Raw genomic sequence first — 144,179 nt, forward strand, 5'->3', positions numbered from 1 at the left:
GGACTCGTGTGCGCCACCTCAAAAGAGTTACTTGCAGTCGTAGTTTAGGATAGCCACCGAGTCAAAGCTAGCTTGCTGCAGTTAAACCCCACCATCCCCTTTGTTGATAATGATGCATATGTAGTTAGTTCTGATGTAAGTCTTGCTGGGTACATTTGTACTCACGTTTGCCTATTTTATGTTTTTGCAGAGAGACTTCGGTCTCGCTAGTAGTTCCGCGTGGACTTCGACATTTAGCTTGTTACCTCAGCTACGATCTTGTGCCCTCGGCAGGATCTGATAGATAGTCAGGCTTCTCAGCCTTTTTCATTTATAGATGTCTGTACTCAGACATGATAGCTTCCGCTTGTGCTTTGACTTGTATGCTCTGATTGTTGGGTCATGAGACCCATGTTTGTAATATCTCGCTCCTCGGAGCCTATTGGATAAATACTTGAGTTGTAGAGTCATGTTGTGATGCCATGTTGTATTTGCACATATCGAGCATATTGTGTGTATGTTATTGAAATGCTTGGTATGTGTGGGATCTGACCATCTAGTTGTTTATCCTTAGTAGCCTCTCTTACCGGGAAATGTCTCCTAGTGTTTCCACTGAGCCAGTGTAGCTTGCTACTGCTCCGGAACACTTAGGCTGGCCGGCATGTGTCCTTCTTCGTTCCTGTGTCTGTCCCTTCGGGGAAATGTCACACGATGAATACCGGAGTCCTGTTAGCCCGCTACAGCCCGGTTCACCGGAGTCCTGCTAGCCCAGTGCTACAGCCTGGATTCACTCGCTGATGACCGACACGTTCGTTGCTGGGTCATGTATGCCTGTCCCTGTAAGTTAGTGCCACTTTGGGTCTACGACTAGCCATGTCAGCCCGGGCTCCTTATCATATGGATGCTAGCGACACTATCATATACGTGTGCCAAAAGACGCAAACGGTCCCGGGCAAAGGTAAGGCGACACCCGTGGAAATACCGTGCGTGAGGCCGCAAAGTGATATGAGGTGTTACATGCTAGATCGATGTGGCATTGAGTCGGGGTCCTGACACCTAGCCCCGCGCCCGCCGCCGCCGCCACCCGTTGCTGCCGCCGCCGCAGCCGAACCCCGCTGCCGCCGCCGCCGACCACCACCGCCACCCCACTCGACCCACCGCCGCCCTCGCCGGACCCACAGGAGGTAGCCGCCTGCCGCCGCGGTTTTCGTTAAGAAAACCGTCGGTTTTCTTTTAAGAACCCTCGGTTTATTTATTTTAATAGATCGGTTTTATTTATTTTCCGGTTTAGTTATTTAGTGAACGCCCTCTTGTTCATTCATTTTAACGAACGGTTTTCACCGTTTAGCCACAGACAGCGAACGTTCGTTCGTTAGCCTGTTCATCAGTTTTTCTTTTTCCAGGGTTTTTCCGCGATTATTTTCAATCGTGATTTCAGCTCGAATCTTAGTTTTAGTTTATCTTTTCGCTCGTTTATCGGAATCAGGCGATTCAAGCGCCTAGATCTTTGTCTCGAAGCCCTCTTTCTGTTTAGCCAACTTGAATAGGATTTTGGTACTGTAAAATTTGACTTAAGTCTAGATTAGTAATCAGATCTTGTTTCTTTCGCAGTTTGAGTTTCGTTGCTTCGTTTGATTTGATTCTTTTTGCAAACCGGAGTTCTTAAGTTGAACTTTCTGGTTAGATCTCTTATTTGAGTCTTATCCTTGCTTTCGGTTGATGGCTTATTGCATACTTTTTTGTTTGCGATAGAGTACCCGGAGTGCAAAGCGTGCTACTACGAGTCTCTAGGTTTCACGGATCATCAGCAAGGCAAGTAACACTTTGATCATACCTCTTTACTAACCAGTTTTAATGCATTAGATCAATCCTCACACATTTCATGATTAGGATCTGATTAATATGTGGGTTTTGGGAAGTAGATGAGGTAGTACCTATTCACCTGTTTATTATCAAACCTTTGGGAGTTACTTCTACATACTGCTTATATTGCTATGATATGCTAGTAGACGTGGATTGGGTGAGTGTATCCATGACAGATGTGAGTTTTGTTAATTAATGGTTAACTTAAGGTGGCAACTTTAATACACATCTGGGTGGATTGAGGCACCTGGAGAACCCAGTGTTGTTCTGTTTTTCTGGAAATCCCGGGGTACCACGTGATTCTCCTATGGACCGCCATCTAGGCTCAATGGGATCATAAGATTATCCATGCTAGAAACTTCTGTGTGCAGCCACAATCTATTATGGGCTCTAGCATAGTTGATTAAGTTGCAAGACCTCTTTCAGTGATGGGCTAACAGATGTAGGGGAAAGTAGGTGTAACTGTCCATCCAGAGTAAAGAGTTATTGTTTCTGAAAGACTGTGTCTCGGTCATCCGTTTCTCAAACAGAATGTCGTGCGAGAAATCCAATGCAGGCGATCGAGTCTTGTGGGGAAAAGTGCGCAAACCTCTGCAGAGTGTACAAACTAATCATGGTTAGCCGTGTCCGCAATTATGGACATCTTGAGTATCTGGTTCTTGGATTATCATGTTGATCTCATCACGTTACTTAAATAATATTGATTGGGTTTAGTGATGATGCTTAATTGGGATTGAGTTGGAGGAACCTTCTCAATGTTTAACAACCACCATGATAGTTAAATAAATTTATTCCTTTGTTGTAGGGAAAAAATGGCTTTATGCAAAACTATAACCATAGAGCTTTACACCAGCCATATTGCATGTAGTGATAGCAATTATCTGTTCATTACTCTATGTGTTACATTGCTAGCATATTCCATGTGCTGACCCGTTTTCGGGCTGCAACGTTCATGTTGAAGACTTTTCAGACAACGAGTAAGGTGCCTTAGATCGTGATCATTCACTGAGCTATGCTGTTGGAGTTGATGGACTCGCTTTATCTTCCAAGCCTTCCGCTGTTACTATTTTTAGATGGCCTTAAGCCATATTATTGTATTAAGTTCTCTTTTGAGAACATCGATGTAATAAGTGTGTGATTGCTAATCTGTTATAAATCCTTCAAGTATTGTGCATGTCAGCATTACCGATCCAGGGATGACACTGATGCACAGAGATCAGACTGTTTGAGGTCTGGTCGCTACATGCTTGCTGGCTACTTGTTGTGCGTGCGCGTTTGTGTGCTGTTGCTATTTGTTGTGCAGCAGGGTGATGTGTGTGTGTGAGAGAGAGAGATAGAGAGATAGAGAGAGAGAAATATATATATATATATATATATATATAGAGAGAGAGAGAGAGAGAGATAGCAAATGGAATGATCTTCCACATTGACTAACTCGTGACACACTTGGTTCAGTTTCTAAATTTAATCTAGTTCAATTAGAATTTTAATTCAGTTCAAAGATTGTTGCTATTTATCTCCTTTATGTTCAGTTTTGTGTTCTGTTGTTTGTACCAATTGATCCTTGTGTTAATGTTTGTATATATTGTTCACTTCTGATCCCATAGTGAGGTGAAAAATGACAAGCGAGCTAAGTACTAGTTCGGAGAGTTTGCAAGTTTCAACACATAAACCTAAAAAAGTTCATTGAAAACGTTTGGTTTGCCTGTTCCGTGAAAATGTCTTGCTAAAGAAATATCTCGTGTGCACTTATTTATTCACCTGAATATTTGGTTTGATTCTCAGGTGCGAGATGGCTCCCGCCGACGTTGCTAAATCCCTCTACAAACTGGTGGTTGGCTGCTCCAAGCTGTAAATGTGGTCAGATTCAGCAGCTAGCTCTTCCTCGAGCAACCATTTGGAGAACTTTATTGTGTTCTTGTGGTGGTGATTGATTTTAGGATCAGTAAAGTTGATGTTCGTAGCTAGCTTGCGTATGGAACCTGCAAATTCAATATTGGCATTAGATTCAATTATTGTACAAATGTCCTAGTGTTCACATTTATTTGGGTAAAAGTTTATTTTGGTTCAGCTACATAAACCATGTAGGTTCAGTGATGATGATACCATAAGTTCGGACAAGAAAATAAAATAAGAATTAAAAACAAAAAACTTTAAATTCTATAAGTTCAAGTGCTCATCCACACAAGGTAATTCAAGATGGTAAAAGTTCAAGTTGCAAAACAAGAGAAGTATAGAACATCGTTGCAAAAGAAATTTGACTTCCAAAAAAATAAGAAACACATAAAAACATTTTTTTGGAAAAAATAGCATTCAGTTCAATGATATAAACCATGCAAGTTCGGGGACTACAATATAGTAAACCGTTGAAAACTTACGAGGAAAATATTACCCAAAAAATAGAGCAAAGTCTAGTTAGTGAAAACACGCTTAGTACAAACCCATGTAAACATCAGTACAAGTACTCATTTTTCAGAACCATTCAAAATTAATCTACAAAAAGTAGCTCAGTACAAAAACGCACATATATCAGTACGAGTACTCTGTTTTTCAGACGGGAAAGCAACAGAGTCCGCCTTGCCGTATTCAAAATTAGTCTTAAACGGTTGCGAATTTGACAAATTTTTCAAGATGACTAAGTTTCACATTTTCGATAGCTTTCCAATGTTATATTATTTGCCCCATTTCGATAAACTTTTTAACAAAATCGCGTTCGAAATTAACTTTCACTGTATTTGAATTTGTATTTAAACCATAAGAAATTATAAAAACATTTCAATACGAAAAAGTTGCGCAATTTCCATTGGTTTCCAACGCTATATCATTTGCGTCAATCCGACAAACCGTTTGCGATAAAACACGAAAATATGTTTCGCCAAGTATTTCACCATTTTCAAATTACTTTTAAATTGTATAGAATTTGAAAAAGTAATAGATATATGGAAGACGCGGATGTTTACCAGCTTTCCAATGCCATCTTATTTGCTCAATTCCTACAAACCGTTTGAAAATTGAGTCCAAAATACGATTCGCTTTTTCGGTTTTGAAAAAATGGTTTTTTTCAAAACTACTCTTAAATCATTACTTTTTTTGCAAAAACAAATTATATGTTTGTAAAGTAGATTTCAAGAGCTTTCCAACTATATATTACACGCCTCGTTTTGACAAAAAAATCAAGAAATTTTGAACTAAAGAACAAGATTTTCAAGGGGAAAATGAAAGCATCAGTTCAACCGCTCGAACTCATCAGTACAACCAACTGAAACTGTCAGTTCAAGTAGGGAAATAGAATAATATTCTGTTACGCGAAACAGAATAGCACATATGTATAAGTAGGGTCTCCTCCTGTGCATTCCCAGTTCTAGTTATTATTGCTTCGTGGCTTGGCACATGTTGGCCTCCTTTTCCTTTTTTTCTATTTTTTTGGCACCCCTAAGGAATTACCACTGAAGCCATCGAAGAGTGTCGCTCCTTTGTTGTTCTTCCTAGAAAGAAAGAGGGGTGATGGAAAAAAGACAGAGGGAAATGGGAGAAGGCTGCTTCCATCTCCCACAGGTCCATCCTCCGCCGTCGTTTCACTCTATTCATTGCCTCCATCCGTTACCGATGTCCGAGAGAAAGGGCATTCGCCATGACCATCGGTCTATCCCTAGCCACCCTAAATCCACCATTTACACTACAAAAAAATACACTTCCGTGATGATATGCGTTTGTCACAATAGGTCACGTTTTCTGTCATGCATGTACATTCATGATGATTTTATGACAGAATCAAGATAGTCATACCCGTGCTATCGTAGAAGTGTTCCATAACATTACCAAAATTATCATCACGGAAGTGTCCACTTCCATGACGATAAATCATGCGTCACAGAAGTGCTTTCATCAAGGGTGACCGATACGTGGCATCCACCGTAACGGAACGTCGTTAAGCTACCGGGTCCGGTTTTGGATCCGATAACCCATTAACAGCCCAGACCAATGGGGATTTTCCACATGTAAAATCATCATTGGCTGGAGGAAACATATGTCAGCTTCGTGTTGGCACATGTGTCACTCATCCAATGGGCGAGATGAGCCTATGATATGTTGACATGTGGACATGCCCAAAAGTGGCCCATAAAGTTTAAATGGGCCGGCCCAACTAAAGGCCCACAAGATTTTGCAGACCATAATGTGCCGGCTCAGCTAAAGGCCCACGAGATTTTGCGGACCATAGTGGGCCGGCCCAGCTAAAGGCCCACATGAGTTTGCGGGCCATAATGGTCCGGCCCATCTAAAGGCCCATGAGATTTTGTGGACCATAATGGGTCGGCCCAGCTAAAGGCCAACAAGATTTTGCGGATCATAATGGGCCGGCCCAGCTAAAGGCCCACGAGATTTCGTCGACCATAATGGGCTGGCCCAGCTGAAGGCCCACAAGATTTTGTGGACACTAGTAGACCGGCCCATTAACAGGCTGCCATGTTTTGGGCCAAATGCCGACGCATATTTGATCCGGTCCATTAACAGCCTGCCATGTTCTGGGCCTAATAAAGGCCCATATGGGATCCGGCCCGTTAAAAGCCTACCACGTTCTAGGCCAAATTACAGCCCAGATCAGGTCCAGCCCCTTAAGAGGCTTTGGGCTAAATTATGGCCCATACCAGATTCAGCCCATCAACTGGACGCTATGCTTTTGGGCCCACTTGCTAAAGGCCCATTTAGTAATTCGACCTGATATTACTTTTTGTCTGTTAAAGGCCCGTTTAACATTTCGGACCTATATTTATTTCGGCCTGTTAAAAGCCCGTCATATAGTTGGGCCTAACTACGGCCCGGTTTGCATCCGGCCTGCTCACAACCAATAATCTAATTGGGCTAAACAAGGACCGAGACAATTTTGGCATGTTAAAAGCCCGTGACTTGATTGCCACAATCATGGGCCGGGGTCTATTTCGGCCTGCTGTCGGCCCGTGAGCTGTTCGCCATGTTTCAGGACCAACCTACTTTTCAGCATCCTAAAAGCCCATCGAGTTTTCTTGCGAAAATAGGGTCGACGGTTTACTAGGCCTATTAAAGGCCCAAATCTACTAGTGGGCCAGTTTACATTTAGGCCTGTTAACGAACCAAGATGACGGGGCCCATGATGCGGATCATACATAGTGATTTGCATGATGGCCCGATTATGTACCGTAATTTTACGGTTTGGTCGGTTAACTGCGAAGACATGATATATATACAGTAAAATAACTGCAGCATCGTGAATAAGAAAAAAACTAGACTATACAATAAACAAATAATGGTGTATTACATCCACTGGGCATCAAAGTTCGCCACTATGATAACAAAGCACAAGCAGATAGCAGATTACATACACTGGGCATCAAAGATCGCCACCAGTGCAAATAAACACGCCGACAAAATAATATACAAAACCAACAACACTTCAATAGAGTTCAAGAAAGGTTAGCCCTGCTCGGGAGCTGCAACGCAAGCAGCTGAGTAAGCTGATGAGACTACGCTTGTTTGACACTTATATCCTCCTCACTCTGAAAGATAAACAACCAGACAGATGACAAGTTTTGCACATATAAGTATCAGTTCTGACAATTCATCACATTTCTTACTGATGAATAAAGTGACACAGTTTAAAATAGCATTAACACAATATGGTATTGCTCAGGTCAAGACATGGCAGGAAATGATATTGTGAAGGAGTTGGCAGCTTCACGACACCACTTGATTACAGATCAAGAACTCATAAGTATCAATGGTTAGTGTGCTGTCAATTTATCCCATTTCAGATTGGCAAGTAAAGAGACAATTTAAATAATAGTAGAACGATATGACATTGTTCATAGTTAAGACATTGCAGAATATGACATTGTGCTGTAGTGGGTAGGTTCACGACACCACTGGATTACATATCAAGAACAGAAGCATACATGCAGTGCAAAAGAAGATCACTTGCTCTGTATAGTTTAATTTACATGGTATGAAGAAGGAACTTGGTTGTACAACTGAAAACTTAAATTGAGAAGGACAAACTTTTGTATATGAACTACATAATAAACTATAAACATGCAATTTGATGCAAACACCAAATATATACATCTGTTGTAGTCATGCCTAACCAAATATACACAACAAAGTTTGAAGGCTTGAGAAGGACAAGCTTACATTATTGGTGAAGACCATCTCTATAAAGCCCTTGTCCATGCTGATGGAGGGGCAATTCAAGAAGTTTATCACATAATCTTCTCCATAAGGATTTGACTTTATTCTACATTTTGTCAAGAGTAAATATATATGTGATAATATAAGAAAAAAATGGAGAATATTTAAGATAAGATGAAGAGTGATGCTACATAACCAAGTAGCTATAAATGTAAGTACAGCGATACATGCAAAAGGCACAACCAAGAGCAATGCAGAGCTAAACTTCTTCAGCACCACCGGTGTTACCCAACCTTATGGTAAGAGTAAATATAGATCTGATGTGTAGAAAATGGAGGACAAAGGAAAATAAGCTGTAGAGTGATGGTACATGAACAACTACCTGTCAATATAAGTACACTAATAAAGGGCAGCAGGTACTTACAAGAACAATGCAGAGCTAAAAAATTTCATTGGCAATGGATAACTCTACACTAATGTAACCATTCATACAGATCAGATAATTTGGAGCGAACAATTGATAAGCAAGCTATCATGCATACTTCTGTCACATAATGAACCAGGTATGTATGCAAGTACAGTGATACAGGACAATAGGTACTAACAAGAGCAAAGCAGCGGGCATCATATTTGCGATATCATGTCGTTCTTTTCAAACCGGAATTCTTCTTCGAGTAGATTAGTTGCAAAAAAGATCCGCAAGGCACATGCAGAAAAGTAGAAGTTCAAATTGTCATGTGATTTCATAGACAGTACCTCATCTTGGGAACGAGACCAGTGCATAACAAGGTTTTTCCATTCAATGTCTTCTAAATTTCATAGGAGACTTCATTGGAAATTCATTTATAGACTTGCCATCAAAGCGTGACAGAATCAAGATAGTCATATCTGTGTTGTCCTAAAAGTGTTCCATGACATTACCAAATTTATCATCATGGCAGTGTCCACTTCCATGACGATAAATCGTGCGTCATAGAAGTGCTTTCATCAAGGGTGACCGACACGTGGCATCCACCGTAATGGGGCGCGGTTAAGCTATCGGGTCTGGTTTTGGATCTGATAACCCGCTAACAGCCATGACCAATGCCGATTTTCCACGTGTAAAATTCTCATTGGCCGACGAAACCACGTGTCAGCTCCCCGTTGGCACAGGTGTCACTCATCCAATGGTCGAGATGCACCTATGATATGTTGACATGGGGACGGGCCCAAAAGTGGCCCATAAAGATTAAATGGGCCAGCCCAACTAAGGGCCCACAAGATTTAGCGGACCATAATGGGCAGGCCCAGCTAAAGGCCCATAAGATTTTGCAGACCATAATGGGCCGACCTAGCTAAAGGCCCAACATTCCCAGTTAAGGCCCGTACAACTAGTGTCAAATCACCCGTCAACGGCCCATCCTAAACTTGTCATCATCGCGGCCCATGGTCACTTCTGGCCTATTAACAGTCCGCTAAGTATTTGGCCGAATTACGGCCCAGTGTATTTTCGGCCTGTTAAAGGTCCTGCTTCAGTTGGGCCCATTTAGAGGCCATTGAAACTTTCGGCCCATAAACGACCGTGAAGGATTTGGGTCATATTCGGCCATGTCTGACATTTGTCCTATTAGAGGCCCACTATAGATTTGGGCCACTTTCAGCCTGTTGTGATTTTCGGCCTGTTAACGTCGGACGAAATCCATGGGCCATATGTGGCCCAACGTCACATCGGGCCCATTAACAACCCATATAAAAATGACATTAATCAAGCTCGACCGAACTTTCGGCCTGTTAAAGGCCCGTGTAGTAGGTCGGCACATTTACGACCCGTCTGAATTTCGGCCTGTGAACGATCCACATTGTAAATGGGCCACCATTTCGGCATGCTAAGACTAGTGAGTTATTTGGCAATCTCACTTTTGGCCTATTAAAGGCCCATGTTTTTTATGGGCTCGAGATATTTATACATGTAAATGACCTATTGTTACCGAGGGCCCAAATTTTGTTTAGGCCTGTTAAAGGCCCACTATGGGCACAAGCCTACCAGAAAAATATGAAAGCTTATGCTGATTTAGGCCCAGATATTTTTAGTGGGCTACATGTAAATTTCGGCCCATAATCAGTTTTGCCCAATTGGAATGGGCCCGACGAATGTTGTCATGTTGGGCTCCTACAAAGCTTTCGGCCGAATACATTACTAAGATAAACCTACACTATACAAAAATAGCATCGTAATTACTGCAGCCTTTGGCAGCATCATAAATGATGTATCACAACAAAATAAATTCCAACCATACAACAAAAGGCATGTTGGCATAAAGTTTATAGTCCTTGCAGATAAAAGCACCATCAGATGTATAGAAGCACAAATCATTTGACATGAGTGCTAATGTTTCAGGCTGTAGAATCTGGTGGAGCAGCACGTTCTTCACCTTTTTCCTCTATTGCTCTTGAACAATGAAGCGAATGTCTGATAGTCTGGTTTCAAAACCATTCATATCTTGATGACATATGTCAACCACTATTCTTGTTTCCGAAGTGACGTCCATTAGGGATTGGACTTGTGTCTGGAGAACAGATATATCACTCTGTCTACCCTGAAGATTTTGTTCAGTAGGCGATTTGGACAAGGTTACCTTGACAACGAACCCAGAATTGCATAGGAAGGTGCTTTTTGCACTGTTAGTGGAGAGATACTGACGCACTGCAGCAAGAGGTGACATTGTGCATGTGGTAGCCTCGTCACCTTCACGTGGTTGTTGCTGTTCAATCATTTGTTCCATAGCTTGCCAAAAGTTTGAACTTGTAGATTAGTGTACCAGATAAGTTACTAATGAGACAAAAACAAACAAAGTAGGTTACACGTTTATACATAACTTATTTTGGTGAACTACTATAATATATTAGCATAAAATCAGTTTCGGAACATATGTCCATGTAGCATGCCTACTGTATTGTCTATTTCCTCACATTTGTTGGCATCTAAGGATAAAGAGACATGGTTTAAAGTAGGATGAACATAGTATGACATCATTCATATCATGGGCAAACAGATATAAAACAAACATGCTATTTTATCATTGTGTGCGCACATGAACATCACAACTAGATTACAGATCAAGACCAAAAAAATATCCTTCATCACTTTTAAACCATGTAAGGTGAAATGATACGTTAATACAACTGTGTATAAAACTGAACAGAGTAACTGACATTGGATACAAACCAAGAAGTTAAATGAACACATCATAGTACCAGTCAGTTCAAAGGCAGGAGGAGTAAGGACTTACAACAGCGTCTTGAACTGGTGTGCTCATGCCCTTCATCTTGCTGGTGTGGCAATCATTGAAGATTTGCACTACATTCGGTTCAGGTTCTTTTTGGACGCATGGGCTTTCCTCTGTATTTGGAACAAGTCAATATATATACGATAATATGGCACAGAAAAAAGGAGGAAGTAGCAGCTATTTACAAGAGCCTCACAGTGTGCAATATAGCTAAGAGATCATGTTGTCTGTTGGAATTTCACTTTAGAACGGTTGGTCTTGTTCTTCAAACAGTTAGCCTAGACGAAGATACACTTGTAAGGCACATACATAAATACAAGTTCAATATGTGGTCTGATCAAATACATATAGCATACCTGATACTTTGGATCAGACCAGTGTTTAACAAGGGTTGTCTAGTCTTCATCTGTAATATATTCCACTGGAGATGTTTGAGCGATTTCATTGTTAGCCTTGCGTTCAAAGTGAGATTTTCTAAGGTGGCATCGATACTGTCGCAGAGCAGACAGAAAAACATGAGTGCATGCTTGTTTAGTTGCATCATCTTTCGGATCCAACTTGAACCTCATCTGTTGAAAAAAGAATGTGAGTCTTATTTGGAGGAAGCTAGAAAGTATGGGACAGAGCAAGACAATATAACTAATTGTGATGAATAACATTACTTATGGATAAATGATAAGGTGTTAAACTGGGTATTGTCTTTCTCATTCCTGTACTGGATCCATGTTGGGCGGATATGTGCATGACACCTAACAGCAACGGCTTCCTCTGATACTAAGTTGGCTGACTCTATAGTATCATGTGGCCTTTTTAAACCTGCCTGAAAATGGATCTCCATTCTTCCTGCTTTAGATTTTGTTAATCTGTCAAGCATTATCCTTGATGTCTGTTTCCGCTTGCGCTGTGGTGCTAGTTCAACAACTCATATGGAAAGTGTTAGTGTACATCAAACTGTGAGAGTACATATAAAGGAGCATGCAACTACAACTTGCCAAGTCCTGTTGTGTCAGCAGTGCTTCAGAAGTAGTGTTAGGTGTGTAGGTAGCTTGGGAACTGGCCAGTTCTGGAGCAAACGAATGAGTAACTCGTTGAGATGCTGGTACAGTTGAAGCGGATGCAACAGCTGGTGGAGCAGGTGATACTGTGTTTGTAGATTTAGACGGTGGACTTGGACCTCCTACTGCACTATAAGTACTAGCAGAATCTCGAGGGCAGATCCTTTTCCGTTTCACCCGACGAGTAACACCATTCCCTACTATATTCTTTTCCTTGCTCTTTTTTGACTTTGCCATGTCAAGCCGTACCCACAACACAAAAGAATAAAATCGCTCTTCAGAACTCATTGATGCACGATATAGACAAGCAATACTTTGATGTAATACAACCGTATGAGGACGGAATATGTAAGAAAAACAGGACAGTGTGACATATTCACAGCTACGATGTGTAAACTAAGCAGAAGGATTTTCAAGAAAATAGAAGTAATGCAAGCTAGAAATCATATGAAAGATGCAACCAATATTACTCTTCCAAGTTAAAAGTGTCTTGTCATAAGTGGCAATTCAAAAAATTATTAGTAGTACAACATAGAAATCAATGTAAGATGCAACCACTATCAAACTGCCATGTTAAAAGCGTCCAATCATGAGTGACTGATGCGGGATACACAAAAACAATACTTTGATGTAAGAACATGGTATGATAGATAGATGTAGTGTATTCTACACTCAGAAAGCCATGTCATATGCACATGTATAACGTATAAACTCAGCAGGTGCAATTTAATCAAAATAGAAGAAATATAGGCTAGACAACATATTCAACATGAAACCAATTATCACACTGTCAACTTAGAGCAAGCACCTGCGATGGTGGAGTACGAGAGATGAACTCACCATGTACACTTGGGACTTCAACTTCATTAGCAGTAGCAGTGGCAAATCTAGAGAGTCTCTGTTTGCGTCGGTGTGGAGGACCACCAACATCCCCTAACTTACTCTTTTCCTTAGTATTTTCTGATATTGCCTTATGAAGTCAAAACCACAAGAATATGAATAAAATTAGCTCCACATAACTAGTTGATGCATGATACAGACGAACACTACTTTGAAGTAAGGCAAGCGCAAGATGGGAGGATGGAACATATACAAAAAATATAGTGTTTCATATTCACACGTACGATAGGAGGATGGAATATGTATGTAAAAATAGTAAGCAGAAGGCATTTCAACAAAATTAGAAGAAATGAAAGCTAGGCACCATATGAACATGCAACCAATATCACTCTATCAGGTAAAAAGTGTCTCGTTGTAAGTGCCATTTCAAGAAATTAGAAGCAGTACAAGCTAGAAGACAATGCAAGATCCAACCTACATCATAGTCCCAAGTTAAATGTGTCTTATGGGTAAGTGATCGTTCCAGGTATAAGTTGTAAGCTACACAGATGTAATTCAACATAATCAGAAGCAATAAAAATTAGACACCATACGGAACATGCAACCACATATAACAGTTCCAAGTTAGAGCAAGCACCTGTGATGGTGGAGTAGTGGAGATGTGCTCATGATGTACACGTATGTTCTAGAAAAAGGAAGACGTGTCATATTCACATGCATTATGTGAAAAGTAAGCAGATGCAATTCAACAAAGTTAGAAGCAATACAAGGTAGACATCATACGCAACATGCAACCACATATAATAGTGCCAAGTTAGAGCAAGCACCTGTGATGGTGGAGTAGGGGAGATGTGCTCATCATCTACATAGCTATGTTGACTGTCCAGCCTTGTGTTGTCTTGCAAATCTTGTTGGGAGGATGGCGGAGTAGAATCTGTAGAGACCCCCTGGTTGAGTTGCTTTGTAGGACCACCATCATCCACTGCCGGACTAATTTCCTTCAGCTGTAATGATTTTGCATTGTGAAGTCAAAACGATAAGAGAAAGGAATAAAATTCGCTCTTCAGAACTCATTCATGCATGATACTGACGAACACTACTCGGATGGAAGGCAAACACATGATGCAAGGATGGAATATGTACGAAAAACAGGATGGCATGACATATTCACACCTATGATGTGGTAACTAAGCAGAATGCATTTCAACAAATTAGAAGCACTGCAAGCTAGACACCATATGAAAGATGCAACCAATATCACTCTGCCAAGTTCAAACTGTATGGCGTTTCAACAAATTAGAAGTACTACATAATAGAAATCATATGCAAGACACAACCAGTATCACAGTGGCGACTTAAAGGTGCCTTATCATAAGTGACTGATGCGAGATTTGCAAGAACAGTAGTCTGATGTAAGAACATGGTGTGAGCAGATATAGTATGTTCTAGAAACAGGAACACGTGTCATATTCACAGGCATTATGTGTAAAGTAAGCAGATGCAATTCAACAAAGTTAGAAGCAATACAAGCTAGACATCATACGCAACATGCAACCACATATAATAGTGCCAAGTTAGAGCAAGCACCTGTGATGGTGGAGTAGGGGAGATGTGCTCATCATGTACACAACTACATTGACTACCTACCCTTACGTTGTCTTGCGAATCTTGTTGGGAGGATGCCGGAGTAGAATCTATGGAGAACCTCCATTTCAGTTGCTCGAAAGGACCACCATCATCCAATGCCTTACCAATTTCCTTCTGCTTTATTGATTTTGCATTGTGAGGTCAAACCGACAAGAAAAGGGAATATAATTCGCTCTTCAGAACTCATTCATGCATGATATTGACGAGCACTATTATGATGAAAGGCAATGTCATGATACAAGGATGGAATATGTACAAAAAAGTGGACGGCTTGACATATTCACACATATGATGTGGTAACTAAGCAGACGGCACTTCAACAAATTAGAAGCACTGCAAGCTAGACACCATATGGAAGGTGCAATCAATATCACTCTGCCAAGTTAAAATTGTCTCGTCATAGGTGGCGTTCATCGAACTAGAAGCACTACATGCTAGAAATCATATTCAAGATGCAAACAAATATCACACTGCCAACTTAAAGGTGTCCCATCATAAGTGACTGATATAGGATACACAAGAAGAGTAGTTTCATGTTAGAACATGGTGTGATAGACAGATATAGTATGTACCAAAAATAGGAAAGCATGTCATATTCACACGCATCATGTGTAAGCTAAGCAGATGCAATTTACACTAATTAGGAGCAATACAAGCTAGACACCATATGCAACATGCAACAAGATATCACACTGCCAAGTTAGAAAGCACCTTGGATGGTGGAGTAGGGGAGCGGAGACTAGGACCTTGTAATGCACTAGCAGTACAAGGAGAATCCATACAGATGCTCCGTTTACATTGCTGCAGAGGACCGCCCTCATCGCCTTCCTTACTCTTTTCCTTCCTATTTCTTGATTTTTCCTTGTCAAGTCAAACCCACAAGAAAAAGGAATAAAATTATCTCTTTAGAACTCATTGATTCATGATACTGACAAACACTACTTTCATGTAAGGCAGCCACATGATAAGAGGATGGAATATGTATGAAAAATACGATGGCGTAACATATTGACATGTATGATGTATAAAGTGTAAACTAAGCACAAGGTGTTTGAACTTGTTAGAAGCAATGCAAGCTAGAAACCATATGAAAGATGAAACCAATAACACTCGGCCAAATTAAAAGGGTGGCCTAAAAAATTTATTTGACCAAATTAAAAGCAATACATGGCAACAAGCTAGAAATAGTATGCCATATGCAATGAATAAAGGTGTCTCATTGTAAGTGATTGATGCAGGATACAGAAGAGAGGTAGTTTCATGTAAGAACATGGTTAACACATAGATGTAGTGTGTACCAAAAATAGGAAGGCATGTCATATTCACAGCTATAATGTGTAAACTAAGAAGATGCAATTTACCCTAATTAGAAGTATTACAAGCTAGACACTGTATGCAACACCCAACCGCATATCACACTGCAAAGTTAGAGCAAGCACCTGGGGAAGTGCGATCTTCAAGTACAGAGCTACGTTCAATGTCTTCATTTAGGCTTGCTGTTTCTTGAGAATCATGTGGAGAGGATGATACTGCACTATTTATAAGAGTACCGCATCTCATACTAACCCACGGGCGTGACTGTCTCATCATAAGCGATAGATGGAGGATACACATGAACTGTACTTTGATGTAGGAACATGGTGTGATAGGCAGATGTAGTATGTACCAAAAATAGAAGGCATGTCATATTCAAATGTATAATGTGTAAGCTAAGGAGATGCAATTTAACAAATTAGGAGCAATACAAGATAGGCACCATATGCAACATGCAACCATATATCACACTATCATGTTAGAGCAAGCACCTGGGGTTGTGGAGTAGGGGAGATGAGATTTGGAACTTGCACTGCAGTAGGAGTAGCAGGAGAATTTACAGAGATCATATGTTTCGGTTGCTCCAGAGGAACACCATCATTCTGTTCCTCTGTCCTTTTAGATTTTGCCTCGTCAAGTAAACAAACAAGAAAAAGGAATGAAATTCACACTTCCAAATTCGTTGATGTATGGCAACCACGTTGTAGGAGGATGGAATATGTATGAAAAACTCTAAGCAGAAGGCATTTCAACAAATTAGAGGAAATGCATGTTTGAAATGTTATGCAAGATGCAACCAATATTACACTGTCAGCTTGAAGGTGTATCATCAGAAGTGATTGATGAGGGATACACAAGAAAATTAGTTTGATGTAAGAACATGGTTAATAGGAAGACGTAGTATGTACCAAAAATAGGAAGGCATGTCATATTCACAGGTATAATGTGTTAACTAAGAAGATGCAATTTACCCTAATTAGAATCATTACAAGGTTGACACCATATGCAACATGCAACCACATATCACACTGCCAAGTAAGAGCAAGCACCTGCGATGGTGGTGTGGGGGAATTGCGGTCATCAACTAGAGAACTACGTTGACTATCTTCATTTAGCCTTGCTGTTTCTTGAGAATCATGTGGGGAGGATGACACTTCACTCTTTAAGCGAGTAACGCGTCTCCCAGTAACCCACTGGGGTGACTGTCTCATCATAAGTGATTGATGAGGGATACAAAAGAGCATTAGTTTGATGTACGAACATGTTTAATAGACATATGTAGTATGTATCAAAAATAGGAAGGCATGTCATTATCAAAGGTATAATGTGTAAAGTAAGCAGATGCAGTTTAACCAAATTGGAAGCAATACAAGCTAGACACCATATGCAACATGCAACCACATTTGACAGCGCGAAGTTAAAGGAAGCACCTAGGATGGTTGTGTGTGGCAATTGAGATCATCAACTGCAGAGTTACGTTTATTGTATCCATCTGCTGACACTGCACTCTTTAGAGCGCTGAAACGCTTAGTGCTTATCTTCGAATTACAATGGAGCGACTTTTGTATTTTATTTTTTGTATTCATCAACACCGCGCCAGAGTCTGAAATACCCATTCATAAAAAAACAATAGTGAGAGTATGGGTGAAGTGTGTGCACAAGTAGTACAGTGTAAAGGTAGCAGATAGCAGGTCAGTGAGAAATAAATGACGGGAGACATATGATAGCTCTACAACGGGCATGGCAGACGAAATTACTACTGGATTCTATGAAAATAATACTCGACTGAAAACAAATAGGTCAGTCCATTTTTTCTGCACCGTCTGATGTACAAAGAACGGGAAGATCACCTTCGTCTACCTCCACCCAGTCAGTGTTACGATCTTCCTCGAAACACCAGCGACCACTGGCCTAGTTCCATGCCTCCGCCCTCCCTCAACCTCACCGCACCATCGTTCTTGGCACCTCCCCCGGCCATTCCTTCAAGCCTTGCCGACCTCCAGATCGGGCGTAAGCAACTCCTTCTCCCCACACCCCTATGATAGACACCAATGTGCCACTTCCCCGGTGAATAGGTGGACTAGGTGCTCCGCGTGCCTAAGTGGGTGATGCTTCTTTTAATTGTGGTTTGACTGACCCTGAATTGAAATCCAGGCGGGCTACTGAACTCTAGCAAAGGTGAAATAGTAAATGGGAGGAAACCTTCTGCATTTAGTATCATGAAGAAGATGCGGTAAGAAGCGCTCAACTAGTTTCTTTCGTGGGATGAACACGGTGTGAGGAGAGACGTAATATTTGCATGAACAAGGGAAGAGGAGTACCTCTTTCTGCTAGCAGTGTTGTGTCCTCCTTCTATTTTTCCAACGATTTTCTTGTGGTTCGCGGGAAACGAGAAGTTGTGGAGGACAGTGGAGCCTTGGAAGAACCCATGGTCAAGTTGTTGAGTTTGGTGCAGTGCCTGTCTGTCGGCGGCGGGGAACCAGTTCCGAGGCGGTGAACGATGGTGCAGCGGGAACAGCTCCGGTGCGGTGGACTGTTGCGATAGTGGAGCGACAGGGGTGAGGCATAGGACGGCGTGGTCAAAGTGGTTCTAGTACGACGCACATCGGCGTCAGCGTCATGGAGGCAGGTCTGCCTCGGCTTCAGCTACTAATTCCTTAAGGGTGTTGCGGTTGCGGTTGCGTTGGACGAAGACGTTGGGGTACCGACTCCGGCGTGATGGAGGAGGGTGGCGGTGGATTGGGCGCTATGGGGTGGAGGACGGAGGAGGCTGGGGTTTCGCGGCTGGTGGAGAGGGCATTTTGGTGCCCATGGAGTATGAATGGGGAAATGGAGGGAGGGGGAACTAAGGGGGAACAATGTTTCAGTTTGGGACACGCTTGTTTGAAATTTGGGGAAAGTTACAAACTTTGCCCCCATCTAAAATTTGGGACATATTGCGGGTTGGGGGTAGGACCGTAATCTTAGGTGTCCCAAATGGTGGGCAGGCTAGATTTCGGTCGAGCGCATGTGTGTTTAGGCGCCCACGGCGTATGAATGCTTCTCGGAGGCGGTTGAGACTGGTGTCTTGGTCAAGCTACAAACCTACCCCGGTTTAGACCTTTGGACATCGGGCCAATAGGTTACACGGGCCAGAGTCAGGACAGTAATTTCCTACCACCAAACATTAGTCTCGCGCGGTTTCGGGTGACCAGAGGCTTATTTGGCGCTTCGTTCAATATTTGGGAGCAGAAGCATTAACATTTTCGGTTCTCTTGAATTGAACTTTCAGGATTTGTCAAACTTCACAAATCATTACTCTTGAAAATCCTAAAGCTATGATTATTTTGGAATGGAGGGGGTACATTTGGATATACATTGTACCCGAGTATATATTAAAAAAATATGAAACTTACTTCAGTTCAAGCATGGTTCCAGATATAATCTCCTTGGTTGCAAAAAAATTTAGTTAGGCATGCGTATGAATATATACCATGTTCAAACGCACAACAAAGATTGGCGCCCCCTCTTAGATCTGATTTAAAAATGCAATTATCTCGGGTTCAAATAGATGAATGCACTTCCTGTGAATTTGAATCTTCGAAACCCCCTTTATGTTGAATTCAAGATGTATTCTATTTCATAGCTAGCAATTTAGAATGTATCCATGTAAGTGACAAATGTATAAAGTGCTTCACACTAAAAACATGGAGTGCACTAATTAATGTTTATATACGAATTGCAAAAGCAATGCATTGCCTGTATTTCGAACTGCTCTCACTCTATATCGATAATACAAAATAAACACATGCACATGCTAGACTTCAATAGAGTATGGGTGTCTGATATACCGATTTTCGTTCATACATAAATTGCAAAATTCATGATCTCATCCAAAAATAATAATGCAATTTATATTTTAATTTAATGCGTAGAACCGCCTTTTACACGTAGATGCACTATGCATCGGCCCATTCTCACACACGCGCTATATATCTCTCTATCTAACGCATAAGTGCACACACTTTATATGCATCGGCATTTCTCTTTCACACATGCTCACAATCTCTCCCGGGGTGTCGGGGTGTCTCACGCACATGCTCTCTCTCTCTCTCTCTCTCTCTCTCTCTCTCTCTTTCTGACTACTATGTACCACTCTTTTCACTAATCTCAGTTGCAAAACACTATTCCTCTCACATGCATATATACACATGCACGGTCTCTACTAGCCCTCTATATGCACATATATGTGCCTACGTGTCTCATGCACGCACATTATCTTTAGGCCTCTCTCGCACACATTGCCCCCGACCCCCCTCCCCAGACACACCCCTCTCTCAGTAGTTGGCAGATATGATTCCATCAGATCATTCAGAAGGATATCCCTGACTGTTAGGCTAGATGGTAATACGAGGAAAAGTTTTACCCTAGTTTGGACCCTTGCAGTTGAGGAAAAAGCCTAGTTTGGACTCTTGGTACTATATATTAGTGATAGGGGTGTGTACAAAGTACACGTGAATACCCGGCATTGTACGTGTGTGTATACTATCGACAAACTAGCCCCCAAGATTCTATAACATACTCGGGGCCTAGGGTTACAAATCATATATAGTCGGCATATCACTGGTGGGGATAGAGTCCTCCACGACTCTCGTAACTTCGTGTTGTATGTCGAGTCCTCCACATGGGTCTTCGTATAATGCGTCTCGGTCCAACCTATGTGGCGCAGGATGGAACCGACCCATGAGTCCTCATGTTGACCCACCACAACTAGAAATGATGTGCCCACCCCAACTAGAAATGATGTGCCCAGCGCACCACACACGCAGTCGGCCACTAAGAAAATAAGAATATACAATAGCACAATGTTATACATGAAAGTTAATTGCATGGTGCATCCAAAAATATTTGTTCTGCATTGTGAATGCTTATATTTTTCTCCTAAAATATTAGTCATGGGAAAGACAAATGAAGGGCATATCTCTCCTTATCTCCACCGGACACCCCCTATTTCTACACCACTTTCACGTACGCACACAAACTATCTCTCGGCCCTCTAAAGTATGCATGTCCATGACACATTCATGCATGACGGTCACTGTATTTCAAGCGAAAGCACTATACGGTCACTAGACTTCAGAATATGCTCATTACAGTCACCGTATACGCTCTCGTCGTGACCATACGGTATCTAGCTCATGATACATCTTTGTATTTTGTTGATGACACTGACGGACTTTGCATCTAATGTGTGCTCTGTATTTTTTTGACGACACTAACTGTCATTGTATTTGAAGCGAAAGCACGATACGGTCACTGGACTTAAGAATAAGCTCATCATGGTCACCACATACATTTTGTGGTGCTAACCAACTTGTGGTTGGATGGTTAGGAGGACAGTGGTTTCTCGAGCCCACCAGGGTTAATGTCCCGGTGCTTGCATTATCTTGGGTTAATTTCAGTATTTTCCAGTGATGTGCATTCAGTGGGAGGAGACGTTGCACTCGACTACGAGGCACCTATGGTGACTTCGTAAAATCTCAAGATCATATGCTGGCTCACTCTCTCGAAGGTGCTCATAGCGGTAGGGTCTGCGTGTGTGCGCATATAGCGGCGAGTGCTTGCACGTATATATGAGCCCTTGCATCTGTACCGTGTTAAAAAATTACATGTCGTGATTATACGGTCACTGGCTCACCCGTACAACTCCATATTTTGTTGATGACACAGTCAATTGACTAGTCAAACATTCCACGTGTGCAACTAGTGTTGCACCATCGGGGCGCGTAACCATGGGGCCAACCTGTCAGCGCGTATATGAAAGAAAGAAATGGTAGTTTGAGTCTGTAATGTGTTAATAAAATACATTTTAGGGTGACCATATGGTCACTGGCTCATCGTACAGCTCCATAATTTGTTGATGACACGATCAATTGACCAATCAAACAGTCCATATTCAGCATCACACATTACCATAGGACCCACCCGTCAGCGCGTATATGAAGGACAGAAATGGTAATAAATTAGTGGTCGGTGGGGATTCGAAGTCGTGAGATCTCTGGTTGGCAGTCGCCGGCAGTGGGGGCACGGTGATTTGGCGGTGGCGTGGGGATCGTCGGAGAAAAATCTCGGTGCGGGGGGGGGGGGCTAGAGGAATGGCCGGGGAGGCGGCGGACCGGCGGTGGGGAGTGGGTTTGGGGCGGGCACGGCAGCGTGGCGGCGCGGGCCAACCACGAGTGGCGCAGGCCGGCGGTTCGGTCGGTGGTGGATGGCTGCTTAGGGGGGTGGAGGTTGAAGATAAACTGCATGCCCTTGATTTCGTATCCAACGGCTGGAAAATCTACTGACTAGAGATAAAAAGTCAGTCGACTGACGTGTAGCCTCACCCCGCACGTACACATGCACACATGCAACACACGCAGGAACACACGCCGCATGCAGGCGTGCAACACTGACACGTACACATAACGAACACATGCACGCGTGCAGGCGTGCAACACTGACACGTACACATGCACTCATGAACACACGCACGTACGCACACATGCATGCAATACTGAAATGTACACATGCACACACGCAACACTCGCACGCCTGTATGCACACAACACACGACGCAAGACACACGCTCAACCTATACGTGCATGCACCCTTTGTTAAGGACATGGATTGTTATGGGTATTAATCAATCTTATCTATGATAAACAGAACATTGATGTTTGCAACGGTCTTCATGAATCACAACGTATCGAACGGGCTATCAACGTATATATGAAAATTTTAAAATTCTCTTACATTATATAGTAGGCTTATCTACATGAAATAGATGACGTCACACTCAATGAACAATCATCGGTTTATGAAATGCCCGCTTATGACCGCCCTGGCCCACCAAAAGTTCCTCAGCCGTGTGTTGCCTGTGTTGGGTCACCGACATGCAGGCCATGTGCCCAAAGAGCCCACATGTCAGTGGAAGAATGACGCGGTGTCGTACGTCAGAGTCGAGGGCGCCACTCGCTGCACGCCCGGCTAAACACGCCTCCTTGCCGCATTCAAACGCCTCCATGAAACCCGTCCGTGTGGAAGCCTAGAAACCAACTCTAGACACACATACGTTCATGACCGGGCCGACATTAAATGCAACGCTGGACGAGCTCCTCCCGTCCGCCATCTATTTAATATCCTGTTTAAACAAGGCCAAACGCCGGCCAAGAATCGCACACCTCCACCGCTCCCCTATCTCCTGCTTCACCATTTTGTCCACTCTTACAATGGCTTACGAAGAGTAGTTATCCCGCATCCAAGCCGGCTGGATGGCCTGCCGAGCCCGCCGGATACGAGCTATGCAGCTCGCTGATCCACCTCTCTCCCCTTGCCCTACGAATCTAGTTGCTACCCCAAGCTGGCGTGCGGTTCAACAACTTGCCGCTCCATGCCAGCTCGACGAGGAGTAGCACACGGGCGTAATCACTGCCGTCCATGCCGTCACCTCGTACCGCGCTTCCCGTGTCTGCGACTGTGTCTCCCATTTTTGTGGCCGAGACTACCATGCTGGCGGCCGCGCCATGCAAGCAGCGATAGAAGTTGGGTGCGCAGAGTGCAACGAGTCGGTGGCCAGCGCCTCCGCGTCCGCCGCCATCATCAAGGAGAAGTAGAACACGTGAGGCCGCCGCCGCTTGGGTCCCATGAATACCACCATGGAGGTGACGCTGGCGTACACAACAGGTGTCTTGCCGGATCCTTTTGTTGCGAGGACATTCGTTGACCTCGCATGGCCTCCACAGAAGCAGAGAAGCCCCCTTCCACCATCATCTTGGGCATCAGCCAACGATATCAGTTGGGCAGTGGGGAAGCGAGCCGTCCTTTGCGCTGAATCATATACCTCCGAGGCCGAGGCTCCCGGCAGTCCGATGATCGTGCTGCCGGACATGAGGAACACAAATGGATAAGCGGGCGACCATTTAGGCCAGGTATTATATACATGTGTTGTCCAGAACTAGCACCACGTAGTTCATTTCAATGAATGAAATCCGTCATGTTTGTATGAAAATCTGGTATTTCATATGATTTCCGTCATTGTTGATATGGAATATCGCCGTGTTTGCATGAATTTCGTCCACTTGGTTGATTTGCTGTCATAATGTGTGCGGCTATGGTTGGATGGTGTAATTTGCGGGTCGCCGGTCAGTCTGCAGCCGGCTCGGGTGGCGTGGTGGGACAAAAAAAGCACAGCTCATGCGAGCTCATCTCCAACATGCGTGCTGGAGGATGCATGAGCACCCGAGCCATTCCTCGTTCATCAGTGGCAAAGGCACGGTGGACAAAAGGGTCGCCAGTATTTTGGCTACCCCGGGCAAGATCCAAACTACCCCTCCCAGCAGATTCAAATCCCTCGTTCGCCGTGAAATTTTGCCATGTGTTGTTTTCATGGACTAGCAAGATGCCCCTACATTGAACTGAACATCAAGATGCATTTTTTTTACAAAACACCCGTTTTGATTGACCCATGCAAGAGTAATCCCATGTGTAAAAACTAATGATATCTCGAGAATATTTTTGGAAAATGGTATCTTGAGAATTTTATCGGAAAAATGGTACTCCCTCCATTTTTGTATACAAGGCCCGTGCATTGTAATTTTGATAGTGGCCTTGTACATAAAAATGGAGGGAGAAAGATGAGAGATAAGGTGAGGAAGAGTGGGGTGTGGTGGTGACTGGTGGTCGGACTGGGCGGAGGCATGGGGATGGACGACGCATTATGTCTAGGTTTGTATCTCTGTCACACACACCCACGTAGGTGTGGGACGTGCATGAAGAGAAGAGGTGCACGCATGGCGCACGTACTCCCGTCTCTTTCCCAACCACACCCACGCGGGTACACAGTGGAGCTCATTTCTGTATGAAAAGGCAGCCCACGTGGTAATTTGACACGTGTACTGGTTGTCACTTGATGGAGGGAGGATCGTCTACCACGGATGAACAAACAAATTGCGACTTGACGCGTTATGTGAAAAAAGAGGCAAACCATGTGGGGCCTACCTTAGAGTCAAGGCTCTATACACTGGAGTACTTTTGATGTGTCCCATCAACTCGAAGAGCGAGGAGAAGCTTTCTTAGTATGTTGTCTCCCCCACCCACGGGCGCGGTGGCTCGCAGGATGAGGTGAAGCTTTCTTACTAGTATGCCTTACGCCCGCTCCCTCGCCCACGCGCACAGTGGCTTGCAGGAGGAATTTTTTACTACTCCCTCCATTTACTCCTCGTCCCTACCTTGGTTAGAGAGATTATCATATTGTTTGGAGTATATGTCCTTTAGTACTCCCTCCATTTACTTATACAAGGCCACTATAAAAGAAGACATTTTGCATCTATACAAGGCCACAAACAGTAATCGAGACAAAAGTTACTACTCCCTCCTTTCCAGTTTATGGCTCAATTTCAAAATATCTCCAACCAAGGTAGACGATGAGTGGTGGAATTAATTTTGTAGTTTGCACAAGTAATTAGTACACTCATTTTTATCAATAAGTTATGTTTATCGAGGCATTAATTAGAACAAATGCATGCATTACCACTAAATTTCCATGAACTTCTACATGCATTTTTTAGATGAGCCCTATAAACCGAACGAAAGTGCTACGTAGATGATGGATGTGTGCACGACTCTAGGACGATGGGCAGTCCACCCGCTGATATGTGCTGGATAGTATGCATGAACGGCTTGATATGTGTTGTCGTGCACAAGTCGTCCACATGGCATCGTGTGTATAGCAGCGCTGAAACCGGAAAGGAGGGAGTGGTAAGTAGTACTACCTCCATAGTGGGTACATACTCCATAAAATCAGTTTTTCCCAAAACTAAGTCGCTCAACCTTTATTTGCTTGTTTCCCTTCCCCTTCCTGCCTCCTTTCCTCGAGCGGACTATGCCAAAGTCCCCTACCTGCCGCACGGGAAAAGACCCGCCCTCGCCTTTTTTTTAGTCTAGGTTTGTATCAATGGATCGGGTGAAGCAGCAAAAACTAAGTCGTGTCTTGTACTCCTCCGTCGACGCTCACTTTCATGAATTCGGTACTTCCTCTCACCGACATGTGGGACATATAGCCACCGGGTCGACGTGTCATGCACCAAATAACAGTGCAGAACAGCAGGGGGACGCACCCTAGTCGTACCGCGCCAGTAGTAGTAATGAGCAATGAGACGTCAAATCACAATGCCACACCTTCCTAGATGGACGAAGCAACCATTATTTCAAACTTCGGTTCGCCATCTAATCCTTCAAGAAAACCACGTAGTATTGCTTCTGCCATTGTTCTACCTCAAGAGGGACACGCGCATCACCTTGGTACATCATGACACGTGGGACCGCATGACAGGCCATGCCCCCCCGCCCATCGCTCGGTAAAATCACCTCATTTTTACTACTTCCTCCGTATCGGTTTACATGGCATGCACATCGTTCTAGGTTGCGAATTTAACTAACTATATATGTGATGAATAGTATATGTTTAGAAACTACATCCGCTTAAGAATCCAATGCTATAATATGTGTGACATAGTAACTCATATTTAGTTAGTCAAATGGATGACCTAGGACTACATGCACACCCTAGAACCGAGACAGGGAGGGTAGTACAGTACGTATCTTTTTAGATCAATATAGTCGGGATTCACCAAGGAGCAAAACCAAGTGGTAGGCTGCTCCTGTCGTGTTAGCGTAGCAACTCAAGCAGGGCCAATCCGCACACGAAATGGCGACACACTTAACAGGACCGCTTTGGCTGACATGTGGCTCATCCACCGTCTTGTTCCACATGCGATGCACCAAATTACAGTTCAGAGCAGCGGTCGGAATTGGATAGAGCCGCAGTAGTAGTAAATGAGCAATGAGGGGTCAAATCACAAAGCCCTACCTTTCCTTCATTAAGATGGACAGACGAAGCAACCATCATTTCACTCTAGGGCGCAAGAGCATAAAGAAAAGACAAAACCAATGATGCGTGCGGCAGCTCCCTAGGGCACCCTAGGGTAGGGGCCTCCACTACAAATCCTTTTTTTAAAGTGCCTCCACTACAAATCTGCTTCTCCCTCGTCCACTTGAAGAAAACCGATGATGCATGCGGCGGTAGGGTTTGTGGGAGTACTACGGCGTGCAGGGCCATGTCATAGTAAATGGGAGAGGGATTGAGTTTGAGTCGACGCCTTAATGTGTGTGGGCCGCTTGGTTTTACGGGAACGAGGCAGCATTTTGGGTTCGGGGGCCAGTGGAGATATACGTACAAAAAATTGTTGACGTAGGTTCGACCGAAAGGCAATGATGCATGGGCCCTGCATTTTGATATACCCACGGCCGCGTGAAATTTGCTATTCTACTCAAAACTAGTGAGGTACACATGCATTGAACGCATGAGATTTGGAAACCAAATTATTAATAAATACACACTATAGCATGTAATGCTTTGAGTCATATATGCGTGATGTAGATGTTCGTTTAGTTCTTATAGTACATCTCATTCAAAATCAATTAGTTTTATAAAAATATTAAGATTCATGGGGTTGTGCATTGTAAAGCATAAAGTAAAAAACAAATAATGGCAATTCATTTAGAAAAAAAAAGTTTGGGCAATTATGATACGGAAGATTCTAGAACAAATGATAAGTGCTTGTGTTTTGAGGTTTGTGCATTATGCTTAAGTTCAACCATGGAGTCTTCTAAATTGTACATGTGGCAGAATCTGGTAGAATGTTGATGATATCCAGTGGCCAGTAGTGCTCGGATTTGCCATCTTTGCACTGTCGGATTAGCTTCATCCAGCGACCATCTTTCAAAGTTATTCACACACTATATAGTTCTTGTGCCATAGTTGCATGTCTTGGAAAGAAGCTACTAGTGGGTTGTACTAGCTATTTAGGAATAGAAGATGTATACATGGAAGTTGTAGGGAAAGAGATGACATGGAGTATCTCAATTCATATGAGTAGGGATTGGAAAAGAGATGTAATTTGGTTCACATCATAGGAACTTTTCTATTGAATCTAGAGATGACATGTATCTCAATTCCTATGAGGAGGGATTAGAAAAGAGATGTCATTTGGTTCACATCATAGGAACTTTTCTATTGAATATATGCTAATGTTTATTTTCCTTTGAAATTATGGGAGTATAGGAATCCTTTCATATGACCCAAGTGGCTCTAAATCTATAAAAATGATATCATGTTTATTTCCTTTGAAATGTGGAGTATATGAATCTATTCCTATGAACCAATTGGCTCTAAAGGAAAAAATCCTATAAAAATCATATCTTATAGAGTTCCTATGATATTCCTCCACACCAAAGGATGGTTGAAATTGTTGCAGGTGATACGATGGTCTTTCTTTGTAGACTCCTCCCCCATATTTATAGTTACCTCTCGAAGATGAATGAAATTATATATACTAGGTATTCTATATGTGCATTTTGGTACACGAAAACTTGGTAAAAGTTTGCGAGGTTCGAATTTTCAATAAAGCTATATGCACCGCATTTTGGAACTGAGGGAGCATACGACAGTTGCTAACACTCATGTGGAAGATTTGCGTGTAGGAGGAATGGCTATTCTATTAAATGACATGGCAAAACTGACACTGTCAGATGCCGATCTAAGGGTTCTTACGACATTCGTCAATAAAAGGCTTGTGGCGAACGTTTGTCGGATAATGATTTACGAACACATGCATTGAATTGATGTGTGCCCCCTCTCTCTCACGCACACACGCACCCTCACGAGTCACGACTCTTCCGAGTCCTCTCGCACCCACTGTCTATCTGCAGGTAGACATCACACACATATCTTCTCTTCACACCCTACCCTCAGAACTTCTAAAAAACAAAAGACGTCGCGCACATTTTATTTTAGCTCACATGTCACACACTTATACTATTACTCTTGTGGCGAACGTTCTTTGGGCATAGTATATTGTACTCTCACAAAGAGAAGCAGTGCATGCACGCACTAGTTCTCTCACACCCACTCGCGGGTACACGTCGGAGTGCATTTTTTGAAGCTGGTACAACAAAATCACTCCACTATATATATAATCAGGAGCCTTAGCGCTTGCTTTACTAGGGTTCCTCTCTTTCACTCTGTCATGCTCTCCAGATCTAAGCAAAACATAGGTGGCCACACTCTCTCTACTCACGGCTGGTCACAAATCCGGCCGGACCACCTCGACCGGGGTAGAGGTGTAGGTGCATCGTTCACGCTGTCATCGGTGGCGAGGGAGGAGACCAACGGCTGCCTACGCGTCCCAATTGGCGGCCGCGCCATTCTCTCCGAGAGAGCGCCGGCTCGGGAGGGCCTCCGACCCCTTCTTCCTCCCTGTGGTATTGTGGCCAAGAGGCGGCCTCTTGATGCCGTCTTTGCCACATGTCGATGACCCACAGATATATATTCCTTCTAAACCTGCCTTGCTCTACTACCCCAGCTCCCCACTTGGCTGCGTGTGGATCTTTTTCTACTTCTGTCCGCAGTTCCAAAGCCACCTAGAATTTTACTATTATTAGAGGTAAAGCTAGTTCATACAGTCGACTCTAAGAGTTGGTTCAAACAGGGAAGAAAGTGGGAAAGCTGTAGCATGAATCTAGGACTTGGTTCTAAGAGGAAATGGGTTAAAGTAGTAGGTACTGGCTACCCAACCGGTCTCTTGGTTGAAAATGCGAAGAAAGCATGGTGGATGGCGAAGGGTGGGGGGAAGTGGACCTGTCCCTTGGTTGAAAAAGGAAATAAAGTGAGGGGTGTTGGGGGACAATGCAAATGAGAATGAGCACGTCTAGATTTCCTGTGTTCACATAGGAAAATGTCATCGAGGAGACAAAAAATGGGACAAATGTAGACATGCTGCCTGAGTGTTTGCCACTCTCGGCAACCACATCTGCCTCACCACTTTATGCCCCTGCTGTCCCTACGCCCATATTGCTACCGTTAATGTAAAATCACATGAAGCATTAAGTAATGCCATCTAATGTCACTATAAGTAATGGTCTAGTGTCGTCAATAAATTGAAGCAATGCCACTACCATTTTATGAAGTGCTTGCATCTTGCTTTATTTCCCATGAATTGTGTTTTTGCAATTACACTTAAATCTCACACCGCTAATGTTGCTTCATCCCAGAGGAACTGCACAAATTTGAGTGCACATTTACTGACCATGTGCTACTCTCATGACAGTAATACTAATGCTATTGTTCTGCATGTTAATCTAGTGGTAGTGTTGATGTGATGTGATGCTACTTACTTAAGGGAAGTTTGATATTGTCAATCCAGTGCAATTATAACACAATAGATGCTGCTGTTAATCATACGCCAGTACAAATATCTGTCACTGTTTAAATAACCGTATTTCATATTTGCACAAACAGGGATGCCTGTCTCCATATCGTTTCTATCTGTGCAATCAAAAGTACACACCTTAGTTTTAGTACAACTGCACAAAATGAGATGGCTATTCCTAGCTGACGTCCTCTAACCACTAGTGTTCCAGGTATTCCTACATTGGTAGTAACTAGGTAGAATGACCAATGCAATCTAAAAGAAGCTGTTTCGTACGTTTTACTTCCTGATTGCAGTGCAGGGATGAGCGAAAACAACTTCAGCCTAGTCTGGAATGCACTTTCTACCAGTTCATCTATGGACCAAGGACTAGTTGGCACGGCTGCACGGCGGTTTTTTGGACAGGTGCACGGATAAGAGGCATTCTTGTCTGCTTATTTTTGCAAATAGCGGTGCTTAAATTTAGTGGAATGCACAAGAATTTTAGCTGGTTAGTACACTACATGGTTCAGTTCAGCATTCCAGCTGAGAACAAAATTATAATTGGTTATTTTGGAATGAGAGAACCTAACCCTGGATGGTGGCAACAAGAAAAAACCAGAGTGAACTCCAGGAAATTTAAGCCTGCCGTGAGGCCCTTTGCTCATAGAAGCCTTGCTTGTTTTTTTTTCTGATTTGCAAACCTTCTCACAACTTTGTCTTCTGTTGTGAACTAGCATATGTTTGTTATGTTCTATGAATCATTGAGATGTATAAAATTTCTTAACTCATGCTTTTCAAGTTTTTTATGAAGCCTAGTTTAATGTGAGTGTTCCACATGAACGCTGGACTAGCGTGTGAATGTTTGGAATTTACATTTCGGCCTCAGCTAACTGCATGAACCACTGTAACAAGATACATAGTTGCTTATATGTCAGATAGAAGATTGTTGATTGTTAGCTGGTCGATAGCCAAGTGTTGAAGCGAGCGGAGCCAACGTGTCGTGTTCTGCACAACTGCTTACAAGTGGGGTAGCACCAACAGTGTTTACAAGTACGTATGTAAGTCCAAATTTCGCAAGATCTTGACAAGCAATCCTTCCTACACAACTCATTGGTGGTGTGACCTGCTTGACTTTTATCTTCGATTCAACCTTGGTATTCTTCTTTCTGAATTACTAAGACTATTGAAAGCTTTTTCAATGATTCAAAAAAGCATCCCTCGTATAAGAAGCTGTACCTGACCTACTCCTACTATAGTATTGCGTGCTGCCACTATCAACCAAGGCAATCACTGGCACTCTGTTTACCTGGTATATTTGTCCATAGTCGTCTCCTATTTTGGAAGACTGAGACTTGCGACACAACAGCAATATTATTCAAATAACATGTCATTCAAACAAAGCGTGCCTTGTTAATTGCTCGTCACGTAAGTGAATTTACGAATAGGGAGCCCAGTTGCCACATCGGCGCACAGTTCTCGAACGAGTACTCTATTTCATCAAATACACACTGCTCGCATGATAAACCGTGACAACTTATGCCTTACTATTCCATATTCATGAAAAACTAAGTGAGGACGCATCTATTTCGGCAACAATTACGATGGTTCTCACGTGATTCACGGGCACACAAAAGTAGCAGCAGCTCCCATAGACGGATTCAAACAGAGTAGTAACCCTTGAGGGCTTGATAACAGGCAAGGTTCAAATAATTAGACACAATCCAAACTACTATTAAACACTATATGGGGCAACTATTGCATGTCTCGATCTAATTTGGGCTAGACACAAGATGAAACGTGCCATGAACATCATCAAGGACGTCCGACAGCAGCTCAATCATGTGAACCTTCATGAAGATAACCTTGTGGCCTTGCCACTCATAAACTTGTTGGTGGAGGCATGCCACATCATCTTCCTGCGTAAGTTTGACAAGAACAATATACCTCACAAACGAAGGAGTAGCTTTGAAATTCTTGTGCTTCAGTACACCCTGGACAACAAGCCTGACAATAGTGAGGCTGGAATACAACTCGACATTGGTATAAGCGCAAATGGCTTCTAGGATCCAACAGCCAAAGAACTCTGTTTTCCCAGTGCGTATATTCAGGTCATCCGCCTCATAGCGAGTGACATGTACAAACACAGAATCCATGTCTGCATCAGGGCTCTAACTGAATTAGAAACAAATTCTGAATTACCTTCCAATATAAGAAACACAAGTTATTTAAACCACTATGTATAGCATGGCATCGAAGCTAATAAAATTTTGCATTATTCATTACCACATACTTAGATGAAAAACCACAATCGAGATAGGCAAAGAAGAAAATCACCTTGGGCAGCTCAGTGGGGGGGGGGGGCACATGCTCGAAGGGAGGAAACTGCTCCTGCAGTGCCACGAGGGCTGTAACCTCAAACGGGTCGTTCACCATCTCATTAGTGGTCGTGAGTGTATCTAGGGTCGGCTCAGTGGCTGCCTCCATCTTCTTGGAGCTCTCTGTCTCGTGGGGATCAGCCTCCCGCGTCTGCTCCAATATCGGCAGATCTTTGCCTGGTTCTCCTTGGTCCATCATCAAACTGACGAATACTAGGATACCACTGAAAGGAAAACACAATCACAATGACAATGAAACAAAAAAGAGAGTGAGGATCGATAACTACTTTGCAAAAGTTCTTTTTTTTCTCTGAACAAAAATATACCAACATCATGGTTCCGCTTACCTTACCTTCGTTGGGAGAGAAGAACAGCGGCAGATGCGAGTGTTGCCTTTCTTGAAGACGGTGAGGGAGAAGGGGATTCAGCAAAGAGTGAAATGATGGTTTCTTCGTCCTTCAAACATAGACTGCGGGGAGGTGGGGTTTTGTGATATGACGGCTCGTTACTACCGCGCAACGACCGGGGTGACTCTCCGCCTGAATACTGCCTTCTAATTTGGTGGATGGCATTTGGGCCCACATGCTGCATGGCCTGCATGTCGATGAACAAAAGTATAACGACATTCAGTAGAGGGAGACGTTACGATAACCTAGGAGGAGCCAGAAGCGGTAGTGTATCCACTGTACTAGTAGTAATTGTTTTTCTTGGTAGCTGCAGAGTGTCTCCATTGTACTAGTAGCAATTGTTTCTCTGGGCCCAAGACAAAACAGCCCATCCACCCTAGTAAATAGTAAAATCAATTCAAAAGCCCATATATTTACTTAATGAGAGGCGCTACCCACACCCAGCACACCGCCCCCCAAAAAAACCTGGGTGCTCTTCTTCCTCCTCACTCCCACCCACCTCACGTCAGCTTGCTCCACTCGCACCGCCATATTCCTCACCTCACTCCTAAAGAAAACCCCAACTCCTGTTCTTCCTCACTACTACAGAAAAACCCCAGCTCCCCTTCTTCTTCACTCGCACTACAACTAGACTCGTCATTCGTTACTCTGCTCAAATCCGTGAGCGCGACACGATGCCCTCGAGGAAAATGGAGTCGGCTGACCCCAACACCAAGAAGATGAGGCTCCCGCCAGCGGCGATGCCTGTTGTCGATCCCGCACCTGGCAGCGCGGGGAGGAGCGGCGACCCTGCTCCCACCGGATCCCAGGGAACCGTATAACCTCGGGTGGACCGCATCAGCGATCTCTCGGACACCGTCCTTGGGGAGATCATCTCGCTTCTCCCCACCAAGGATTGATGCCGCACCCAAGTCCTCTCAATTCGGTGGCGCGCCATGCCCCTTAATCTCGACTGTCATCAACTATCTCTCTTCAATGATTTTGAAATCACCAGGGCCATCATCTCCTCCCACCAGGGCTCCGTTCAAAGCCTCTGCATCCCGTCATGTTACCTGAGCAAGCATACCATGCCCTGCATGGTGGACACCTGGCTGAAATCCCCTGAATTCATAGAAATACAACTGCTTGAGTTCTACTATTCCTTTGGAAATCACCTACCAGATACTGAACGTCATGTACTTGTGCCCTCAGCACCGATCTCCATCTCGCGGTTTTCCTCCTCTCTCCACACCGCCACCTTTGTGTTGTGCTACCTACCAGACAATCTGGTTCTAAACCTTTGACTCCCATTTCTCAAGAAACTTTCACTTGTGCGGGTTCATATATTGGAGGCCTCATTGCACAGCATCATCCACTCTAGTTGCCCTGCCCTGGAGTGCTTGGTGCTTGTTTTCATAGTTAGAATCGTTTGTCTCCAAATAAAGTCGCCTAACCTTGTAAGAATTGGAATTTCTTTTGATGGAAGGCAACTCATCATCCAAGATCCCCCTTCACTTCAAAGGTTGATCCTTGGTTCTAGTTATTCACCATTGCAAATAACCGTCCTCTCTGCACCTAAACTGGAGACCTTGGGTGTAATACATGATCTCTGTGCTCATTCCAATATGGTGTTTGGCTCCGCAGTTCTTTAGGTACTTTATATTATCATCTACACTTGTAACCATAAGCTGCATTTTAAATTTCTGCGCATAAGTTATATATCATCTTGGAGTACACATTTTGTACTAACATTATGTTCTATGCTCAATGAAGAGTGTCTCCATGTATGGCTTATCAATGGTGTCGGATTTTGTCAAGATCTTATATATCCAAATGAATAGTTTTGATCTTAACAAGATTATTGGCTTGCTGCAATGCTTTCCATGTCTGGAGAAATTGTATACAAAAGTGATAATTTCACGCACATTGGAAGCCCACATATTCTGTACTAGAATTAACCATTCAGATGTTGCTCTTTCGACACTCTTTTTTTAGACCTGAACTGTTTTTAATCTTCATGTCTATTTAGGCAACAGGGCGGGGTAAGATAGTTATAACCAATCGGTGGATTCGTAAGCACCGGGATTTTCTCACTTCTCATGACATTCGATTGAAGACAATAACGCTATAACGATATGTAGCCAATCGTGCAAACACTAGATTTTTCACATCTTCCTGCTGAATGCAAGGTTACTATTGTCCATCAGGCTTAAGTTTATCAGCAACATGGTTTTGATGGATGGGTATGTCAAAGAGCAAAAAAAGGAGTTTCAGGTGGGCAAAAGAGCTTCTGGACGAGCCGGGCTTCTATTTACAACATATTGTGGTCATAATCCAGTAAAATTTATGACCCAGGATGTTCATTCTATGGACCTGACTGGTCCATTTGACTGTCACTGCCGAAAACAGTGCTGGAGTTAGATGTTGTTGCCCTTTTCAACCTGGGTTTTGTCTAAGCCTGATGAACAATTAACCCTTGTGCTTTTGTACAGTTTGTAAGCTAGAGTTAGATGTTCTCGCCCTTTTCAACTCGGCTGTGACTGTCATATTTTCTTTGAAACAAGGCAAATGGCTTGCCATTCATTTAATTTAGAGTGAAATATTGTAACAAATCCCAACCAATGGAAATAACATTACTCTCGCCGGCTGCTTGATCTCACTGTGCATTACAGAAGCCAAGTGATTAGCCTGCACTAGCACCCACAAACTTATTTCGAACTAGCACATCAAATGGGCTGTAAATTTTCATAGGAAAGGCTGCATGACCGTGACAGATTTGGATTCTAACATTTGGGACCCGTGAGGAAATAGCCTATCCAAGGTGGTGTCGACTTACTAGCTAGTCAACAAATGATTCTGCCTACCAGCCGTTGGATTGACATCCAACATCTGTCGTGTATCTTATATCTCTTGTCTTCTTCCTGCAGCCGCCCAAACCAAACCACCCCGTCGGCTCCGCCTGCTCCCGCCTCCCATGGCTGGTTGTGCCTCCGCCGCACTACCGTACCCTCCAATGTTGGCCAGTTCCTCCCTATATTCCCCCACATGTCCTGTTATTCTCCGGTGATGTCAGCCCTAACACGCACCCGCACCCGATCCAGTCAACCCTCATACTCCCCTCCGCCTATGACTGGACCGGCGCATCTTCCATGGCTCTTGTTTTTTTCGTCTGAGGCCTCGTCGTCCTCCTCCGTCTTGGTTTGCTCGCCGTGCGCGGTGTGTGCCGCCCTCTTGCATTTTCAATGTCGTCTACAACCGAGATGAAAAAGGAGATGGTTGTATGTGGAGAGGATGATAGTAGGGACCCACCAGCGTCATGGCAGTATGCAAGCAAGTGTCTCATTATTACAAGCCCAAAAAATGGTTCCTCCTAATGGTTGGATATCTGGGGCTCTCGTCATTGTCAACGTAGTCAATAAACGAGAGAATTACACTACGAGCGGCTGACACCAGGGACCTTGCAGGTCACACAGTTTTTTTTTAGGAACAAGCAGTTGTTATTTATACTAGTTTTAGCGACGGATCAGGGTAACTACGGGGTTGTGCGGGGGCTGTGGCACATCTAGCCAGGGTTTTATTTATGTTTACCACATCATGAGCCTAGTTGTGTTTTTTGTTGCTGAAAATAGCTAGCCCCGTTCTATTTTTTAAAAGAAATACCCGAACGAGGCCTACTTGCTTTATCGGCCCTGCCGGGCTGCAAATCTTTCACGGCGTGGAGAGTTTCATTCGGGTTGCCCAGAAATGTGCTGTACATTTTTTAAACACATCATACCGGGAATTAGTTTCAATTTTTTTTCTCATTACAAGATTTTAAATTCCATTGATTTTTATGCGTGGACAATTATTTGGATATTATATTTATATAAATTAATTTTTTGAAATAGTTTGAATGTGACTCAATATTTCGGGATTAAAAATAGTTGACCGCATCGAAATATGCAAAATTTTATATAATTTTTAACCGTGGCCACAATGTGGGGTGTAATACTAACAAAAAGAAGATGGGCTCCAAAAAATTCTTAAGAATTAGCAAATGGGCTGTAAATTATTAGAAATAATGGCAGATGGGTTGTATGCTGTTTTCCACAGATTTGAGGCTGACTTGTGAGCCTACTACAGGTTGACGCGTATGCTTTCCTAAAAAAAGGTTGATGCACACGCAACGCCGTGTCAACTTAGTCAACACACGAGAGCAGTGACTATGGGATGTCCATCCAACGGCCATCGTGCTTTTTCAATCTCTACTCTTCCTGCTCCAACCGCTCAAACAAGCGCCAGCGGGACTACCTGCTCCCTCCTCCTGTGGCCGGCTATGCTGTCGCGCAGGCCTCACCGCCCCACCGTACTCCCATCGCTAGCCTAGCCATCCCTCTACTCACCCACACCTTCTATTATTCTCCGGCGACGGCAGACGGACCAGTAAACCCTCATACTCCCCTCCACGTGGTAAACAACTGTCGAGTATTCCTTGGCTCCATGTCGTTCCCTTCCTAGGCCTCGCTGTCATGCATCGCCCTGGTGCTCTCGGCACGGCGTGGTCAACGTGGTCAATGAACGACATCCATTGGAAGTGGACTGTACCTCGAGAGCCTGACAGCTGGGCCCATGGCCGCACGTAAGGAAATGCCACCTTATTACACACAAAATAATGATTCCTCCACCTGACAGCTAGGACCCACCGGAAGGGCCTCTGTATTTCACAAAAAAAATGTTACCCCCGCTGACAGGTCGGACCCACCAGCTATATCTTCGCACGCAAGGAAGTGCCTCCTTATTACACACAAAAAATGAATACCCCCTGCTAGCTGGGACCCACCATAGTGGGAGGCTGAGTTGTGGGCCTACTAAGTTGACGGGGATGGAGGGCTTTGTCAACTTTGTCATGATGAAAGATTCTAGCTCCAGTGATCATACAATGTCCATCCAACAGCCGTAGTGCTTCTTCAACATCTGGTCTTCTTGCTCCAGCTGCCCAAACCAGCTCCGATCATGCCGCGTGCTCCTGCCTCCCGTGGTCGGTTGTGATGTCGCGGAGTCCTCACCGCCCCCTACTACTCCCACCGCTGGCCAGACCATCCACTCACCCACACTCCATGTTATTCTGCGGCGACGGCAACCTCACACCACAGCTGAACCAGTGAACCCTTGTACTCCTCTCCGCGTGGGCTTCCACTATCGCGTCTTCCCCGGATCCGCGTCGTCCCCTTCCTATGCCTCGCCGTCATGCACCGCCCTGGTGCTCTCGGTGCGGTGTGGTCAACGTGGCAAAGGAGCGACTTCATCGGAAGAGTACTGTACGTGGAGAGGCTGACAGCTAGCTCCATGGCAGTAGCAAGGAAGTGCCTCCTTATTACGCGCAAAATAATTATTCCACTACCTGACAGCAGGGACCCACCGGAAGGGCCACCATATTTCGCAAAAAAAAGTTCCCCCCCTGACTGTGGGGACCCACCAGCTACATCTTCGCACGCAAGGAAGTGCGTCCATTTTACGGGCAAAAAATGATTCGCCCTCTGACTGCTGGGACCCACCAGCTACATCTTGGCACGCAAGGAAGTGCCTGATAGTCGGGACCCACCTGGTCAAAGCGTACGTAGCATTGTCATTCGGGTTGCGAACGTGTACCTACATACTGGTCGATGTAGAGGCACGCATGTGTCGTAGTAGAGGCGCACACGTGTCGTAGTAGAGGCGCGCACGTAGCATGTACACGTACATACAGTGGCCAGGGTGCAAGAGAGAAATACGGCCACATACGTACATACGGGCAGGGTCTCAAACGCCTACTCGCACATACGTACGGTCAATGCTCGTGTACATGGCTGGGTCGGAATGGAGAAACTGCATCGTCATCGTGTGCATGGGGAGCCAACCGGCTAGGTCGGAACGGAATGCGTCGTCGTGTTCATCGGGAGGGCTTGGACGGAACATCCAATGGAAAATGAGGCCTGGCACACCTCAGAACGGAGGAACCGGCCTTGTGTTCGACTGGCCATGGTCCAAACGGGATCCTATTCATTGGGAGAGGTCTGGTGTACCACAAAACGGAGGAAACGGACTTCTATTGGACCTCCTATGGTCGAAATGGGATCCTGTTGATCGGGAGGGGTGTGGCGTACCGCAAAACGGAGGAAACAGACTTGTGTTGGAGCGCTACGGTCGAAACGGGGGTCTTGTTCATCAGGAGGGGTGTGGCATACCACAAAACAGGACTCCACGGGATACTTTTCATCTCCATCATCGACCTCCTCCAGCCTCCACAGGCAACTGTTCATCCACTGTCGACCTCCTCCAGCCTCCACGTACAATTGTTCATCCACATGCTCCTATTCATCCAGCCTCCATCGTGCGCTCCTCCATCGGCTACTGTTCAACCAGCCCTCTCCACGAGGTCCTGTTCAACCACCCCTCCACACGCTACTGTTCATCCAGCCCTCCATCGGCTATTGTTCAACCAGCCCTCCACCAGCTACTATTCAACCTTCCCTCGATGGGTTCCTGTTTATCCAGCCCTCCACGGGGTCCTGTTCATCCACGCCCAACCGGCTCGATCGATCGGGGTCTTGTTCATCCAACGACAACACCACGGGGTCCTGTTCATCCAACCCCCACCTGGAACTGTTCATCCACCTCCCCCCCAACAATGCTCACTGTTCATCTAGAGGCAACATTGATCGGCTTTAGTTAGCAGTAGTAGCGAAGGAATCGCTCGATCGGGTTCAGTTAACATCCATTGATCGATGGCTCGGGTTCAGTAACGCGTAGCCTGCAGTGCAATCGCTCGGGTTCAGTAGGCAAACGCCTCGCTCAGGTTCAGTTAGTGCCCAACGCCTCGCACCCATGCGTGTGCATGTATGAGAGAAATGTGCAAACCTCTGTGCATCGCTCGGCCCCGACCACCCAAGGTAACCGGGAACACCTCGATATTTTCCTCGCCCTCGCTTGTACCATGGGTTTTTCCGTCATGGACGGCCCAAAGAATGTCATGCAGCTGCATCTCTGGCCCGCCCAGGATGAAAAGCCCATTTTATGTCATGATTTTTTGTCATAGAAGTAGGTTCCCACCACATCTATGATGATACCGGGTTTTGTCACAATTATCGTCAAAGAAGTGTCATAAGTATGACAGAAAAAAATTTGTTCACCCCAAAATGTCACAGATGTGTATTTTGTAGTCTAAGGGAATGCATTGCGGATTAGTTATTAGATAATGGGTTGCGAGAGTGACAGACGCTTAAACCCTAGTTTATGCGCTATTCCGCAACGGACCGATTGGATCCAAAAGTTTAATGCTATGGTTAGAATTTATTCTTAATATTTTTTGTCATAGTTGCGGATGCTTGCGAGGGAGTTAATCATAAGTAGGTGGTTTGTTCAAGTAAGAACATCACCTAAGCACCGGTCCACCCACATACCAAATTATCAAAGTAGCGAACATGAATTGAACCAACATGATGAAAGTGACCAGATGAAATTCCCGTGTACCCTCAAGAACACTTTGCTTATCATAAGAGACTGTTTTCGCCTATCCTTTGCCTCAAAAGGATTGGGCTACCTTGCTGCACTTTTGTAACTACTATCGTTACTTGCTCGTTACAAATTATCTTGCTATGAAACTACTCTGTTACTTACTATTTCAGCACTTGCAACATTTCCTTGCTGAAAACCACTTGTCATTTCCTTCTGCTCCTCGTTGGGTTCTACACTCTTACTTATCGAAAAGGCTACAATTCATCCCATATAGTTGTTGGCCATCAAGGCTCTATTCTGGCACCGTTGCCGGGGAGTGAAGCGCTCTAGGTAAGTGGAAATTGGTAAGGAAAAATTATTACTACGTGCTGAAATTTATTGTCACTTGTTCTTATGGAAAACAATCCTTTGAGGGGTTTGTTCGGGGTATCTTCAGCTCGACCGGAACCACAATTAGTTACCCCTTAACCTACTGCACCTACTGAAAATATTGAATATGAAATTCCTTCTGGTATGGTAGAACAACTGCTAGCTAATCCTTATGCAGGAGATGGAACCGAACATCTTGATAAGCACTTGATATATGTGCATGAAATTCGTGGATTATTTAAGCTTGCAGGTTTACCCGGAGATGAAGCTAAGAAGAAGGTTTTCCCTTTATCTTTGAAGGGAAAGGCATTGACATGGTATATGCTATGCGATGATATTGGATCTTGGAACTGGAATCGGTTGAAACTGGAATTCCATCGAAAAATTTATCCTATGCATCTAGTTCATCATAATCAAAATTATATATATAATTTTTGGCCTCATGAAGGAGAAAGTATCGCTCTAGCTTGGGGGAGGCTTAATTCAACGTTCATGCCCCAATCATGAGCTCTCAAGGGAAATTATTATTCAGAATTTTTATGCTCGGCTTTCTCGTAATGATCAATCGATGCTCGATACTTCTTGTACCGGCTCTTTTATGAAGAAGACTATTGAATTTCGGTTGGATATTTCAGAAAGAATTAAACACAACTCTGAAGATTGGGAACTCGACGAAGGTAAAGAGTCATGTATTGAGCTTAAGTTTGAATGTGCTAAATCTTTTATGAATACCGATGCTTTTCAAAAGTTTAGCACTAAATATTGACTTGACTCTGAGATAGTAGCTTCCTTTTGTGAATCTTTTGCTACTCATGTTGATTTTCCTAAAGATAAGTGGTTCAAATATCACCCACCAATTAAAGAAGAAGTTAAAGAAACGGTAAAAGCTAAAGATGAAACTATCATTTATAATGTTGATCCAGTTGTTCCCACTTCTTATATTGAGAACCCACCTTTCCCTGTTAGGATGAAGGAACATGCTAAAGTTTCAACTGTGGTAAACAAAAGTTATATTAGGACACCTAAACCAGCTGAACAAATCAAAGTAGGACCTTGCGTTGCTATGGTTAAAGATCTCTTGGTTGATAATATTGATGGGCATGTTATTTACTTCTGTGATGAAGCTGCTAGAATTGCCAAACCTGATGAAAAAGATAAACATAGACCTGTTGTTGGCATGCCTGTTGTCTCAGTTAAGATAGGAGATCATTGTTATCATGGTTTATGTGATATAGGTGCTAGTGTGAGTGCTATTCATTTTACCTTATATCAAGAAATTATGAATGATATCACCCACTGAAATAGAAGACATAGATGTTACTATTAAGCTTGCCAATAGAGATACTATATCACCAAATGGGATTGTTAGAAGTGTTGAAGTCTTGTGTGGGAAAATAAAATACCCTACTGATTTTCTTGCTCTTGGTTCCCCACAAGATAACTTTTCTCCCATCTTTGGTAGACCTTTCTTGCACCTAAGCACCAGTCCACCCACATACCAAATTATCAAAGTAGCGAACATGAATCAAACCAACATGATGAAAGTGAATAGATGAAATTCTTGTGTACCCTCTAGAAATTTTGCTTATCATAAGAGACCGTTTTGGCATGTACTTTGCCTCAAAAGGTTTGGGCTACCTTGCTGCACTTTTGTTACTACTACCGTTACTTGCTTGTTACAAATTATCTTGCTATCAAACTACTCTGTCACTTACAATTTCAGCACTGGCAGACATTACCTTGCTGAAAACCACTTGTCATTTCCTTCTGCTCCTCGTTGGGCTCGACACTCTTACTTATCGAAAAGGCTACAATTGATCCCATATACTTGTGGGTCATCAAACCCCCCCCCCACCTGGATCTGAGGAACCCGTAGAATCTCCAGTGGACCGCATCCAAGGATAGCTGTCGCACACAAGTCTTCTCAACTCGGTGGCGCCCTCTATGGTGCAATGCGCCCCTCAATCTCGATTGTCCTCGAATATCCGTGCTTCCTGAATTTGATCTCCTCAGAGCCATCATCTCCTCTCACCAGCAGGGCCCCATTCAATGCCTCTGCATCTTGACACGCTACCTGATGTCCATACCCTACATGGTCTATGCTTGGCTGACATCCCTTGAATTTGAAAAACTCTGGCAGTTTGAGTTCTACCATTACCACGAAAGTTTCATACCACGAACCGAACACCAAGAATTTGTGCCCACACCTCCATTGTCCATCTCGTGGTTTTCCTCCTGTCTCCACACCACCACCTTCACCCGGTGCCATCTACCAGACGATCTGGTACAAATGCTTCGACTCCCACTTCTAAAAAAACTTTCGCTTGTGGTGGTTTATCTGTCGGAGGCCTCATTGCACAACATCATCCACTCTAGTTGCCCTACCCTGGAGCACTTGCTGATTGTTTTGGGAATAGAAATCCCTAGCAGTTGTCTCCAAATAAATTCTCCTCACCTTAAAAGCATTGGAATATGTTTTGAAGGACAGCAACTCATCATCGGATATGCCCCTTCACTTTAAAGGTTGCTCCTTGATTATTGTAACCTTCGCAAATAACTGACGTCTCCACGCTCAAACTGGAGACCTTGGGTGTAATTCGTGATCCGTTTAATGATCACGACAAATTGGTGTTGGGCTCCTCACTTTTTCAGGTACCGTATATTACCATCTACACATTTGTAATCATAAGTTTCTTTTTCATTTGTGCGCATAAGTTTATATCATCTTGGAGTACACTTTGGGTACTAATTATGTTATATGCTCAATGAAGAGTTCATCAATGGATATCCTATCAATGCTGCTAGATTCTGTCAAGATCATATATATCAAAATGTTTAGTTATGATCTGAACATAATTATTGACTTGCTTTGATGCTTTCAATGTGTGGAGAATTTATATATAGAGGTGATGATTTCATGCACATTGAAAGCCCGTATATATTGTACTAGAATTAACCGTTCAGCTGTCGCTCTTTCAACATACTCTTTTTTTAGAGCTTAACTGTTTTCAATCTTCGTGTCTACTTAGACACTAACACATGGAAAAAAACATATAACCAATCGGTGGCGGAATACGCACCAGGATTTTCTCAGTTCTCATGACATTCGTTTGAGGAGAATAACCATGGAAGGATATGCATCCAACCAGGCAAACAGAAGGTTTGTCACATTCTTCCTTTTGAATGCAAGGTTACTATTGTCCATGAGGCTGAAGTTTTTGAACAAGAGATTTCTCACGGACGAACATGTTGAACAGAAAAAAAAAGAAGTTTCAGGTGGACAAATGGGCTTCTGAACATGCTCGGCTTCTATTTACAACAACTTGTACTCATCCTCCAATAAATGTTTTTGCACAGGATGTTGATTATATGGATCAGACTGATCCATTTTTTTGTGAATGCGAAAATTAGTGGTTGGGCTAGATGTTATTACCATGTTCAATCTGGGTTTTGTCTAAATTTGATGAACAATTAATCCGTGGCCTTTTTGTACTGTTTGTAAGCTTGACTTACATGTCGTTGCCCTCATACTCCCCTCTGCTTGCCACTACAGTGCCGCATCTTCCATAGCTCCTGTTTGTTCCCGTTCGAGGCCTCGCCATCGTTCTCCGCCTTGGTTCGCTCGTTGTGCCCGCCGCCGTCTGGCATTGTCAACATGGTCAACAACCGAGAGGAATCAGGAGATGACTGTACATGGAGAGGCTGACAGTAGGGACCCACCAAGGTCATTGCATTACACAAGCAAGTGCCTCATTATTACAAGCCAAAAAATACTTCCTCCTAATTGTTTGACAACTAGGTCCCACGACATTGTCAATGTAGTCAATAAACGAGAAAATTACACAACGAGCGGATAACACCAGGGACCAGGAGCTCACCTAGTTGTTTTTTAGTTTCAGAGATGGAGCTGAACTACATGCTGTGCGGGAGTTGTGGCCCGTCTAGCCCATGCTTACGCTTTTATTTAAGCACATGAAGAGCCTAGTTGATATCTTTTTTTATTTTTGAAAATGGCTAGCCCAGTTCCTTTTTTTTGGAGAATACCGAACCGAGGCCTACTTTCTTTTCTCATCCCTGCTGGGCTGCAAATCTTTCAAGACGAGGAGGGATGTAAGTAGTAAGAAATGGGCTTCCCTAGAAAATGGGCTATTGGTAGTAAGAAATGGGCTGCAGATTTTTGAACCAAAGCCAACCAGCAATTACATTCAAATATCGTTTTTTTCTGGGATTTCTGTACTCTTATAAAAAATAGAGTTGGTGATGATTGTGTGCCTGCCATCTGCAATATAGGCCGCTCGATCTATATCTAACGGATAGGAAGGAAACTATGAAAATTTACCCGCACTTCTCCCCACATTTCCAGATAAGGCCTTCCCTCATTCATCCTTTTCACCCACTCATACAAATGCATCTTGATGTTCCGTGCAACGCATGGGCATCTTGCTAGTCAAGATTTTAAATTTCATTCATTTTTTTGCGGAGAATTTTTTTGAGTTTTATTTTGATATAATTTAAAAAAAATTATTTTTAACGTGGCTCGATATTTGTGATTAAAAAGTTTGGACCCCACGGAAATATGAAAATTTTCAGTAAATTTTTTAGCAGTGCCCAGAATATGATCTGTAATGCTAATAAAAAGAACATGGGCTTCAAACTATCCTTAAGAATTAGCAAATGGGACGTAAATTATTGAAAATAATGGCTAATGGGTTGTATGCTGTTTTCCATAGATTTGGAGGCTGACTTCTGGGCCTACTAGGTTTACGTTGATGTTGTCCTAAAAAAATTGATAAGTACGCAAGGCTTTGTCAACTTAGTCAACACAGAGCAGTGCCTATTGGATGTCCATCCAACGGCCATTGTGCTTCTTCAATATCTGATCTTCCTACTCCAACCACCCAAACCAGCACCAACAGGACTGCCTGCTCCCTCCTCCCATTGTCGGCTGGGCTGCCGCTAGGCCATCCCTCTACCCACCCGCACATCCTATTTTTTTCCGGTGATGTCAGCCTCACCCCGCAGCTGACCAGTCAGCCCTCGTACTTCCCTCAGTGTGGGCATCCACTGTTGTGGCTTCGCCGGCTTTGGGTCATTCCCTTCCTGGGCCTCGCCCTCGTCCAATGTGTTTGTGCTCTCAGCGCGACGTGGTCAACATGGTCAACAAACAACAGCCATCGGAAGAGGGATGTAAGTGGAGAGGCTGACAGTAGGGACCCACAAAGCAAGGGCCTCCTTATTACGTGAAAATAGTGGGGCTTCTCCGAGCCGTTCCAGACTGGGGCCTCACCGTCGTCCACTGACCTGGTGCTCTCGCCGGCGTGGTCAACATAGTCACTGAACAACATCCATCGGAAGAGGACTGTACGTGGAGAGGCTCAAAGTTTTGTCCACGGCTGCATGCAAGGAAGTGCCTACTTATTGCATGCAAAATAATGATTCCTCCACCTGACAGCAGGGACCCACCGGAAGGGCCTCTGTATTTCGTGAAAAAAATGTCCCCCCCCCCCGCTGACAGTGCAGACCCACCAGCTATATCTTCACACGCAAGGAAGTGCCTCCTTATTACGCACAAAAAAAATGAATACTCCCCCTGCTAGCTGGGACCCACCGTAGTGGGAGGCTGACTTGTGGGCCTACTAAGTTGACACGGACGGAGGGCTTTGTGAACTTAGTCAGTATGAACGATTCTAGCTCCAGTGACCGTATGATGTCCATCCAACGGCCGTAGTGCTTCTTCAACCTCTGGTCTTCTTGCTTCAGCAGCCCAAACCAGCATCGGTCGTGTCGGATGCTCCCGCCTCCCGTGGCCGGCTCTGCTGCCGCGCAGGCCTCACCGCCCCACCCTACTCCAACCTCTGGCCAGGCCATCCCTCTACTCAACCATGACCCCTGTTATTATGTGGCGAATGCAGGCTCACACCGCAGCCGTACCAGTCAACCCTCTTACTCCTCTCCGCGTTGGCATCCACTATCGCATCTTCCCCAGCTCCGTGTCGTCCCCTTCCTAGGCCTCGCCGTCGTCCACTGCCTTGGTGCTCTTGGCGCGCCGTGGTCAATGTGTTCAAGGAACGTCTTCCATGAAAGAGGACTGTACATGGAGAGGCTGACAGTTGGGTCCACCGCCGCAGCAAGGAAGTGCCTCCTTATTACACGGAAAATAATGATTCCTCCACCTCATAGGAGGGACCCACCGGACGGGCCACCGTATTTCATGAAAAAAACATTTCCCCCTGACTGCTGGGACCCACCAACTACATCTTGGCATGCAAGGAAGTGCGTCCATATTACGGGCGAAAAATATGATTCTTCCCCTGATAGGTGGGACCCACCAGCTATATCTACACACACAAGGAAGTGCCTCCTTACCTCCCTGACAACTAGGACCCACCCAGTCGAACCGTACATAGGGTTGTCTGTCTGGTCGTGAATGTGTATGTACATACTAGTCGATCGTTCTGTCTGTAGGCTGTAGCGATGAACCGTGGCCGAGTAAGGAAGGGCACGTGTCATAGTAGAGGCACAGACGTAGCATGTCACGCAGTCCCGTCTATATTGTGAACACATACGTATAGCCAGGGTGCAAGAAAGTAAATATGGCCACGTATGTACATACGGGCAGGGTCTTGAAAACCTACCCGCGCATATGTATGGCCAGGGCTCGTGTACATGGAGAGGAAGCAGAGGGCAGCAATGGCGTCATGTTCATCGGTAGCCAACCGGCTGGGTTAGAACAGAGAAATTACATCGTGTTCATCGGGAGGCAACGAAATGTGTCCTGTTCATCGGGAGCCAATCGGCTTGGATGGAACATCCGAAATGAGGCCTGGCGTACCACAAACAGAGGAAACGGCCTTCTGTTCGACCGGCGACGGTCGAAGCAGTGGTCCTGTTCATCGGGAGGGGTGTGGCGTACCACAAAACATGGAAACAAAATTGTGTTGGAGCGCTATGGTCGAAACGGCGGTCCTATTCATTAGGAGGGGTGTGGTGTACCACAAAACGGAGGAAACAGACTTGTGTTGGAGTGGTACGGTCGATACGGGGGTCCTGTTCACCGGAGGGGTGTGGCGTACTGCAAAACGGGACTCCACGGGGCTACTATTCACCCACCGTCGACTTCCTTCAGCCTCCACCTGCACTATTGATCCACCACGTCTTCCACCTGCCTCCACCAGCTACTGTTCATCCACGAGCTATTCTTCATCAAGCCCTGCACCGGCTAGTGTTCAACTAGCCCTCCACGAGGTCCTATTGATCCACCCCCAACCAACTGCTCCGCTGTGGTGGCCTCCTCTCGGGGTCCTGTTCATCCTGCGGCAACAGCCTACTACTACTACCACGGGGTCCTGTTCATCCAACCCCCACTGGGAACTGTTAATCCAACCCCAACCACGTATGTCTCGACTTGTTCAACCAACCCCCATGTTCATTGTTCATCAAGAGACAGCAGGTTTGATCGGCTTCAGTTAGCAGGAGTATAGCGAAGGAACCACTCGCGTTTAGTTAACAGCAAGGGATCGATCAGCGTTCAGTAACGTAGCTAGTGCAATCGCTCGAGTTCAGTTAGAGCCCAATGCCTCGCTCGGGTTCAGTTAGAGCGCAACGCCTTGCACACACACACGTACGTGTACGAGAGAAATGCACAAACCTTTGTGCATCGCTCGGCCCCGACCACCCACCGTAACCGGTAACTCCCTGATATTTTCCTCGCCCTCGCTTCTACCACGGTTTTTTCCATCATGGATGGCCCAAAGAATGTCATGCAGCTGCGTCTCCGGCCCGCCCAGGATGAAAAGCCCATTTTCTATCATGATTTTTTGTCATAGAAGTAGGATCCCACCACATCAAGTAGGGAATTACAGCGGGTTGCGAGAGAGTGGGCCACTTAAAAGAGATGAGGATGGTGATGAAGATGGTGATGTTGATGAAGACGAACACCGCGGTGAAGGTTCCCCCAGTGGCACTCCGGCACCACGGAGAGAGAGAGGGGGGAGAGAGTCTCCCCCTTGTGCTTCTTCCTCCATGGCCTCCCCCTAGATGGGGAGAGGTTCTCCCTCTAGTCCTTGGCCTCCATGGTAATGATGGCCCCCTCCGGGATCCTCCTCCATGGCCTCCGGTGTTGATGGCCCCCTCTGGCAGGGTGCCAAAGAGGGCCTAGATTGATTTTTCGTGGCTACAGAGGCTTGCGGCGGAAAAACTCCCGAGCTAGGTTTATTTCTAGGGTTTTTTGTATTTATAGGAATTTTTGGCATCAGTCTCACATCAAGGGGGTCCACGAGGCAGCGACAAGGTAGGAGCACCCTCCCCGGGAGGTAGGGCATGCCCCACTACCTTTTCGTTTCCTCAGGACTATTCTGCCCAACTCTTGTGCTTCGGAGGTCTCTTTTGGTCCATAAAAAATCACTGTAAATTTTCAGCCCATTCTGAGAACTTCTATTTGTGCATAAAAAATGACACAACGGTAGTTCTGCTGAAAACAACATAAGTCCGGGTTAGTTCTAATCAAATTGTACCAAAATCATATAAAATTGTGTAAACATGGTATGAATACTTCATAAATTGTAGATACGTTGGAGACGTATCAGCATCCCCAAGCTTAATTCCTGCTCGTCCTCGAGTAGGTAAATGATAAAAGAAATAATTTATGATGTGTGAATGCTAGCATAGTGTATAAATTTGATCAATGATAGTTCCAAACACTTTTTCTAGCATTATTCTTTATCATAAACAGTAGCTCATCTCATAAAACTTCTCATGATCATGTAACAAGCTATTCGCATGTTAAAGTATAGACCATAAAGTTTCCTGAAAACTAACAAACTAGGCTTTCAGTCACCAAACAATTGCAATTCATCATATTTTCAGGAAGGGTCTATGCAAGAGCTAAGATTTAGCAAATTCCACATACTGAACTATAATATAGTCTTCCATGATTTCTAACACTCAAAGCATATTTTTAGAACAAATAGCATCCGTCAAACACAGAGGATGATTTTTTTTGACTATTTACTGCAAGGCAACAGCCTCACAGTCCTTTATTAATAACTAAAAAGAATAGAATAGTTACAAGTTTACAAAAATATAGGAAAAGAGAAAATTTACTTACAAGAAAGGGGTCTATTAAAGGTTAGCTATCCAAGACAGTAAACTATCTTTATACGTACATCTAATCCTTTGAGACAGAAGGGAAATGTCATGGATAAAGTTCCTTCTCCAAGATCTAAAAGAAGGTTGCTCATTTCTGAAGATCTTCCCATTCCTTTGTGTCCTAATATTCCAAGAAGCAGTGAAGACAACTTCAGTGAAGAAAGGATGACCAAAATCCCTTCCAACTGTTTGAGCCATCTTGTATGTGTTTTGGTTCGGCTGAACAGACCAAGAAATCCCAAGATAGTTCCAAACCCTTTGGCTAAAATTGCAAGCAAAGAAAACATGAGCCCGATCCCATCTTGTGCAAGGTTGCATAGCACACATGTGTCATCCTGGATGATCCAATGACGATGTTGCATCATATCCCTAGTGTTCAAACGATCCATTAAAAGAAGCCAGCCAAACACTTTGAACTTCAGCGTGCATGCACACTTCCAAATCCATTTGAAGATGGGGTCAACCACTAGATGTGAGAAGCAAGAGTCATAGTATATCTTTGACATAAAAACACCAGACTTCGAAGGCCACTTCCAAATGTCATTGCTCTCACCATCCAGGTTGATCAAAGGCAGCAGTGCCTGGAGCTGTGTGAATTCCGAATAGGCCTCCTGTGACAAAGGCAAATGGAAATTATCCAAGACATCACGCCGCTCCATAAACTCCTTGACAGTGATTGCATCATCAACTACAAAGGAATGAAGCTTCGGGAAGCATTCGTGTAAAAGGACAACATGATTTCCCAGCTGCCAACGGTCCAGCCAAAAAGCACCGTGTCGCCAGCATGAACTTGTGGAACAGCTAGCTTACAGAAATTAGGATATAAATGCACGACATCATGCCACCAAAAGGAGCCATAGATCTGGGTGCTTTGGGGTGGTGACGATGCATAATAAGTGTCCCAAATTAATGATACCCAAGGCACGTCCACTTTATTATAGAACTTGAAGAGGTGCTTTAGTAACAAAGCCTCATTTTGCAAGCCCAAGCTAAGAACACCCAAACCACCAAATTTCTTCGGGCGACAGACTAAATCCAAGCAGCCAAAGATTGACGTGGGTTATCCGAGTTACCTCTCCACAGACATTGCCCCATGATTCGCTCTAACTGCTGCAAAATGCCTTTGGGAAGAGATAAGGTACATAAGAAGTATATTGGAATGGAACACAACACCGACTGAAGAAGTTCTAGTCGGCTTACTTGACACAGAGGAAGATAGGGGCTTAATGTTTCGCCTCCCAACTTATTTATCATATAGATAATGGTCAACAATAATGACTCATGATCAAATATATTTGAATGGCCATATATGCTTGGATCTTTCCCCACCACATGATGCTTGCCAACTAAATAATAATTGAGGTTGAAATCAAAGGGAAAATATTGACTCTTACGTAAAAGTAAACACATGAAAGTAAAAGATAGGCCCTTCACAGAGGGAAGCATAGGTTGTAATGCGCTTTTTAATTTTAGATGTACAAACCCTTAATGTAAAGGAACGTCACGTTGTATTGCCCTTTGTGGTAGCAACCTTTATTATGCAGTTCGTCGCTTTTATTTCTTTACCACCACAAGTCGTACAACGCTTATTTTCCCTTACAATAAAAGATCATACATATTTAGGAGCAATTTTTATTGCTTTTTGCACCGATGACAACTTACTTGAAGGATCCTATTCAATCCATAGGTAGATATGGTGGACACTCATGGCGTGAAACAGGGTTTAAGGGTTTTTGGATGCACAAGTAGTATCTCTACTTAGTACAAAATTTTGGCTAGCAAAAGATCCTAAGCAAGCACCACATGTTGGAGGATCCATAACAATATAACTTCTATACAAATATACCCAAAACATAACTCATTACGTTGTCTTCCTTGTCCAACTTCAACTAATTTGCTCAATTTTGGAAATAATTAATGGGGCTCATAATCATGGATGATGTCCAAGATAGTATATTTATATGTGAAATCTCTCTTCCTTCAATATTCTTTCATGAATTGTTCAAGTGACCAATGTTGTGTTTGCTAACTTTCAATAAATTTACCACCTATACTTCTTATATGTGAAGTCATTACTCCCCCTAGGATAAGCATATTAAACATATATAATTCCAAATTTATGATATTGAATTCTTTCAACTATTTACTCACAGGATATAATGAAGCACGTGAGTAAATGACAAACTACTCCAAATAGATATAAGTGAAGAGCAATGAGTAGTCAAATAGTTAAATAGCCATGGGAGGAATCTCTCTCATTCAAGATTTCCAATCCAATGACTTTATTCAAACAACTAGTAAAATGAAAATATGCTCCAAGCAAAACACATATCATGTGACGAATAAAAATATAGCTCTGAGTAAGGTATACCGATGGTTTTGAAGATGAAAGACGGGATGCCTTCCGGGGCATCCCCAAGCTTAGGCGCTTGAGTATTCCTTGAATATTACCTTGGGGTGCCTTGGGTATCCCCAAACTTAGGGTCTTTCCAATCCTTATTCTCCTCGTATCGATATCTCACTCAAAACTTGAAAACTTCAATCACACAAAACTTAACGGAATGTCGTGAGATGGGTTAGTATGATAAAGAGCAAATCATTCACTTTGGTACTGTCAAGATAAGATTCATAATTGTACTCACACAATGCCTACTGTAACATATCATTTCTACAATTTATATTGAGCAATATAAGCCATAGAAACTAGAAAACAAGCAAACTATGCATTGAAAACAGAATATGTAAGAAACAGAACAATCTGTAATGATCTGAACAGCAATCGTACTTCTGCTACTCCAAAAATCCTGAAAAATTAGGACAACCTAAGAAATTTGTATATAAATCTTGTGTAATAAAATCATATCAAAAGCACGCTTCTGTGATTTTTTTTAAATTCTGGCAATGATCATAAAAATTTCTGTTTTTCAGAAAGATCAAATCAACTATCGCCATAGATCATCCCAAAGGTATTGGCACTTTATTGAAACAAAAGCTATAAAACATAATTACTACAGTAGCATAATCATGAGACCACACAAAAACAGTAGGGGTAAATATTGGCTTGTGTCCCAACAAGCGCTTTTCTTTACTACCTTTTTAGCTAGGCAAGAAATTTTAATGATAATTAATCTCCCAAGCCCAATTCCAATGATAATTTTATTCATACTCTAAAATATATAAGTCAAGTTCATAGAGCATTCTACAATCATTATAGATTGACAAATATCCAATATCAAAATATATAAGTGAAGGACATGAAGAATTTTATAAAGACATACTCAAAAGATTTAACTGAAGCACATGAAGAATTCTATAAATCAATGAAGGACTATCTCATACAATCATGGTGCATAAAGGAAAAGAAAAGAAAAATAAACAAAAAATATGCATATCGTGTGAACAAAACAAAAACCAAGGTATATCGATAATTGTTGAGGAACAAAGATGGGATGCCAACTAGGGCATCCCCAAGCTTAGATGCTTTAGTATCCTTGAAATATTTACTTGGGGTGCCTTGGGCATCCCCAAGCTTGAACTCTTGCCTCTTTTTATGTTGGGAAATGTAGCATGCAATTTCAAAAAAAATATCCTATGCTCACGCAAGATCTATCTAGGAGATGCATAGAAACAAGGGGGAGTGTGTCTATGTACCCTCGTAGACCGTAAGTGGAAGCGTTTCACAACGCAGTTGATGTAGTCGAACTTTCTTCGTGATCCACCGATCGAGTACCATACGTACGGCACCTCTGAGTTCTGCACACGTTTAGCTCGGTGACGTCCCTTGCCTTCTTGATCCAGCAAGACGTCGAGGTAGTAGATGAGTTCCGTCAGCACGACGGTGTGGTGACGGTGATGGTGAAGTGATACGCGCAGGGCTTCGCCTAAGCACTACGAAGATATGACCATGGGAGTAAAGGGTGGAGGGGGCGCCGCACACGGCTAAGAATTGATGTTCTATGCTAGCCCCCCCCCCACACATATATATAGGTGGAGGAAGGGGGAGGAGCCAAGGGGTGCACCCCAAGTAGGTCAAATCCTACTTGGGGTCTTCCCCAATTCGACTTCCCCCCTTCCATAATTGTCAGAGGGGGAAGGAAAGAGGAGGGAAGGAGGGGGGGGGGCGAATCCCCCTTTCCTTCTCCCTTCCCCTCTTTCCTTTCTCCTCTAGTTTGGCCCATATGGGAGCGCACCAGCCCCTGGTGGCTGGTGCGTTTATCCTCTTGTCCCAAAAGGCCCATATCTTTTGCCGGGGGTGCCCGGAACCCCATCCAGTGACCCAATATGTACACAGTACCCTCCAGAACACTTCCGGTGTCTGAATACTATCGTCCTATATATCAATGATTACCTCTCGACCATTTCGAGACTCCTCTTCATGTCCGTGATCTCATCTGGGACTCGTAACAACATTCGATCACCAAATCACATAACTCATATATTACAATATCGTCATCGAATGTTAAGCGTGCGGACCCTACGGGTTCAAGAACTATGTATACATGAACAAGACACCTCTCTGGTCAATAACCAATAGCGGAATCTGGATGCTCATATTGGCTCCCACATATTCTAAGAAGATCTTTATTGATCGAACCGTTATGACAATATATGGCATTCCCTTTGTCATCGGTATGTTATTCAATCGTCGGTATCTTCATACCTAGTTCAATCTAGTTACCGACAAGTCTCTTTACTCGTTCCACAATGCATCATCCTGTAACTAACTCAGTATTCACTTTGCTTGCGAGGCTTCTTATGATGTGTATTACCGAGAGGGCCCAGAGATACCTCTATGATACTTGGAGTGACAAATCCTAATCTAGATCTATGCCAAATCAACAAACACCTTTGGAGATACCTGTAGAGCATCTTTATAATCACCCAGTTACGTTTTGATGTTTGATAGCACATGAGGCATTCCTTCGGTATCCGGGAGTTGCATAATCTCATAGTTGAAGGAATATGTATTTGACATGAAGAAAGCAATAGCAATAAAACTGAACGATCATTATGCTAAGATAACGGATTCCTAATGATGTGATCCCATTATCAAATGACAACTCATGTCCATGATTAGCAAACCTTAACCATCTTTGATCAACGAACTAGTCAAGTAGAGGCTCACTAGGGACACAATGTTTGTCTATGTATTCACACATGTATTTATGTTTCCGATCAATACAATTCTTGCATGAATAATAAACATTTATCATGAATAAGGAAATATAAAATAACAACTTTTTTATTGCCTCTAGGGCATATTTCCTTCAGTCTCCCACTTGCACTAGAGTCAATAATCTAGATTACATTGTAATGATTCTAACACCCATGGAGTCTTGGTGCTGATCATGTTTTTCTTGTGCAAGAGACTTAGTCAACGGGTCTGCTATATTCATATCTGTATGTACTTTGGAAATATCTATGTCTCCCTCCTTGACTTGATCACGGATGGAGTTGAAGCGTCTCTTGATGTGTTTGGTTCTTTTGTGAAATCTGGATTCCTTCGCTAAGGCAATTGCTCCAGTATTGTCACAACATATTTTCATTGGACCAGATACACTAGGTATTACACCTATATCGGATATGAACTCCTTCATTTGCTGCTTCCGAAGCAGCTATGTACTCCGCTTCACATGTAGATCCCGCCATGATACTTTGCTTGGAACTACACCAATTGACAGCTCCACCATTCAAAATAAATATGTATCCGGTTTGTGACTTAGAGTCATCTAGATCAGTGCCAAAACTAGCATCGATGTAACCATTTACGCCGAGCTCTTTCTCACCTCCATAAATGAGAAATATATCCTTGGTCCTTTTCAGGTACTTCAGGATGTTCTTGACCGTTGTCCAGTGATTCACTCCTGGATTACTTTGGTACCTCCCTGCCAGACTTATGGCAAGGCACACATTAGGTCTGGTACACACCATAGCATACATGATAGAACCTATGGCTGAGGCATCGGGAATGACTTTCATTTTCTCTCTATGTTCTGCAGTGGTCGGGCATTGAGTTTGACTCAATTTCACACCTTGCAACACAGGCAAGAACCCTTTCTTTGACTGATCCATTTTTAACTTCTTCAAAACTTTGTCCAGGTATGTGCTTTGTGAAAGTCCTATTAAGCGTCTTGATCTATCTCTATAGATCTTGATGCCCAATATATAAGCAGCTTCACCGAGGTCTTTCATTGCAAAACTTTTATTCAAGTATCCTTTTATGCTATCCAGAAATTCTACATCATTTCCAATCAACAATAGGTCATCCACATATAATATTAGAAATGCTACAGAGCTCCCACTCACTTTCTTGTAAATACAGGCTTCTCTGAACGTCTGTATAAATCCATATGCTTTGATCACCTCATCAAAGGGTATATTCCAACTCCGAGATGCTTGCACCAGTCTATAGATGGATCGCTAGAGCTTGCACACTTTATTAGCACCTTTAGGAACGACAAAACCTTCTAGTTGCATCATATAATACTCTTCTTTAAGAAACCCATTTGTATGACCAGACCCCAAACAGTCAAGTCTCTCTGCATTAGTGTCATCCCTGGATTGGTAATGCTGTCAGGCACAGTACTCAAGGAATTATAATAGAGTTTCAATCACACACTTATTACATCAAGTCCTCATAAAGAGTATGATTACATAAATAAAATCATGGGTGAAGGCCATCTAAACTAGATAACTACGAAAGCTTCAAAGGTAAATGAGTCCATCAACTCCAACGGCATAGCTGAGTGCAAAACAATGACCTATTGCACCTTATTCATTGTTTGAGTAGTCTGCAACATAAGACGTTGCAGCCCAAAACGGGTCAGCACATGGAATATGCTGGCATAGTTACACTATAAAGCAATGATAATGCAAGAACTATATCTACATGCAATATCTGGCTGGTGGAGGCTGTAAGTTTCATGATTTTGCATAAAGCTAGTTTTTCCCTACAACAAAGGAATAAATTTATTTAACTACTCCCATGTTGCCCATTATTTGAGAAGGTAACCCCAACTCAAATCCCAATTAACAGTATCACATTAACCCAACATCATTATTAATTAGAGTAACGTGATGAGATCACATCAGTAGATTCAAGTACTAGACACTCAACATGTCCATAACCGGGGACACGGCTAACCATGATTAGTTTATACACTCTAAAGAGGTTTGCACACTTTTCCCCACAAGACTCGACCGCATCCATGATCGGATGATTGAGACATAGCGTTTTTGAAGCATTAACTCTCTACTCCGGGTAGACAGTACCGCCTACACCCTATACATCTGCTATTCTACCTCTTCAAGAGCTCAAGCAACTTACTCAACTATGCCAGAGCCCATAATGCCTTGTGGCTGCACACGGAGGTTTCTAGCATGAATTAATCTTATGATCCCTTTGAGCCTGGGTGGTAGACCGTAGTAAGAATCACACGGGTACTCCGGGGTTTTCCAAAATAGACATCACTACGTTCCCAAGGTGCATGCAACCAATCCACCCAAATATGTATTAAAGTAGCCACATTAATGTTATCCATGATTAAATTAACTCTCAAACTTCCATGTGTGAATCACGATCCAATCCCCGTCTGCGAGCATGGGTAAGAAATTATAAGCATAACGTATATTATCAGGGTGATCAAAAGGTATTAGGTTCCTACCTTAAGCACTACAACCAAACCACATGTTCCCAATCCTACAAATGCAAATATTTGTGGGGCAATACTAATGCATAGTAAAAACTGGGTATAAAAGAGTATGATCAGAGTGTTACTTGCCTTGATGACGATATGCAAACTCTAGAGATTCGTAGTAACAAGCTTCGCACTCCGGGTAATCTAGCATAGACAAACAATAGCATACATATGCAATCACTCAAACGAAACATGAGAAAATCGAGAAAAGATCCAAATCAAACACGAAACAAGAAACGGCTTAAACTAACAAGAGTCAAAACCTAACAGCGAAATTAACATGTGAATTAGATCTTATCAATAGGTACAAGTGATTAGTTATGATTCACAAAAAGATTCAACTCAAACAGAGCAACGAAACTCAAAATACGAACGAAACAAGATCGTTTACTAATCTGGACTAAAGTCAAATTTTACAATAGCAAAACCAAGTTCAAGTTGGTTAACTGGAAAGAGGGTTTCGAGATGAAGATTTTGGCGCTGGGTTCATCTAATTTGGATAAACGAGTAAAAAGTTATACTAGTTTAAAGATCAGGGGCTGAATTGCGATAAAAATAATCGCAGATAAGTCCCTAGCCAAAAAACAAATAAAAGAAAAAAATATCCGACGAACGTCCACTAAAAGAGACAAACGAACGAACTTGTTCGTTAGGTTTACTGAAATAAACTGACGAAGAACCGGACAAAACCGGCGGCGGGGGCGGGATCCGAATAGCGGCGGCAGCGGCATGTTCACAGCGAGGAGGCGGGGCGTTAGCGAGGTGGCGGGGCTCCACGGGCGGCGGCGGGGCAGCGAGGCGGCGGGGCTCCACGGTCGGCGGCGTGGCAGCGAGGCGGCGGCACGGTGCGGCGGGCGGCGGCTAACGGCGGCGGCGCGACGCGGCTTGGGAGGCGGCGGTGGCTGCGGTGGCGGGAGGGAGCAAGTGGCGGTGGGGGCAGCGCTTATAAAGGCTGAGGGGAGGGGGCGGCGGCTTGCGCGAGGGGGCACGGACGCCGAGGCTGACCCGGACTCCGGCGGGAGTCTGGCGCTTGCACGGCTAGAGGGAGGCGGCGGCGCTGGTTGGGCTTGGCCCGGCTCGGCTGGGTCGTTGGCCCAGTCGGGCGGAACTTTTTAAAAAAAAAAATATTATTTCGCCCGAAGAGAAAGTTCCTAATAAAATATAAAAAAAATTCTAAAAATGCCAAAAAAAAAATTCACCATCTAAACAAAAAATTTAGAACAAAGTGAACATTTTTCTGGCCTAGAATGCAATTTTCAAAAATGCATATTTTTCTAATTCAAATAAAATGGCAAATAAAATACCAAAAAAATCATAATTTGATTTAAAAAATTCTTTCTCCAATCTCTTAATTTGAAAAAGTCATTTTATCTTCCCTCATTTATTTTTTTAATATTGGAAATAATTGGAGAGAAAATTAATAAACTCAAATTGATCCTTTCTTCAAATTTGAAATAAATTCAAATATAAATTTTGTGAAACCTCCAACTCTCTCCGTGGATCCTTGAGTTGCTTAAGATTTCTAGGATCTCAACCAAAATGCAAGAATAAATATGATACGCATGTAATGATCTATGTATAACATCCAAATTGAAAATTGGGATGTTACGAACCTACCCCCCTTAAGATGAATCTCTCCCTCGAGATTCGGGTTGGTCAGCAAAAAGGTTTGGGTGGTCTCTACGAAGGTCTTCTTCTCGCTCCCAGGTGGCTTCCTCCTTGGTATGGTGGCTCCACTGAACTTTGCAAAACTTGATAACCTTGCTGCGAGTAACCCGGCTAGAAAACTCGAGAATCTTGACTGGCTTCTCTTCATAGGTCAAATCACTGTCTAACTGAATGGCTTCCAGTGGCACGGTATCTCTTAGAGGAATTTCGGCCATCTCTACGTGGCACTTCTTCAACTGGGAAACGTGAAACACGTCGTGAACTCTTGACAATCCTTTTGGTAATCCCAGCTTGTAGGCAACTTCTCCCATGCGGTCCAAAACTTGGTATGGTCCCACAAAACGTGGTGCTAGCTTTCCCTTAACTCCAAAACGTTTAACTCCTTGATATACTTTGTCTCTGACTTTGTAAATTATCTCCTTGCGTTTAGAATCCGCATAGCTCTTCTGCCTGGACTAGGCAACCATGAGTCTGTCGCGAATCAACTTAAATTTCTCTTCAGAGTCTTTGATTAAATATGGTTTGAACAACTGTCGATCTCCATCTTCAACCCATGATAACGGTGTCCTGCACCTCCTTCCGTACAAAGCTTCGAAAGGGGCCATCTTTAGACTCGCTTGATAACTGTTGTTATAAGAGAACTCTGCATATGGCAAATTGTCATCCCAACTAGATCCATAATCTAACGCACAAGCTCTCAACATGTCCTCCAGAATCTGTCCATCTGTCTGAGGATGAAAAGTTGTACTGAACTCTAGCCTGGTACCCAAAGTTTCATGCAACTGATTCCAAAACTTTGAAGTAAACTGGGTTCGTCTATCTGATACAATGCTCCTTGGAACTCCATGCAGACATACAATCATGGTCATGTATATCTTTGCCAACTTAGCACTCATATAGGTGGACCACCGGGATGAAATGAGCTACTTTTGTCAAATGATCGACTACAACCCAGATAGAGTCATAGCCTGAACGAGTCCTGGGTAATCCTGTGATAAAATCCATGCCAAGCTTATCCCACTTCCATTCGGGTATCGGCAATGGCTGTAGCAATCCAGCTGGCTTCCAATGCTCTGCATTAACTCTCTGACATACATTACATACTGCTACATACTCGGCAATATCCTTCTTCATTCCTGTCCACCAGAAACTTTCCTTTGAATCTAGATACATCTTAGTGTTTCCTGGGTGAATTGAATACGGTGAATCATGTGCCTCATGCAGAATCAACTTCCTGATCTCGGGGTCATTAGGCACATATACGTGATCCTCAAACCATAAAGTGTCGTGCTCATCCTCACAAAATCCTTTAGCCTTTCCTTTGCTCATCCTTTCCTTTATCTCGACAATCTCCTTGTGAGTCTTCTGGGCTTCTCTGATCTTACCCATCAAAGTGGACTGAATTACCAATGCTGCTACATAACCTCTCGGAACTATCTCCAAGCATAGCTCTCGAAGATCATCTGCTAATTCCTTAGGTAATCCTCCAGTCATGAGCGTGTTAACATAACTCTTGTGGCTCAACGCATCTGCTACGACATTGGCCTTTCCGGGATGATAGTGCAACTTCATATCATAATACTTGATGAGCTCCAACCATCTCCTTTGCCTGAGGTTCAACTCCTTTTGCGTGAAGATATACTTCAAACTCTTATGATCTGTGTATACCTCACAATGGTTTCCGATGAGAAAATGTCTCCATGTCTTCAGTGCATGCACTACGGCTGCTAACTCCAAATCATGCGTAGCATAATTCAACTCATGAGGCTTAAGCTGTCGTGAGGCATATGAAACAACTCTTCCTTCACGCATAAGCACTGCTCCAAGTCCTCGACGTGAAGCATCGCAATACACTTGATAATCCTTGCATTGATCTGGAAGAATCAGCACTAGGGCTGTAACCAAACGTTTCTTCAACTCCTGAAAACTGGTTTCACACTCCTTAGTCCAATTAAACTTGGTGTCCTTCTTCAATAACTCCATCATGGGCTTTGCAATCCTGGAGAAATTCTCAATGAACCATCGATAATACCATGCGAGTCCAAGAAAACTCCTGATCTCTCCAACTGTTGTGGGTGCCACCCACTTAGTCATAGAAACAACCTTGGTAGGGTCTACTGCTATTCCTTCTCCGGATATAACATGTCCGAGAAATCCGACTTCCTTTAACCAAAATTCACATTTGCTGAACTTGGCATACAATTGATGTTCTCTGAGCTTCTCAAGAACCAAACGCAAATGCTCCTCATGTTCCTCTTTGGCACATGCCGGGATACATACTTGATCCTCCCTCCTTCTGGGGTGGTGAGAAATATTGACTTACTAGCACAATCAATGTTTCCTCCATACTTCGATAACCAATCCATGCCTAATATTATATCCAATCCTTGTGACTCCAAAATTATTAGGTCAGAGGGAAACACATGTCTACCAATGGTCAAGGGTAACCGTTCACACCATCGGCTGGCCAGATACTCTGCTCCTGGCGAGCTTACTAACATGGGTGACCTAAGGGCATGGGTTGGCAATTTAAACTTGTCCACAAATCCCCTTGACATGTATGAATGCAATGCACTAGTATCAAAAGAACAAGTGCAGTAAATGAATTAATCAAAAACTTACCGACAACTACATCGGGTTGATCCTCAATCTCCTCCACGCTGATTTGGTTCACCTGACCTTTGGTGAAGGGGTTGGGATTCTTGGCAGAACCTCCATTGCCATTTCCATTCTTTGCCTCAGGGTATTCAGTGGCATAATGTGCAGTCTTCTGGCACTTGAAACAGGTAATGTGGCTCAGATCCCTCTTGGCTGGTGTTGAAGGGTTGGAATGGTTCTAGATGCTGCTTCCTCCATTCCCATTGCCATTCCTAGGGACACTATGGTTATGCGAACTTGCTCCATTGTGCATATGTCCTCCATGGTTATGGCCTCCATGGTTGTGGGTATCTCCTCCCGAGTACGGGGAATAGCGGGGCTTTTGCTGAGTTCCTGAAGTGTACCTCCCCTGTCCATACTTCCTCCTGTGGTTATCAATCTTTTGCTGCTTGCCTTTAATCATAAGAGACCTATCTACCAACTCCTGGTAGTTGTTGAATGTTGCCACCATCAATTGCATGCTCAGCTCATCATTCAGTCCTTCTAGAAACTTCTCCTGCTTAGTGGCATCTGTAGCTACGTCATCATGGGCATAGCGTGCTAACCTACTGAACTCATCCACATACTGGCCCACTGTACGTCCTCCTTGGCACAAGTTGCGAAACTCACGCTTCTTCATGCTCATAGCTCCTGATGCAACATGGGCAGTACAGAAAGCCTGCTGAAACTGATCCCATGTAACAGTGTCAATGGGGTAAGTGGCTGTGAAATTCTCCCACCATGATGCTGCAGGTCCATTAGCTGATGTGCGGCAAAATGCACTCTCTCCGTATCTGTGCATCCTGCAGCGGTCAGCTCCCTTCCAATCTTGCGGAGCCAAGCATCTGCAACAATCGGCTTGGTGCTACTAGAGAACATCGGCAGATTCAACCTTAGGAAACGGGCTAGGTGATCAACAGGGGGTGGTGGTGGTGGGTTGTTGTTGTTGTTGTTGCCTTGGTTCTGATTCTGGACTAAAAGTTGCATCAAAGTATTATTCTGCTGGATCAACTGAGTGAGCTCCGGTCGGAAGGCAAATCCATTGTCACGTCTCGGAGGCATCTGATGGGTTTAGAAGGGGTGAGAAAACATAATAGAATAGGGTTCTTAGAGAGGTTCACTACCCATAATGCGCATGAGACAAACACAATCAATTTCACTTCAATCAATAGCACACAAGATCACACAAAGCGGTCTAACCTATAAGTACAAACTCGATCGTTGCAACTACTTGGAGGGAAATACTACTAATTACAATGGTGGTTGTCTAGAAATTTTCATCAGAGGAAGACACCATGATATCTGCTCCAGCTTCATCAACATAGTCGTCATCACTATCAGGGTCGGAGTCGGTGTAATCGAGGATGATGTAGTCTCCTGGGCGGTTGTCCTTCTTTGGTGTGGGGTCCCCCATGAATACTCCTAGCTTCTTCGTTGGATCTTCATTCTTCTCCAGTAGTATAGCAATCTCTTACTCATATCCATCGCGTGTAGACTTGATCTCCTCCTCCAGCTCATTGTTTCTCCTCACCAGTTTCTTGATCTTCTTCATGTGGATAATTTGTTGATTCTCTTTTCGACGAATACGATCTCCCATCTCTTGAATGTAAGCTGCAATTGATCCATCCCTCCTGGTGCGAATCATCTCCCATTTGTTATCTCGGTGGCCACATATCTGGTAAACGGTATTCTCTAGCTCCTTGTGATACACCTCACATATGCGTCCAAAGGTGATATGTGCGGCCATGCTCTTTCCAATACTCCAGCTTGGTACATCTAGGTAGAAATCAATATGCTCCTTTGTTGGCGCAAAGGTCCTCCCAGGTATCCAAACTTTGATCTTCTAGCGCTCCTCTTTCGGTACAGATGTAGAGGAAGTCCCTATGAAGCTTGGTAGTCCGATGTTCAAAAACTTAGTGACTTCCTTCAAATGCTTTCCGAAAGGGGTGTCATCATCCGACTGAGTGAACCTGTTCCTGGGATCCGCCATCTATAGAGTAGAAAGAGAGGAGAATTAGAAATGAGTAGAGAAGAGAAATCATGTCGCTCATTCTAGTGGTCGCGTCCTACAATCAGCGTGTGCTCTGATACCATCTTGTTGCGACCAGACCTCAAACATTCAAGTCTCTGTGCATCAGTGTCATCCCTGGATCGGTAATGCTGACACGCACAGTACTCGAGGAATTATAACAGAGTTTCAATCACACACTTATTACATCGAGTCCTCATAAAGTGTATGATTACATCAATAAAATCATGGCTGAGGGTCATCTAAACTAGATAACTACAGAAGCTTCGAAAGTGAATGAGTCCATCAACTCCAACGGCATAGCTGAATGCAAAACAACAACCTATCGCACCTTATTCATCGTCTGAGTAGTCTGCAACATAAGACGTTGCAGCCCGAAACGGGCCAGCACATGGAATATGTTGGCATAGTTACACTGTAAAGCAATGATAATGCAAGAACTATATCTACATGCAATATTTGGCTGGTGGAGGCTGTAAGTTTCATGATTTTTCATAAAGCTAGTTTTTCCCTACAACAAAGGAATAAATTTATTTAACTACTCCCATGTTGCCCATTATTTGAGAAGGTAACCCCAACTCAAATCCCAATTAGAAGTATCACATTAACCCAACATCATTATTAATTAGAGTAACGTGATGAGATCACATCAATAGATTCAAGTACTAGACACTCAAGATGTCCATAACCGGGGACACGGCTAACCATAATTAGTTTATACACTCTACAGAGGTTTGCACACTTTTCCCCACAAGACTCGACCGCATCCATGATCGGATGATCGAGACATAGCTTTTTTGAAGCATTAACTCTCTACTCCGGGTAGACAGTACCACCTACACCCTCTACATCTGCTATTCTACCTCTTCAAGAGCTCAAGCAACTTACTCAACTATGCTAGAGCCCATAATGGCTTGTGGCTGCACACGGAGGTTTCTAGCATGAATTAATCTTATGATCCCTTTGAGCCTGGGTAGCAGACCGTATTAAGAATCACACGGGTACTCCGGGGTTTTCCAAAATAGACATCACTACGTTCCCCAGGTGCATGCAACCAATCCACCCAAATGTGTATTAAAGTAGCCACCTTAATGTTATCCATGATTAAATTAACTCTCAAACTTCCATGTGTGAATCACGATCCAATCCCCGTCTGCGAGCATGGTTACGAAATTATAAGCATAACGTATATTCCTGGGGTGATCAAAAGGAATTAGGTTCCTACCTCAAGCACTACAACCAAACCACATGTTCCCAATCCTACAAATGCAAATATTTGTGTGGCAATACTAATGCATAGTAAAAACTGGGTATAAAAGAGTATGATCAAAGTGTAACTTGCCTTGCTAACGATCTGCAAACCCTAGAGATTCGTAGTAACAAGCTTCGCACTCCGGGTAATCTAGCATAGACAAACAATATCATACATAAGCAATCACTCAAACGAAACACGACAAAATCGAGAAAAGATCCAAATCGAACACGAAACAAGAAATGGCTTAAACTAACAAGAGTCAAAACCTAACAGCGATATTAACACGTGAATTAGATCTTATCAGTAGGTACAAGTGATTAGCTATGATTCGCAAAAAGATTCAACTCAAACGGAGCAACCAAACTCAAAATACGAACGAAACAATATCATTTACTTATCTGGACTAAAGTCAAATTTTACAGTAGCAAAGCAAAGTTCAAATTGGTTAACTGGAAAGAGGGGTTCGAGATGAAGATTTTGGCGATGGGTCATCTAATTTGGATAAACGAGTAAAAAAGTTATACTAGTTTAAAGATTAGGGACTGAATCGAGATAAAAATAACCGCGGATAAGTCCCTGGCCGTAAAACAAATAAAAGAAAAAAAACTGTTGGATGAACGTCCACTAACAGAGCCAAACGAACAAATTCGTTCGTTATTAGATTTAATGAACGAACATCCGCAAAACAGCTCTAAACCGAGAAAACCCGACCTATAAAAAAACCAAACTAGATGTAGGGTTTACCAAAATAAACCGACGAAGAACCAGACAAAACCGGCGGCGGCGGTGGCTAGGTCGCGGCGAGGCGGCAGCGGGGCTCCATGGGTGGCGGCATGGCAGCGAGGCGGCGGCGCAAGCAGCGGCAGCGCGGTGCGGCTTGGGAGGCGCCGGTGGCTGCGTTGGCGGGGTGGCGGAAGTGGCGGCAGGGGCGGCCCTTATAAAGGCCGAGGGGAGGGCGACGGCTTACCCGAGGGGGCGTGGACGCCGAGGCCGACCCGGACTCCGGTGGGAGTCCGGCGCTTGCAAGGCTGGAGGGAGGTGGCGGCGCTGGTTGGGCTTGGCCCGGCTCGGCTGGGCCATTGGCCCACTCGGGCGGAACTTTTTTTTAAATTATTTCGCTCGAAGAGAAAATTCCTAATAAAATGTAAAAAAAATCTAAAAATGCCAAAACAATTTTCACCGTCTAAATAGAGTATTTAGAACAAGTGAACATTTTTCTGGCCTAGAATGCAATTTTCAAAAATGCATATTTTTTTAATTCAAATAAAATAGCAAATAAAATACCAAAAAAGTCATAATTTGATTTTTAAAATTCTTTCTCCAATATTTCTCTTAATTTGAAGAAGTCATTTTATCTTCTCTCATTTATTTTTTTAATATTGGAAATAATTGGAGAGAAAATTAATAAACTTAGATTGATCCTCTCTTCAAATTTGAAATAAATTCAAATATGAATTTGTGAAACCTCCAACTCTCTCCGTGGGTCCTTGAGTTGCTTAAGATTTCTAGGATCTCAACCAAAATGCAAGAATAAATATGATATGCATGTGATGATCTATGTATAACATCCAAATTGAAAATTGGGATGTTACACCATTAAGGAATGCAGTTTTAATGTCCATTTTCCAGATTTCATAATCATAAAAAGTGGGAATTGCTAACATGATTCAGACAAACTTTAAGCATCACTACATGTAAGAAAGTCTCATCATAGTCAACTCCTTGAACTTGTCGAAAAGCTTTTGCGACAAGTTGAGCTTTATAGACAGTAACATTACCATCAGCGCCAGTCTTCTTCTTGAAGAACCATTTATTCTCTCTGGCTCGCCGATCATCGGGCAAATCCACCAAAGTCCACACTTTGTTCTGATACATGGATCCTATCTCAGATTTCATGGCCTCAAGCCATTTATCGGAATCTGGGCTCATCATAGCTTCTTCATAGTTTGTAGGTTCGCCATGGTCTAGTAACATGACTTCTAGAACAGAATTACCCTACCACTCTGGTGTCGACGGTGTTCTGGTTGACCTAGGAGTTTTGGTAGTAACTTGATCTGAAGTTTCATGATCATCATAATTAGCTCCCTCTCTAGTTGGTGTAGGCATCATGGGGATGGATTTCTCTGATGAGCTACTTTCCAAATTGAGATAAGGTACAATTACCTCATAAAGTTCTACTTTCCTCCCACTCACTTCTTTCGAGAGAAACTCCTTCTCTAGAAAGGTTCCATTCTTGGCAACACTTAGGGTATCCTATGCATACACACTTCTCCGATTTGGGTTCGAGATTATTAGGCTGAAGCCTTTTGACATAAGTATCGCCATCCCAAACCTAAAGAAACGATAGCTTAGGTTTCTTACCAAACCACAGTTCATACGGTGTCTTTTCAACGGACTTAGACGGAGCCCTATTTAAGGTGAATGCAGTTGTCTCTAATGCATAACCCCAAAACAATAGTGGTAAATCGGTAAGAGACATCATAGATTGCACCATATCTAATAAAGGACGATTACGACATTCGGACACACCATTACGCTGTGGTGTTCCAGGTGGCGTGAGTTGTGAAACTATTCCACATTGTTTTAAATGAAGGCAAAACACATAACTCAAATATTCGCCTCCGCGATCAGATCATAGAAACTTTATTTTCTTGTTATGATGATTCTCCACTTCTCTCTGAAATTCTTTGAACTTTTCAAGTGTTTCAGACTTGTGTTTCATTAAGTACATATACCCATATCTGCACAAATCATCTATGAAGGTTAGAAAATAACGATACTCACTGCATGCCTCAACACTCATCAGACCGCATACATTGGTATGTATTATTTCCAATAAGTCATTAGCTTGCTCCATTGTTCCGAAGAACGGAGTTTTAGTCATCTTGCCGTGAGGCATGGTTCGTAAGTATCAAATGATTCATAATCAAGTGATTCCGAAAGTCCATCTACATGGAATTTCTTCATGCACTTCACACCAATATAACCTAAACGACAATGCCACAAATATGTTGCACTATCATTATCAACTTTGCATCTTTTGGCATTAATATTATGAATATGTGTATCACTACAATCGAGATTCAACAGAAATAGACCACTCTTTAAGGGTGCATGACCATAAAAGATATTACTCATATAAATAGAACAACCATTATTCTCTGATTTAAATGAATAACCGTCTCGCACTAAACAAGATCCAGATATAATGTTCATGCTCAATGTTGGCACCAAATAACCTATGAAGCACCGATACGGTGACATCGATACGGCGATATGGGATACGACAATTTCTAGAAATAGCAATACGACGAGTATATATAAATAATTTATAAAATGACATATAATAAAGGCAAAACATAATACAATGTGTGAGATGATATCAAAATACTACCCCTTTGATTGCCTCATTGCCTCCATGCCTCTTTTCATGTCCTGTAATGATCATCAAAGTCCTCAACTGTCAACTCCTCATCGTGTATGCAAAATAGAAAATACGTCATATAATATTATATGGCTGCATGCATCGCAAAGCAGCAACATCGCTAAGAAATTGGCAGTACATAATACACTAGAAAGTAGACAGTAGGCATCAGCAACATCAGTAAGCAATGCTTCAACAAGACAGTAGACATAGCTTATCAAGATAAATAAAGATATATATGTGTGCTAGTCTGCTTGTCCTACTTAACTAAGTTCCGAGGATTAGTCGAACTAGCATTTTAATCTAATAATGAAAAAACACAAGTACAGGTAATTGGAAAGATGCAGCACGCCACATGCCAGCAACCAAGCACACATGATACATGACACGACAAGCAGCCAAGCACGGATAGATGGAATCATACTTCATTGTTGCTGGCAACATCCGGGAGCGGTGGGGAAGAGTAAAGTCAATCCAGGCGGTGGAAAGGGGAGCCAGCAGGGTGGAGAGGCGATTCAAGGCAGCGGCGATGGCAACAGCAGCAACGAGCTATTGCTGGAGGTGGCGGTGCCGGCCGCGCACTGCCTGCTGTCGCTAGATCCCAATCCTTCATGATCAAACAGAGAGGAGAAAGCCGATGTTAGGTTAGGCTTGTGGGCTTCTATTGGGATCAGGACTGCCGACGACATCCTCACCGTATCCCGGCAGTGTCCACAAAGTGTCGCCACTGTATCGTGTTTATTTTCTTTTCTTTTTAAATCAAAAATTGGGATACTTCGACGATACCTGTATCGGAGCCGTATCAGGTGTATCGGAGTATCGGCCATGTATAGTACATCGATACAATTGATCTTGACGTATTAGTGCTTCGTAGCAAATAACAATTATTCAGGTCTAAAACTAACCCCGAAGGTAGATGTAGAGGTAGCATGCCGACGGCGATCACATCGACCTTGGAACCATTCCCGATGCGCATCATCACCTCGTCCTTAGCCAATCTTCGTTTAATCCATAGCTCCTGTTTCGAGTTACAAATATGAGCAACTGAACCAGTATCAAATACCCAGGAGCTCCTAAGAGCATTAGTAAGGTACACATCAATAACATGTATATCAAATATACCTTTGTTCACTTTGCCATCCTTCTCATCCCCCAAATACTTGGGGCAGCTCCGCGTCTAGTGACCAGTCCCTTTGTAATAGAAGCACTCAATTTCAGGCTTGGGTCTAGCTTTGGGCTTCTTCCCGGGAGTGGCAACTTTCTTGCCATTCTTCTTGAAGTTCCCTTTCTTTCCCTTGCCCTTTTTCTTGAAACTATTGGTCTTGTTAACCATCAACACTTGATGCTCCTTTTTGATTTCCACCTCCACAGCTTTGAGCATTGCGAAGAGCTCGGGAATTTTTTTCTCCATCCCTTGCATATTATAGTTCATCACGAAGCCTTTGTAGCTTGGTGGCAGTGATTGGAGAACTCTATCAATAACACTATCATCTGCAAGATTAACTCCCAGCTGAGTCAAGTGATTGTGATATCCAGGCATTCTGAGTATGTTTTCACTGACAGAACTATTCTCCTCCATCTTGCAGCTACAGAATGTGTTGGAGACTTCATATATCTCAATTCGGGCTTTTGCTTGAAATATTAACTTCAACTCTTGGACCATCTCATATGCTCCATGACGTTCAAAACGTCTTTGAAGTCCCGGTTCTAAGATGTAAAGCATGGCACACTGAACTATCGAGTAGTCATCAACACGCGACTGCCAGATGTTCACAACATCTGCAATTGCTGGAGGGGGTGGCACACCTAGCGGTGCATCAAGGACATAATTCTTCTATGCAACAATGAGGATAATCCTCATGTTATGGACCCAGTCCGTGTAGTTGCTACTATCATCTTTCAAATTAGCTTTCTCTAGGAATGCATTAAAATTCTGGGGAATGGTAGCATGGGCCATTGATCTACAACATAGATATGCAAATACTACTAGGACTATGTTCATGATAAATTAAGTTCAATTCATAAAATTACTTAAGAACTCCCACTTAGATATACATCCCTCAAGTAATGTAAATGAAACGTGATCCAAATCAACTAAACCATGTCCGATCATCACATGAGATGGAGTAGTCATCAATGGTGAACATCTCTATGTTGATCATATCTACTATATGATTCACGTTCGAACTTTTGATTTCTAGTGTTTCGAGGCCATGTCTATACATGCTAGGCTCGTCAAGTTTAACCTGAGTATTCCGCATGTGCAAAACTGTCTTGCACCCATTGTATGTGAGCGTAGAACCTATCACACCCGATCATCACGAGGTGTCTCAGCAAGACAAACCGTCGCAACGATGCATACTCAGGGAGAACACTTATACCTTGAAATTTAGATAAGGGATCATCCGTCTTACTAAGCAAAATAAGATGCATAAAAGATAAACATCACATGCAATTAATATATGTGACATGATATGGCTATCATCATCTTGTGCTTTTGATATCCATCTCCAAAGCATCATCATGATCTCCATCATCACCGGCTCGACACCTTGATCTCCATCATTGCGTCGTGGTCGTCTCGCCAACTATTGCTTCTAACTATCGCTAACGCATAGTGATAAAGTAAAGCAATTACATGGCGTTTGCATTTCATACAATAAAGAGACAACCATAAGGCTCCTGCCGATTGTCGATAACTTTTACAAAACATGATCATCTCATACAATAACGTATATCACATCATGTCTTGACCATATCACATCACAACATGCCCTGCAAAAACAAGTTAGGCGTCCTCTACTTTGTTGTTGCAAGTTTTACGTGGCTGCTACGAGCTTCTAGAAAGAACCGTTCTTACCTATGCATCAAAACCACAATGGTGATTTATCAAGTTTGTTGTTTTAACCTTCAACAAGGACTGGCCGCAGTCAAATTCGATACAACTAAAGTAAGAGAAACAAACACCCGTCAGCCACCTTTATGCAAAACTAGTTGCACGTCTGTCGGTGGAACCAGTCTCATGAACGTGGTCATCTAAGGTTGGTCTGGGCCGCTTCAACCAAGAATACCACAGAACCAAAATAAGACATTGGTGGTAAGCAATATGACTATCACCGCCCACAACTCTTTGTGTTCTACTCGTGCATATAATCTACGCATAGACCTGCCTCTGACGCCACTATTGGGGAACGTAGCATGCAATTTAAAAAAATACTATGCTCACGTGTGGCACCCCGGCTCAAAGCAACCGATTTACCTTGCATTGCCAGCCCAGAGATCGAGTCTTCTGGCAACACATGACAGCTTGGTATAGAAACAACTGCTTTATTGATGCTAGCGGAAACATAAGTTAGATATTACATCAAGAGGCCAAGCGGCACACACGGTGCGGCTAAACAATATGTACATTATTTAATGAACATGAAGGGGTCCTCGATCACGACAACTACGCGGCAGCGGAACGACGACGAAGTGGAACTCCACAGCACAAGGACACCGATGTGGAGACGATCTAGACATAGGAAGCACTTCGATTCGGTGATACTTTCCTGAAATCTGGCATGACACGCCAGGTCAGTACATTAAATGTGCTTGCAAGCTCACGGCAAGTAAAGGCATAATGACAATCAATAATATGACAATTAAGCGGGTTAAATGCAAAATCATCGACATCTACTAGTGCAGGGCATCAACATAATAAACATGTAAGTCATCAACATACTACTCATGCAGTGAACATGCTCGTGCACCAAGTCCCTCAGACTCACTTACCAAATGGGTTACCTCGTAACCAAATATCATCAAAACGGTGATCACTCCCGGATCACAAACAGAACCAACACTTTGGCTTCCGCAACAACAACCATCTCAAGATCTCAACAATCTCATTTCAACCAGTGCCAAAGTATATTTTTAATGTGCATGATTAACTTATTTCTGTTGACCCATGGTGTGACCTACTTACGAGCTGTGCCCGTAACTGAGGATGCGGCTATCGATAGATTAATAAACACTCTGTAGAGGTTAGTACACTGTACCCACACCACGGAACCCTTGGCCTCGCTCTCCCATTCGGGTGGACCAACGACATTCCGACAGAACCCTCCCATTGCCATGACACACTCCCGGCCACTCCGACTAACTCCCCTCTGGGCTAAGTCATGGGTGGCCCCGATGTCTACCAAAGACATCCGACGGCCACCGTCATGGCAAAACAAAACAACGGTCCCAAACGGGGCCAAGGTACCATAACAACAATGAGCACACAAGGTTATGTCTGCTTACTGGGCCAGGGTACCGCACGCACATAACCTTCCCTTGTTGGAGACACCGACCAGAGGCATGACAACGGACCGAATAACGGCCTTCCCATAAAGGAAAATGTGGTTGCACTGGGAAGCTCGATTCAATGGCACCATGACCCGATCAACATTATGTTCAAGTTGAATTAACATCGGGTTTAACTTGAAATGAAATAGTCTCGTGTCATAGTATGCCATGATAATGCAACTATCCGACATGCACCATATCAACATAGCACCAAAGTAAATGGATTAACATCATGGAATCAAGTTACTTGCACTACTCATCACTTTCACCCACTGGTTTCAACTTCACTCGTTTTCTAACTCATCATTTTTAGTTATGCCATTATCATATTAAAATCAATAACTCCTATATGAAAATAATAACGATCATATCCAAACCATAACCATATCATCACCATACTATCAAACATAATTCTACTGCCGCATACTAGCACATGCATTCCAACACCACTTTAAACTAAGCAATTCAAGCATGACAAGTAAACTAACATAGCCAATATTTATGTACATGATTAAATGCATGAAAATAACTCATATTCAAGTTGGAAAATCATAAATATTGAAATGGCACCATGCAAATGCTTATGGTGGCTTGCCTTAGCACAAAGGAGGGTCACACTCCTCCTGCTTTCCTTCAAGGCAAGTTTCCTCCTCTAAAAATAATTAAAATCACAAAAAGAAAATGTCAAGAACACTTATAAAAATCACCAGAAATTCTAGGTACTAGAGAAAAATCTGAACTTTCATGTGCTATTAGAGAATTCCAAGAAAAACACAATGAAAAAAAGGATCAATTCATTTGGACTTATAGTTTAAAAGTTATGGCTGGTCAAAGTTCTGGTCAAAATTTGAATTAAAGTCAACTAAAAAGATAAATAGAGGGGGGGTGACGTCGAACACGTATTTCAGTGGGGCGCCACCACTTATAACGCTTTGGGCGCGGTTCGGTGCCTGACAGTGGGCCCCCACTGTCAGGTTTAGAGAGAGGGAGAGAGAAACAGAGGAGAGGCAGCGATGTACTGGCATTTCTCCGGCGAGGAGAGGTCGGCCGCCACCGTGGATGGAGGGGATGGACGCGCAAGACCTCAAGGAGCCTGTATGTACCCGAAACGTGGCTAGGGGTGGTTGGCATGGCTTGCAATCTTCAGCGGCGGCAGCGTCCGGGGTTCGCCAGAGAGGAAGAAGACGGCGCGATGCGGCGACTCCAGGGGCTCCAACAACACTAGCGCGCACCAGATGACCACCAGGGACACGCCAGAGAAGTTGGTTGAGCTTGAGAGGCTCTGGAGCGGTGGGGAGCAGAGGAGGGGATTGCTGGCAAACTTCGGTCGTGAATGGTGGCCAAAGGCCTGCTCGGCCGTGCTGCGTCTATCTATGAGGTTCTGGCAAGTGTGGGAGTAAGAGCTGATGCTCGGAGAGGCTGGGGAGGGGTCCTATTTATAGGCGAGTGAGGAGGTGGCTCGGGGTTCCACCGGAGTTCTCTGGAGACGGCGCCCGGCGATGAATGGTGTCAGTGAGAGGGGGGAAACAACCATGGGTCATCTAGCCACTGTGGGTGAGCGCGGACGAGCACAAGAGATGGGTGGAGACAAGGGGAGGGGCACGGGCGCACTGTATGCTTGGCCGCATCGTGCCCATTCTCGCTGCGGCGAGCTCCGGCGTAGGCGAGTGCCAGGGCGGAGTTAAGTGCATCAAGACAGCGATTTTGGCAAAGTTTGGCAAGGCACCGCGAGCTGGGAAGCGAGCACGCGCAAAACATGAGCATCGGCGGCGTCCAGAGCACATCGACTAGCAGGTTGGCATGGTGCACATGCGTGGTCACCGCGTGAATTCTGTCATAGAGCCAAGCCGTGCATTGAATTCATGTCTGGCGTGTAGTCCTTGATGGTTTGGGTTTCCCCAAGTGTTTGAGTTTGCCAAAGGTGAGCTTTTCATGAGTGTATCATCCTGACAAGTTTCTAGACAGAAACTTGTGAAGTTAAATAAGAGAGATTTACCAGGGTTTTAGGGCTGATCATTGGAGGTTAAGGTTTTCTTAGGAGGGAAATGAAGCCCTAAAATTTTCAGCCTCATTGGATCAAGGAAAAATACACTTCCTTTGTAAAGTGCATTTTCTGGCCAGAACAGAAAAGATTTTCTGTAGCAAAAATATTCCAAAGAACTATGAAATATTTTTGCACAGGGAGGTGTGGCAGGTCCAAAGAATATTCAGGAATTTTCTCAAAAGAATTTTATGGCCAAGAAAAATGAGGGTTGCTTTGGAGCATATGTTGTTGAAGTGAAAATCAGAGATGGAAATGAATATTTTTCATTTATGAAAAATATTTATATGGCCACTTTGAGAAAAACCAGTGAGGAAATGATGTGTGTGAGAGAAGGGTGGGTCACTTGGGTGAAAATCTAGGTCATGCCCAAGTGTTTAAGTCCAACTGAGTTGATTCAAAATCTAAAATTCAAATCAAATGGCAAAGAATTCCAGAAAAATAAGGAGGGCAAAACCAGGGTGTCACAAACCTCCCCCACTTAGGATGAATTTCGTCCTTGAGATTCGGTTTCTTGGAAAAACAATTCTGGATAAGCTGCCTTTATAAAGTCCTCTCTTTACCAAGTTGCTTCTTCCTCACTATGATGCTCCCAGTGTACCTTATAAAATTTGATGGCCTTACTACGGGTGACTCTATCCATTTCATCCAATATTTGGAGAGGTTTCTCCTCATAGGTTAAATCCTTAGCAAGTTCTATCTTTGCCATATCAATCCTTTTCTCGGGTGGCGAGATACACCTTCTCAACTGTGAGACGTGGAACACATTGTGTATTTCTGACAATTCCGAGGGTAGTTTCAACTGATAAGCCACGGTGCCATCTCTAGACATAACTGGAAACAGACCAATATATTTGGGTGCAAGCTTTCCTCGAGTCTGGAACCTTTTAACTCCTTTCATGGGGGTGACTCTGAGGTACACATATTCTTTGGGTTCAAAACTGATTGGTCGATGTTTTGAATCATAATAGCTCTTTTGCCGGGACTTAGCCAATTGCAGTCTATCACGAATCTCTTTGACTTGCTTTTCAGCCTCTATCATTAAGTCGGCCCCGAAAATGCGGATATCTCCAGTTTGAGACCAGTATAGCAGAGTGCGGCAATTATGGCCATACAAAGCTTAAAATGGTGACATCTTGAGGCTGGTCTGGAGACTGTTGTTGTAGGAGAACTCGACATAAGGCAGGCAATCTTCGCACGTTGGTCCTTGGGCTAAAGTACATGCTCAAAACATATCTTTGAGTATTTGATTTACTCGCTCTGTTTTCCCATTGGTTTGAGGGTGATAGGTTGTGCTATATTTTAGTGCGGTCGCCAAGCATTGATGGAGACGTGACCAGAATGCTGAGGTGAAGAGAGACCCATGGTCGGAAGTGATAGTTCTTGGCACTCCATGCAAACTGACTATTCTAGACAAGTATAATTGTGTGAGTTGATCGGCTCGGTAGGTGGTTCGGATGGGAATAAAGTGAGCTACCTTGGTCAGCATGTCCACCACAACCCATACTGCAGCATTGCCTCGGTGAGTTCTTGGTAGACCGGTGACAAAATCCATGCAGACATCGTCCCATTTCCTTTGTGGAACAGGCAAAGGTTGAAGAAGTCTGGCAGTGTTTTTTACGTTCAGCCTTTACTTTGTTGCATATATTGCAGCATGCGACAAAATACGCGATGTCCTTCTTCATTCCCTCCCACCAAAGTGCCTGACGGGGGTCCTCGTACATCTTGGTACCTCCTGGATGGATCAAGTACGAAGACACGTGTGTTTCTATCAAGATATTTTTTTCTCAGGTCTGCTAACTCAGGTACGCAAATCCGTCGTCGAAATCTTAGAGTACCTTTCACATCCTTAGAGAAATCCTAGGTCTTACCTTCTTGCATATGCTTGACATGATGTTGCAAGACGGAGTCCTCTTGTTGGGCCATGCGGATTTCTCTTTCGAGGGTAGGGTGACTTCCAGTATATTGGCAAGGTCAGACTCGACAATCATCAGATTGAGCTGAGTGATCTCTTCTTGGAGTTCGAGAGGCAAGGACTCCCTTAAAGCATTCAGGTTGGTGGGCTTGCGACTGAGGGCATCAGCAACCACGTTGGCTTTGCTGGGATGGTAATTTATTACAATATCATAATCCTTAACCAATTCGAGCCATCTTCGCTCTTGGAGGTTTAAGTCCGGTTGGATGAATATATACTTAAGACTCTAGTGGTCGGTAAATATCTGACATCTTTTGTCGACGAGGTAGTGCCTCCAAATTTTTAGTGCATGCACTACGGCTGCCAACTCCAAGTCATGTGTTGGATAATTTTCTCCGTGAGGTTGTAGATGTCGCGATGCGTATGCTACAACCTTGCCATCTTGCATAAGTACACATCCAATACCTCTCCTGGATGCGTCACAGTATATATCAAAATTGTGGTAGATGTCTGGAAGGGTTAACACAGGTGCGGATGTCAGCCTGGTCTTCAGCTCATTGAAGCTTTTCTCGCAGTCCTCAGACCATACAAATTTCTTATCCATCTTGAGTAGTTCTGTCATTGGCTTGGCAATCTTGGAAAAGCCTTCAATGAAGCGGCGGTAGTACCCAACTAATCCAAGAAAACTTCAGAACTCAGTCACTATAGTGGGAGTTGTCCATTCAAGCACGTCCTTGACTTTGCTTGGATCCACGACTATGCCTTCTGCTGACAAAACATGTCCCAAAAATCTGACTTGTTTGAGCAAAAAATCACATCAGCTGAATTTCGCATATAGCTGATGGTCACGAAGTCTCTGCAAGACTGCTCGGAGATGTTCCTTGTGCTCTTCTTTACTCTTTGAGTATATGAGGATATCATCAATGAAGACTACCATAAATGTATCCAAGAAGTCCATGGATACCTTATTCATAATATGCATGAAGAAGGCGGGGGCGTTGGTGAGGCCAAATGACATGACCGTATATTCGTAAAGACTGTATCAAGTGGTGAATGGGGTCTTGGGAATATCTTCCTTCTTGATCTTGAGCTGGTGGTATACTGTCCTCAAATCAATATTGGAGAATACTTTTTCCCCACTGAGTTGATCGAACAAATCATCAATCCTCGGAAGTGGATATTTATTCTTGATAGTGACATCATTCAACTGACGATAATCCACACACATTCGGAGACTGCCGTCTTTCTTATCGACAAATATTGCGGGTGATCTCCATGGTGAAGAGCTTGGGAGGATTTATCCTTTGTGAAGCATGTCATCAAGTTGTTTCTTCAGCTCCACTAACTCAGACGAAGGCATAGGATAATACTTCTTGTATATAGGTGCGGTTCCGGGCACAAGATTAATTGTAAACTCAAGCTCTCGGTCGGGCGGCATTCCTGGTAATTCCTTAGGAAATACGTCTGGAAACTCACTGACCATAGGAATTAGATCCAATTCTTCCGCTACAGTTGTGAAGACCATTCCTTTCTTGGGTATGCTTCTTCGAGGAAAGAACTGTGTGGTCTGACCATACTGACTTATCAAGGAGACTGCTCTGGTTGTACTGTTGATACATACTTGATCTCGAGTCAACCAGTTCATTCCCAAAATAATATCCAACTTGGCAGACTCGATGACTATCAAAGAAGCAAGGAAAATGACTCCCTTAATGTCAATCTCCAAATTGCGACAGGCCAGATTGCTTTTGAGCACGGATCTCAGGGATTGTACCATCATACTTTTTCCCAAAATGGAGCAAGGAAACTTGTTTTGGGAAACAAAACTCCGTGAAATAAAAGAGTGGGAAGCCCCAGAGTCAAATAAAATTATTGCAGGTATGCTATTAACAGGAAACATACCAATGACGACTTCTGGGTCCTCTTGGGCTTCGTCTATGGAGAGGTGATGAACTTGCCCTTGGATGGCCTTCTGGTTAGGGTATGGTCCCATGTGGTTGATTTGTGGCTTGAATGGAGCATTTGACTTGCTGCTTTTGGGGCACTGTCTGGCATAATGTCCGGTTTGCCCACAATTGAAACATGAATTATTACGCTGACAATCTTCATGCACCGGGCTGGTCACCACATTCTCGACTTGGGTTGAGGTCTTGTTAACATTCTGCTGCCAACTAGGCTTGTACTCAACATGAGTCTGCTACCAAGTACGGGTCTTTTGCACTGGCTGACCATCCTTCTTGGGATCAAACTTGCGCTTATGATCATTATAGGCAGGCTTATTGTCATGAACAAGCTTGTGCTCTCTTTCCACAATGAGGGCCTTGTTTACCAAAGTCTGGAAATCCGGAAAATCAAGCATACTGAGAGTGAATCTGAGGTGTTGATTCAGTCCACCAAGGAATCTGTCAATCTTTCTCTCTTTGGTGGCCACATCATATAGGGAATAGCGAGCCAAATGGTTGAACTTGTTCAAATACTCAGTGACGCATGAGTTGCCTTGAGTTAGAGCTAGGAACTCATGCTGTTTAACCTTCAAGATACCGACGGGGATGTGGCACCTAAGGAATTTTTTCTTGAACTTATTCCTTGTAATTTCTTCATCTGCTGGCCACATGGCTTTAGTATTGTGCCACCAAATAGTTGCGGCTCCTTCCAGATAGTGGGTTGCAAATGGAGCCTTATCAACTTCTTCTGTGCGGGCAATATTCCATTGGACCAGTGACTTGAGTAAAACTAGGTGGCTTAGTCCTTTGAAAATCTAAGAGCTTGGAGTGATTGCCATTTGTATTGCCCTTATTTCCCACTAGGGCCTGCACACTTTTCAATAATTCAAGCAGATCGTTGCTCCTTCTTTCCTCGAACATACGCATTATATGTTCAACTGTGGGTGGATGAGGTGGTGGAGGCGGTGGTTGTGGGTATGGTTCGGGGGATTGCCCTGCCTATCTTGCCGATCGACAGACAGGTACCTCCTCACCAGCGTGACTACTGCAGCCTCTAATACGTCTCCAACGTATCTATAATTTTTTATTGTTCCATGCTATTATATTATATGTTTTGGATGTTTAATGGGCTTTATTATGCTCTTTTATATTATTTTTGGGACTAACCTATTAACCGGAGGCCTAGTGCCAGCTTCTGTTTTTTTGCCTATTTTAGAGTTTTGCAGAAAAGGAATACCAAACGGAATGAAACATTCGCGATGATCTTTCTTGGACCGAAAGCAATCCATAAGACTTGGAGTAGAAGTCGGAAACGCCACGAGGCGTCCATGAGCCAGGAGGGCGCGCCCCCACCCTCATGGGCCCTTCGTACCTCCATCAATGTACTTCTTTCACCTATATATACTCTTATACCCTAGAAACATCAAGGGGACCCATGAAACCACTTTTCCACCGCCGCAACCTTCTGTACCCGTGAGATCCCATCTTGAGGCCTTTTCCGGCGATCTGTCGGAGGGGGAATCGATCATGGAGGGCTTCTACATCAACACCATTGTCTCTCCAATGAAGCGTGAGTATTTTACCACAGAACTTCGGGTCCATAGGTATTAGCTAGTGGCTTCTTCTCTCTCTTTGATTATCAATACAAAGTTCTCCCTCGATGTTCTTGGAGATCTACTCGATGTAATATTCTTTTGCGGTGTGTTTGCCGAGATCCAATGAATTGTCGATTTTTGAACAAGATTATCTATGAATATTATTTGGTTCTTCTCTGAATTCTTATATGCATGATTTCATATCTTTGCAAGTCTCTTCGAATTATCGGTTTAGTTTGGCCTACTAGATTGATCTTTCTTGCAATGGGACAAGTGCTTAGCTTTGGGTTCAATCTTGCGGTGTCCTTTCCCAGTGACAGTAAGGGCAGCAAGGCACGTATTGTATTGTGTCCATCAAGGATAAATAGATGGGGTTTATATCTTATTGCTTTAGTTTATCCCTCTACATCATGCCATCTTGCTTAATGTGTTACTCCGTTCTTATGAACTTAATACTCTAGATGCATGCTGGATAGCGGTTGATGTGTGGATTAATAGTAGTAGATGCAGACTTGTTTCGGTCTACTTGACACAGACATGATGCCTATGTTCATGATCATTGCCTTAGATGTCTTCATAATTATGCACTTTTCTATAAATTGCTCGGCAGTAATTTGTTCACCCACCATAATACATGCTATCTTGAGAGAAGCCACTAGTGAAACCTATGGCCCCCGGGTCTCTTTTCCATTATATTACATCTCTTTTCCATTATATCACATCTCATTTACTATTTTGCAATCTTTACTTTCCAACCTATACAACAAAAATACCAAAAATATTTATTTTACTCTCTTTATTAGATCTCACTTTTGCGAGTGACCATGAAGGGATTGACAACCCCTTTATCACGTTGGTTGCAAGGTTCTTGATTGTTTGTGCTGGTACTAGGTGACTTGTGCGTCGTCTCCTACTGGATTGATACCTTGGTTCTCAAAACTGAGGGAAATACTTACGCTACTTTGCTGCATCACCCTTTCCTCTTCAAGGGAAAAACCAACGCAAGCTCAAGAGGTAACTGTTGGAAATATGCCCTAGAGGCAATAATAAAATGGTTATTATTATATTTCCTTGTTCATGATAATTGTCTGTTGTTCATGCTATAATTGTATTAACTAGAAACCGTAATACATGTGTGAATACATAGACCGTAATATGTCCCTTGTGAACCTCTAGTTGACTAGCTCTTCTGAACCAATGGATCAACCCCCACCACTGACCCCTCTTCGTTCCATGCAGGACATTGGCATCAACCGATGTGCAGTTCCCACCAGGAGCTTACAGATGTTGTGCTGCTGGTTTCGGACGCTCCGGCCACCAACTGCACCAGTGTGGAGGAGGACTCTCCTTCTTCTGCTTAATTTCTGCGCCCGCCCATGCCTCTTTTGCGTAATTGGAATGTCCTGTGTTGGAACATTAATGGTTTAAATTCAGGAAAAAAAACTTCTCGCGCTGCCTAATGCGATTGCAGTTAGTGGTAGTGCTATCCTTTGCTTGCAGGAAACTAAAAAACCTGCCACCGATCTAGATTTTGTTAAATCTTGTTGCCCCAAGCGCTTTGATAAGTTTGCTTATGTTCCTTCTCGTGGTGCATCGGGAGGATTGCTCACTGTTTGGAATAGCTCCATTTTCTCTGGCACTGTCCTTGTTCAGGAGGATTTTGTTTTGGGCATTTAGTTCACTAGCACACTCTTCGCACAAGCTTGGACACTTTACAACATTTATGGCTCATGTGCTGGCCCTGCTCGCGATACATTCACACAATGGCTATATGACAGGGATATTCACACGGATGAAGATTGCATTTTCCTTGGAGATTTTAATTACATCCGTGGTCCCGAGAACCGTAATAAATCATGTGGTGATGTTAATGACATGTCAACTTTCAATGATATTGTCCGCAAGCACAATCTAGTTGAACTACCTATTAAAGGCAGGTTATTTACATGGAGTAACATGCAGTAGCACCCCATTCTTGAGCAACTTGACCGGTTCTTCACTTCACTTCATTGGACGCATATCTATCCCAATACCTTGGTTAAACCCCTATGCAAACCCCTGTCTGATCACACGCCTTGTGTTGTTAACATAGAGACAAAAATTCCATGTGCCAAGCTCTTTCACTTTGAGTCATATTGGCTTCTCCACACTGGCTTTATGGATGTGGTTAAAAAGGTTTGATACCGCTGAGGGAGTCCTGGATTAAGGGGTCCTCGGATCGGACTATTGATATGGGCCGGACTGTTGGGCTATGAAGATACAAGACTGAAGATTCTCTCCCGTGTTTGGATGGGACTCTCCTTGGCGTGGAAGGCAAGCTTGGCACTCGGATATGTAGATCCTTTCTCTGTAACCGACTTTATACAACCCTAGTCCCCTTCGGTGTCTATATACACCGGAGGGTTAGTCCGTAGGGACAGATAGACAATCCTCATAGGCTAGACTTCTAGTGTTTAGCCATTACGATCTCGTGGTAGATCAACTCTTGTAATACTCATATCATCAAGATCAATATAGCAGGAAGTAGGGTATTACCTCGATAGAGAGGGCCCAAACCTGGGTAAACATCATGTCCCCCGCCTCCTGTTACCATCGACCTAAGACGCACAGTTCGGGACCCCCTACCAGAGATCCGTCGGTTTTGACACCGACATTGGTACTTTCATTGAGAGCTCCGCTGCATCGTCACCAGAAGGTTTTGATGGCTCCATCAATCATCCACAACAATGTAGTCCAAGGTGAGGTTTTCCTCCCCGGACAGATCTTCGTATTCGGCGGCTTTGCACTGCGGGCCAACTCGCTTGGCCATCTGGACCAAATCGACAACCGTGCCCTGTCCATTAGGTTAGGTTTGGAAGCTTGAACTATACCGTCGACATCCGTGGAGACTTGATCTTCGACAGATTCGAGCCCACGACAGCCGCACCCTGCCATCATGATGAACATAACCTAAATCTATCATCGGTCCGTGCTCAGGAGATAGCGCTTGTGACTGCTCCGGTCCTAGATCCTAAGCAGGTCGCACCATTCAAGGACGGGAAGTTCAACCCCACCATGGAAGCCGCAGACTCAGCGGCGCTAGAGCCGAACACAGATCCGACCTCAAACGAGGCTTGTGTCATCGGAACCTCGGACTCGTCTCTGGCCATAGGTTCCGAACCGCGTATATTCGTGCCTATCAATCAGGCGCCGATCGTTGAGTTCAGCTCCGCGTATATCTTCCGGCACTCACCTTTAGGTGATGTGCTAAATTCATTAAGGGCCCTTGCCTTATCTGGGGATTCTTAGCCAAAATATATCTGATTCGAATTGGAAGCTGAGAGCGGAGAATTCCAATCCCCACCCACCACCCACTTCATAGCCACTGTCGAAGATTTAACCGACATGCTCGATTACGACTCCGAAGACATCGATGGTATGGACGATGATGCTGGACAGGAGCAGATGCAAGAGCCACCACAGACAGGGCGCTGGACGGCCACCTCCTTGTATGACGTATATGTGGTGGATACACCCAAGGAAAACAATGGCGATGGCAAAAAGGATTCAGTCGAGGATAAGACTCCTGAGAAGCAGCCAAAGCGTCGACGTTAGCGGCGCCTCTCTAAATCACGCCATGGGAAAACAGCGATACCGGCACACGAGAAAACAACACTCCGGACGATGCCGAAGACAATGAAGACCTCATAGAGCGAACCTCCGAACAGGCTAAACGGGAAGACAGGCGAGCCAGTCCTGATGAATAGGCCATGAATGAAGACTCGGATGACAGTAATTACATGCCTCTCTCCGAGGACAAGGTTAGCCTCGGCGACGAAGAATTTATCGTGCCTGAGGATCCCGTCGAGCAGGACCATTTTAAGCACCGGCTAATAGCCAGTCCAAAGATCCTGAAGAAGAAGAAGCAGCAGCTTCAAGTCAATCAAGATCTGCTCACCGATAGATGGACTGAGGTCCTGGCAGCCAAGGAATGTGGCCTTGAGCGCCCAACCAAAAGTTACCCGATGCACAAATTGCTACCCCAATTCGATGACGAGGCACTGGAGCCTGCACTACCAGCGCATGATGCGGCTGACTGACCAGCGCGTGGCCGAGATAAAGCGGCAACTCAGTCCGAACACCAGCTCGCACTACCTCGCCTAAAAAATGGAAACACAACAGCTCGGGGATACACACATGACCTGTGGCATGACTTAGAAAATAGAGCAGGCCAGACCAGATCGATCTATGGATCGCGGGGGCGCGCCCCAATGCACAATGATGGCCACCTTGCCGGACATAACAAATACAACCCTGTTCGGGCCGAATACCACAAACCAGCTGAACCCGAGCTGCGTCACGATGTGCCCCGACATAGAGGTGCCGCACACCCCCTATGCTTCACTAATGAAGTAATGGAACATGAATTCCCAGAAGGGTTTAAACCCATAAACATTGAATCATATGATGGGACAACAGATCCCGCGGTATGGATTGAGGACTTTCTTCTCCATATTCATACGGCCCGTGGTGATGATCTCCAAGCCATCAAGTACCTCCCGCTAAAACTCAAGAGATCAGCTCGGCACTGGTTAAACAGTCTGCTCGAAAACTCCATCAGCAGTTGGGAGAACCTGGAAGATGCCTTCCTTGACAACTTCCAAGGTACTTATGTCCGACCTCCGGGTGCCGATGACCTAAGTCACATAATCCAACAACCTGGAGAGTCAGCCAGGAAATTCTGGACCAGGTTCTTAACTAAAAAGAACCAAATCGTCGACTGTCCGGATGCCGAAACCCTAGCGGCCTTCAAACATAACATCCATGACGAATGGCTTGCCCGACACCTCGGCCAATAAAAGCCGAAGTCCATGGCAGCCCTTATGATGCTTATGACCCTCTTTTGTGCGGGCGAAGATAGCTGGCTAGCTCGTAGAAACAACAACTCAAGTCAACCTGGCACTTCTGAAGCCATTGATATCAACGGCAAGCCCCGATGCAGCAGACACAAGCGTCGAAACAACGGTGACAACACCGAAGACAAGGCAGTCAACGCCGGATTCAGTGGCTCCAAGTCCGGTTAGCGGAAGAAGCCATATAAAAGAAACAATCTGGGCCCATCCAATTTGGACCGCATACTCGATCGTCCATGCCAAATCCATGGCGCTCCTGATAAACCAGCCAACCATACTAACAGAGAATGCTGGGTGTTTAAACAGTCCGGCAAGTTAAATGCCGAACACAAGGAGAAGGAGCCACAAAGCAAGGATGATGATGAGGAGCCCCGACCACCGAACACAGGGGGTCAAAAGAAGTCCCCCCCCCCCAAGTCAAAATGGTGAACATGATATACGCTACCCCTATCCCCAAGAGGGAGCGGAAATGTGTGCTCAAGGATGTCTATGCGGTGGAGCCAGTCGCCCAAAAATTTAACCCATGGTCGTCCTGCCCAATCACTTTTAATCGCAGAGACCATCCAACTAGTATCCGTCATGGCGGTTCAGCCGCACTGGTCCTCGACCCAATCATCAACGGGTTTCATCTCACAAGAGTCCTAATGGACGGTGGCAGCAGCCTGAACCTGCTTTATCAGGATACAGTGTGCAAAATGGGTATTGATCCCTCAAGAATCAAACCCACTAAAACCACCTTTAAAGGTGTCATCCAAGGCGTAGAGGCCCGCTGTACGGGCTCAATCACACTGGAAGTGGTCTTCGGAACCCCGGATAACTTCCGCAGCAAAGAGTTAATCTTCGATATCGTCCCTTTCTGCAGTGGCTATCATGCACTTCTCGGACAAACCGCATTCGCTCGATTCAATGTGGTGCCACACTATGCTTATCTCAAGCTCAAGACGCCTAGTCCACGCGGTATCATAACAATCAATGGAAACACGAAACGCTCGCTCCTTACCAAGGAGCACACCGCTTCCCTCACAGCAGAAGCATAGAGCGACCTCTTTAGGTCGAACCTTAATTCTGCGACCAAGCTCCCGGACACTGTCAAACGAGTCCGAACTACCATGCAGCAGGACAGTCTAGCTCGTCAAGAGCTTGACTAGCAATTTGGCCTCCGTCCCAACCCCGACCAAATTGCGGCCTTCGTATCGCGCATACATAACTACGCACTCAGAATACCATGGGGATAGAGGGAGGCACAGCTAGGTTATGTTCCACAATGCGGCTCAACTGCTCCTCGACACACATTATTTTACATTTTCTTTTTCTTTTCAGGTTACTTTTTGTCTAGGCCGTTACTGGCGACCTGGTTGCTGGACCTATCAAAGGACGGATATACCAAGGAGGGAAGTAGCTCAAACGCGCGAGGGAATCTCTAGATATTCTTCCCGATGATCACTCTATCCGTCTCCGGACTCGCACGCAGCTTCCCATGGCCTCAGCAGGTTACAAAGTCATATTGTTTATTGCACTACTTGTACACATATGCTTCGACATATTATTAAATTGCAATGGAAACAATTTATGGCTCTATTTATATGACATTAACTTGCTATTTCATTTTTTGATATTTTTGTCAATTGCAACCGTACACTCTGGTACGCCTTAATTCGCCAGGGGCTTCATTGTACCCCATAACACGACAAGAAAGTCCGAACACCTTTACGGTTATTCGGCACCCCGAACTTATAGAATTATATGCATCCGCTCCAAATCATGTCTTGGGTCAATAGTTGGGTTGCCCGGCTCCTGGGCTTGCTACCTTACGTTCTGCTATATCGACTAGGGTAGTAAAGGGAGAACTACTACGGTTGTGTCCCAGTTCTTCCGGACAAGCACCTCAGTAGAGAAAGCCGAAAACTGACTGTCATGACGCGGTGAGAGCTGGTCAGCTGTTCGAGAGGTCACAATATCTTTAGCAATTTCTTCCGCATTGTGCAATATCTAATACATCACGCGACGAATCAGTTTTTATCCGATTAGGTGTTTATAGTATCCCAAGTTCGTACTTGCAAACACTAGGGGGTGCGCCTACATATTTTATTGTCAAACTCCTATGACTAAGTGAGGGTGATAAATCCTTATAGTCCAATTGCCTGGTTCGTTGTGCTAAACACCTCCTTTAAGGACCAAAATATGGAGTAAAGTGTGTTTAGATTTATCCCGAACACCCCCGTACTTCCTACATGGGGGCTGAAGTCGACGACTCAACAACTCTCAAAATTAATATAAAATGGCCGCACAGGAGGTAAACTTTCAAATAAAAAGCATTATATTACATAGCGATCTTGTTTCATATTACAACACAGGATAACATGAATGTATTCATGGGAATATAATATCCTTGGCACATTGCTCCGCCAGAATGTGGGGTCCCTCCAAGACACTGTTACAGTACATCTTGGGCTTGTGGTGCTCCTTCCCTGTGGGCAGTCCTTCGGTCATCAGCTTCGTGGCATCCATTTCCGCCCAGTGCACCTTGGCGCGGGCGAAGGCCATTCGAGTGCCTTCAATGCAGACCATCCGCTTGATGGCATCAAGCCGAGGGCAGGCACTGACCAGCCACTTCACGAGTCCAAAGTAGATGCTCGGAATAGCTTCTGCAGGCCATAGCCGGATTATTAAATTCTTCATGGCTAGCTCGGCCACCCTATGCAGCTCGACCAGCTATTTCAGCTGATCGATAAAGGGCACCGGATGTTCTGGCGCAAGGTATTGCGACCAAAACAGCTTCTCCGTAGATCTCCCCTCTTTGGCTCGGTAGAATTGTGCAGCGTCGGACACGCTGCACGGCAGATCCGCAACTACCCCTGGAGAACTCCGAATTCGGGTCAGTAAAAGGAACCTTTTCTTCACATTTTTTCTCTGCATAATAAAGGCCTTACCCGTCGCGATTTTTCTGGCCTCCTGGATTTCTTGGAGGGCGCCTTGGGCTTCAACCCGGGCATCGTGTGTGGATTGGTGAGCCTTGGTGAGTATGGATTCTTTATCCACAATACTCTTCTCCAAGGACTCACACTTCTTCACGGCTTCTTGGTTCTCCTGTTGGACCTCACTAACCCTGACCTCATGCTTTTCACAAGCGGCCTGCTCCTTGGCCACCTTCTTCTTGGCCTTGGTTAGTGCCTTCTTGAGAGCCTCGACCTCGGTCACCGCTCCTAACATATATCATGACATTTTTTTAGTCAAAATAAATTATTCATCTGTATTGAATACAAAAAAGGTTATTCCATACCTTGGCTATCCTCCAGTTGTTTCTTTACCTGGCCGAGATCTTCCTCAGCCTATTCCAGACTCTGCTTTTGTCCGGAGACCTCAGCAGTATGGGAGGTCACAGCCAACAACGACGCCTGCTTATTCACATAGACATTTTATAGTTAGTCTCATGCGAAAACTATTTGATCCTCTGTCCGGCATTTCCTTTGGAACACCGGACAATGTATCAAGGGATAATGTCTATATTGTGACATTCTTTTTATATCTCATTTCATTGCTTACCTCAAATCCTGTTAGAAAGCTTGGGCAGGCTTCGGTCAGCTTGCTTTTTGCGGACTGAACCTTCTCAATCACCGCACCCATAAGGGTACGGTGCTCTTCAACAATGGAAGCGCCTTGCAGCGCCTCCAACAAAGCATCCGGCGCCTCTGGGTGGACAGAGGTCACCGGCGGAATAGGTGTACCCCCTTCTGTTGAAGGAGGTTGCTTGCTTGATTCCGTAGCTTTATTGGTCTCCAGAACAGTGTTCGGCTAGGTGCCAAATTCAGAATGGCCCCCGCCGTTAGTGTCCATGGGGTTCTACTCCCCCATGAGTCCGGCTGCCGAGGTTTAACCCTCCGGCGCCGCCCCGACGGTCCCCTGAGCTCCTCCCTGGCCCGGGTCCCTTTGGGACGGCACCTCGATGTTGTCCATGTCCTTAGGAGAGGAGGCCGTCGGGCCGATGTCCATCGCAACCGGGTCCAGCGAGTCCTCTGATGAGGATCGCTCGACGTTGGACCTGGCCGGACTGCAAAATGCGTGACTCAACATATTAATACTATGCAATAGTGAGGCTGGATATATGAATATGTCCAGGTTTCTTAGTACTCACGATTTGGCCAGGGGCTTGACCCTGGGTTCCCACTCCAAGCTGCTGTCAGTGACCGCGGTGGATTCGTCTGGAACGGAAGCTTTCCCTTCTTAGCCGTTTCGGCCTCCAAACGCGTGGAGGTCGTCCTCTTCTTTCTCCTCCACGTAGGGGGGAGTGGCTTTCTTCCTCCTCCTCCTCCTCCTCTTCCTCTTCTTCTTCAGTGAAGGAGTGGGCCTCGACGTCTTCAGATGCCACGTCCGAAGTGCCCTTGTGGAGGAGACTCCCCTTGGTCTCCTTGGCCTCCTTCTTGGCCTTCTTCGGCGCCTTGTAAGGCGCCGGGACCAGCATCTTCGTCAGAAGCAGGCCTGCTGGTTCTTCGGGCAGCGGGGCCGGACAGTAAATCCGCTCTGCCTTCTTCGTCCAGCCCTAGGAGAATCATTAGGGAAATATTAAGTGTTTCCATCAAGTATGCAAGTAAAGGATACACCTTGAAAACATGTAAAGACTTACCGAACTTGCGGGACGGTCCAATTTATGGCTGCGATCCTCGGATGAGTCTGGCCATGACTTGCTGGGATTGAATAGCACCTTCCAGATGTCTTCGTGCCTTGTGCCGAAGAATTCCAGGAGGGTCTGGTGCTCGGCCGGATCGAACTCCCATAGATTGCAAGTCCTGTGTTGGCATGGAAGGATCCGGTGAACTAATATCACCTGGACCACATCGACAAGTTTGATATTCTGGTCCCCCATGCTCTTGATATGCGCTTGGAGCGCCATCAGCTCATCTGACAAAGACCAGTCTAGGCCCTTCTTAGGCCAGGACGTGAGCCGCATTGGGGCTCCGGATCGAAATTCGGGAGCTATGACCCATTTGGTGTTGTGTGGCTCAGTGACATAGAACCATTATTGTTGCCACCCTTTGACGGACTTGTTGAATGTGCCTGATGGCCATTTGACGTTGGGCATCTTGCTCACCTTGGCGCCTCCACACGCGGCGTGCTCGCCGCCTACCACCTTCGGCTTCACGTTGAAGATCTTTAGACACAATCTGAAGTGTGGAGGGATGCGGAGGAAGGCCTCGCACACGACAATAAATGTCGAGATGTTGAGGAAGGAATTGGGGTATAGATCATGGAAATCTATCCTGTAGTAGTACATGAGTCCGTGAACGAATGTGTGGAGGGGAATTCCCAACCGACGGACAAAGTGAGGGAGGAATACAACCCTCTCATGGGGTTCCGCAGTAGTGACGATCTGTCCCGTGGCTGGGAGACGGTGCGCGATCTCCTTGGCCAGATACCCGGCCTCCCGGAGTTTCTTGATATCCTTCTCCTTGATGGAGGAGGCCATCCACTTGCCCTGTGCTCCGGATCCGGACATGGCTGGAGTGCTTTTTGGGGAGGAAGAGATGGAAGCTTGGGTGTTGGAGCTCGAGAATGGGGAAGCAGAGAGAAGGCGTGGGTGAAAGAGTTGGATCCTTATCCCTTTATAAAGGCAGTGAATATCAAGCGCCTCCCCACTTGCCCTAAAAAATCGCTTATCCCCAAGGGCTGTGCAAATAGTGTGGTGGGATTACCCATACCCGTATTGATGAGAATCCCGCAATAAGGGGACAAGATCTCAGCTTTGACAAGATGTGCCAATGGAACCGCATCTTGAAATACAAAGCGGTGGGCTAAAAACGGTTCGGATAATAAATGGGCATCAACGTGATGTCATGTTGTAAAAAGTTGTCAGCAGATTGAACTCGTGAATTATTATACTCTCTACGGTTGTGTGTGGTATTTTTTTTGCAGAGCCGAATATGTTTCTTGTGTTTGAAGGAAGATTTGGAGTATTCATAGGAGGAACCCGCCTTGCAATGTCGAAGACAATCTGCACGCCGGACACCTCGTCATTGAAGTGAGGTTCAGGGGCTATTGAGGGAGTCCTGGGTTAAGGGTTCCTCGGACGGCCGGACTATTGATATGGGCCGGACTGTTGGGCTATGAAGATACAAGACTGAAGATTCTCTCCCGAGTCCGTATGGGACTCTCCTTTGCATGGAAGGCAAGCTTGGCGATCGGATATGTAGATTCCTTTCTCTATAACCAACTTTGTACAACCCTAGTCCCCTCTGGTGTCTATATAAACCGGAGGGCTTAGTCCGTAGGGAGAGATAGACAATCCTCATAGGCTAGACTTCTAGGGTTTAGCCATTACGATCTCGTGGTAGATCAACTCTTGTAATACTCATATCATCAAGATCAATATAGCAGGAAGTAGGGTATTACCTCGATAGGGAGGGCCCAAACCTTGGTAAACATCGTGTCGCCCGCCTCCTATTACCATCGATCTAAGACGCACAGTTTGGGACCCCCTACCTGAGATCCGCCGGTTTTGACATAGACAACCGCCCTGTCAGATCTGGTAACGCTGCCACAATACTGTGTCGTAAGTTCATGTTCTTGAGACAAGAGTTAAAAGCTTGGAGTAAAAATATTTCCCGTCTTTCAATTGCTATTGAAAACACCAATAAAACCCTTTCTGATTTAGATGCTCTTGAGAACTTACGCCCACTCACACTTCCGGAGGGTAACTTTCGCAAGATCATCAAAAATCACTTGCTCCGCTTGCTGGATTATCATAAGCAATATTGGAAGAAACGATGCACCATTCACTGGCTAAAATTTGGGGATGAACATTCAAAGTTCTTTCAGGCGATGGCTACGGAGAGGTACCGGAAGAACTACATTGCCAACTTGCAAACTCCTGAGGGTCTCATGGTTGAAGATCACACTGGTAAAGAGGCCCTTCTTTTTCAAGCTTATACTGAAAGGCTAGGCACCTCAAAAAACACACAAATGCAATTTGATCTTCGATATTTGATCAGGCCAACTGAAAATCTTGACCATCTCACTTTACCTTTCACCCATGCGGAAATTGACTCTGTCATCAATGAGATGCCTGGTGATCGGGCACCTGGCCCGAATGGTTTTAGTGGACTATTCCTTAAGGCTTCCTGGCCTATCATCAAAGCGGACTTCTGCACGCTATGCAATCAATTCCATGATGGCACGCTTAATCTCAGAAGCATTAATGATGGTCTAATCACTCTTATCCTGAAAAATGGGTCTCCATCTACTGTCAATGATTATCGCCTGATCACTCTGCTCAATTCCTGCCTCAAGCTCATCACCAAGTTGCTGGCTAACCGCTTGCAAAAGGTCATTCTGCGAATTATTCATCGGAACCAGTATGGATTCATACGTGGAAGATCTATCCAAGATTGCCTAGCTTGGACTTTCCAATATATTCATCAATGTCAAGCCTCAAAACGTCCAATCGTGTTGCTCAAATTGGATTTTGCCAAAGGTTTTGACACCATTGACCATGATCCAATGATTAACATCATGAAGCACATGTGTTTCAATGATAAATGGATTTCTTGGATTAAATCCATCTTCTCTTCGGGTAGATCTTACATTCTTATTAATGGTGAACGGGGCAGGCAGTTTCATTGTCGTCGGGGGGTTCGTCAGGGTGACCCTTTCTCGCCCCTCATCTTCGTCCTTGCGGCCGACATACTCCAGACTGCCATCAATGATGCATATCGAAATGGGTTGATCCATCTTCCATATCCTACCAATGGACAAATGGATTACCCGATTGTGCAATATGCCAATGACACAATTTTGCTCATGCCCGCCTGCCCTTGCCAAGCATTGATTATCAAAAATATCCTCACAAACTATGCCCAATCCATCGGTCTCAAGATCAACTTCCATAAATCGACACTCATTCCCATTAACTTGGAACCTGATCTTACCACGCAAATTTCTTCGATCTTTGAGTGCTTAGTTGGTGACATGCCTTTCACATACCTCGTTCTTCCTTTGGGCACTTCTCGTCCCACAATCCAAGATTTCATGCCGCTCGTCTGTTCTATTGAGAGGGGTCCTTCCTCCACACTTTCTCTCATGTCACATGCAGGGAAATTGTCCCTACTTAACTCGGCAGTCACATCCCTCCTCATCTATGCAATGTGCACTCTTCATTTTCCACCAAAGCTTATTAAAATGCTTGATAAAATCAGAAGGAGACACTTATGGATCAAGAAAACTGAGCAAGGCGACAAATGTAACTCTTTGGCCGCCTGGGATATGGTGTGTAAACCTAAAAATAAAGGTGGTCTAGGGGTCCTCAACCTACGTATTCAAAATGAAGCTTTGCTCCTCAAATTTCTGCATAAGTTCTACAATAAGATGGACATTCCTTGGGTACAACTGACTTGGGACTCGTACTATACAGAGAAAATACCACATGCTTCTGATCCAGTTGGCTCCTTTTGGTGGCATGATATTCTCAAACTCTCTCCCAAGTTTTGGGGAGTCTCACACATCAACATTGTCTGTGGCACCGCTGCCTTGTTCTGGAAGGACCTCTGGGCTGATCAGCTTCAACAAGACTCACATCCATGTGTTTTTTCTCACTCTTTGAACGAAGACGTCTTGGTCAAGGATTTCTTGGGGATCACGTGACTGCATGAAGCATTTCACCATCTGCTTTCACCCCAAGCCCATGTAGAGATCAGACACATGCAAACCATTGCTGTTGCGCTACAACCATCAACGCCAACTTCGGATGTGTGGTATTACACATGGGGAAAAATGAGCTTCAAGTCCACGGATTAATACCGTTTCTTCTTCAGAGATGTGCACTCCCACCAAGCCTTCGCATGGATTTGGAAATCAAAATGCACGATGAAATTAAAGGTAATTGCTTGGCTGCTATTTCACGATAGACTCAACACGCGCAGTATGCTTAAATGAAGACACTACAACATCGGGGATGATCACAATTGCCTGCTCTATGGCCAAAACATCGAGGAAACTGTTGAACATATGATCTTCACATGCTCCTTTAGCAAACAATGTTGGGATAAACTTGATATACTCTGGGAACCCTTCCCCGGCCGGCTGCAAGCTATTAGACCAGAAGAATGTCCATCTGTCACCTTTATTCATGGAACAATTCATTGTGGCAGCTTGGAGCATCTAGAAGGAGAGAAACAATCATCACTTCATGGCTATACCTCCCTCCTTTCAGTCCTGGCTTGGCAGATTTAAGAGAGATTTTGAAGCACTCCAGCACAGGGTTAAAGAGGCACATAGGCCTCTCATTCTTAGTTTTGTAAACTCTCTCTGATAGTCCACAAAAGTAGCATATCTGTCTCCTGCCACAAAGTGGCTGAGACCCACACCATGTAAATACTCCATTGTAACGTGCCCCTTTATTTATTAATATATTAACACAGTAGGAGCCTTTCCTACTGTTCCTGGTCAAAAAATAGATATGTGTGGTTTCCTAACCATGGACATTGGATGTCGTTGATAATGGGATCACATCATTAGGAGAATGATGTGATGGACAAGACCCAGTCTGAAGCATAGCACAAGATCGTGTAGTTCGTTTGCTAAGAGCTTTTCTAATGTCAAGTATCATTTCCTTAGACCATGAGATTGTGCAACTCCCAGATACCATAGGAATGCTTTGGGTGTACCAAACATCACAATGTAATTGGGTGGCTATAAAGGTGCACTACAGGTATCTCCAAAAGTGTCTGTTGGGTTGGCACGAATCGAGACTGGGATTTGTCACTCCATATGACGGAGAGGTATCTCTGGGCCCACTTAGTAATGCCTCATCATAATGAGCTCAATGTGACTAAGGAGTTAGTCATGGGATCATGTATTACAGAATGAGTAAGATACTTGCCGGTAATGAGATTGAACGAGGTATGGGGATACTGATGATCGAATCTCGGGTAAGTAACGTACTGGTGGACAAAGGGAATTGCATACAGAATTGATTTAATCCTCGACATCATGTGTCATCCAATGAGATCATCATGGAATATGTGGGAGCCAACATGGGCATCCAGATCCCGCTGTTGATTATTGGCTGGAGAGATGTCTCAGTCATGTCTGCATGGTTCCGGAACCCGCAGGGTCTACACACTTAAGGTTCGGTGACACTACAGTTGTTATGGGAAATTGTATGTGGTTGTCAAAGGTTGTTCGAAGTCCTAGATGAGATCCTGGATGTCACGAGGACTTCCGGAATGGTCTGGAGGTAAAGATTTATATCTGGGAAGTCTACTTTCAGTCACCGGAATGGTTTCGAGGGTTATCGGTATTGTACCGGGACCACCGAAAGGAGTCTGGGGGTCCACCGGGTGGGGCCACCTGCCACGGGGGACTTAGTGGGCTGAACAAACGTGGGAACCAGCCCCCTAGTGGGCTGGTGCACCCCCCCAAGGGCCCAAGGCGCCTAGGGTTGGAAGCCCTAGGGGGTGGGGGCGCCTCCCACCAAACTTGGGGAGCAAGTTCCCCCCTTGGCCGCTGAGGGAGTCCTGGATTAGGGGGTATCCAGACAGCCGGACTGTATACATCGTCCGTACTATTGAAGCGTGAAGACACAAGACTCAAGACTTCGGCCCATGTCCGGATGGGACTCTCCCTTGCGTGCAAGACAAGATTGGCGATCAAGATATTATGTTTCCTTCCTTGTAACCGACTCCATGTAAACCCTAGCCCTCTCTGGTGTCTATATAAACCGGAGAGGATGGTCCTTAGAAGGCCGATCACAATTACAATCATACCATCATAGGCTAGCTCTTAGGGTTTAGCCTCTACGATCCCGTGGTAGATCTACTCTTGTACTACTCATATCTTCAATATAAATCAAGCAGGAAGTAGGGTTTTACCTCCATCGAGAGAGCCCGAACCTGGGTAAACATTGTGTCCCTTGCTTCCTATTACCATTAGCCTAAGACGCACAAATCGGGACCCCCTACCCGAGATCCGCCGGTTTTGACACCGACATTGGTGCTTTCATTGAGAGTTCCTCTGTGTCATCGCTTCAAGGCTTGATGGCGTCTTCAATCGTCAACAACACGGTCCTGGGTGAGACTTTTCTCCCCAGAGAGATCTTTGTGTTTGGAGGCTTCACACTGCGGGATAATTCGCTTGGTCATCTGGAGCAGATCGACAGCTACGCCCCTGGCCACCAGATCAGGTTCGGAAACTTGAACTACACGGCGGATATTCGCGGAGATTTGATCTTCGATGGATTCGGCCCTGTGCCAGGAGCGCCGGATAGTCACGACGAGCACGGCCTAGACCTACTGTCGGACAATGCTCGGAACATCATCCCTGCAATAGCCCCGGATCTAAATCCGGAACAGGTTGCGTTGCCCAAGGACGGAGGCTTAGACCCCGCCCCGAAAGCCGCATGCTCATCGGCGGTTGAGCCGAACACAAGTCGCACCTCTGAGGAGGCCTGTAGCCCCGGGCCCCCGGACTCGTATCTGGTTGTTGGTCCCGGTCCGCACACTCTCGATCCAGCCGAGCCAGGTTGGGCTCCGGTAATGAAGTTCACCGCTGCGGACATCTTTCAGCACTCGCCCTTTGGCGACATGCTGAACTCATTATAGTCTCTCTCTTTGTCAGGAGGCTCTGGGCCGAACTATGTCTAGCTTGAGTGGGAAGCAGGCAACGAAGAAATTCGCTGCCCACCCACCACCCACTTCATTGCCACGATCGATGATTTAACCGACGTTCTCGACTTCGACTCCGAAGACATCGACGGTATGGACGACGATGCAGGAGAAGCTCCAGAATCTCTGGGGCACGGGACTACTACCTTGTCACATGATATATACCTGGTGGATACGCCCAAGAAGGACGACAGCGATAATCCAGAAGACAAAACACCCAGACAAAAGTCAAAACGGCGGCGCAGACGCCGCTCAAAGTCCAGCAACAGTAAAAACAACGACAAGAGTGCAAGAAGGGCTGACATACCAGAAGGCAGTAATGAACACACGGACCCAGCGATGGAGTAGGACGAGCTAGGTCACACCAAACCAAGTTCGAAACAAATATCCGATAACAATGATCCAGAGGGATGAGCTCATGAAACCGCCCCAGAATAGGAACACAGTCCGGACGACGATGCATTCATCATCCCGGACGAACAAGTGGAACGAGACAACCTCCACCGAAAGCTTATGGCCACAGCAAGAAGTCTAAAGAAGCAGAAACAACGGCTTAAAGCCGCACATGAAAAGCTCAGTCGCAGATGGAACAAAGTGCTAGACACTGAAGAAAGATATGGCGACGATCACCATACCAAAAGCTATCCAAAGCGCAAGCTACTGCCAAAATTTGACGTCGAGGCCATTCCACCAAAGAATAATACAACTAGGAGACCAGACGTACCGCTTCACAACAACAATAGAGCGGCTACTAGCACCATGCATGATCTACGTGAGAAGCTGGATAAGAAGGCTGGTGCAGCGAGGTCCATCTACGGATCTAAAGGACACACCCCGGCAAGGGACTATGGTCACCCAAACGCTAATACAATCCAAATACCAGTTCGGAATAAACTCTGGACACAACAACAGCCGACTACATGCCACGGCGCGTCCAGATACAAAGGGACAGCTCACCCCCTATGCTTCACCGAAGAAGTACTGGACCATGAATTCCCACAAGGTTTTAAACATGTGAACATAGAGGCATATGACGGAACGACAGACAGAGGGGTCTGGATCGAGGATTTTATCCTGCATATTCACATGGCTCGTGGGAATGATATCCACGCCATCAAATACCTTCCCCTCAAGCTGAAGGGACCAGCTCGACACTGGTTGAAAAGCCTCGCCAGAAACTCAATTGGGAGTTGGGAGGAACTCGAAGATGCTTTCAGGGCCAATTTTCAAGGGACTTACGTCCGGCCTCCGGATGCACACGATCTAAGTCACATAATCCAACAGTTCGGAGAGTCTGCCCGCAAGCTTTGGAACAAATTCCTCACTAAGAAGAATCAAATTGTCGATTGTCCGGACGCCAAAGCCTTAGCAGTATTCAAACACCGCATCCGTGACGAATGGCTCGCCAGATACCTCGGCCAAGAAAAGCCAAGGACAACGGCAGCCCTAACAAGCCTCATGACCCGCTTTTGCGCGGGCAAAGATAGCTGGTTAGCCCGTAAAGGCACCAGCGACCCCAGCACATCCGAAATGAGGGATGGCAATGGGAAGCCACGGTGTAATAAACACAAACGCCAAAACAAGGAAGAGAGCCCGGATAATATAATAGTCAATGCCAGATTCAGGGGCTCTCGACCTGATCATCAAAAGAAGCCATTTAAAGGCAGTAAAGAGGGACCGTCCGGTCTGAACATGGTCCTGGACAGACTATACCAAATTCATGGTACCCCGGATAAACCTGCGAACCACACCCATAGAGAGTGCTGGGTCTTCAAGCAGGCCGCCAAACTAAATGCCGAACACATAGGGAGGGAAACACCAAGTGAAGACGAGGACAAACCTCGCCAGCCGAACACTGGGGGACAGAAAAAATTCCCGCCAGAGGTTAAAACAGTAAACATGATCCACGCGACTCACACATTCACGAGAAGGCAAGAACGTGCGCTCAGAGATGCGCACGATGTAGAGCCCATCATACCCACATCTGACTACTGGATGTCTCGTCCGATCACTTTCGATCGCATGGACGGCCGAACTAGTATTCGGCACGGAGGATCATAGGCCTTGGTGCTTGACCCAATAATCGACGGATACTGTCTCCCCCGTGTCCTTATGGACGGCGGCAGTAGTCTCAATTTAATATACAAGGACACTGTCCGTAGAATGGGGATAAACCCCTCTAGAATTAGCCGAAGTGACACCGCCTTTGAAGGGGTGATACCAGGCGTTGAAGCCTATGGCAGGGGCTCCGTTGTGCTGGAAGTAACATTCGGCACCCCAGACAACTCCAGAAGCGAAGAACTGCTCTTCACCATCACACCCTTCCAAAGCGGCTATCATGCATTGCTTGGAAGAACGGCCTTCGCCCGCTTCAACGCATTGCCGCATTATGGCTACCTTACACTCAAGATGCCCGGTCCATGGGGCGTCATCACCGTTAGTAGAATCATAGAGCGCTTTTCACGCGCAGAGGAACACGCGACGGCCCTGGCGGCCGGACTGTAAGCGGCCTCCAAATATCATATACATGACTGGTCATTAAGACCACAGACACGGTTAGACGAGTCCGGTAGCCCAGATAAAATTCAACCAGGGTACCGTATATGTACCCCCATAGCGAAAACCAGGGGCTACAAGTATTTAATACAGCCCCACATTTGGCTCAACCTTATTGGCAGACCAACATCTTACACCTTTACTATCCATCGCATACTTACGTTGTATTCTCCTATGAGTTTTACTTTTTTCCACAGACAACGTTCACGCGATACCCTTCCAGGATACGGCACAACAGAGACAAAGGCGCAGACGTGCAGCAGGGCCCCGTTCAACAGGTTTCTTTTTAGATTAGGCCCCTGTGTAAACCTTTTCTATTGCGTCTTGTTGTTTCAACCATCCCCTGGGTTCCATACCCACAGAGGATACTGTCGTTGTTAGCATTTCGCCACGACAGAGTACCACACGTACCTGGAAATACAGGGTTCATACTGAATGGGCATTCTTGAGCCCATCTTCTATTATAAAGCCCGAACACCTTCGGGAGTGTTCGGCGTCACGAGTTTGGCCTTATATGCATCAGCTCCGAATCATGTCTTTGGTCAAATGTTGGGTTTGCCCGACTCCTGGGTTTGCCGCCTTATGTTCCGCTATTATCGGCTAAGGCAGGCCAAAGAGAACTACTGTGATTGTGCCCTGGTTATTCCGGATGAGCGCCTCAGTAGAGAAAGCCGAAAACTGACTGTCATGATACAGCGAGAGACTGTTCAACCACTCGAAGACTCACCGAAATCTCTATGGATTCGTCCGCATTAATGAAGGGATGTTTCCCGGCCAGGTACATACGCGTTCGTATCCGGATGCACGCGAATGTACCAGGGGCTACATAGTAGCCCCACCATTAGACTCCCATGGCTAAGCGATAGTGTTACAGCTATATAGTCTGGTTGCCTAGTTCGACGTGCGATCACCTCCTTAATGGACCAAGACATTGGATCAAGTGTGATTAAGCATATTTTTCGCGAACACCCCCGCATTGTATGAATGGGGGCTGAAGCCAACGACTGCTATCTTTCGGACTACTTATACATATAAAAACGACCGTACAGGGGACACAATCATATTTTCAGGCAAAAAGTGTAAATATAGCCTTATAATCAAATTAAACATGTTCTTTACAATGATTCGAATTCTCAGTCGAAGAGGACATTCTTCGAGCACTACGCCTCTATTAGGCGGGCACCTTCTGTGACCTGCGCCAGGTAGTGCTCAGCCGGATATTGGCCGCCCACCGGATCATGGGTCGCTATATTGGTGGCCTCCATATCTGTCCAATAGGCTTTAATGCGGGCAAGGGCCATCCGCGGACCCTCTATGCACGCCGACCTCCTCATGGCGTCGATCCGAGACACGGCCCCAAGGAATTGTTGCACCAACCCAAAATAACTGTCCGGCTTGGGCCCTGTCGGCCAAAGATGGTCTGTTACAGACCGCATTGCAAGCCCAGACAACCTATGAAGCTCCGCCACAGCAGCCACCTTCTCATTTAACGGCAGCGGGCGAGTGGGAGCATTGAATTGCGACCAGAAAAGCATCTCCACTTCCATATCACCTTGATTCTCGAAGAACTTGGCAGCGTCAGCTGTACTATTCGTCAAGTCCGCATATGCGTCTGCAGGACTCCAGCGCCCAGCTAGGGGAGCATACTTTGGATCCAAAAACTTCGTCCGCAGTAGGTAGGAGCCCCTAGCCACGATTTTGTTGGCTTGTTGGAGCTCCTCCCGCATACCCCGGATCTCGGTCCGCATCTCCTTGGCGGCATTAAGTGCCTTGTCCAGCTCGGTCGAACTAGCCTTATTCTCCTTTTCAAGGAGCACATACCGGTCGACGGCATTTTTCAACTCTTCAGCCATTTCGGCTATCTTTTCCTTGCTTCGGCGATGAGCAGCCTGTTCGGCTCTCAACTCTTCGGCCGCCTTTAGGGAAGCCGCATTGCTAGCCCAAGCTTGTTCCTTGGCCTGAGCTAGCTCTGCCCTTAGGGCCTCCATGGAGCAGCATGATCTGCAGGGCATACACAGGGCATTAACATTACGTCATTTTCACATTTTCCTATACAACATAATAAGGGAAGCAGAGCATGTACCCTGTGACTCCTCCAGCCGTTTGTTCACCAGCGCGATATCAGCATCAATAGATCCGATCTGCCTCCTTAGTTCGGCAACTTCAACAGACTGGTCGGCTGCCGGATCCTTATATACCTGCGCACATATATATCGCAGCCATTACTATATGATCCCCTGTTTGCCGCCTATGGAAGGCAACCAGAGTCTCAGGGGCTACTATCCATAGGGAGCACACCTACCGCATGCTTCCGAAACACAAAATAGTGCATTTTTCACTACATACCTCAAAGCCTTTGAGCAGGCTTGTAAATGCTTCATTCAAACCGCTGGTAGCGGATGAAATCTTCATGAGCATCGTGCTCATTAAAGAGCGGTGCTCCTCCGAGAGCGCGGCTCGCTCCAGAAGGCCTGTCAGTACATCCGGCCGGACATCGAACTGTGCCGGACCCTTCTCATCGCCCCCGTGGGAGCCAAACGCTCCGGGCTTAGGGTGACTGACGTGTTCGCTTCCGGCTTCGGCAGATCCAGACTCCTCCATGACGACACCTCCGTGTCGCCCGCTTCATGAGGCGGAGAGGTGGGTGGAGTCTCACTCTCCATCATCTCGGGACGAAGGTCCCCCGAAGACAAACTCTATTGAGAAGAGCTGCTCGCCGGACTACAAAAGACGAAGTCCCGGTTATGAATCTCGGAGTAACACCATACCTTCAAATTAATGAATAACTTACGGCTCGGTGGAGGGCTGGCCCGTTGGTGGGCACGATGCGGTGAGGGTGCCCGTCGCGGCAGAGCCCCCTGGTGATACCTTCTTCCCTTGCTTGGGCGCCTCTGCCTCCAAGTCTTCGGAGGCTGCCCTCTTCTTTCCGCGTGGGGAGGAGACTTTAACCTCCCCCTCCTGACTATCCTCCATAGGATAGGTAGCGATTCCCTCGGTCTGGATGCGTAGTGTGTGAAGTTCGGCTTCACTGCCCTTTCCTTCGCCTTTCCCTGAGGGGATTTTGCTGAGCACCCGGCCAAGCATCTTGGCAATGGTTGGACTGGGCGAGCCTTCAGGAAGTGGCGCCGGACACCTGATTCTCTCCGCCTTGTTGAGCCATTCTTGGCCACAGAGGGATTTTCAGAATAATAATTATGATAAATATAAATGAAGTATCCGGCTTTAAGGTTACTTACTTGGGCATCTAAGCGATTACAGCTTAGGCCCGCATCCTCGATGGTGTCCGGACACTTTACTTGTGGTCCAAAGAATAATTTACACATTCCTTCGAGCTTCAGGCCGAAGGAGTGCCTAATAGTCTGCGGACCCTCCGGATTAAACTCCCACATCCGGAGAGGCCGACGTTTGCATGGCAACATCCGCCGTATTAGCATCACTTGCATTATGCTGACAAGATTTATGTCCCTCTCAATAAGCTCCCGAATACGATTCTGCAGCTCTGGTACATCGCCAGCAGGCCCATAGTTCCGTCCTACATCCGTCCAAGATGCTAACTATGACGGAGGCCTGAGCAGAACTCGGGGGCGGCTACCCACTTTGTGCCTCTAGGAGCTGTGACATAGAACCACCTCCGTTGCATACATCGGATACTTCTGGAAAACAACCCTCTGGCCATGGGGCATCGGCGTTCTCGCTTATTATGGCACCTCCGCACTCCGCATGTCGCCCCTCGATCATCTTCTGTTGGGGAACGTAGCAGAAATTCAAAATTTTCCTACGTGTCACCAAGATCTATCTATGGAGAAACCAGCAACGAGGGGAAGGAGAGTGCATCTACATACCCTTGTAGATCTCTAAGCGGAAGCGTTCAAGAGAACGGGGTTGAAGGAGTCGTACTCGTCGTGATCCAAATCACCGGAGATCCTAGTGCCGAACGGACGGCACCTCCGCGTTCAACACAAGTACAGCCCGATGACGTCTCCCATGCCTTGATCCAGCAAGGAGAGAGGGAGAGGTTGAGGAAGACTCCATCCAGCAGCAGCACAACGGCGTGGTGGTGATGGAGGAGCGTGGCAATCCAGCAGGGCTTCGCCAAGCACCGCGGGAGAGGATGAGTACTTGGGAGAGGGGGAGGGCTGCGCCAGAACATGTGGTGCGGCTGCCCTCCCACCCCCCACATATATATAGGGGCAAGGGAGAGGGGGCCGGCCCCCTCAGATCCAATCTGAGGAGGGGGCGGCGGCCAAGGGGGGGAGGAGTGCCTCCCAAGTCAAGTGGAGGCCCTCCCCCTTAGGGTTTTCCCCTTCCCATGCGCATGGGCCTTGGGGGGGGGCTGGTGCCCCTGGCCCATTCAGGCTAGGGCGCTCCCCTACAGCCCATGCTACTGTATTGGACGTGGTGGAACAATTTCCGGACCTCCGGACCCCTCCGGAATCCTCTGGAACCTTCTGAAAGCTTCCCGGTACAGTACCGAAAAAACCTGAACTTTTTCCGGAACTCGAACAACAACTTTACATATATAAATCTTTACCTCCGGACCATTCCGGAACTCCTCGTGACGTTCGGGATCTCATCCGGGACTCCGAACAACATTCGGTAACCACATACAAACTTCCTTTATAACCCTAGCGTCATCGAACCTTAAGTGTGTAGACCCTACGGGTTCGGGAACCATGCAGACATGACCGAGACGTTCTCCGGTCAATAACCAACAGCGGGATCTGGATACCCATGTTGGCTCCCACATGTTCCACGATGATCTCATCAGATGAACCACGATGTCAAGGACTCAATCGATCCCGTATACAATTCCCTTTGTCTAGCGGTATTGTACTTGCCCGAGATTCGATCGTCGATATACCGATACCATGTTCAATCTCGTTACCGGGAAGTCTCTTTACTCGTTCCCGCAACACATCATCCCATGATCAACTCCTTGGTTACATTGTGCACATTATGATGATGTCCTACCGAGTGGGCCCAGAGATATCTCTCCGTTAACCGGAGTGACAAATCCCAGCCTCGATTCGTGCCAACCCAACAGACACTTTCGGAGATACCTGTAGTGCACCTTTATAGCCACCCAGTTACGTTGTGACGTTTGGTACAGCCAAAGCATTCCTACAGTATCCGGGAGTTGCACAATCTCATGGTCTAAGGAAATGATACTTGACGTTAGAAAAGCTATACCATACGAACTACGATCTTTGTGCTAGGCTTAGGATTGGGTCTTGTCCATCACATCATTCTCCCAATGATGTGATCCCGTTATCAACGACATCCAATGTCCATGGTCAGGAAACCGTAACCATCTGTTGATCAACGAGCTAGTCAACTAGAGGCTTACTAGAGACATGGTGTTGTCTATGTACCCACACATGTATCTGAGTTTCATATCAATACAATTACAGCATGGATAATAAACGATTATCATGAACAAGGAAATATAATAATAATAACCAATTTATTATTGCCTCTAGGGCATATTTCCAACATCTTCGGCTTCACATTGAAGGTCTTGAGCCATAAGACTAAGTGTGGGTTGACGTGGAGAAAAGCCTCGCACACAATAATGAATGACGAGATATGTAGGATGGCGTCTGGAACCAGATAATGGAAATCCAAGCCATAGTAGAACATGATCCCCCTCACAAAGGGGTCGAGGGTGAGGCCTAGGCCTCGGAGGAAGTGAGGGACAAACACGACGCTCTCATTGGGCTCCGGCGTGGGGATAGCTTGCCTTGGAGCTGGAAGCCTGTGCGGGATATCGGCAGTCAGGTATCCGACCTCCCTAAGCTTAGCAATATCCTCCTCTTGGATCGAGGAGGCCACCCACCGGCCTTTTGCGTCGGATCCGGACATACTGGAGGATCTGGGGTGTTGGAGCTTAGGTTTTGAGTGCTGGAGCTTGAGGTGCGAGAAGGAGCAGGAGAGGTGGAAAAAAGGCGTAGGCCTCGGCCCCTTTATAAAGGGGATGAATATCAAGAGTCCTCAGCATGACCGCTTGAGACTTATCTAAAATACACGGAGTCATACCAATGGTCGCCGTGGGGTCACACACGCCCATATTGATGAAAGATCCCGTAATAAGAGGAACATGATCTCTGCTTTGGTAGGATATGCCAATAAAACCGCCTCACAACGAGAGTCGAGGTGGAGTAGGAAACGTCGGTTCGTGTTGGACCAAGCCACGATGCAAGGGCACGACGTACGAAGATTGCTAGCAGAATGGATTTACACTGTGTTCCCTACAATGGTGTGTGAAGATCATCTTGCAGATCCAGACACGGTCTACGTGTTCGATAAATAACCTTGGAGTATTCGGAAGGAGGAACCCGCCTTGCAATGCCGAAGACAAGTCTGCGCGCCAGACTCATCGTCATTAAAGCCTGGTCCAGGGGCTACTGAGAGAGTCCTGGATTAGGGGGTATCTGGACAGCCAAACTGTATACATCGTCCGGACTATTGAAGCGTGAAGACACAAGACTCAAGACTTCGGCCCGTGTCCGGATGGGACTCTCCCTTGTGTGGAAGACAAGCTTGGCGATCCGGATATTATGTTTCCTTCCTTGTAACCGACTCCATGTAAACCCTAGCCCCCTCCAGTGTCTATATAAACCGGAGAGGATAGTCCTTAGAAGGCCAATCACAATTACAATCATACCATCATAGGCTAGCTCTTAGGGTTTAGCCTCTACCATCCCGTGGTAGATCTACTCTTGTACTACTCATATCTTCAATATAAATCAAGCAGGAAGTAGGGTTTTACCTCCATCGAGAGAGCCCGAACCTGGGTAAACATTGTGTCCCTTGCTTCCTGTTACCATTAGCCTTAGACGCACAGTTCGGGACCCCCTACCCGAGATTCGCCGATTTTGACACCGACAGCCCCCCCCCCCCCTTATAGATGGGATCTAGGTGAGTTGGGCCCCCTCTCCCCTTCCCCTATAAATAGTGGGGGGTGGGAGAGCTCCCGCACCCTTCCCCTGGCGCAGCCCCTCCCTCCTCCAACACCTCCTCCTCCTCCGTAGAGCATGGCGAAGCCCTGCAGAAAAACCGTAAGCTCCACCACCATGATGTCGTGCTGCCGGAGCTCTCCCTCAACTTCCCCTCTCCCCTTGCTGGATCAAGAAGGAGGAAACGTCCCCAGGCTGTACGTGTGTTGAACACGAAGGCACCGTCCGTTCGGTGCTAGATCGGATCTTCCGTGATTTGAATCGCCGCGAGTACGACTCCATCAACCGCGTTCTAGTAACGCCTCCGCTTAGCGATCTTCAAGGGTATGAAGATGCACTCCCTCTCTCTCTCATTGCTAGAATCTCCTAGATTGATCTTGGTGACTCGAGGAAAATTTGAATTATTACTACGTTCCCCAACAGTGGCATCATGAGCTAGGTCTATGCGTAGATTCTATGCATGAGTAGAACACAAAGTAGTTGTGGGTGATGATTTGTTCAATTTTCTTACCGTTACTAGTCTTATCTTGATTCGGCGGCATTGTGGGATGAAGCTGCCCGGACCGACCTTACACGTACGCTTACGTGAGACAGGTTCCACCAATTGACATGCACTTGATGCATACGATGGCTAGCGGGTGTCTGTCTCTCCCACTTTAGTCGGATCGGATTCGATGAAAAGGGTCCTTATGAAGGGTAAATAGCAATTGTCATATCACCTTTGTGGTTTTGCGTAGGTAAGAAACATTCTTGCTAGAAACGCATAGCATCCACGTAAAACATGCAACAACAATTAGAGGACGTCTAACTTGTTTTTGCAGGGTATGCCATGTGATGTGATATGCCCAAAAAGGATCTGATGAATGATATATGTGATGTATGAGATTAATCATGTTCTTGTAATAAGAATCACGACTTGCAAGTCGATGAGTATGACAACCGGCAGGAGCCATAGGAGTTGTCTTAATTTATTTTATGACCTGTGTGTCAATGTAAACGCCATGTAATTACTTTACTTTATTGCTAACCGTTAGCCATAGTACTAGAAGTAATAGTTGGCGAGACAACTTTATGAAGACACGGTGACGGAGATCATGGTGTCATGCCGGTGACAAAGGTGATCATGCCACGCCTCGAAGATGGAGATCAAAGGCGCAAGATGATAGTGGCCATATCATGTCACTTTATGATTTTCATGTGATGTTTGTCATTTTTACATCTTATCTTCTTAGAACGACGGTAACATAAATAAGATGATCCCTCACTAAAATTTCAAGAAAGTGTTCTCCCTAACTGTGCACCATTGCGAAAGTTTGTTGTTTCGAAGCACCACGTGATGATTGGGTGTGATAGATTCTAACATTCGCATACAATGGGTGTAAGCCAGATTTACACATGCAAAAACACTTAGGTTGACTTGACGAGCCTAGCATGTACAGACATGGCCTCGGAACACAAGAGACCAAAAGGTTGAACATGAGTCGTATAGCAGATACGATCAACATGGAGATGTTCATTGATGATGACTAGTCCGTCTCACGTGATGATCTGACACGGACTAGTTGATTCGGATCATGTATCACTTAGATGACTAGAGGGATGTCTATCTGAGTGGGAGTTCATTAAATAATTTGATTAGATGAACTTAATTATCATGAACATAGTCTAAAATATTTTTACAATATGTCTTGTAGATCAAATGTCCCACCTAATGTTGCCCTCAACTTCAACGCGTTCCTAGAGAAAACCAAGCTAAAAGACGATGGTAGCAACTATACGGACTGGGTCCGAAACTTGAGGATCATCCTCACAGCTACCAAGAAAGCATATGTCCTTGAAGCCCCGCTAGGTGACGCATCCATTTTACCAGCAACTCAAGACGTTATGAACGCCTGGCAGTCACGTAGTGATGATTACTCCCTGGTTTAGTGTAGCATGCTTTACAACTTAGAACTGGGGCTCCAAAAACGTTTTGAGCAGCATGGCGCATATGAGATGTTCCAAGAGCTAAAAATGGTTTTCCAAGCTCATGCCCGGGTCGAGAGATATGAAGTCTCCAACAATTTCTACAAGTGTAAGATGGAGGAAAATAGTTCTGTCAGCGAGCATGTACTCACAATGTCTGGGTTGCACAACCGTTTGTCTCAGCTGGGAGTTAATCTTCCAGATGACTCGGTCATTGATATGATCCTCCAGTCGCTTCCACCTAGCTACAAGAGCTTTGTGATGAACTACAATATGCAAGGGATGGAGAAGTCCATTCCTGAGTTATATTCAATGCTGAAATCAGCGGAGGTGGAAATCAAAAAGGAACATCAAGTGTTGATGGTGAATAAGACCACTAGTTTCAAGAAAGGCAAGGGTAAAAAGAACTTCATGAAGGACAAAAAGGGAGTTGTCGCGCCCGGTAAATCAGTTGCTGGGAAGAAGCCAAAGAACGGACCCAAGCCCGAGACTCAGTGCTTTTATTGCAAGGGAAATGGTCACTGGAAGCGGAACTGCCCCAAGTACTTAGCGGATAAGAAGGCCGGCAACACCAAAGGTATATATGATATACATGTTATTGATGTGTACTATACCAGCGCTCGTAGTAGCTCCTGGGTATTAGATACCGGTGCGGTTGCTCATATTTGTAACTCAAAACAGGAGCTGTGGAATAAGCGGAGAATGGTGAAGGACGAGGTGGTGATGCGCGTCGGGAATGGTTCCAAGGTCGATGTGATCGCCGTCGGCACGTTACCTCCACATTTACCTACGGGATTAGTTTTAAACCTCAATAATTGTTATTTAGTGCCATCTTTGAGCATGAGCATTGTATCAAGATCTCGTTTAATGCGAGATGGGTACTCCTATATATCCGAGAATAACGATTGTTCTATTTATATGAGATATATGTTTTATGGTCATGCCCCATTGGTCAATGATTTATTTTTATTGAATCTCGAACGTGATGTTACACATATTCATAGTGTGAATGCCAAAAGATGTAAGGTTGATAATGATAGGCCCATATACTTGTGGCACTGCCGCCTTGGTCACATTGGTGTCAAACGCATGAAGAAACTCCATGCAGATGGACTTTTGGAGTCTCTTGATTATGAATCATTTGACATGTGCGAACCATGCCTCATGGGAAAAATGACCAAGACTCCGTTCTCTGGAACAATGGAGCGAGCGACCAACTTGTTGGAAATAATACATACTGATGTGTGCGGTCCAATGAGCATTGAGGCTCGCGGTGGCTATCGTTATGCTCTCACCCTCACTAATGACTTAAGTAGATATGGGTATGTCTACTTAATGAAACACAAGTCTGAGACCTTTGAAAAGTTCAAGGAATTTCAGAGTGAGGTAGAGAGTCAACGTGACAGGAAAATAAAGTTCTTACGATCAGATCGTGGAGGAGAATATTTGAGTCACGAGTCTGGTATGGACTTAAGGAAATGCGGAATTGTTTCACAACTCACGCCGCCTGGAACACCTTAGCGTAGTGGTGTGTCCGAACATCGTAATCACACTCTATTGGATATGGTGCGATCTATGATGTCTCTTACCAATTTACCGCTATCATTTTGGGGTTATGCTTTAGAGACAGCCGCATTCACTTTAAATAGGGCACTGTCTAAATCCGTTGATACGACACCGTATAAATTATGGTTTGGGAAGAAACCTAAGTTGTCATTTCTAAAAGTTTGGGGATGCGATTCTTATCTCAAGAAACTTCAACCTGAAAAGCTCGAACCCAAGTCGGAAAAATGTGTCTTCATAGGATACCCTAAGGAAACCATGGGCTATACCTTCTACCTCAGATCCGAAGGCAAGATCTTTGTTGCCAAGAACGGATCCTTTCTGGAGAAAGAGTTTCTCTCAAAAGAAGTAAGTGGGAGGAAAATATAACTTGATGAAGTACTGCCTCTTGAACCGCAGAGTAGCGCACCTCAGGAAGATGTTTTTGTGGTGCTTGCGCCGACTGGAGAGGAAGTTAATGATGATGGTCAGGAAACTTCGGATCAAGTTGCTACTGAACTTTTTAGGTCCACAAGGGCACATTCCGCACCAGAGTTGTATGACAACCTTGTCCTAGAAATCATGTTGTTAGACAACAGTGCACCATCGAACTATGAAGAAGCGATGGCGGGCCTGGATTCCAACAAATGGCTTGAAGCCATGAAATCCCAGATAGGATCCATGTATGAATACAAAGTTTGGACTTTGATAGACTTGCCCGATGATCGGCAAGCCATAGAAAATAAGTGGATCTTTAAGAAGAAGACTGGCATAGATGGTAATGTGATCGTCTATAAGGCTCGGCTTGTCGCTAAGGGTTATCGACAAGTTCAAGGGGTTGACTACAATGAGACCTTCTCACCCATAGTGAAGCTGAAGTCCGTCTGAATCATGTTAGTAGTTGCCGCGTTCTATGATTATGAGATATGGCAAATGGGCGTCAAAACGGCATTCCTTAACGGTTTCCTTAAGGAAGAATTGTATATGATGCATCCGGAAGGTTTTGTCGATCCTAAGAATGCTGACTAGGTGTGCAAGCTCCAGCGCTCCATCTCTGGGCTGGTGCAAGCATCTCGGAGTTGGAACATTCGCTTTAATGAAATGATCAAAGCGTTTGGGTTTATGAAGACTTATGGAGAAGCCTGTGTTTACAAGAAAGTGAGTGGGAGCTTTGTGCATTTCTCATACTATATGTAGATGACATACTATTGATGGGAAATGATATAGAACTTTTGGAAAGCGTAAAGGCCTACTTGAATAACTGTTTTTCAATGAAGGACCTTGGAGAAGCTGCTTACATATTAGGCATCAAGATCTATAGAGATAGATCGAGATGCCTCATTGGTGTTTCACAAAGAACATACCTTGACAAGATATTGAAGAAGTTCAATATGGATCAGTCCAAGAAGGGGTTCTTGCTTGTATTGCAAGGTGTGAGATTGAGCACGGCTCAATGCCCGACCTTGGCAGAAGATAGAGAAAAGATGAGTGTCATCCCCTATGACTCAGCCATAGGGTCTATTATGTATGCCATGCTGTGTACCAGACCTGATGTGAACCTTGCCGTAAGTTTGGTAGGAAGGTACCAAAGTAATCCCGGCATGGACCACTGGACAGCGGTCAAGAATATCCCGAATTACCTAAAAAGTACTAAGGATATGTTTCTTGTTTATGCAGGTGACGAAGAGCTCATTGTAAAGGGTTACGTCGATGCTAGCTTTGACACAGATCTCGATGACTCCAAGTCACAGACCGGATATGTGTACATTTTGAATGGTGCGGCAGTCAGCTGGTGCAGTTGCAAGCAAAGTGTCATGGCGGGATGTACATGTGAAGTGGAGTACATGGCAGCCTCGGAGCCAGCACATGAAGCAATCTGGATGAAGGGGTTCATCACCGACCTAGGAGTTATTCCCAATGCATCGGGACCGATGACTCTTTCTTTGACAACACTAGAGCTATTGCCCTTGACAACGAGCCGAGGTTTCACAAGAAGGCCAGGCATATCAAGCGTCGCTTCAACTCCATTCGTGAAAATATTAAAGATGGAGAAATAGATATTTGTAAAGTGCATACGGATCTGAATGTCACAGATCCGTTGACTAAACCTCTTCCACGAGCAAAACATGATCAACACCAGAACTCTAAGGGTGTTCGATTCATCAAAATGTAACTAGATTATTGACTCTAGTGCAAGTGGGAGACTTTTGAAAATATTCCCTAGAGGCAATAATAAAATGGTTATCATTATATTTCCTTGTTCATGATAATTGTCTGTTGTTCATGCTATAATTGTACTAACTCGAAACCATAATACATGTGTGAATACATAGACCGTAATATGTCCCTAGTAAGCCTCTAATTGACTAGCTCGTTGATCAATAGATGGTTGTGGTTTCCTGAACATGGACATTGGATGTCGTTGGTAACGGGATCACATCATTAGGAGAATGATGTGATGGACAAGACCCAATCCGAAGCATAACACAAGATCTTGTAGTTCGTTTGCTAAGAGCTTTTCTAGTGTCAAGTATCATTTCCTTAGACTATGAGATTGTGCAACTCCCGGATACCGTAGGAATGCTTTGGGTGTACCAAACGTCACAACGTAACTGGGTGACTATAAATGTGCACTGCAGGTATCTCCGAAAGTGTCTGTTGGGTTGGCACGAATCGAGACTGGGTTTGTCACTCCATATGATGGAGAGGTATCTCTGGCCCACTCGGTAATGTGTCATCATAATGATCTCAATGTGACTGAGGAGTTAGTCAGGGATCATGCATTACGGAACGAGTAAAGAGACTTGTCGGTAACGAGATTGAACCAGGTATGGGGATACCGACGATCAAATCTCGGGTAAGTAACATACCGGTGGACAAAGGCAATTGTATACGGGATTGATTGAATCCCCGACATCATGGTTCATCAGATGAGATCATCGTGGAACATGTGGGAGCCAACATGGGTGTCCAGATACGTTGTTGGTTATTGGCCGAAGAGATGTCTCGGTCATGTCTGCATGGTTCCCGAACCCGTAGGGTCTACATACTTAAGGTTCGGTGACGCTAGAGTTGCTTTGGGAAATTTTATGTGGTTTCCGAAGGTTGCCCGGCATCCCGGATGAGATCCCGGACATCACGACGAGTTCGAGAATGGTCCAGAGGTAAAGAATTATATATGGAAAGTCCAGTTTCAGTCACCGGAATGGTTTCAGGGGTTATCGGTATTAGACCGGGACCACCGAAAGGTGTCTAGGGTTCCACCGGGTGGGGCCACCTTCCATGTGGGACTTAATGGGCTGAACAAAGGTGGGAACCAGCCCCCTGGTGGGATGGTGCACCCCCAAGGGCCCAAGGCGCCTAGGGTTGGAAACCCTAGGGGGTGGTTGAGGGAGTCCTGGATTAGGGGGTATCCGGACAGCCGGACTATATGCTTTGGCCGGACTGTTGAACTATGAAGATACAAGATTGAATACTTCGTCCCATGTCCGGATCGGATTCTCCTTTGCATGGAAGGCAAGCTTGGCTATTCGGATGTTAGATCTCCTTCTTTGTAACCAACTCTGTGTAACCCTAGCCTCCTCCGGTGTCTATATAAACCAGAGGGTTTAGTCCGTAGGACAAGAATAATCATAATCATAGGCTAGCACCTAGGTTTAGCCTCAACGATCTCGTGGTAGATCAACTCTTGTAATACTCATATCATCAAGATCAATCAAGCAGGAAGTAGGGTATTACCTCCATCGAGAGGGCCCGAACCTGGGTAAAACATCGTGTCCCCTACCTCCTTTTACCATCAGCCTTAGACGCATAGTTCGGGACCCCCTACCCGAGATCCGCCGGTTTTGACACCAACATTGGCGCTTTCATTGAGAGTTCCTCTGTGTTGTCGCTGCAAGGCTCGATGGCTCCTTAAATCATCAACAATGACGTGGTCTAGGGTGAGACTTTTCTCCCCGGACAGATCTTCGTGTTCGGCGGCTTTGCACTACGGGCCAATTCGCTTGTCCATCTGGAGCAGATCGACAGCTACGCCCCTGGCTATCAGGTCAGATTCGGAAACTTGAATTACACGGTCAATATCCGCGGAGACTTGATCTTCGATGGATTCGGGCCTACGCCAGGAGCGCCGAACGGTCACGACGAGAACGACTTAGATCTGCTATCGGACAATATTCGGGACATCGCACCTGCAGTAGCTCCGGACCTAAATCCGGGGCAGATCACGTCATCCGAGGACGGGTGGATGGACCCCACCACGGAGGCCGCACACTCATCGGCAGTAGAGCCGAACACAGACTCCACCTCTAAGGAAATCTGTGTTACTGGACCCCCTGGACTTGTGTCCGGCCGTAGGTTCGGGGCCGCGCGCATCTAGGCCCATCGAATCCAATTGGGCTCCGGTAATGGAATTCACCGCTGCGGATATCTTTCAGCACTCGCCCTTCAGCGACGTACTGAATTCATTAAGGTCTCTCTCTTTGTTAGGAGACTCTTGGCTGAACTATGTCCGGCTCGAGTGGGAAGCAGATGACGAAGAAATTCGTTACCCACCCACCACCCACTTCATTGCCACTGTCGATGATTTAACCGACGTGCTTGAATTCGACTCCGAAGACATCGACGGTATGGACGATAATGCAGGAGAAGAACAGGAACCACCTCCCACAGGGCGCTGGACAGCCACCTCCTCATATGATATATATATATATGGTGGACATCCCAAAGAAAACAATGGCAATGAGGTTATAGAGGATAACCCCTTAGGGAAGCAATCAAAGCATGGGCTTCATCGGCGCCTCTCTAAGCCCCGCCACAGCAATACCGACACAGGAGACGAAAACAATCCGGATGGTGCCAAAGATGAATACAATCCCGATCAGCCTACCTTCGAGTAGGCCGAACAGGAAGACCGGCAGGTTAGCCCAGATGAACAGGCGACGGACGGATACTTGGAGGATGACAACTATATGCCTCCCTCCGAAGATGAGGTGAGCCTCGGCGACGATGAATTCGGCGTGCCTGAGGATCCTGTAGAGAAGGAGCGCTTCAAGCGCCGGCTTATAGCCACTGCAAGAAGCACGAAAAATAAGCAGCAGCAGCTCCAAGCTGATCAAGATCTGCTCAAAGACAGATGGGCTGAGGTCCTGGCAGCCGAGGAATACGAACTCGAGCGCCCCACCAAAGGTTACCCAAAGCACAAGTTGCTACCTCAGCTCGAGGAGGACGCCCTAGATCCTACACTACCAGCATAGGACGAGGCTGACCGGCCACCACGTGGCCGAGATAAAATGGCGTATCAGCCCGAATACCAGCCCACACCCCGACGCCAATACACCACGGCCAGGGGCAATACGTAGGACCTGCGAGACATATTGGAAAACAAAGCAGGACAACCAAGATCGATCTATGGATCATGGGGGCGCGCCCCAACACATGACGATAATCGTCATGCCGGATACACTAACAACAAGCCCGGCCGGGCCGAACATAACCGACCAGACTTAGTCGAACTGCATAGTGACATAGCCCGACATAGAGGCGCCGCACACCCCCTCTGCTTCACTGATGAAGTAATCGACCATGAATTCCCATAAGGGTTTAAACCTGTAAACATTGAATCATACGATGGCACAACAGACCCCGCGGTATGGATTGAAGATTTCCTTCTCCACATTAACATGGCCCGCGGTGATGACCTACACGCCATCAAGTATCTTCCCCTTAAGCTCAAAGGACCGGCCCGACACTGGCTGAATAGCCTACCGGCAAACTCCATCGGCAGTTGGGAAAACCTGGAGGACGCGTTCCTCGACAACTTCCAAGGCACCTACGTGCGACCACCTGATGCTGATGACTTAAGTCACATTACCCAACAGCTCGGAGAGTCAGCCAGGAAATTCTGGACTCAGTTCCTAACTAAAAAGAACCAAATTGTCGTCTGTCCGGACGCCAAAGCCCTGGCGGCCTTTAAGCATAATATCCGTGACGAGTGGCTCACCCGACACCTAGGCCAAGAAAAACCGAAGTCCATGGCGGCCCTCACGACAGTCATGACCCGCTTTTGCGCGGGCGAGGACAGCAGGCTGGCTCACAGTAGCACCACACCAAGAAACTCCGGCACTTCAGATGTCTGCGACAGTAACGGCAAGCCACGGCGCAATAGACATAAGCGTTGAAACAATGGCGACAACACCGAAGATACAACAGTCAATGCCGGATTTAGCGGCTCAAAACCCGGTCAGCGGAAAAAGCCGTTCAAAATAAACAATCCAGGATCGTCCAGTCTGGACCGCATACTCGACCGCTCGTGCCAAATTCACGGCACCCCTCATAAGCTAGCCAACCACATTAACAGAGATTGCTGGGTGTTCAAACAGGCCGACAAGTTGAATGCCAAAAACAAGGACAAGGGGCTACACAGTGATGATGACGAGGAGCCCTGGCGTCCGAACACTGGGGGACAGAAGAAATTTCCTCCCCAGGTGAAAAAGGCAAACATGATCTATGCCACCCACATTACCAAACGGGAACGAAAGCGTGACTAAGGGACGTCTACGCGATGGAGCCAGTCGCCCCAAAGTTCAACCAATGGTCATCCTGTCTGATCACTTTCGACCGCAGGGACCACCCTACCAGCATCCGTCACAGTTGTTCAGCCGCATTGGTCCTTGACCCAATCATCGACGGATTCCGCCTCACGCGAGTCCTTATGGACGGTGGCAGTAGCCTGAACCTGCTTTATCAGGACACAGTGCGCAAAATGGGCATCGATCCCTCAAGGATCAAACCCACAAAGACCACCTTCGAAGGTGTAATCCTAGGTGAAGAGGCTCGTTGTACGGGCTCAATAACACTGGAAGCGGTCTCCGGATCTCCAGATAACTTCCGAAGCGAGGAGTTAATCTTTGATATTGTCCCTTTCCGTAGTGGCTATCATGCACTGCTTGGATGAACCGCATTCGCTCGATTCAATGCGGTACCACACTATGCATACCTTAAGCTCAAGATGCCAGGACCTCGTGGCGTTATAACAGTCAATGGAAACACAGACCGCTCTCTCCGTACGGAAGAGCACACTGCGGCCCTCGCGGCAGAAGTACAAAGCAGCCTTCTTCGGCAGACCGCCACTTCGGCGATGACAACCCCGCAAGCGAGTCCGGAGCACTCTATAACAGGATCGTCAGGCACGCCAAGAGCGCGACTAGCAATCCGGACTCCGCCCTAGCCCCATTCAGGCAGCATTTGTGTAACGCCCTCGATGCGGCTATAGCTCCCACGTGTCGAGGCACGACTTAGAGGCATAACCGCATTGAAAGCAATGTCGCAAGTCAGGCAATCATTACAACATCCCATGTAATATATAATAAAAGGGGGAGATAATATAGTTGGCTTACACTCGCCACGTCACATCAGAGTACATAAATAACATCCATCAACCAAACACTCATGGCCCGACTACGGCGCCAAAATAGAAAAGACCCCCAACATGCGACAAGGTCCTGAATCGATAACCCCAACTAGGCACCACTACTGATCATCTGGAAAGGACACATAGTAACGCTGAGAGTCCTCGTCGAACTCCCACTGAAGCTCGTAGTCGGCAACTGGAGCGGAATCACCTGGACCTGCATCTGGAGTTGTAGTATCTGTGAGCCACAGGGACTCAGCAATCTCACACCCACGCGATCAAAACTATTTAAGCTCATGGGAAAGGATAAGGCAAATATATGTGGAGCTGCAGCAAGCGACTAGCATATGTGGTGGCTAACTTATACGCAAAAGAGAGCGAGAAGAGAAGGCGAAGCACGAGCGAGAAGCTAAAGGAACATCCTGCGCAAGCATAACTCCAACACCGTGTCCACTTCCCGGACTCCGCCGAGAAGGGGCCATCACGGTAACATACACGGTTGATCCATTTTAATTAAGTTTAGTTCAAGTCATCTACAACCGGACATTAACAAATTCCCATCTGCCCATAACCGCGGGCACGGCTTTCGAAAGATCAATCCCTGCAGGGGAGTCCCAACTTAGCCCATGACAAGCTCTCACGGTCAACGAAGGAATAGACCTCCACCCAAGACACACCGATCAGACTCGGTACCTTGGTACAACAAGATGATTCGACAGGTTAAAACAAGTCCAGCAACACCGCCCGAATGTGCCGACAAATCCCGATAGGAGCTGCACATATCTCTTTCTCAGGGCACACTCAGATGAGACTAGCTACGAGTAAAACCAACCCTCAAGTTTCCCCGAGGTGGCCCCGCAGGCAGCTCAGTTCGGACCAACACTCAGAGGGAGCACTGGCCCAAGGGGGGGCTAAAATACGATGACCCTCGGGCTCCGGAAACCCAAGGGAAAAGAGGCTAGGTGGCAAATGGTAAAACCAATGTTGGGCATTGCTGGAAAAGCTTTAATCAAGGCGAACTATCAAGGGGTTCCCATTATAGCCCAACCGTGTAAGGGACGCAACAATCCGGGAACATAACACCGATATGACGGAAACTAGGGCGGCAAGAGTGGAACAAAACACTAGGCGAGAGGCCGAGCCTTCCACCCTTTACCAAGTATATAGATGCATTAAGATAACATAGCAATATAATGATATCCCAACAAGTAAATAAATGTTCCAACAAGGAACGGCTCCGACCTTCACCTGCAACTAACAACGCTATAAGAAGGGCTGAGCAAAGCGGTAACATAGCCAATCAACGGTTTGCTAGGACAATGGTGGGTTAGAGGTTCAACATGGCAGTTGGGAGGCTGACAAGCAAATGGTAGGCATCGTAGCATTGGCAAAGCAAAAGAGCGAGCAAACTAGCATAGCAAAGATAGTAGTGATTTCGAGGGTATGATCATCTTGCCTGCACAGTTGTCAGAGTTGACTGGATCCTCACAAGCAAACTCAACGGGCTCCTCGGTAGCGAACTCGTCTCCCGGCTCTACCCAACAAGACAAACAAGCAACAAGGATACAATCAACCACGGGCAAGTCCAAGCAATACGATGTAATGACGATATGCTATGCGGGATGCGATGCGGGATGCAAAATGCAAGATATGCCAGGAAATGCATGAACCTGGCCTCATCTTGGAAAACCAAGTGTGCCACTGGATAGAGGGGATGAAATCGCTTGAAAACGATATAAAGATCATTGGAATCGGAGCTACGGTTTGGAAATGGCGAGCGTTTTAAGATATGACACCGGTCTGCGATTTACAGCAAGTAGGCATCTCTAATGCAACGAAATGAACATGCTACAGCCACCAAACATGAAAACAAAATACATGGCAGTTGAGTACACAAGATGGTTGACAAAACACTAGCACTGAGCCATAGGCAAATTCATCCATTAAGAGGTTCAAACAAGCATGGCTAAAATGCAAATGCAAAACAGATTTCAGACTTAGTGAAATTAACACTAGTCTGAAATTTCAGATCACGAAGCTCTCTTCGGAGCAGCAAAACAACATGATAGAGAACCTGAACATGACAAGTAAGAATAAGGCATGGAGCTACTCAACAAGCTTAATAAAACACCCAAAGTGACCTGGGGCCAAAAGGGTTCACAAAATACTCTACCGAGCTCACGAACATCGCTCGAACACAATCAGTTTTCAGACTTAGTGAAAACTGAGACATGCTGAAATTTAACTCACGAAGGTATGTAAACGAGCTCGATGCACTCACTACGGTGCAAGTCATGGCAAGGAAAGCATATAACCAGCAAGAAGGCACAAAGTGCTAGCTACACATGGCAAGAACGAAGGTATAGCATGCATGGAACACTAACGGTAGCATCGGCGAAATCGCAAACAAGTTGACGATCTGCCCAGATTAACAACGAAGCAAAAGTTGAGCTCGATTGAGTCAACCTAGAGCACTCCACAAATGCAAATAAAGACATGGATGGATAGAGCATAACATAAATATCAAAACTCCCTTACTGATCATCCTCAAAAGAGGCACGGATCATTAGGAAACAAGCTGGACATATAGCATCATGAACTAAAATATCCCAGACTTAGCGAAAATCACTAAGTCCCTGAAATCTGCAATCTCAGGTACCCTACTTCGCAAGCTTGCACAAGACAACACACACATCCTAAAAATGCATGGGTGGCACCTCTGGAAAGAAGACAAAATGCTTCACAATACATCCCAAAGGGGCACAGGCATATCATGCACGGATTAAATATAGCAAAAATGACAAAAGTGCATGATGAACTAACGGATCTGCAATTTAACTCACGAAGCCTCCTTCTAACAGCATTTTGGGTATCAAGATGACCTCAAATGCAAATGATGCAATGGAATGAAATGATGTACATGTCGAGGCGAACATTTTGATATATCATACGCCCAAAACGGATCTACGGTTGCGGAGATACGAGCAGTCAAAGTATGCACAAACTTTAGGGTTAGGAGAAGAAAAGTCAACCGAGGAGGAGTTGGATCTAGATCTCGCCCGAGAGCACTGTTCACGCCGGGGCACGGGGATCGAGGATGACCGGCCGGGGAGCTCGCCGGAGTCGGGGAGGCGGTGGCCGGCGTCGGGGAGGTGGTGGCCGGCGTCGGGGAGGCGGTGGCGCGCGTCGGGGAGGCGGTGGCGCGCGTCGGGGAGGCGGCGGCGACGGGCGGGCGCGGGAGGCGAGGTGAGGCAGCGGCGGCCGGCGATGGCGCCCGCGGTGGCCGGCGATGGCGCCCGCCGGCTCGGGTGAGGAAGGGCGGCGCGGCGCCCCCGCGGATCTGGCCCGGCGAGGCGGCTACGGGGGCCGGGCGTGGGCCTCGGGCCCGGCGGCGGTGGCGATGTGGTCCGCGCCACGTGGCGCGCGGCGACTGGCGGAGGCGGGCGGCGGCGGACGCGTCCGGTGCTGGGGCGGACACGTCCGTCGGCGGCGGAGGAAGGCGATATTTTTTTTTTAGGGTTTCGGGGAGAGGGAGAGATCCGAAAACGGAGGGGTGTATATATAGGCATAGAGGGAGCTAGGAGAGTCCAAATGAGGTGCGGTTTTCGCCCACACGATCGTGATCGAACGCTCTAGGACATGGAGCAGAGTTTGGTGGGTTTTGGGCCAAATTTGGGGGGTGTTGGGCTGCAACACACACGAGGCCTTTTCGGTCCCTCGGTTAACCGTTGGAGTATCAAACGAAGTCCAAATGACCCGAAACTTGACAGGCGGTCTACCGGTAGTAAACCAAGGCCGCTTGGCAAGACTCGGTCCAATCCGGAAATGTTTAAACCCCACACAAGAAAGAAAAGCTAGAAATGACCACCGGAGGAGAACGAAACGCCGGAATGCAAAACGGACAACGGGGAAAATGCTCGAATGCATGCGATGAACATGTATGCAAAAGCAATGCACGTGATGACATGATAAGAGATGCACGAAAAAGAAAACAATACACGGAGACAAAGACCCAAACCCGAGAAATAAATATCACTTAGCGCCGGAGACGACAAGAGTTGGATACAAATATGGAAAGTTACATCTGGGGCGTTACAACACTCCACCACTATGAAAAGATCTCGTCCCGAGATCTAGGACTGAAAGAACTCCGGGTACTCAGAACGGAGGTGATCCTCGCGTTCCCAGGTAGCTTCACGGTCGGAATGGTGTGACCACTTGACTTTGAGAAATTTGATTGACTTGTTGCGAGTCTTGCGTTCAGTCTCTTCGAGAATAGCAACTGGGTGCTCACGATAGGAGAGATCTTCTTGGAGCTCAATGTCCTCGAAGTTGACGGTGCGGTGAGGAGTCTTGAAGCACATTCGAAGCTGAGAGACATGGAACACATCATGAACATTTGCAAAGTTTGAAGGAAGCTCGAGTTGATAGGCGAGGTCGCCTCTCTTGCTGACAATCTTGAAAGGTCCCACGTATCTAGGGGCAAGCTTCCCTTTGATACCGAAGCGACGAGTACCTTTCATGGGAGAGACGCGGAGGTAAACATGATCTCCAATCTCGAAAACCAGATCACGATGCTTACTATCATAGTAGCTCTTCTGGCGGGACTGGGCTGCTTTGAGGTTATCACGAATGACTTTGCACATATCTTCTGCTTCTGTGATTAAGTCATTACCCAGCAGCTGACGTTCACCGGTTTCAGACCAGTTGAGAGGGGTACGGCACTTCCTGCCATACAGAATTTCAAAGGGGGCCTTGCCCGAACTTGCTTGAAAGCTGTTGTTGTATGAGAATTCAGCATAAGGAAGACAATCCTCCCACTTCATGCCGAAGGAGATCACACAAGCCCTGAGCATATCTTCAAGAATCTGATTGACACGCTCGACTTGACCGCTCGTTTGAGGATGGAACGCTGTACTGAAGCGGATGTTGGTGCCCATGGCCTTCTGAAAAGAATCCCAAAACTTGGAGGTAAAGATGCTGCCACGGTCTGAAGATATCACTTGAGGAATACCGTGCAGAGAGACAATGCGAGAGGTATAGAGTTCCGCCAATTGAGCTGCAGTGATTGACTCTTTGATAGGCAGAAAATGAGCCACTTTGCTGAGCTTGTCGATGACAACGAAGATAGCATCATTGCCACGCTTGGACTTTGGAAACCCAGTCACGAAGTCCATTTCAATGTGGTCAAACTTCCATTCTGGAATGGCAAGAGGTTGGAGGAGACCAGCTGGCCTTTGGTGTTCTGCCTTCACTCTTCTGCAGACATCACATTCGTTCACGAATTGAGCGATCTCGCGCTTCATTCGAGTCCACCAATAAGCTTGCTTGAGGTCCTGATACATCTTCGTACTACCAGGGTGGATGGAGAGGAGAGAGTTGTGAGCCTCGTTCATGATCACCTTACGAAGTTCACCTTTGGGTACAACAATTCGATCCTCGAAAAAGAGAGTGTCCTTGTCATCAAGTCGGTAGCACTTGTACTTGGACTGACTCTTTACAATACCAATCTTCACCTTCTTCACCATAGCATCAAGAAGTTGGGCTTGGCGAATCTGGTCTTCTAAGGTAGGAGAGACTTGAAGGTTGGCGAGGAAACCTTGAGGAACAACTTGCAGATTAAGTTTGCGGAAAGCTTCACAAAGCTCGGGTTGATAAGGCTTGAGAATCAGACTGTTGCAATATGCTTTTCTACTCAAAGCGTCAGCAATCACATTAGCCTTGCCTGGAGTATACTCGATACTCGGATTGTACTCTTGAATCATTTCGACCCATCGAGTCTGCCTGAGGTTGAGATTAGGCTGAGTGAAGATGTACTTGAGACTCTTATGATCAGTGAAAATATCCACTTTTCTTCCCAATAGAAGATGTCTCCAAGTCAACAAGGCATGCACAACTGCCGCCAACTCGAGATCATGAGTGGGGTAGTTCTTCTCATTAGGTTTCAACTGGCGAGAGGTATAAGCAACAACTTTCTTCTCTTGCATCAGTACAGCACCGAGACCTTGGAGAGAGGCATCACAAAAGACCTCGTACGGCTTGGTTTCATCAGGCGGAGTCAGAACTGGAGCAGTGACCAATTTCTCTTTCAAAGTGTTGAAAGCAATATCACACTCCGGAGACCAAACGTACTTGACATGCTTCTGAAGAAGATTTGAGAGAGGCTTGGCGATCTTAGAAAAGTTTTCAACGAATCTTCTGCAATAGCTTGCGAGACCGAGAAAACTGCGGAGTTGCTTAACATTCTGAGGAGGTTCCCAATTCACAATTGCAGACACCTTCTCAGGATTCACGGAAATGCCCTTGGCAGAGATGATATGACCAAGATAAAGAACCTCATCGAGCCAAAATTCACACTTGGAGAACTTGGCGTAGAACTGATGTTCCCTGAGCTTGTCAAGAACCAAACGCAAGTGCTTGGCATGATCTTTCTTGTTCTTCGAGAAAACCAGAATGTCGTCGAGATAGACCAGAACGAATTCATTGGTGTAGGGGTTGAAGATGAAGTTCATCATGCGAGAGAACGTCGGAGGAGCGTTGGCGAGGCCAAAAGACATGACGGTGTATTCATATGAACCAAAGCTTGTTCTGAACGCCGTCTTGGGAATATCTTGCTCACGAATACGAATCTGATGATAACCCATACGGAGATCAAGCTTGGAGAATACTTGAGCACCCTTGAGTTGTTCGAACAGCTCATTGATGTTGGGAAGTGGGTATTTGTTCTTGATGGTCTTCTTGTTTACTGGACGGTAATCAACACAAAGTCGACTCGATCCATCCTTCTTCTTCACAAAAAGAACACCACAACCCCACGGAGAAGTACTAGGCCGAATGAGACCCAATCTTTCTTGCTCATCGAGTTGTTTCTTCAACTCCTTCAACTCTTCGGGGCCGAGCTTGTAAGGACGTTTGCACACAGGTTCCGTACCGGGCTCAAGTTCAATAACGAATTCAACCGGCCGGTTTGGAGGCATCCCTGGAAGTTCTTCTGGAAAGACGTCTTGATACTCACAAACAACCGGAATCCGCGAAATAGCATCCAATTCACCCTTCTCATTGAGAGAAAACAACCGGATGGAATTATCCCGAGCGGCAAAGACAATGACCTCCTCAGACGAATGAGTCAGTTGAATCTGCCTGGCTGCACAATCAAGCTGAGCTTTATGCTTAGAGAGCCAGTCCATACCGAGAATAAGATCGATATCCGAGTTGCCAAGAACCATAGGAGAAGCAAGAAACTTGAAATCGCCCATCAAGATTGAAATACCCGGCACCTCCATACTGGAACTTAGTCGCTTAGCTGGAGAGACGACTTGCATAGCTCTAGGTAATGCCCTAGTGCTAAAATTGTTCTCCGATGCAAATGGAAATGACATGAAGGAATGCGATGCACCAGAGTCAAAAAGAACTTTTGCAGGAATATCATTAACAGGAAGGTTACCCATGATCACATCTGAAGAATCCTCTGCCTGAGCTGCATTCACCATATTGACCTTGGCGTGCTTGGGATTGTGCTTGACCACCGCTGTACTTGCCGATCTGACAGGAGGAGGAGGAGGAAGACGCCTCTGGTTGGTACACTTGTTGGCATAGTGACCCTTCTGTTGGCACTTGTTGCACGTGACCTCTGAAAGCGGACGGTGATACGGAGCACTCGATCTTGGAGCTTGAGACGAAGCCTTGTTCTGAAAGCCTGGGTTGGGTGGGTGGGAGAAACCACTGCCACCTTTGCTCTTCTGCTGATACGGCTGACGGAACGGAGGAGGAGGAAGCCAATACTTCTGCTGCTTGACCACCTGAGTAGAGGAAGACGGAGTAACATCTCTGGCACGCTTCCTGGAAGCATCACATCTCATCTGAGCAGCCTCTTGCTTCAGTGCCATGTTGTAGAACTCATCGTATCTCAACGGCTCAAAGAGGACAAGAGCGAGCTGAATTTCCTCACGAAGACCACCCCTGAACTGATAGATCATGCTCTTCTCGTCAGGAACATCCTGCTTGGCAAAACGGGCGAGCTTCTGGAACAACTTGTTGTAGTCATAGACAGACAAAGAGCCTTGCTTCAGATTGCGGAATTCCTGACGCTTACTCTCAACCACACTTTGAGGGATGTGATGAGCGCGGAAATCTTGACGGAAATCGTTCCAAGTGATAACACGTCCACCTCTGGAATCCTTGTACTGCTGGAACCACTCTGCAGCCTGATCTTTGAGCTGGAAAGAAGCGAACTTGACGAAATCTTCAGGCCTGACGTTGCTGCATTCAAAATGCTTGCCCAGATCCACTAGCCAATCGTCAGCATCGGTAGCCTCAACACAACCGCTGAACGTCTTTGGGCCATTAGCAAGGAACTGGTTCAGAGTAGCAAAGTGGTGCTGATTATGGCCTTGATTCCCTCTTGAAGGATTTGCATGATCAACTGTGTGTTTGCATTAGTAGCGGCCATCACAGCTTGCCATGCTTCCGGAGGAGGCGGAGGTGGAGGCGGATTAGGATTCGGAGTCGTGCGCGTTGGAGGAGCCATCCTGAAGAGGTTGACCACCATTAGCACATAGATAGACAACAATATAGAAGCTGAATCCAACGGAATGAAAATTGCAACATATAGTCTTCACATCCGAACAAAATGAATGAATGCATTCCTCTTCAAATGATCACATATCCATAAATTGCGAAGCCACGAAGAATTAAGGTAGAGAAATAAATCAACAAGGTACGGATCAAGAACGAATAATCGGTAAGAAATCCCAATCTCAAACCAATATCCGTGGAAGAAGAACCAGAGCTACTAGATTTCCCACCTATGAAACTCCCGAACCTTTCCGGTTATGCAATCAGGTGTTGGGGATACAGGGGAAGCACAATATCTCACCCAAACTAGCAAATCCTACATCCAGCTGTATCCATCCTTCAACACATAACCAGGAAAACTTCGGAAACCATCTACCTCAACCTTCGAAAAACATCCGTTATACAAGTTATGGCGATACTCCCGAACTCCCGCCCCAGTACTGGGTGGCGTCGAGGTTATCTCACCAACGAACTGCATAAAAGAGATTTTCGATGTCGGCGAACATATCTCAAGTATACCAGAATTGCAACGATAAAATTGTGACGACAACACCTCGGAGCTCAACTCCCCGGGACACTGCCACAACCCCTAAAGACAGGAGGCACCAAGAACAATGTTCTCGTCACAAAACCATCGGAACAAAACCAAGATACTCGCGTGAACCTAAAAAAAAAATTTTAGTGAAATTTTAGAAGAGAAGAGTCAAAACTCTACGCCAGGATGCCTTACCAGAGCGATGAGGAGACTGAGAAGTAAAAAGAATTCCTAAGCTCTCCGATATATAATTCCTAAGGACTCAAAACATTTTTCTAGACACAACTCGGCTGCTAAAAACGATCAAGCAATGGGGCTCCTAAGGTCGGGGATGGCTCTGATTACCAACTTGTAACGCCCTCGATGCGGCTATAGCTCCCACGTGTCGAGGCACGACTTAGAGGCATAACCGCATTGAAAGCAATGTCGCAAGTCAGGCAATCATTACAACATCCCATGTAATATATAATAAAAGGGGGAGATAATATAGTTGGCTTACACTCGCCACGTCACATCAGAGTACATAAATAACATCCATCAACCAAACACTCATGGCCCGACTACGGCGCCAAAATAGAAAAGACCCCCAACATGCGACAAGGTCCTGAATCGATAACCCCAACTAGGCACCACTACTGATCATCTGGAAAGGACACATAGTAACGCTGAGAGTCCTCGTCGAACTCCCACTGAAGCTCGTAGTCGGCAACTGGAGCGGAATCACCTGGACCTGCATCTGGAGTTGTAGTATCTGTGAGCCACAGGGACTCAGCAATCTCACACCCACGCGATCAAAACTATTTAAGCTCATGGGAAAGGATAAGGCAAATATATGTGGAGCTGCAGCAAGCGACTAGCATATGTGGTGGCTAACTTATACGCAAAAGAGAGCGAGAAGAGAAGGCGAAGCACGAGCGAGAAGCTAAAGGAACATCCTGCGCAAGCATAACTCCAACACCGTGTCCACTTCCCGGACTCCGCCGAGAAGGGGCCATCACGGTAACATACACGGTTGATTCCATTTTAATTAAGTTTAGTTCAAGTCATCTACAACCGGACATTAACAAATTCCCATCTGCCCATAACCGCGGGCACGGCTTTCGAAAGATCAATCCCTGCAGGGGAGTCCCAACTTAGCCCATGACAAGCTCTCACGGTCAACGAAGGAATAGACCTCCACCCAAGACACACCGATCAGACTCGGTACCTTGGTACAACAAGATGATTCGACAGGTTAAAACAAGTCCAGCAACACCGCCCGAATGTGCCGACAAATCCCGATAGGAGCTGCACATATCTCTTTCTCAGGGCACACTCAGATGAGACTAGCTACGAGTAAAACCAACCCTCAAGTTTCCCCGAGGTGGCCCCGCAGGCAGCTCAGTTCGGACCAACACTCAGAGGGAGCACTGGCCCAAGGGGGGGCTAAAATACGATGACCCTCGGGCTCCGGAAACCCAAGGGAAAAGAGGCTAGGTGGCAAATGGTAAAACCAATGTTGGGCATTGCTGGAAAAGCTTTAATCAAGGCGAACTATCAAGGGGTTCCCATTATAGCCCAACCGTGTAAGGGACGCAACAATCCGGGAACATAACACCGATATGACGGAAACTAGGGCGGCAAGAGTGGAACAAAACACTAGGCGAGAGGCCGAGCCTTCCACCCTTTACCAAGTATATAGATGCATTAAGATAACATAGCAATATAATGATATCCCAACAAGTAAATAAATGTTCCAACAAGGAACGGCTCCGACCTTCACCTGCAACTAACAACGCTATAAGAAGGGCTGAGCAAAGCGGTAACATAGCCAATCAACGGTTTGCTAGGACAATGGTGGGTTAGAGGTTCAACATGGCAGTTGGGAGGCTGACAAGCAAATGGTAGGCATCGTAGCATTGGCAAAGCAAAAGAGCGAGCAAACTAGCATAGCAAAGATAGTAGTGATTTCGAGGGTATGATCATCTTGCCTGCACAGTTGTCAGAGTTGACTGGATCCTCACAAGCAAACTCAACGGGCTCCTCGGTAGCGAACTCGTCTCCCGGCTCTACCCAACAAGACAAACAAGCAACAAGGATACAATCAACCACGGGCAAGTCCAAGCAATACGATGTAATGACGATATGCTATGCGGGATGCGATGCGGGATGCAAAATGCAAGATATGCCAGGAAATGCATGAACCTGGCCTCATCTTGGAAAACCAAGTGTGCCACTGGATAGAGGGGATGAAATCGCTTGAAAACGATATAAAGATCATTGGAATCGGAGCTACGGTTTGGAAATGGCGAGCGTTTTAAGATATGACACCGGTCGGCGATTTACAGCAAGTAGGCATCTCTATGCAACGAAATGAACATGCTACAGCCACCAAACATGAAAACAAAATACATGGCAGTTGAGTACACAAGATGGTTGACAAAACACTAGCACTGAGCCATAGGCAAATTCATCCATTAAGAGGTTCAAACAAGCATGGCTAAAATGCAAATGCAAAACAGATTTCAGACTTAGTGAAATTAACACTAGTCTGAAATTTCAGATCACGAAGCTCTCTTCGGAGCAGCAAAACAACATGATAGAGAACCTGAACATGACAAGTAAGAATAAGGCATGGAGCTACTCAACAAGCTTAATAAAACACCCAAAGTGACCTGGGGCCAAAAGGGTTCACAAAATACTCTACCGAGCTCACGAACATCGCTCGAACACAATCAGTTTTCAGACTTAGTGAAAACTGAGACATGCTGAAATTTAACTCACGAAGGTATGTAAACGAGCTCGATGCACTCACTACGGTGCAAGTCATGGCAAGGAAAGCATATAACCAGCAAGAAGGCACAAAGTGCTAGCTACACATGGCAAGAACGAAGGTATAGCATGCATGGAACACTAACGGTAGCATCGGCGAAATCGCAAACAAGTTGACGATCTGCCCAGATTAACAACGAAGCAAAAGTTGAGCTCGATTGAGTCAACCTAGAGCACTCCACAAATGCAAATAAAGACATGGATGGATAGAGCATAACATAAATATCAAAACTCCCTTACTGATCATCCTCAAAAGAGGCACGGATCATTAGGAAACAAGCTGGACATATAGCATCATGAACTAAAATATCCCAGACTTAGCGAAAATCACTAAGTCCCTGAAATCTGCAATCTCAGGTACCCTACTTCGCAAGCTTGCACAAGACAACACACACATCCTAAAAATGCATGGGTGGCACCTCTGGAAAGAAGACAAAATGCTTCACAATACATCCCAAAGGGGCACAGGCATATCATGCACGGATTAAATATAGCAAAAATGACAAAAGTGCATGATGAACTAACGGATCTGCAATTTAACTCACGAAGCCTCCTTCTAACAGCATTTTGGGTATCAAGATGACCTCAAATGCAAATGATGCAATGGAATGAAATGATGTACATGTCGAGGCGAACATTTTGATATATCATACGCCCAAAACGGATCTACGGTTGCGGAGATACGAGCAGTCAAAGTATGCACAAACTTTAGGGTTAGGAGAAGAAAAGTCAACCGAGGAGGAGTTGGATCTAGATCTCGCCCGAGAGCACTGTTCACGCCGGGGCACGGGGATCGAGGATGACCGGCCGGGGAGCTCGCCGGAGTCGGGGAGGCGGTGGCCGGCGTCGGGGAGGTGGTGGCCGGCGTCGGGGAGGCGGTGGCGCGCGTCGGGGAGGCGGTGGCGCGCGTCGGGGAGGCGGCGACGGGGGGCGCGGGAGGCGAGGTGAGGCAGCGGCGGCCGGCGATGGCGCCCGCGGTGGCCGGCGATGGCGCCCGCCGGCTCGGGTGAGGAAGGGCGGCGCGGCGCCCCCGCGGATCTGGCCCGGCGAGGCGGCTACGGGGGCCGGGCGTGGGCCTCGGGCCCGGCGGCGGTGGCGATGTGGTCCGCGCCACGTGGCGCGCGGCGACTGGCGGAGGCGGGCGGCGGCGGACGCGTCCGGTGCTGGGGCGGACACGTCCGTCGGCGGCGGAGGAAGGCGATATTTTTTTTTAGGGTTTCGGGGAGAGGGAGAGATCCGAAAACGGAGGGGTGTATATATAGGCATAGAGGGAGCTAGGAGAGTCCAAATGAGGTGCGGTTTTCGCCCACACGATCGTGATCGAACGCTCTAGGACATGGAGCAGAGTTTGGTGGGTTTTGGGCCAAATTTGGGGGGTGTTGGGCTGCAACACACACGAGGCCTTTTCGGTCCCTCGGTTAACCGTTGGAGTATCAAACGAAGTCCAAATGACCCGAAACTTGACAGGCGGTCTACCGGTAGTAAACCAAGGCCGCTTGGCAAGACTCGGTCCAATCCGGAAATGTTTAAACCCCACACAAGAAAGAAAAGCTAGAAATGACCACCGGAGGAGAACGAAACGCCGGAATGCAAAACGGACAACGGGGAAAATGCTCGAATGCATGCGATGAACATGTATGCAAAAGCAATGCACGTGATGACATGATAAGAGATGCACGAAAAAGAAAACAATACACGGAGACAAAGACCCAAACCCGAGAAATAAATATCACTTAGCGCCGGAGACGACAAGAGTTGGATACAAATATGGAAAGTTACATCTGGGGCGTTACAATTTGTGCCGCGCGTACACAATTACGCACTCAAAATACCATGGGCATAGGCATAGGCGCAACGATGATGCGGTCCATAGTGCGGTTCAACCGCCACGAGACCCGCATACCTTTATAACCTTCTTTCTTTTTTCAGGACCCTACTTTCGAGCAGCCCCTTCAGAGAACCTGATTATCGGACTCATCACAGGAGGGAAAACCAAGGAGGCAAGAGGTTTTGCGCACAAAGGGAATACCCAGGTGGTCTCTGTTAATGATCGTTATACCTGTTTTACATACCCGCATGCGGCCTGCCCTTGGATAGGACATGTCAAAAATTTCTATTTGTTTCTGCTTAATGCATTAATTATACACATACACTTTGACATATTATTTAAATAACAACGGGAAATAATATACAGCGTTAGCTTATTACTACTATCTTCATATTTTCCCTTGAATGTTTATTTAATATTGCATCCAAACACTTTGGTACGTCCAGTTTGCTAGGGGCTTCTTATTGTGCCCCATAACACGCCAAGAAAAGTCCGAACACTTTCGACAGTGCGGCACCCCAAACTTATAGTATTATATGCATCAGCTCCGAATCATGTCTTGGGTCAATAGTTGGGTTTGCCCGGCTCCCTTGTTTTGGTACCTTACGTTCCGTTATATCATCTAAGGTAGCGCAGGGAGAACTACTGCGATTGTGTCCCGGTTCTTCCAGACGAGCACCTCAATAGAGAAAGACGAAAACTAACTATCATGATGCGGCGAGAGCTGGTCGCTGTTCGAGAGGTACTAAATCCTTAAAGATTTTTTCTGCTTAAGGCGAGGAATCGGCCTTGTACGATTTAGGCATGTATAGCGCCCCAAGTTCGGCCTTCTGACTGCTAGGGGCTTCGCCGAAATTTAAAATTATAGACTTCTATAGCTAAGTGAGAGTTATAAAGCCGCATCGTCCGATTGCCTGGTTCGCTGCACTAAACACCTCCTTAAAGGACCAAGAATTTGGATAAAGTGTGTTTGGGTGGAAGCCAACGACTAGCCTACTTTCAGAATTTTATAAACAGCCGCACAGAAGGTAATATTTTAAATCCAAAAGTCTTACATCACGCACACGAATTCGTTTTCATATTACAGAAGGACATGGGTACATTCACTCAAAAATTATGTCCTTGGTACGTTCATCAGCCACAAGGAGAGCGCCTTTCATAACGCCATCATAATATTTCTCGGCGTAGCGATGCGCCTTACCCTCCGGTGGTCCATCCTTCACCAGCTTCTCTGCATCCAGTTTACCCCAATGCATCTTTGCACGGGCAAAGGCCCGGCGGGCACCCCCAACACAGACGGATTGCTTAATAACTTCAAGCTGTGGACAGGCATTTACCATCCACTTTATAAGGCCGAAGTAGCTATCGGGCAGGGGCTCACCAGGCCACATCCGGACTATGAGGTCCTTCATGGCCAGTTCGGCCGCCTTGTGGAGTTCGACCAATTGCTTCAGTTGGTCACTTAGGGGCATTGGGTGTTCGGATCCAGTATACTGGGACCAGAACAACTTCTCCGTCGAGCTCCCCTCTTCGGCACGATAGAACTCCGTGTCATCCGATATGTTGCGTGGCAGATCTGCGAATGCCCTTGGAGAGCTCCGAATCTGGGAAAGTAAAAGAAATGTCTCCTCCACATGCTTGCTTTGCATAATGAATGCCTTACCCGCCACTATCTTCTTGGCCGCCTAGATTTCTTGGAGGGCCTTTTGGGATTCGACCTTGGCGTCACGCTCTGGAGGGCCTTTGCAAGCTCAAACTCTTGCGTCTTGAAGTCATGCTCCAAGGACTCGAATTTCTTGCCGAACTCCTGGAGATCTTGCTGTACCTCGCTCACCCGAGCATCTTGCTTTTCACACTCAGTGTGCTCCATGGCCGCTTTGTCTTCGACCTCGGATAGCGCTTTCTTCAGGGCCGCCACTTCAATCGTGGCCCCTATTAAAAATCATGATGTCTTTTTGTTAACATCATTAATTTTTCTTTTATATGACACATGGACGGGGCATGACTTACCATTGTTCTCCTCGAGCTGCCTCTTCATGAGGCTGAGCTCCTCTTCGATCTGCTTCAGGTCCCGCTTGAGTCCTGCGAGCTTGGTAGTGCGGGCGGCAGCGGCCAGCAGCAACGCCTATTTATTCACATAGAGATTCATTGATAGACTCCTGCGGATTAAAAGTTGACCCTCCGTTTGGCTTTTCTTTCCGAACACCAAAGAGAGTATCAGGGGCTACTGTCTATTGGGTGATAATTTCTCACACTTTTGATTACTTACCTCAAAGCCTGTTAGGAGGCTGGTACAGGCTTCGGTCAATCCACTTTTGGCGGACAGAACCTTTTCAATCACTATACTCATAAGAGTACGGTGCTCTTCATCAATGGAAGAGCCGTGAAGCACTTCCAGCAAATTATCCGATGCCTCCAGCGGGCCGGAGGTCATTGGCATGGCCATCTCGCCCTCCTTAGCGAGGGGCTGCCTACCTGAATCCGGAACCTTTGGAGGTTCCGATGCAGTGTCCAGCTAGGAGCCCAACTTGCTACGGCTCCCGTCAGCATAGTCTATGGGGATCTTACCCCCCCCCATGTGCCCGGCATTTGGAATTTCGCCTTGGGGCGTCTCAAGTACCGCCGCCCCCTGTTCCCGTATCCTTTGGGACAACACTTCAGTGTCATCCGTGGGCCGAGGGGAGGTGGCCGTCGGGAGTGAATTCATCTCCGACTCACTCAGAGACCTATCCGAAGAGGATACCCCGAGATGGGACCCGGCCGGACTGCATATGCGTGTTTGGCGTTATTGCAAAACTATGAAGTTAAGGCGCACGAAAAGTATTACAGAGTGCGGATACTTACGATCTCGCCAGGGGCTTACCCCTGGGCGGCCACTCCTCCTCGATGTAGGCGGCCGTGGTGGAGTGATCCGGAAGGGTTGCCTTTCCCTTCTTTGGTGTCCTAGCCTTCCCCTATGGGGCGACTTTACTTTTCTTCTCCTCCCCAATGCGGGGAGGGGGAATTTCTTCATGTTTCCCCCGTCTTCGTGGGACGAATCTGCCTCGGCGTCCTCGGACGACGAGTCTATTACGACCATGCGCTGGAGACCTTTCCTGGTCCCCACGGCCGTTTTCTTTGACCTTCCGGCCTCCCCGGATGGGGCGGCCTTCCTCTTCTTCTCCTCCCCTTCATGGGAGGAGCACGCCTCGTTGTCTTTGGACGAGGCGTCTAGTGCAACCTTGCACCGGAGACCCTTCCTGGTCCCCGTGGCCTTCTTTTCGGCCTTCTTCTCCGGCACCTTGTAAGGCGCCGGAACCAGCATCTCCGTCAGGAGTGCGATTGCTGGATCTTCCAGCAGCGGAGCCGAACAGTCGATCCGCTCCGCCGTCGCCACGTAATCCTGTTTGGATAAGCAGGGTGACTTAAAATCCTCCCACGAATATGTCAGGAAAGGTACATCTCGTGATGTTCAGAGAACTTACCAGATTGGCGAGCTGCGTGGCGCTGAGTCCGCGGTCCTCGGAAGTGGGGGGAGGTACTTCGGTGGTCTTGAAAAGCACCTTCTAGACGTCCTTGCGCGTCGTGTCGAAAAGCTGTCACAGCGTCTGGTGTTCGGCCGGATCGAACTCCCACATATTGAATGCCCGTCTTTGACACGGGAGGATCTGGCGGAAGAGCATGACCTGGACCATGTTGACGAGCTTGATCTTCTTGTCTATCATGTTTTTGATGCAGTTCTGAAGTCCGGTCAGCTCTGTAGGTTTGCCCCAGGCCAGGCCCTTCTTTTCCTAGGAGGTGAGCCGCATGGGGATTCTGGATCGGAATTTGGGGCCCGCCGCCCAGTTGGCATCGCGCGGCTCGGTGATGTAGAACCACCCCGATTGCCACCCTTTCGCGGTCTCCATGAAGGAGCCGTCAAGCCAGGTAATGTTGGGCATTCGGCCCACCATGGCGCCTCCGCACTCCGCTTGCTGGCCGCTCACGATCTTCGGCTTCACGCAGAAGATTTGTAGCCACAGGCCGAAGTGGGGCTTGATGCGGAGGAAGGCCTCACACATGACGATAAACGTCGAGATGTTGAGGACGAAATTTGGGGCTAGATCATGGAAATCTAGCCCATATTAAAACATGAGCCCGCGGACAAATGGGTGAAGTGGAAATCCTAGTCCGCGGATGAAATGGGGGAGGAAAACTACTCTTTCCCGAGACTTTGGAGTGGGGGTGATCTGTCCCTCCGCCGGAAGCCTGTGCGTGACATTTGCGGCCAGGTATTCGGCTGCCCGAAGCTTGGCAATATCCTCCTCCGTGACGGAGGAGGTCATCCACTTGCCTCGCACTTCGGACATGCTGCGAATGGTCCTATGGAGAAGGTGAGAACTTGGGCGCTGGGGCTCGAGAGAGCGAGAATGGATGAGCAAAGGAGGAAGAGGGCGTGGGTAAAAATGGGGGATCCTTGTCTCTTTATAGAGGCGGCGAAAACTGTGCGCCTCCCCACTTGCCTGCTAAAATCGCTCGTTTTCCAAGCGCCACATTAAATGGCACGGTTGGGTTACCCATACCCATATTAATGAGAATCCCGTGATAAGGGGACACGATCTCTACTTCGACAATACGTGCCAAGGAAACCGCCTCGCAATATGTGAGGTGGCTGGTTGTGAGAAAACGATTCGAATAATGACCCGGCCATGGTGTGATGTCACATTATCTAAAGTTGTCAGTAGATCAGATTTGTGGAATATTGTTCTCTCTACGATGGTATGTGAAATTTGTCTTGCAGAGCCGGACATGATTTAAGTGTTCGACAGCTACTTTGGAGTATTCAGAGATGGAACCCGCCTTGCAATGCCGAAGACAATCTGCGTGCCGGACTCGTCATCATTGAAGCCTGGTTTAGGGGCTACTAAAGGAGTCCTGGATTAGGGGGTATTCGGACAGCCGGACTATATGCTTTGGCCGGACTGTTGGACTATGAAGATACAAGATTGAAGACTTCGTCCCATGTCCGGATGGGACTCTCCTTTGCATGGAAGGCAAGCTTGGCGATTTGGATGTTAGATCTCCTTCTTTGTAACTGACTCTGTGTAACCCTAGCCTCCTATGGTGTCTATATAAACCGGAGGGTTTCGTCCGTAGGACAAGAATAATCATAATCATAGGCTAGCTCCTAGGGTTTATCCTCAACGATCTCATGGTAGATCAACTCTTGTAATACTCATATCATCAAGATCAATCAAGCAAGAAGTAGGGTATTACCTCCATCGAGAGGGCCGGAACCTAGGTAAAACATCGTGTCCCCTGCCTCCTGTTACCGTCATCCTTAGACGCACAGTTCGGGACCCCCTACCCGAGATCCGCCGGTTTTAACACCGATAGTGGGGGCGCCTCCCACCAAACTTTGGGGGCAAGTTCCCCCCTTCGCCGCCGCCCCTCCTTGTAGATGGGATCTAAGGGGGCCGGGCCCCCTCTACCCTTCCCCTATAAATAGTGGGGGGTGGGAGGGCTGCCGCATCCATCCCCTGGCGCAGCCCCTCCCTCCTCCAACACCTCCTCCTCCTTCGTAGAGCTTGGCGAAGCCCTACAGAAAAATCGCAAGCTCCACCACAACGTCGGCATGCTGCCGGAGCTCTCCCTCAAATTCCCCTCTCCCCTTGCTGGATCAAGGAGGAGACGTCCCCGGGCTGTACGTGTATTGAACATGGAGGCGCCGTCCATTCGGCGCTAGATCGGATCTTCCGCGATTTGAAATGCCGCGACTACGACACCATCAACCGCGTTCTAGTAACGCTTCCGCTTAGCGATCTTCAAGGATATGAAGATGCACTCCCTCCCTCTCGTTGCTAGCATCTCCTAGATTGATCTCGATGGCTCGTAGGAAAATTTGAATTATTACTACATTCCCCAACAGTAGCAGTATCCTCTCATCATCCTATTTGTTTATTTTCCCAATGCAAAGAAACCGAGATGAGAAACATACAAAGCGTGAAAAAGCGTATGACAAAGACGAGGAAAAATGATGAAAACTAGATGAATAAAGAAAGTTCCAACATAATTATGCTTAGACTCATACATGGCCGGGAACGTCATGACGGGTACTCATACATAAAGAAACATCATGACTAATACAACTACTCTCATACTACCAACTTTAGCTAACCTGATGATCTATTGCTCTGCTGGACCTGCAGGGTCCTCTCCTGACCCGGACTCGGATCCTGAACTGATGGTGCTACCGAGAACCTCCAGGGTTAAAGGTGACACGACAACGCTGCCTCGAGAACTCTCCCTCAGGGGCAGGTGCGGGATGATACTGGAGCATAGGGGCTATGGGAGTAGCAAGAAGTGAAGCCCACTCGGCAGGGGCACTACAGGGAGTCATAGTCGAGGCAACATCGTCGTGTCAGAAATCTGTTCCAAAGCTTACGGGCGGACTCTCCGGGCTGTTGAGTTATATGACTTAGATCGTCTGCATCTAGAGGTCGGACATAAGTCCCTTGAAAATTTGCCCTAAAAGCGTCCTCGAGCTCCTCCCAGCTTCCGATAGAATTCTCGGGGAGGCTTTTCAGCCAGTGCCGAGCTGGTCCCTTGATCTTGAGGGGTAAGTACTTGATGGCATGGAGATCGTCTCCGCGTTCCATGTGAATATGAAGAATAAAGTCCTCTATCCAGACCGCAGGGTCTGTCGTTCCGTCATATGCCTCGATGTTCACACGTTTAAACCCTACTGGAAATTCGTGGTCCAGCACCTCATCGGTGAAGCATAGGGGGTGTGCAGCGCCCCTGTATTTGGTTATGCCATGGCGTGAGTCCGACGGTTGTAGTATTCGGTGTTGGTTCTGAACTAGGGAGCGGGGGATATTTGTGTTAGTAGTCGTGACCCTGCGTGGGAGCGCATTCTCGAGATCTGTAGATGGACCTTTTTATTCCAGCCCTTTTGTCTAGGTCTTCATGTAAATCATGTTGTTGGTTCCGGGTTGCTACCTCCCTTTCTTTAAGGAGCGGGGGTGCAGATTTGTGCACGGCGTTATTAGCTGCTCTATCTCGACCACGAGGTGGTCGGTCTTGTTGGTCGTTCGTATAGTTATTTGGCGGTTTGGGCTTTATAGCCTCATCGTCGAATTCGGGCAGTAGTTTACGTTGGGGATAGCTCTTTGTTTGGCAACTGTCACCGTATTTTTCCTTAGTGTCAAGCTCTTTGTTCCATCTGTCATCGAGCATATCTTGTGTGGCTTTAAGTTGTTGCTTCTGCATATTCAGGTTCCTTGCAGTGGCTATAAGTCTCTGCTGGAGGCGTTCTCGTTCCACTTGTGTATCCGGGATGATGAATACATCGTCATCCAGACTATCATACTCTTCGGAGACAGGCTGGTAAGTGGTGTCTTCGGCATCGCTGTGATCGGACAGCGGCCCCGGGCTGTGTTCGTTGTCTTCTTACTCGTCCTGCCTAGTGGTTGGGTCTGCGGGGTCTTCATTGCTTTCGGCTTTGTCTGGGGTGTTGTCTCTTGTGCCGGTATCGCTATTTTTCCGTCGCGTGGTTTAGAGCGGCACCATTGACCTTGGCGCTTCGGCTGCTTCTCAGGAGGCTTATCCTAAATTGGGTCCTTTTTGTCATCGCCATTGTTATCTTTAGGTGTATCCACCATATATATGTCGTAGGATGAGGTTGTTGTCCAGCGCCCTGTGGGCGGTGGTTCATCCTCTTCTCTCGCATCGTCGTCCATACCGTCGATGTCTTTGGAGTCAAAGTCAAGCATGTCAGTTAAGTCGTCGATAGTGGCTATCAAGTGGGTGGTGGGTGGGCGACAAAATCCTTCGTTGTCTGCTTCCCGCTCGAGCCGGACATAGTTCAGCCGAGAGTCTCCTGACAAGGAGAGTTATTTTAAAGAGTTCCCCACATCGCCCAAGGGCAAGTGTTGAAAGATGTCCATGGAGGTAAGCCCCAAGATCGGCGCCCAATCAGATCCGATGGGCGTGGACGTACGCGGTTCGGAACCTATATCCGGAGACGAGCCCAAGGGTCCAATGGCACAGGCCTCGTTAGAGGTTGAATCTATGTTCAGCTCAAGCGTCGTAGAGTGTGCGGCTTCCGTGGTGGGGTCCAGCCCCCCGTCCGCGGAGGGTGCGATCTGTTCTGGATCTAGGGCCAGGACAGTCATAGGCGCTGTCTCTTGAGCATAGTCCGATTACATATTTAAGTCGTGTTCATCATGGCTGCGGGGAGCGGCTGTCGTGGGTTCGAATCCGTCGAAGACCAAGTCTCCGCGGATGTCGGGGATGTAATTCAAACTTCCAAACCTGACCTGATGACCAGGGGCGCAGCTATCGATCTGCTCCAGATGGCCAAGCGAGTTGGCCCGCAGTGTGAAGCCGTCGAGTACGATCTGTCCAGGGAGAAAAACCTCACCCTGGACTACATTGTTGTGGATGATTGATGGAGCCATCAAAACCTTCTGGTGACGATGCAGCGGAACTCTCAATGAAAGTACCAATGTCGGTGTCAAAACCGACGGATCTCTGGTAGGGGGTCCCTAACTGTGCGTCTTAGGTCGATGGTAACAGGAGGCAGGGGACATGATGTAATATCGAACATGGTGCGGCTGAACAATATGTACATTATTTAATGAACATGAAGGTGGCCTCGATCACGACAACTACGCGGCAGCGGAACGACGATGAAGTGGAACTCCATAGCACACGCACGCCGATGTGGACACGATCTAGACATAGGAAGCACTCTGATCCAGTGAGACTTTCCTGAAATCTGGCATGACATGCCATGTCAGTATATTGAATGTACTTGCAAGCTCAAGAGAAGTAAAGGCATAATGAGAATCAATAATATGACAATTAAGCAGGTTAAATGCAAAACCATCGACATCTACTGTGCGGGGCATCAACATAATAAACATGTAAGGCATCAACATACTACTCATGTAGTGAACATGCTCGTACACCGAGTCCCTCGGACTCACTTACCACACAATTTACCTCATAACCAAATATCATCAAAATGGTGATCACTCCCGGATAACAAAAGGAACCAAGACTTTGGCTTCCGCAACAACAACCATCTCAAGGTTTCAACAATCTCATTTTGACCAGTGCCACAGTATATTTTTAGTGTGCGCGATTAACTTATTTCTGTTGACCCATGGTGTGACCTACCTACGAGTTGTGTCCGTAACCGAGGTGTGGCTACCAATAGATTAATAAACACTCTGCAGAGGTTTGTACACTGTACCCACACCATGGAACCCATGGCCTCATTCTCCCATTCGGGTGGACCAAGGACATTTTGACAGAACCCTCCCATTGCCATGACACTCTCCCGTCCACTCTGACCAACTCCCCCCGGGCTAAGTCATGGGTGGCCCTGATGTCTACCAAAGACATCTAACAGCCACCATCCTGGCAAAACAAAACAACGGTCCCAAATGAGGACAAGGTACCATAACAACCACGAGCACACAAGGTTATGTATGCTTACCGGGCCAGGGTACCGCATGCCCATAACCTTCCCTCGTTGGAGGCACCGACCAGAGGCATGAGATCAGACCGAATAACGGCCTTCCCATAGAGGAAATGTGGTTGCACTGGGAATATCGATTCAGTGGCACCATGACCCGATCAACATTATGTTCAAGTTGAATTAACATCGTGTTTAACTTGAAATGAAATAGCCTCGAGTCACAGTATGCCATGATCATGCAACTATCCAACATGCACCATATCAACATAGCATCAAAGTAAACGGATCAACATCATGGAATCAAGCTACTTGCACTACTCATCACTTTTACCCACTTGGTTCAACTTCACTAGTTTTCTAACTCAGCATTTTTAGCTATGCCATTATCATATTAAAATCAATAACTCCTATATGAAAATAATACCGTTCATATCCAAACCATAACCATATCGTCACCATACTATCAAACATACATCTACTGCCCCATACTAGCTCATGTGTTGGATGTTGGGTTCCAGCAGACCCTTAAGGTTCGAACTCTAGGGTGCGCGCGAAGATCTCTCCTCTACCAACCCACGTCCCAATGCCTCGCTAAGAATCTAGACTAGCAAGATGAATGACACAAGGGACACAGGGTTTATACTGGTTCAGGCCATCATTGTGGTGTAATACCCTACTCCAGTGTGTGGTGAGTGGATTGCCTTAGGGGCTGATGATGAACAGTACAATGGAAGAACAGCCTCGCGAGGGGTGTTCTTGCGGTGGTGTTCTGCTTCAGAAGGATCCCCCTTTTCTACTATGGTGGCTAGCCCTATATATAGAGGCCCTGGCCCTCTTCCCAAATATTGAGCGGGAAGGGCGCCAACAACGGCCATTTTGAAGGGGAACATCAAGTACAACTTATCCTGACTAAAGTTGGTCTTCGACTGCCAAAGGCCCTGACGATGACACCGCCTTGAGATCCACAGTGACCTCCATCCTGCCGCTCTGCTGGTCTTGGTCTCGTTGCACCAAAATGGTAACCTTTACTTGACGCCTTGGTACTCCGCGCCTGCGCTTGCACCCTTTGCACCAAAGAGGAAACAAAGACACTGCACAGGTCAGCGCCCGCTTGGCGCCCGCCTAGTATCGATCGTCATGGCTTGCGTCATCACCACCTCGCGAGGTACCCTTGCCTTGATCTCTCTGCCTCCTCGCGAGCCTGCCTGGTGAGGCCGCTCCTGAGGAAGCTTCCTGTCGTCCGCCCCACGAGGCTTGGCCCCTCGTGAGGGTCTTGAGCTTGAGTTGATGAAGATGGGCCATACTGGACCACCAGTCGAGCCACGTCGCAGGCCGCGGGCAAGCAAGTCTGGGGAACCCGTTCCCAGAACGCCGACATCATGCATTCTAACACCACTGTAACCTAAGCAATTCAAGCATGAAAAGTAAACTAACATAGCCAATATATAAATGATTAAATGCGTGAAAATAACTCATATTCAAGTTGGAAAATCATAAATAATGAAATGGCAACATGCAAATGCTTGTGGTGGCTTGCCTTAGCACAGAGGAGGGTCACACTCCTCCCAGTTTCCTTCAAGGAAAGTTTCCTCCTCTAAAAATAATTAAAACCACAAAAATAAAATGTCAGGAACACTTCTGAAAATCACCAGAAATTCTAGGCAGCAGAGAAAAATCTCAACTTTGGTGTGCTGCTAGAGAATTCCAAGACAAACACAATGCAAACAGAATCAATTCATTTGGACTTATAGTTTAAAAGTTATGGCTGGTCAAAGTTCTGGTCAAAATTTGAATTAATATCAACTAAAAAGTAAAACAGAGGGGGGTGACGTCGAACGCGTATTTCAGCGGGGCGCCACCACTTATACCGCTTCGGGCGCGGCTGAGTGGCTGACAGTGGGCCCCCACTGTCAGGTTTAGAGAGAGGGAGAGAGAAACAGAGGAGAGGCGGTGATGCACCGGTGTTTCTGGCATTTCTCCAGCGAGCAGAGGTCGTCCGCTTCCATGGATGGAGGGGATGAATGCGCAAGACCTCAAGGAGCCCGTAAGTTCCCGAAACATGGCTAGGGGTGGTCAGAAGGGCTCGCAATCTTCTTCTCCAGCGGCGACAACGGTCGGGGTTCATTGGAGAGGAAGAAGACAACACGTTGCAGTGACTCCAGGGGCTCCAACGGCACCAACGCGCACCATAGGACCACCAGGGACACGCCGGAGAAGTTGGTTGAGCTCGAGAGGCTTTGGAGCGGTGGGGAGGAGTGGAGGGATTGTTGGCGAACTCTGGTCGGGAACGGCGTCCAGAGACCTACCTGGCCGGGCTGTGGCTATCTACGAGGTCGTGGCAAGTGTGGGAGTGAGAGGTGATGCTCGGGGAGGCTGGGGAGGGGTCCTATTTGTAGGCGAGCGAGGAGGGGGCTCGGGGCTTCGCTGAAGTTCTCTGGAGTCGGCGCCCGGCGACGAACGACGTCAGTGAGAGGGGGAAACATCCATGGCTCACGCGGCCACTGTGGACGAGCACGGACGAGCACAGGAGACGAGCGGCAACGAGTGGAGGGGGCATGGGCGCACTGTATGCTTCGCCGTGTCATGCATGTGCTCGCTACGGCGAGCCCCGGCGTCGGCGAGTGCTAGGGCGGTGTTAAGTGCATGAAGACGGCGATTGTGGCGAAGTTTGGCAAGGCACGGCGAGCTGGGAAGTGAGCACACACAAAACAGGAGCGTCGGTGGCATCTAGAGCGCGTCGACTAGTAGGTTGGCATGGTGCACACGCATGGTCGTCGCATGAACTCTGGCACAGAGCTGAGCCGTGCATTGAATTCCTGTCTGGCATGTAGTCCTTGATGGTTTGGGTTGCTCCAAGTGTTTGAGTTGGCCACAGGTGAGCTATGCATGAGTGTATCATCCTGACAAGTTTCTAGACAAAAACTTGTGAAGTTAACTAAGAGAGATTTATCATACGTCTCCAACGTATCTATAATTTTTTATTATTCCATGCTATTATATTACCTGTTTTGAATGTTTATGGGCTTTACTTTACACTTTTATATCATTTTTGGGACTAACCTATTAACTGGAGGCCCAGCCCAAATTGCTGTTTTTTTGCCTATTTTAGTGTTTAAGATAAAAGGAATATCAAACGGAGTCCAAACGGAATGAAACCTTTGGGGGAGATATTTTTGGAACAAACGCAATCCAGGAGACTTGGAGTGGACGTCGAGAGGCAGACGAGGAAGCCACGAGGCAGGAGGGCGCGCCCTAGGGGGGTGGGCGCGCTTCGCACCCTCGTGGGTAACTCGTGGCTCCACTGACCGACTTCATTCGCCTATATATATAT

The sequence above is a fragment of the Triticum aestivum genome, chromosome 7B (genome assembly GCF_018294505.1).
Source record: "Triticum aestivum cultivar Chinese Spring chromosome 7B, IWGSC CS RefSeq v2.1, whole genome shotgun sequence".
In the NCBI taxonomy this organism is placed as follows: Eukaryota; Viridiplantae; Streptophyta; class Magnoliopsida; order Poales; family Poaceae; genus Triticum; species Triticum aestivum.